We start from the raw sequence: 129176 nt of genomic DNA on the forward strand, positions 1-129176 counted from the left end.
TTGACAGTCCTTCTAGAGGCTAGAAGGTATTCCAAAAGGATTTACGATATAGATGGGTGGTCAAGATATCTCCTATCTGTTCCCTACCGCACTAAGGGATTTTGATTGGAAAGCAATGTCCATCTATCCAGTGTTTCTAGTATAGAAATCTTATAATATCATCATGTGCCTCCTTCTTGAGAGATTCTTAACGTGCCAGAATTGTTATCCTCATTCTTGAACACCAAATTCTGCTTACCCTCAATGTCCTGTATTTTTTAACCACTTTCTTGTTTATATCCTGAAGTCTCATACTTCCAAATGCCCCCATTCGCATCTTGTTGGGGTCCCATTCTCCATCCAAAAAAACCCTTTGATGTATAATATTCACCATCTTCCCTCATCCCAGGTACAAGTCCTCCTTCATTCAATTATGCTACAAGATAGCCTTCAAACGTATTCCCTCCCCTTCCCAGACTGGGCCTATCTTGCAGGTACCTTGGGGACCCAGTCCTAGAAAGTCTAAAAGCCCAATCTTAAGACCTGTTAGCCCTCAGAGAGCCTGATCCCATAAACCTGTCACTTTTCCCTCTTCCTGATCCCTGGAGAACCAGGATCCAACTGAAAGCCAATGTCCCAGCACCACTGCCTCGCTGCCTCCAACCCCCAAGGCAGAGCTAATGTCTTTCTTTGCTCTCATGTGCCTTTTGCATACAAATCCAAGGCCATGGCTGTGGGACAGGTTGGAGAGAAACTGGCACGTCCTCCTCCTTCCTGATCAGAAGTGAGTAGGATGACCCTCACAGCGTCTCTGCACTGTTCTTCTGATACCACTTTCCTAGAAAGAGGGCCCGGCCAGAGGACTCTGCCCTCCACTGGGAACCCAGGGCAGGAGATGGGGCGAGGAGAAATAAATTCAAGAGAGGTAAGAGCTTGCTTCAAGAAGTTACCATCCCTTTGCTTCCAAGCAGAACACCAGTGATGCTGATACGTCTTTTCACGAACTCCTACCTGACTTAACTCCCTGGACCACCCTTTTGCCACATCCCTGTAGCATGCAGGCTGTTTCCCCCATTCTGCAAGGCTGCCATAGTCTTCCTCATTCAATTCTCATGACATCAAGATTAGGCCCATTCATTTGTGTAAACCCTCCCTCATGACTGTTCTGAGTACTAAGGATGGACCTTGTACTCCTCACTTAGGGGAGAGGAGGCAGCTCTTTTAAGATACCATAATGTGGGTATACCTTCTTTCAACAAGATTCTCCTTGGCATGTAGAGCTGCTAGATACCTATTGTGCCCTCCTCTCTCCTCTTTTCTCCAGGGAATCCAGCCTGCCTCTGGGCCTCAAATTCCCTTCTGTAATATCTCCATCTGTCCCATAGCTTTTTCTTCATATATACATGTATATATATGTATATGTATATATATATATACATATACACATATATATATACACACACACCCCATTACTACAGTGATTTGTACTATAAACCAGGAAGAGAGTTTTATAACTAGGTAGTCACAGCTTTGTGCCTGTGACTATAAACACGGATCACTTTTGTCCCCCATAGCCCTCTGCCCCTAGCCCTGCAAGTTCTACCCACTTATCCCCTTCCTTTTCTTACTCCCCATCTCTCCCTCCTCCCACCACAAGGAGAATATTAGAATCCCTTCCTCTCTTCTTGAGTTCCAGGGAGGGCTAGGATGTGTGTGTTTATGTATTGCTTTTGTGGTCCTTATGCTTCTTTGCTCCCCCACTCCCTACTCTGGCCCCATGCTACCCTTCCAGATAAATTACAAATAAACCACTACCATGATTGGCCCACAGAGACTAAGGGTGGGATAATCTCCTGATTAATGCACCCAGGGGGACAGTCTCTCTAGCCGGTTACCTTAGAGTTCTGTTTCCATCCCATGGTACAGAAGAACCTAGAATAACACCCAGAGTGGGTTGTCCATGGAGTTTTCAGCACATGCTCTCTCTACATCTCTAGCTTCCGTGAGCGTCAGAAACTCTGCATATAAGAGGTCTAAGGGACCAGTGTTCTCCTGCCTTGTCAGAAGAAAGGCTTTGGAAAGACAACATAGGGAAGAAAAGCCACAGTGACAGTGCATTGTGATGGACAGACAGGATGCAGGTCGTGCAGGGTTTGGGGGGGCGGGTGACAGGCCAGGCATTTGTCCTTCAGGAGCCAACCAAGCCTCTGTTCCCTGGGTGTGACTGCAAGGTTGCAAAGTCCCCCTGGCCCAACCACCTACCTGAGCTGTGGTCCCAAGGCTCAAATCCAAGAAGGCAAAGGGGGAGGAGAGTATTGGGTACTGTGGTCACCCAGCAGCACTACTCCCTTTGGTGTGCCACACAGCCAGAACCCAGGCCCTGGACACAGCAACCCTGCAGGTGACAAGCTGCAAAAGGACCCAGGTGTCCAGGGTTCAGATTTGACCAGCTCTAGCCTGCCCCAGGGGCCCCTTCAAACAGCTGTCACAGAAGAACCTCTCCAGCCAGTTACTCTTGCCAGGCCTCAGGTCTGACTCCAGGGCTCACCCCACCCTCCCCAGCTCCTTTCCCTCCCTCTTCCTTCCTTTCCTTCCTCACCACCCGCCCCCCCCACCAACCTCCCCAAAGCTTCACCTACCCAGGACGGCCCCACCCAGCTGTGCAGGGCACATCCCATAATAATCCTCCTTGCTAGCCCCCACCCCACCCCCAAAAAAGAGAGGCGGCCATCCCATAATAGCCACCCACAAGAGACATTCCGCGGTGACCGCCCCCTCCCTGCAGAGCTGCCGGGAGCAGCCATCCCATAATAGCTGGCCGCCTGTTTTACTGGTTACGGCTGTGGAGGGAGCTGGAGAGGAAATGGAGGGGAGGGGGGAGGGGAAGAAGATCAAGGGCCCCCACTTTGTGGAGGGAGAAGGGGGAGGAGAGTGGCCCAAGGAGATTGGGAGCCAAGGGGACGCCCTGCAGGTGGGAGGTATGGTCCACTGGCCACTACAACCCTGCTTTAGGGCTTTCTCTCCATTCCCCAGGGGCTGCCTTTCCCCTTGAGCACCCTGGAGGTGTCTGCTAGTTAGGAGAGATGCCTAGGATGGGTTGAGGTGCTCAAAGTGTGTGCGTGGGGGGGGTGTGGATTTCAGGTGTTCCCCTTGGGCCGTCTGAGAGAGAAGGCAGACCTTACAGAGGACGGCAAGAGAGTAAGGGGTGGGGGGGTTGGAGAAGAGCTCCTCAGGCCCTCCCCATTCTGCACCACCATCCCATAATAATCCCCCCAGCCCCACTCCCCCTCCCACACACGACATCCCATAATATCTTCTGGAGAAGCAGTCCCCGCAGTAGGTACAAAGAGCTATCCCATAATATGCTCCCCCACCCCCACTCGCCACCCCCCCAACTTGGCCCCCCCTCAGTCACATGCAGCCGGTGCCATCCCCCGCTGCTCCCCCCTCTGGCCACCGAAGGCCTTGCCAGCCCATAATACTCTTGCCTCTGGTCGCAGGAGGCCTCCAGCCCATAATATTCCCTTCCACCACCACCCCCCCCTTCCCGCCCCGCACCCCTTCCTCCCGCCTCCAGTTGGATCCGGGCCTCACCAGCCCATAATATTCCCCAGTCTCCTAAGGCTGTTCCAGCCCATAATACTCTCCCTGTCTCTTAAGGCCTCTCCATCCCATAATACTGCCAGACGCCTGACCTGTGGGCCAAACCCCAGCCAGTTCCACACATCGAGGCTGTGTCAGCGCCGCTGGTCTCCCTCCCTGTCCCTCCCTCCTCCCTCCTCAGCGCTTTCCCTCCCAGGCTCTCTCCCGCCCTCCTGCCCTAGGCCCCTCTCCCAGCCCCACCCTGTGCCTGCCCGGGCCCTTACTTCCCCTCCAGCCTCCTCTCTTGCCCTTTCTCCTTTGCTTGGTTCTTCATCCCATGCCCCCTCTCCTCTCCCTTTCAGGCACTTTTCTACCCACTCCTCTGTCTGTGGGATGGACATTAGGCCTAGTGGGGAGAGAGTGCCCCCAGAGGGCAACAGGCCAGTCACTGCCCCTGAAAACTGTCTACTTGACCTAGCACCATGGAAACTTGCCCAGCCTGCCTCGCTCACCCATCCCCTGGCCCTGGTTCTGATTGCTGGCAGAGCTGTCTGGGTGAGGATTCACCTTGAAGCCCTTGCTATCTTCCACAAACACTCCCCTTGGGCATCACAAACAGACTTTACCAGTAGCATCTCCTCCCCACACTCTTGTTGAAAAGAGAGCTCCCCCTTTTGGGATTTCTCTCAGGTGCCTTTCCAAGGCGATCTCATTGACCTCACAGCAACCCAACAAGTAGATACTATGATCCCCATTTCACAGAGGAGAAAACAGAGGTTCAGAGAGTTGAAGTAACTTGCTAAAGTCACATTGCCAAGAAGTGACAGAGCTGAAATTAGTACCCGCTCAGGTTGGTTCTGAGAGACTTTGGGATTCCCCAAGGCCCATGTGAGAAACTTCACTTTTCAGGGCTATCTCCTCTGGAAAGGATATAGCATGGTGAGAGCTACCCAGCCTCCCTCTGTCTCCAGGGTCTCCTGAAAGAATGAAGAAGGCAGGCCTGTGGTGTGAGATTAACCTCCCCCTCCCCATTTCCTCCATGGGACCCCAGGGGGCAACCTGTGGGAATTTCCCTCAAGATAGTTCAGGGCTAAGAGAGAAGCATCCCTGCCCCCTTAGGACCCCTTACTTTGGCCCTGGTTCTCCAGAATTGGTTTTATTTCAAGACCAAGGATTGTTACTCTTCCCCCGGCTACTCCCACCATGTGGAGGGACCATGGCTGCAAAGGAGGTCAACTTTGAGGGGAACCAGGGGGAGATCTCCTCTTTAGCTTAGTTGGTGGACAAGCAGGAGGGCTGCCTTGGAGATGCTGGGTACCTCCCGGCTAAGGGAGGGGAGTCATGGCCAACTGCACAAAGGCTGAGCCATTCTTCCTGGGTATGTCACCACCTAGCTACTCCCTTCCAAGGCCTTGATGGGGTGTGTTTTGGGCTCGACACAACTGGAACTGTGAGTGAGCCCAGTTCTATGCGCTGACGCAGCCGCATGGTGCTCTGTGCAGGAACCTGGGGCCAGTGGAGGGGGAAGGGGCAGGTGTGCGGGGGCGGGGGGGAGGTAAGTGGGTTAGGAGTATGGAGGAAGTAGTGGAGCAGAGAGGGTGAGAGAAGGAGTCGGGGGAGGTGGCCTGGGTGAGGAGGAGAAAGGAAACCAGGGAGGGTGGATGGGACAGAGCAGAGGTGAGAAGGTGGGAAGCCCCAGGAAGGGGAGATACGGAGGAATGTACTGCAAAGAGTAGCAGTTTGGGAGCCAAATAGATACCGTGCCTCTTCCTGATTGTGTGACCTTCAGATGGCAGCTTCTCTAGGGTGCTTCATTTGTAAAATGGGATAATAATAGGGAGAATAATCGTCCCTAAGTCAGAGATTATTATAATAATCAATCACTAAACAATATAATCAATAGTGATAAGCACTACATGGAGATCCTGGCATAGGTAGTATCTCCAAAACTTGTTAACGCTCTTCTCCGTCCATTTAGGATATTCTCATTTTCCTCATTTGGATTTTCCTAAGCCACAAGTGGGGTACTCTGGGATGCGGGGTGAGGGCTCTGGATCCCCCCACATCTCACATCTGTCCTACTGTGGCCTCAGTGATTGGAGAATCCTGTGAAAATGGCAGTGGCTGGCTACAAGAGTTCTCAAACTTCCCCAGCCTGTTAACTTGTCAGGTTCTTCTGTTCATTCCCCCTCTGCCTGCTACATCTCCGGCATCTATTCCTGCCTCTCTATTCTCATGATAGACACCCTGGATGTACTGAATGCAGGGAAACAGTCCACCAGAGCTTAAACCCCAGAGATTTCACACTGGAGGTGACCCATTTCCATTCACCTCCACAGGCCATGGTCACACATCTCCTTGACAATTTTAAGAGCAGCCTGACCAGTCTTCCGTTCCCCCTTAGACTCCCCTCCTCACTTCCCTTCATTTACCCCACACTGTATGTCAGAGTGAGCAAAACCTCACTCAAGAACCTTTAGGGGCTTCCCGCTGCCCTCGAAATTACCTACACCTTACTCTGAATTCTTTTTTTTTTTAAAGATTTTATTTATTTATTTGACAGAGATAGAGACAGCCAGCGAGAGAGGGAACACAAGCAGGGGGAGTGGGAGAGGAAGAAGCAGGCTCCTAGCGGAGGAGCCCAATGTGGGGCTCGATCCCATAACACCGGGACCACGCCCTGAGCCGAAGGCAGACACTTAACCGCTGTGCCACCCAGGCACCCCCTTACTCTGAATTCTTGTGTCCTCTGTCTTGAATGGTAATTGTTGACTTGTTCTGTGGTCCCCCACGAGATAGTAAACTACTCCACACCAAAATGCAACAGTTCATCATTCAACAAATATTTATTAAGCACTTCTTCTGTGCCAGGAGCTGTTCTAGATGCCGGAGATACATCAGAGAACCAAGCAAACAAAAATCCCTGCCCCCAGGGACCTTATATTCTTCCTGGGAGGAAGGGGCAGAGAAACAGACAAGAAACTATAAAAATTATAAAAATAAATAATTATATAGTATGTTAGAAGGTACTTGCTATGTGAGTTTTTATTACTTTGGAATTCATTCACATACCAGAATATAAAAATACTCAAGTAATTTTTTAAAACTGTGTTCAGTTCAATTTGGATAGGGCAAAGTTCTGAGACTTTGGACTACCACCACATTTTATGCTCCCGGGACATGGGTCTTGAACCCTAAGGATGAAGCAAGATGGAGCAGGTGCTAACCATCAGGCCTCTCAGAGCTACAAGAGGGCCTGGCCGAGGGCTCTATCTTCCCACCAGATGGTGGAAGGCTCTACTTGAAAGCTATCGCCGAGGAATCTGGGTCAGTTCTCTGCTTTGGCCACCAGGGGTCATTTTACCCCTGTAAATCACCATCTGGAGCAATCCCTTGAAGACACACAAAAGGCTTACTCCAGGCTAAAACACCCAGAGACACACACAGGAAAACCCTGACTCTCTCTCTCTCTCTCTCTCTCTCTCTCTCTCTCTCTCTCACACACACACACACACACACACACACACACACACACACACATCATTGAGAGACCTAGGGACAGAAATGCATACAGGACACACGCATGGCAGCAACTTCCTCACTTATGCAGAGTCTCAGGACACCAACTCTGCAACCCCTCCCAGCCCTACCCCCTAAAGAGGGAAGAAGGAAACAGGAGGTGGTCCATTAACCAGTCTTCCATTTCCTTGCCTCCAGCTTACTAAGAACAGACAGCCTATTCCTGTCCTCCCATTGCACTCTTATTTCCCTGGAAACTTCTTTCCTGGCTGTGGCAACAGTTCCCTTTTCCCTTCCCTGGGAAAGAGAAGCCCCACCCCTCCTCTGAGTGTTCGTGTGACTAGTTCACCCCCACCTCAGAGCTGCCGCACCCGCACCAGGAAGCCCAAGGTAATGCTGCACTGGGTGTGCAGCTCCTACCTACCCCTGCAAACCCTCAAGCCTTTGGGACTACAATTAACTATTGATTTGTGGAGTATTGCCCTGTCCCCGCCCCTCAGTAATAAAAAACAATGTATACATATGCCCTGGGAAGAAGTTACACATGAATTCTAATACTGACTCTCCGAGCATGTCCACAAGGTCAAAGTTATTTTCGGAATACTACTACTCCCACCATGTTGTTTGTCCTTTGCAATCTCCTCGCTCACAGGTGTACAGTGGAGTTTTCCAGAGGCTTTATGAAGTGTGATGACATTATTGCTCTCACAGCTAATGGAATGCGTGCTTGTGTGTTTCTGTTGTTAGAACTTATGAGTTTTAATGTCTAATATGGTTAGGTATCAAAAGAAGTAAGTATAAGCAAAACCTCTTTGGAATCCTCAAATTTTAAGAGTTGTAAAAAGGTCTGAGAACAAAGTTTGAGAACTGCTACTTTAGTACCGAGAATTTTCTCCTTAATTCTAGATGAAGTGCCAGAGGCAGAGAGAGAGAGAATTTAGGACCTAGAATGGAGGAGGTCTGGAAAGTGGGGTGGGGTGGAAGGAGAAAGGACACCTAGAAAAGGCTGCAGGGACCAGAATCCAGGGGGAAAACACCCTCTAACTTCCAGTTCTGTCCTGCCCCCAACCACCCCATGCTGGGCGTCAGGACTAAATTGTTACAAGTCACCAACCAAGAATGAAATCGAGTCTGCCTGTATCCAGTAAACTCTTATATCATGCCTCCGTGCTGGGCAGGGCAAGGCCAGGCCAGGTGGAAATGAGAGTGGGTGGCATCTGAAGCACTAAGACTGCTGTGGTTCGTCTAAATCCAGGACACTCATTTTCTGTTCCATCTACCAGTTCCTCGTAGTGTTTCATGCCCACACCAAGGGCATGCCATCCGGCCGTCTGCCTCTGCTTTGGGGAAGCTCATAGCATCACTCCCTGGGGACTGGGGAAGCTATCTGGCCCATGCTCACCATCACCACCCAAGTAAAGAAGGCATTTGCACAGCACTCTTCCTCCCTGTGCCCCTGGCTCCCCACACTTTGTTCTCTTGTGCATTTTTGGGCAGGAGTTGCCACCCAGAAGTCCAAGTGCCCACCCCACCTCCCTCATGTACACACCCTGCGAGTGTGCGCGTGTGTGCGGCGCGGGGGCCTGGGAGGTGGGGGTAGACCGGTGATGTGCTTTCAGAGGGCCGAGTCCTCCGGGCGTTGGGTCAAGGGTGTCCCGAGGTTGGAAGGCCTGAGCAGCCCCTGGCTGGCAGGAGCCGTACTGGTGATGAGGGTGGTCTCGGTGGACTGCTGGGCAAGCGCCCCCTGACCCCCGTTGGCGGCCAAGGTCCTGCCGCGGTGCGGGGTGCCCAGGCCGCGCAGGGTGTTGCGGAAACCCTCGGCGCTGAAGTAGTACACCAACGGGTCCAGAACGCAGTTGGCGCCGGCCAACAGCACCATCACCATGAGCACCTGGCGCACCCTGTCGCAGGCCTCGCCGCTGGCCGCCACCAGGTTGCCCCGCAGCAGCCCGTAGACCGCCAGCGTGGCGTTGTACGGCACGAAGCACAGCAGGAAGATGACGAGGTTGGCCAGCAGGAGGCGCACGGTCTTCCGCCGCCGCTGGCTCTGCGTGGCGTTGGGCCGCGCCAGGGTCCAGAAGACCCGGCCCGACGAATAGAGCATGGCCGCCAGGGGCAGCAGGAAGCCCAGCGCCTCGGCCAGCAGCACGAGCGGCAGCAGCCTGCCCTGCCACAGCCTGTCGCCGAAGCTCTCGAAGCACAGGCGCACCTGGCCGCCGGCGTAGCTGCAGGGCGAGGGCCGGTGCACCATGACGGTGGGCACGGCGAACACCACGATGAGCGCCCACACGCCCAGGCACAGCAGCCGCGCCACGCGGGGCCGCCGCAGGTGGCGCAGCCGCAGCGGGTGCACGATGGCCGCGTAGCGGTCCACGTTGATGAGGGTCAGGAAGATGCAGCTGCCGTACATGTTGGTCTGGAAGATGGCGCCCGCCGTCTGGCACAGGAGGTCGGAGAAGGGCCAGTAGTGCAGGGCGTAGTAGGAGATGCGCACGGGCAGCGAGAGGGTGAAGAGCAGGTCGCTGGCCGCCAGGTTGCACATGTACACGCTCACCACGGAGTGCACGCGCAGCGCGCGCAGGAAGACCCAGAGGGCCAGCGCGTTGAGGGGGAGCCCCGCGGCCAGCACCAGGCTGTAGGCCGCCATGTGCAGGCGGTGGGTGCCCCGGTAGTCAGGGCACGGGGGAGGAAAGCTGGAGTTGCTGGCAGAGTTGTTCACCATCGTACCACCGTGTGAGGAGGAGCTAGGCTGGGGGCATCATCGGACACGCTAGGGCCCTGGCATCGTGTTCCTCTCCGGGCCGGGGCCTGGAGGCTGCGCAGAGACCGTCGCAGTGCAGGCCGGGCATGGGAATGGGGGCTGTGGCTGCAGGGCAGATGGCTGTCGGGGGTTGAAGCTTCCGGTCACCGCTTCAGCAGCAGTGGAGACCTGGAATAGGAAGGCAAGCCAAAGTCAAGATGATGCAGGGATAGGGTAGAAGTCACAAATGTTTATGTCGCTAACCTGGTTGGCCTCTTGAGTCTTTCCTCAGCCCCAGATCTTTCCCCCACTTTCTATCCGGCCAGAATAGATTTCTGCAGTAAGGCTATATAGTGCAGTGTTAAAGGCTCAGGCTCTGGAGTCAGACTGTCTGGGTGTAAGTCCTGGTTCTGCCAACTTGCCTAGCTTTGTCCTCAGAAAAGTGGCTTAATCTCTCTGAAACTCATTTTCCTTACATGGGGGAAAAGGTGGTGGTGGGGGGGTGTTTCCCACTTCACGAGGTTGTTAGATTAAACGAGGTACGTGACAGGTGCACAGGGTCTGCTAATAAATAATCTCTCTCCCTTTCTTCCTTTCTTCTACAGATGTTTGCTGAGCTTTAGAAGGTTCCAGGCATGTTCACAGCCCTGAACAAAACGAAGGAAGGCCTTGCCTCCATCTACTTTACATCCACTGAAGGGAGACAGATAATAAAGTGCAAGTAAATGGGTGTCATGTCAGATGGTGAGAAATATGATGGAGCACCTCCCCTGGAACTCCCCAGCTCTGCTGGCTCCCCATTATCTAAAGAATAAAGTTCAAATTCCCCAGTACAGTACGAAATCCGAGCCTCATACATTACATCCACGGTTGCTCCTGTGTGGGCTGGGTTTGTGGTCAGAATAACCCAGGTTTGGCTTGATTGTTTGACTGCTCTCTCAGTTTCTTCATCTGTAAAATGGGGATAATAACATAATGGGCTCTCATGGGCTGATCACACACCAGCACAGTCCTGCCAGGCAGGGGAAGGTGCTGCGGGTTGAACTTTTCCAGGTGCTTCCCTGGAGGATCTGACTAGAGATCTTCACAGCTACGGTTCTGTGATGGAGGGAGAAGGTGGTTTTTAGTGAGGGCTCGGAGGGGACCCAAAGTCCAGAGAGGGTGCCAGTGAGGCAAAGAGGTACCAAGGGCACTGCCGAGGCCACTGGAGAGAGCAGCTCACGGCAGCCACAGGGCTCAGGCAAAAGCTGGCGGACAAAGGATATGGCCAGGAGATAGCGGAGCCGGAGGACAGGACATAGTCTCAGAATCCCACCCTCCTTAATGCCCTAATGCCACAGAAGCTACTCTTCCATCTTAACCCCCAAATTCCATCTTTTGGGAGGGGCGGGTAAAATATACACAACTTAAAATTTACCATTTAACCATCTTTATTTTTTTTTTTTAAGATTTTATTTATTTGACAGAGAGAGAGAGAGACAGCCAGTGAGAGAGGGAACACAAGCAGGGGGAGTGGGAGAGGAAGAAGCAGGCTCCCAGCAGAGCAGGGAGCCCGATTTGGGGCTCGATTCCAGGACCTGGGATTACACCCTGAGCCAAAGGCAGACGCTTAACGACTGAGCCACCCACGCGCCCCTTAACCATATTTAAGTATACAATTCAGTGACATTAAGTACATACGTACACTCACAGTGTTGTGTGACCATCACTGCTATTTCCAGAATTTTTCATCATCCCAAACAACGCTATATGCGCTTAACACTAACTGCTCATTCCCTCCCCACACTCCCTCCAGCTCCTGGTAACGTCTATTCTACTTTCTGTCTCTAGGAATTTGCCTATTCTATTTGAATTAGTGTTTTCATTTTCTTTGGGTAAATACCCAGTAGTGCAATTACTGGATTATATGGTAATTTTATTTTTAATTACTTGAGGAACCTCCATACTGTTTTCCACAGTGGCTGCACCAATTTACATTCCCACCAGCAGTGCACCAGGGGTCCCTTTTCTCCGTATTCTCACCAGTACTTGTTATTTCTTGTCTTTTTTTCTTTTTTAGAGGGGGAGGGGCAAAGAGAGAGGGAGAGAGAGAATCTTAAGCAGGCTCCGCGCCCAGCATGGATCCCAGCGCGGGGCTCCGTCCCAGGACCCTAAGATCATGACCTGAGCCGAAATCAAGAGCAGACGCTTAACAGCCTGAGCCACCCAGGCGCCCCTCTCATCTTGGTTTTGATTTGCAGCTCCCTGATGATGAGTGACGCTGAGCACGTGTCTGCTGGCTCTCTGTATGTCTGCTTTGGAGAAATGCCTCTTCAGCTTCTCCGCCCATTTTAAAAATTAGATTATTTGTATTTTTTTGGTGTTAAGTTGTGCAAGTTGAATTTGCCTATTCCAGACACATCATTTGAGTGGAATCATCTAATATCTGTCCTTTTGTGTCTGGCTTCTTTCACCTAACATAAAGTTGTCGAGGTCCATCCATGTTCTAGTATATATCGGAATTGCAATCTTTTTTATAGCTGGATACTATATTTATATATATTTTTTGTTTATCTCTTCATCTGTCAATAGTTACTTGGGTTTTTCCACCTTTTGGCTGTTGTGAATAGCGCTATGAATGTGTCCACATGCCATCTCAGGGAGCAAAGTTGTCCAGAGCCCCTGAGCAATTATCCCAAGATACTGGATTTATTCCTCTCGAAAGGAATTTTTAAAAGATTTTTATTTTTTTAAAAGATTTATTTATTTGAGGGGCGCCTGGGTGGCTCAGTCGTTAAGCATCTGCCTTGGGCTCAGGGCGTGATCCCAGCGTTCTGGGATCAAGCCCCGCATCGGGCTCCTCTGCTGGGAGCCTGCTTCTTCCTTTCCCACTCCCCCTGCTGTGTTCCCTCTCTCGCTGGCTGTCTCTGTCAAATAAATAAATAAAATCTTAAAAAAAAAAGATTTATTTATTTGAGAGAGAGAGAGAACGAGCACGAGTGTGTGAGCACAAGTCAGGAGCGGGGCACAGGGAGACAATCCCAAGCAGACTGCCACTGAGTGTGGAGCCCAAAGTGAGGCTCTTCGCAGGGCTCAGTCCCAGGACCCACGATATCATGACCTGAGACAAAATCACGAGCCAGACGCTTAACCGATGGAGCCACCCAGGTGCCCCTTAAGATTTTATTTTTAAGTAATCTCTACACCCAACGTGGAGCTTGAATTCATAATCCCGAGATCGAGAGTCGCGCGCTTCAACAACAGCCCGCCAGGTGCCCCAGAACTGCTTAAATTCTTACCAAGCTGTAAACCTGACTCTAAGTGAAGTTTTCTTGTGGGTTTCTTTTGTTGTTCATTTATTCTCCCTCCAACCATGACCACCAGGAGTTTAAGACTTGTAAGAGGTTTAGTAGAACAGTTAAAGGAAATAAACATTTCCTCTGCAAAATACCAATTTCAACAACAAAAATCATACTAAATGGGGGCTGAAAGACGCTGAAAAGCAAATAAAACCAGACTCTTTCCCTGACACATGCCCCACCTCCCATGCTTCTTTGCTCCAATCACTCCACACTAATAATAATTTTGCACAGACCTTGATGTTTTCAGGACTCTGCTCTTGCACGTGCGGGGTGGGCTCTTCTGCTTAGAATGCCCTGCCTCCCGTTCTCCAACTGGCAAAGTCAATCATTTCTTAGGACTCTGTGAAGCCTCACCTGCCTCCCTCCCTCTCCACAAGGCAGATGTCATTCCACTCTGTGCACGGTTCACCATAGGTGTCCCACCTGTATTGTAATTAGCTGTGCTTAGTCTGCCCCTCCCGTTAGACTGTGAGCTCCCAGAGGGAGGGGCTGTGGACTGTGACTGAGTCATCTTTGCCTCCCCAGCCACTACCTCCATAAATGTTGAGTGAAAAATACTAGCGATCGTTACTGACCACCCACCCCGTCCCAGGGTATTTTCTACGTGTGGTCTTTAATCCTTCCAACAACCCTAAAGGTAGGTGTATATCCTCATTTGTACAAGAAAGGAAACAGAAGCTCCAGAGCCCAGGCAGCATTCAAACTCAGGATTCAAACCCAGCTCCCAGCTGCCCCTGGGGCTGCTTGCAGCAAGAGTGGACGGTGGGATAGGAGGATGCACGCTGCCCAGGCACCTGGTCCCTTACAGCTGCCCAGAAGAAATCTGGGCCCACGGATAAACTGTGTTACTTCTTTATTTGCCCAGGTGAAATATACACTTTTTAACAGCCCACCTTTTCTGAAATTTCAAACACTGGTAACACAGACTCCTCTCGCTTTCACACACAGACACACACACACACAGGAGTGCCCCTCCTTCCGATGTCCTCTTACCTACTTAAGCACTTAAGTAGTTTGCTGCTTTGAACTCCTCAGGTCATTGTGTGTGTGTTCATTTGCTTCCGTCATCCCAGGCTAGATGGTAAGGTCGTGGGTGGGGCCCCATCGTCCATTGCTTTATTCCCAAGCTCACTCACACTTCAGTCTCCGTGCCTAGCAGGCCCATGTGACATTCACTGACCGCCTGGAAGGAAATCTGTCCCCTACCCCCATGTTCACACATTCTGTAATCTTGCTGTAATATCTCTTGTATCGGGTCTGCCAACTGCTGCTTGTCTTGCTCCTATCTTGTCCACATGTATAACTCATGTAGTAAAAGACCACGCCCCCTAAAAGACCTGTTTGGAAACGGCTTGCATTACAATTTCCAAAACAGTTTATACTATAACTACGGTCACACTTCATCGTTCTTAACCATTACCGGGAGAATCAACAGCTTCTTACAACTAGGAGGCACATACGAGACAATGAATGAGTGAATGAATAATTATTTTCCAAGGATCCTAAGTATTTCTGCCAACAAAGTTACAATGTTAAAGAGACGAAATGTATTAAGTGAGCTTCTACTTAAAGGTGAAGTGAGGAAGCCTTTAGGTAAAGCGGATGGAGATGCTTTCGCTACTGGATTCCAAAGTGGAGAAGTCTTTTTTGTCAAGAAGTCATCCCTTTCTGACAGATACGCACACAATGGCGCAAGCTGGGCGTTGAGAGCTGCCAGGCCCCTGCCCTGGTCCCCACCCCATCTGCCTGCTTCCCTGGGGCTCCTGTCAGTGGAACTGCATGGGCACAGTGCCAGGCCAGATGGCAAAGATGGGGAAAACCGCCAAAAAGGAGGCAAACAGGAAATGGAAGAAGGGCTCTAGCTGGGGGGAGGGGCGGCCCGGGATCTCGCCCCAGTCCTGCCTTGAGAAAGAGGTCAGGTTGTAGAGGAGATGGAGGAATAAAGAAACAGCAGCTGCCCCAGAAAAGAACGAACACCGGGCCTTCGCGTCACCAGAGAGGAGGAGGGACGGGAGGCCCACATAATCTTAATAACCTCCACGCGCACAGATGTGGCAACGAGCACAGCACTCCACATGTATGCATGTGCAAAGACACACAGAAGTGTAGGTACGCTAAGAGACACGCACGCAAGATCCCTGGTAACACACAGTCGCTATATATACACACCCGCTAACACACAAGTAGGTCCAGGCACCGAGGCGCGGACAACTAACTAGGTCAGAGGAGGAAGAGGAGACCAGCCCTCGCCTTAGGGACAATATTCTTACCCAGACAGAGCGTGTCAGGCAGCCTCAGGAGCACATCCTCACGCAGAGGCGCACGGACGGAGTGCAGTGCCAAGACACTGAGGGGCCAGGGGAGCACCCTAGGGACTGCCCAGTGCACAGCCCCTGCCCTCCACACCCCTCACACACCCCAGCGCAGACGCCGCCTTCCTCCCCCCCTCCCACCCCCGCCCCGGTCTCTTTCAGCTTCCTATGTGCACATCCGAGGCCCAGGTTCCTGACAGCCTCAGGGCTTCTGGGACCTGTCCCATTGCCCTCTGAGCTGGGCTGGGCACTGCTCTTTGCTGAGATAAGCCAGAGAGGCAGAGCTATTTTCTGCCAGGCAGGAAGTGAGAATTGAGTCAAAATGGGCAGGAGGCTAGGTCATGGTCATCCCTCCTCCTCCTCCACACAACCTGCCTGTACTAGCCACCCTTCTGGCGGCTGACCAGCCATGCAGGGAGGGCCGGAGAGAAAGGATTAGGTGATTCGGGATGGTGATGGGGGCAGGGAGGGGAGAGAAATAACTCTTCTTTGTCCAGCTTCCTCCTGTCCGCTACACTCCCCACGCGCACCCCTCCTCTGCCCCTCCTGCACACCCACGAAATGCCTTCCTCTGTCTCCTCTCTCTAGCGGTTTACATCCTCCAGAAGTTTGAAAACAAGGAATCTCAGATCTTATCCTCCTTGCCCCGGAAGATCTGTTCTAGAAGAGCCCCAAACCTCATTTTAGATTTGGGAGGCCACAGCTGGGAGTCCCAGCCAGCCAGCGCGTCCCAACCCTGTGCGTTCTAACAGCCTGTGAGCTCAGTCCGCCTCCTGCGGCTGCGCGTGGGCGGCATTGAGACGATGCGCCCTTTACACACAGACAGGTTTAGTTCCAAGTTATATCTCTCTCTCTTGTTTAAAATATTTTATTTATTTGAGAGAAAGTGTGTTCATGCATGCAGGAGCTGGGGGAGGGGCCGAGGGGGAGGGAGAAGCAGGCTCCCTGCTGAACAGGGGGCCCCATGTGGGGCTCGGTCCCAGGACCCTGAGATCAGGACCTGAGCCGAAGGCAGACACTTAACCGACTGAGCCACCCAGGCGCCCCTCAATTATACGTCTTAATATGTGTATGTTCTGACTCCCCAAGCAGATCCAAACGAGGCTGGGGCCTCCAGCAGAAGCCAAACGAAGTCTGAAGGCTTGTGAACAGCTCTGTCCTACAGATGAACCCCGAGCGTCTGAGGGGTCTGTGGCGTGGAGATAAAACCATGTCACCACGGCGAGTGGACGGCCTCTTCCTTCCCCAGGGGGCCACAGTCTTCCCGAGGAGAGGAGCCCCTGGCACAGGCCTCCCCGGGGCTGCTGTACCCTATCTCCATGGTCCCTTTTTCTGTTCCAGGCCTGCTCTGCTTCTCCAGCCAGAACTCCTGCTCCAGCCTCTCCCCAGCTGGTCCCACCTCGGCCTGTCTCTTCCTGCATCACCCAGTAGCATCCTCGGCCATGTCTTCTCCCTCCCTGGGTATACTGACTTCATCTCTCCCATTTTCTTTTCTGGGCCAAAGCAGAAAGCAAAGGTGGCCGACAGCTCAGGAATTGGTTTCCCCTGTGTGTGGATGTCACCTCACCGCCCGCACATCTCCCTCCACCCTGCTTTCAAGAGCTGGAAAAACAGGAAATAAAGTCACCATCCAGAGAAGTCGCTAGGACCGGATCAGCCCGCTGCCGCAACCCTATGCCCTGAGTCCTCCGTCTGTATGCATCTTACCCTTGCTTTGGGGCCTGGACGGGTCCTGCCCCGGCAGAGAAAGCCGGAGGCTTTTGATCTCTTCGACCTTGCTCTGTACTTCCTGTGTGCCGCTGCCTTCGTCCTCCCCCTTTCTGCTGCCTCTTTGCCTGTGGGCCCCACGCACAAGGTGTCTATGTTGCTGGGGTGTATCCTGGGGGCAGCAGGCTGGGGAGGGCCGACAACATCAGGCAGAGACAGGAGGAGCTGGGCTCTAGTGTCTCAGAGTGGCCAGGAGGTGAGGCTTACAGGTATGGGCAAGTTCCTGTTTTTCCCTCAATCCTTGCCTCCAATCTCCCCCTGGGGCTACAACTTTCTCACCCTAAAAGGAGTGGGAGATACAACCTGGTGGGAGCTCCCCTTCTTGCCATGGGGCCTCCCCTAAATGTAGGTGATAGGTAGGCAGCTGCCCTTAGTAGTATCATCCCAAGTTATCATAAGGCCTCACCGCCCCTCAGATATTTCCCCCACCTGTGCTCAATATCTGAAATTCCATCCCCTTCATGCCACTCATGAGCCCCATTCTCTCAGAGTTATAGAGACATTAGAGACCATCTTGTCTAATCTTCTCATAGAGAAGATGGACGCAATGGGTTCAAGCGGTGTTTCTCAAAACCCCATTAAACTACACCTTGGTTAACTGGGAAGGATAACCGCAAGAACACGTCTGTGCCAGTAAACCCATTAGTGGAGTTTAATCAGGTTAGTTCATTGTCATCTACAGAGGGTTTGGCCTGGGGAGAGTGGGGAGGGGGCCCGGGAGTGAAGTTTTACCTGAAAGTGGAAAAAGGCTAGACACCAACCCCAGAGAACCCTCCTTAGTGGCGGTGGGAAGCCCAGGGTTCAGCCTAAGAGTGGGGGTCCCTTCAGGGAGGAAGGGGAAGACATATCTCCCCAAGATGCTCCAGTGTGGGGGCCTCAGGATTCAAAGGGGCACTCCTGGGTGTGCCAAGTGTGGTGGCCGCCTCCCCTGGCTAGCTCCAAAAACGTCTGTCTTTTGGAGGCAGCCCCTTTTAGCTTTCTGTTCTATTCAGAAAGGTTCTCCAGGGCCCATGGCCCACCCTCATCTCCATCCCCACCCATGAACCCCATTCTAAAGGAAGAACACTGCCCCTTGTGCCCCCTGCCAAGTTCAACCCCACCGGTGACAGCCCCATACCTGTGTTCCCTGTGGCTTCCGCTGCCTGCTCTGGGCTGGGCTGGGCTGGGCTGGTAGGACCTGCTCCTGAGGTGGGTGGGGACACACTCTCCCGGCAGATCTCAGCGTGTCCCAGCTCCTTGCACTCACCCAACCCCACACAGGGCAGGGAGAGAGAGGAAGCAGTGCCCTCAGTGGCCCTCGCAGGCGGTCAGCGAAGAAATCCGGCAGAGAATGGCACTTACTCCAGCCCCAGCTCTTGCCTACTAATGCCTCCCCCCACCCATTGCTCACACACTCCCTAGCTTCCCGGAAGCTCGGCTGGCACACCCACCCACTGATGCCAGATGACTAACCACCCACCCCGAGCTGCACTTACACCAGTTCCCCTGGTTGTCTCTTTTTTGGGTTCCAGCAGGTGGTTTCGCTCTTGTCCTTCATGGCCATGCCCCTCCCTGCCCAGGGCCATTCCTCCTTGCTTCTGTCTGGCTCCTCTAGGCTGTGAGCTCTGGGGAACAGGGAGGCTCAGATGGTAGCCCCTTGTTGGGCACCCTCTGGCTGAGCCCCTTACCTTCTGTAACAACAAGGCTGGGCATGCTGTCCATGCCCAAAGCACAAAAACAACTTAAAGTTTTTGAGTGTAGGTGAAAAAGGATATTGCGGTCAAATAAGTCTGAGAAACACTACCCTGAACAGGTTTCTCTATGACAGGGCTTCCCATGGTTTCTACCACGCCTTGGAAGATCGACCATGTGTTCATACTTGAAGCTGGGCACATGGGGTGCTTTATACTATTCTATTTTTGTGCATGTTTGAACTTTTCCATAGAAAACAAGTGGTTTTTTTTTTTTATGCTGTTAATCACCACACACCTATAGGAGGAGAGACTGTACAGTTTCCCAAACATATGTGTCCCTAGAACACATTTTGGGAGGTCCCAAGTTATTAAAGGCCAATGCTGGAGTCACAGCTCAGTGTATGTTGTCAAGATGTGACCACCTCCACGTTCGAATCATCTGGCTCATCACTGGATGTCGAATCAAGGCTTCCAGAGCTCCAGGTCCCAGCTATCTCCTCCCTCCCGATGACGTACAAGTTCTGCCCTGCTTCCTTGGGGTTATTCCCCCTGCCCCTGGGACATGATCTCAGACAGGCTCTGGCCTTTATCCTCCAGAGGGACAATCTTATACTCAACCGAGGTCATGGGCGTCAGAAATGAAGACCCGTGCCCTCATGGCCCACACAATCCCTAAGACCCCAGCCACGGCCTTCTTCCACCCCACTTGCTGATTCCTTAGGTCTTCTCCTGGCAGTTGGCTACTTCCCTGAGCACCATTCATGAGGTCCTTTCAGCTTCAGATGGATCCATAAATCCCAGGGTTTGGAGTGTTCATTCCCATGGGGCAGGATGGCAGTGCTGAGGATGGGGTCACAACCAAAGCAGGCCACGCAGGTTGAAAATAAACACTTTATGTAAAGACATCCTTTAAGGCGGGTGGAGTTCCCATCACGGACCTCTCTGGGACTGCTGCCCCAACCCACGGACAATGTGAGTAGGGGCCAGGTAAGAGACCCACAAGGGGCAGCCAGGAAGCAAACTGACAGATGGGGTCTAAAAGCAATGGAATTGGAAAGGTCGGGCTGGGGTGGAGATAGGACAGACCCCAGCTCATCCGGCTTGTCCTAGAGTCAAGGTGCTAAATTCCTGGCTCCATCGAAGCACAAGGTCCTCACTTTTGGCCTGGCTCAAGACACTGTAAGTCTCGTTCTGCAGACATCTCATACGGGACACCTACACAGGGATCGGGGACACACACTCTGTGTCACAGAGCCCAGGAGGCAGAGGCACAGAGGTGGGGAAGTGGCATGAGTCCCACAAGAACCAGAGGCGAGCGGGGACCAGCACAGGGCAGTCGAAGGAAGGAGGAAACAGATGTGGGTTTTTAAGGCTGCAAGAGACACCAAGTAGCCCAATCTCTCCTTTAAGAAGCGAGGAGGCTGAGGATGGGGGAGGAAGTAACTTATTCCAGACTGCTTGGTGAGTAACAGCCAGAGGCAAGCCGAGACCTCAGCACCCAATGCCCAACCCAGCTAAGGATTCTTGCCGTGGTGCCCCGAAGGGACCCTCTCCTTTTATTTGCAGCACCCTTCCTGGACCGCCCGTCCCACCGCTGCCTGGGAGGGCCTCGCTTACTCCAAGACAGGAGGGAGTGGGTGAGAGGGCTCTGGTGGAGGCCTCAGCCCAGAGACGCAGGCAGGGAACTCTTCTCACCTCTGTCGCTCAGAGCAGAGCGAGGTGTGTGTGTGTGTGTGTGTGTGTGTGTGTGTGCTCAGAATAGACCCCCCCTGTGGTGGCCGATTGAGGGGCTGAGGGGAGAAGGAGGGGGCGGGGTGAGGGGCTCACCTTCCGGTCCCGGCTTCTCATCAGGCACTGTTGGCTTTTGAAGGCACAGTAGTTTGGATACTGTACATAATCTGTGTCACAAATCTAAGCCAGGAGCCAGGAATGGGGAGGTGGGGAGACATCAGAAGTCTTCTAAGACACCAGTCCTCCAGAGAGAGCCCATAATGGCCGAACCAGGGCCAGGGCTGAAACCCTTGAGAACCAGACCTTCCACACCTGGGGTGCCCCCTCTCTGAGGAATAGGCCTCTGTCCCCGCTGCCTTTCCTGCCCCCTGCCCCCCCCCCCCCGTCACAGTTCAGTGCTGAAAAGAAGCCAGGAGCCGGAGAATTGGGCAGAATTAGGCAAGCTGCCTATTGGGCGGCTTGCTGGGAAAGTAGCTGAGGAATAGGGAATGGGGAAGGGGCCCAATCGGGGTCCAATCTCAGGGAGACTTCTAGTGATGGTTAAGTTAGGGAGAGGGTAGACGAATCTCTAAGGTATGACCCTGGGTGAGTCACTTCCCTCTGTGGATCTCGCCTCCCCATCTATACATCCAGGGGAGAAGGAGGGATGATCTCTGAGACCCTTTCTAGATCCAAAGTCTCCTCCAGGACCTCTCCTCAGGCCCGGGGATAAGAGCTGGACAGGGGCCCCTCATCTCAGCTACCAGCCCTTTCTTAAGCTGCCCCAGCTTTCTGGCCTTGATTTTTCCTGCTAAACAGTCAACAACTAGTAGCCCAACAGGGGAGGTCAGTCTGCGGAGAGCAGGAGCAAAGCTGATTCCACTGAGCAGGGAAGTGCAGGAACCATAGGGCAAGAAGCCCGCCAGACCGAAGCAGGGCAGTGGGGGATCACAGGTCCGTGACCTCTCGGTCATTGGTTGTAGGGGTGAGTCTAACTTTGGGCCAGTGTGGGAAGTGACTTAACCAAAGCCCCTCAGCAGGGACCCTGCAGAGCTGGGATCAGAATGTCTGTGTCCTGCCTCCCCCTCCCGAGCTCTCCCACCCCTCCGCCCCTCTGATTCCTACTCCTTTTACAAACACAATCCTGCTTTTTTATTTTTTGAGAGGGGGAGGGGTGGAAGGGTGTCTATTGCAAAGAGGCAGGAGGCTCAGTGAGGACTGGTTCCCCAGAAGCCAGAGGCCTAGCCCCCTTGCACATCCTAGGGCTCCTCAGAGCAAGTAACTGGAAGGAACAGGGACAATTGGGGTAGGGTGGAGCTTTGGGGAAAGGCTCTGACCTTGGTGGGGAAATCCCCATCCTGGAAGCTAAGGAATTCCGTCTGGAGCCAGCCGGACACTCGAATATCTTCACAGCCCTTGGTAGCCAGCCGGGCACACCAGAAGTCCATGCGGAGCCCGCCATACATATCCAGCCCGTAGAAGCGGCCTGATGTTGGGGTCCCTACCTGTGGCACAGGGGACAGGGGAGAGGTGCACACGCCTGTCCCCCTGCAGACCTCTCTTCTCGCTGCCCAGTCCTGCCTGGAGCCTCAGGCCTCCCCCACGGCAGGCTGCCCCGCTAAGTACCTGGGTACCGATGGACATGCTCTGGGCTATGAGCAAGGGGCTGATGAAGGGTGTTTTGTGCGAGCTGTCACACAGCTGTCGCTGCAGGACCGCCTCCGAGTGGCACTGTTCCAGCTTCAGGGAGCAGAAGTCACAGAGGGCACAGGTGGCTGTGTGTCGCCGCCCAAGGCTGTCACAGACCTGGGGCAGGAGTATGGTTGACAGGCTGAGGCTGAGACACTTTCATCCCCGCAGAGCCGTCCCCGAAGAATGTCTTCGCATTAAGGCTCTTCCGAAGGCTTCTCTGGCTTTCCTCCCTGCCCCCTCCCCAAAGGCTCCTCCAGGACCTCTCCTCAGTGCTCTAACTCTTCACCCTCTTGGATGATGTGTCTACACCCAGGTAACCTTCACCTTTCCGAAGACAACACCCAAATCTTTATCATCTGTTCCAATCTCTTTCCTGAGCAAATCCTCATTTCCAAGTACCTGACAGATGTCTACCACCAGGTGACCTACGATCATTCCTTTTTTTTTTCCCAAAGATTTTATTTATTTGAGAGAGAGAGAGAGAGAGAGAGAGAGAGAGTGAGAGAGAGCACACACAAGAAGTGGGGAGGGGCAGAGGGAGAAGCGAGAAGCAGATTCCCTGCTGAGCGGGGAGCCTGACGAAGGACTCGATCCCAGGACACTGGGATCATGACCTGAGCTGGAGGCAGACGCTTAACCGACTGAGCCACCCAGGAGCCCCCAATTTTTTTTTTTTTATATTTACAATCATTCCTTAGACTCTCTTTCTCTCCCTCTCTCTGCTACTGATAATACTAATATCTACAAAGTCAACACAGTGCCAGACGCCACAGCCACAGACGCTCTCGCCTCAGTTAGCCTTCACCAGAGCCCTATCCTAGCCTAGGTACGAGAAACATCTCCATTTGACTGAGGAGGAAACGGGCTCAGTTGAGGTCAAGTAGTCTGTGCAGAACCACGTGTCTAATCGATGGTGGAGCTCTGCCCAGCTAACTCCCAAACCCACACTCTACCTAAGAACCTAGGCCCCAAACCTCCAAGTTCTCGGAAGACATTCTTCAGAGCGGAGTTACCCATCTCCCAGCTGGGGTCTGTCTGCGCCCTGACTGGGCTTCCTCCGCATTCCCGGGCAGGGCTTGCTACCCAGCATGCGCAGTCCGTGCCATCCTCCCCCTCCACGCATGCGTGCGCACGTCCCGGAGCACGAATCTCTTACGTCACCTCATTTACCCCTCACACCGGCACGAAAGGCAGCAGCATCACGTCCCTGACTCAAAATCGTCATCGGGCTAGCTTTTCCGACCAAGTTCAGTACAAATGCTTCAGATTGCTGTTTGAGATTTTTCACCCTAGGACCCTTCCTATCTCTCTGACTCGATCTTCTGCCACTCTGCTCCAGGTCAAATGGGCTCCGGATTGGTCCCCGAACCAAACCCTGATATCCCGGGAGCTCTCCACGACTCCTGAACTTCCTACACTCAAAAAACAAAACAAAACAAAACAAAACACCCCCACAAGTCTTAGGGGACGCCTGGGTGGCTCAGTCGGTTAAGCGTCTGCCTTGGGCTCAGGTCATGATCTTGGGGTGCTGGGATTAAGCCCCGCATTGGGCTTCCTGCTCAGCGGGGAGCCTGTCTCTCCTCCTTCTGCCCTTCTCTGTCCCCCCCTCCCCCCCCCATGCTCTCTCTCTCAATAAATAAAATCCTTAACAAATAAGTCTCTCTCCAACACCTACGGCACAGCTCTTTTATAATGCTACTGAATCTCTTATGGCTCTCAGACCCCTTAAGGGCGGGAACAGTATGTTCATTTTAGGTGCCCTACTATCCCCTCTAGCAGGAACCTCTACCAAGCCCCTTCTTTTGCCTGCTTAACTTCTTTCATTTTCAGGTCTCTGTTCTAAACATCGGTTCCTCTAAGAATTCTCTGATCCTCCCAAACATGGACCATGGGGTCCTCCATCTGTTGCCTCTGGACTATGTACTTATCCATGGCTGCGTTTATCCATCACACTGTTCTGCCTGCTTCCTCCTCTGTCTCTCCCACTAGACTCTGAGAAGATTGGATCTATTTTACTCGTCACCAACATCTCAAGTACCTAGTACGGCGCTGGTACACTGTACTGAAAAACCAATTATTTAACTTGCTCGATGGCCATCCTCTGGGCCTGCCACTATACCCTGTAGAACAAACAGATGAATGGAGGGCATGCTGACTCTTAACAAATGTTTGCTAACTTGTCTTATTTGAAAACCTACGGGATATCTTCCTGGGAATAGGACTCACTGGGTGCTGAGGGCACATCGAGACTGGGATCTCTCTACAGATCCTTGGAAGGGGTTCTATGATCCCTCTGGAATGGAGAGCTGCACCCAAGGCAAAGCCAAGTATTAAAGATGGTGGAGTAGCTCAGGAGATAACTCAAGCTTAACATGAAGAATGAACTCGGGACTGGAGTAGCTCAGGAAATAACTCAAGCTTAACATGAAGAATGAACTCGGGACTGGAATGGATTCCAGACCAGGTCTTGGGCCTTCTTCCTTTAAGGTGAGCTGGAGATGTCCTCCCAAAGAAGGGATTCTCACTCAGAGAGAATCTCTCCAAGGATGCCTTATGCCTTCCGTATCCCTGCTTTCCCCCCACACTCTCAAGGCCCAGTATAGTGCCGGGCCCAGAGGACGGCCAACGAGCACGTATCCGTTACACAGCATTGCAGGCATACCGGCTTCCCGAAACCAAGGATCTCCTCCTCTATGTACTGCCAGGCCCTGGCTGTGGGGGTTATGGTGCAGGTGTTCTCCACAATCGAGTAGCACAGCACCAGCAAGGCCTCTACGTGGGGCATCTGCAGGAGGCTGCAAGAAGACGGCACTGGCTGGTGGGGATGGGCCGGAGGGCTGGGGCAGAAAGCCACGTCCACTCTTTCCCCTCCCCTCGGTGTCTGGTCTTGGTCACACACATTCAGCATGCTCATGGGGCTTCAGAGGCCTCCAGACCAACTGCCTCCTTTTACAAATGAGGAACTGAGGTCCAGAAAGGGGAAGTAATCTTCCCCAAAGCTGCAATGCTAATCAGAGGCAGAGACGAGACCAGAACCCAAGCCCGGTAGGTCCAGGTCCAGGGCCCACACCGACCCATCACACAGAGAACGGGGGTCTAGGGCAGGGCTTAAGCCAGCGATGGCAAGAGAACAGGTGAGGCAGACAGTTGCTAGGCGCGCCTCTAGTCCAAGCAGGTCTGAGTGGGTCTTGGAAGCTGAAGCTGGGAAAGGGAGCTTCTTCTTCTTCCCAAAAAAGGCAGCAGCGGGGATAGGGCTGGTGGTGGCGCGGGGGTTGGGGGGGCGGTCAGAACTGCCTGTACCTGTCACGGGTTGGCTTTTTCCAGACGGGTTCTTCGTCATACAGATCATTCATTTCATCCATTTCCTGGGCTGATCGAATGAGCTCCTGGATGTTCTCCATCATCATAGGAGTGGACTCCACTTCTCGTACCCGGGGAGTGAAGGAGAAAGGGTTGGAAGACACAAACTCAGACTGGAACTTGAGCTCTGGGTCTGTCTGCAGCCCAGCCATGGACTCCAGTCCCTCCTCTGCCCCCTGTCCTTCCTCTTGCTTTCCCTCCTCCTCCAGCTCTTCCTCCTGCTCTTCTTGCTCCTGCCCTTCCTCCTGTTTATGTTCCTGCCCTTGCTCCTGCTTGCGCTCCTGCCCTTGCTCCTGCTTGCGCTCCTGCCCTTGCTCCTGCCCCCCCAGGGACAGGGAGGATTGTAGCAGCTCCTCCACGTTGTTGTTCAGCCTCTCGGGCCAGGGCTGGAAGGCCTGTCGTTCTGTGGCTGCAGAAGGGTTTGGGAAGGACCGAGAAAGAAAATGGAAAGGAACAGTCAGGCTTCTGACCCCCGAGGGTCTTTGTTACAGAGGGACACACACAGCAACGCAAAGGCACGGGAAAGCAGCCTAAATGGCACTTCATTCACACAGTCGAGTGTAAAACACACAGGGAAGAATACGAATACGAAAGTAAAAGAAAAATTGCCATGGAAATTACGGCAATTGTGGTTCCCCTTTCCACCCCCTTACACGTGCTCCTCTTCCCTAACTCCCACCTCAAATCCCACCTTTTGTCCCTCTCACTTAGGGAACACCAAAGATGCTGAATAGCTAGCAACGAATCCTTTATCTAGTGAGGATGGTCGCTTATGAAAGTCCCAGAGGACTTCCAGACGCAGGAATGTTGGGGGGAGCTGGGAAAAGTGAATTTGTCCTAGAATTGTAAGCAATGTGAGAAGATACTCTGGGATGGGACAACCCCACCTTGTGTTCACAAAAAGGCGTCTCCAGCCTTATGTAACTATTGGGTGTGCTGCCAGGCCCCCTTCCCCCCAGCCCTGCTCAACATGCTTCCCCATTCCCTACCACCGATGCCTTAACTCCTGGGCTCTGGGATTTGTGGAAGGGCTTGCAGGTAGCCTCCCAGGTATGGGGAGGGTCTCACCTGTGACGTGAGATGAGAGGGGGGAGGTCATCGTGGTGGGAGGGACATCAGAGGAAGCGTCAATCTCCTTGAGAGTGTTAGGTGAGAGGATTGAGACTGGCTGGGAGCACCGGACCCTCTGCAAGAAGAGAAGGACAGTGGGCATGCCTTTCCCATAGGGCAGACTTCTACTCCAGCGTCCGGCTCAGTCCTATTCCAGCATGTCTCCTCTCTCACAGCTGCTGGGCAGGGATGAAGTGATATGGTCCCTGGTGGAACCCTCTAGACCTGAGAAAGGGTTCCCCTATGAGATAAGACTCCATGTCTGGGCCACACCTCTGCCTTCACTCTTGTGTTTGACTTGAATGAAATCACTCAAGTGTTAGAAGAAAGGGGATGGCTTGTCCCTTTGCCTCTTCCCTTCCCTCTTCCCTACTTTCCTCGCAGGAACAAGATTGTTCCGACAGTCTGAAAGCCCAAGGTGAGACTGTACTCATGCATCATCTGAGTAAAGGACTGGCAAAGTGGCAGGGAGGGAGGCTCTTAGGATGGCCCTCCTGGAGCTCTTCCTCAACGCCTCACCTGCCCCCCCTCCCCCGTGGTCCTAGGACACCAGATCCAACCTTTGTCCCGAGCTTCACCTTGGCGTAGTAGACGTGGTTGGAGCAGCGATACTGAGTAAATTGGCAGAAGGACTCAAACCAGGAGGCATAAGGGAGGTCGGAACAGACAGCGCCTGAGAGTGGGCAGGGGTGGAGAAAGTGAACACACACAGGGGAAACTCCCTCCCCAAGGCTGGGGGGCGGTGGGCTCCTTGGGTCTGCAGAGTGGAGAATATGGCCTCAGGGTAAGGAGCAGGCCCTACCCCTGCCCCACTAGTGTGGCTCTCACCGTCGGGCACCAAGCCGTGATTTTCGTATTGGTCCAGCTGGACGAGGGTGGGGTTCCGGCAGCCGTGCGTTGCACGGAGACGGCAGGTAGTCTCTGCTTTCCAGGTTGGGGTCAGCAGTGCGAAGAAGCGTTCATATTCGGTGGGAGAGAGAGGGCTGCCTGGAGTGGAGGCCGAAATTGAATCCTGGGCTGGGGCGGGTGTCAAAAGCAGGAGCAGCACTGCGGGGCGGGGAAACAGACGGATAGATGCACGGAACTCCAAAACCCGCTTGGGGCCCTGGACAGACAGACTGGCAAGCGGGCCTGTGGAAATCAGCAACTGGGGGATGTCTGACCGGCGATCCCAGCCGATCAGGGTGAGGAGATTCCAGGCGCAGAGGCTAAGGTCTGACCCCAGAAGCTAGGGAGCAAACCCAACACGACCACCCCGAGAAAGCGTTTCAAAACCTTATAGCAAGGGCTCTTGGGAGGTGGAGGACCAAACCCCGGGAGAAAGAGACTGCTCGAGTAGGCGGGAACCTCTCACCCTCGAGGAGTGAGAGAAGGAAGCCGGCGGCTAGCTTCCTCATGGCCCCAGTCGATCCGCCCGCGTTTCCCCGGACCAAAGCGGCCTCTAACGGGCCAAGCCAGAGAGAGCTGGCGGGCGCGGGCTCGCCGACGGGGGAGTAGAAGGTGCGGCCCCGACGTCACAAAGGGCCGGGGGCGGGGCCGCGGAAACTGACGCGCGCTCCGGGGCTCACCGCGCCGCCCGGGGCTAAGGGTCCTCACGTGTGTCACAGTGCACCTCCGGAGGATAATGACGGCAAAAGCCATCACTGACCCAGTACCTTCGACGGAGTAGGCGCTGTGTTGTTCTTTATATGTATTACCTTATTTCACTCCCGAGGTAATCCCAGAAAGTGGGTACTATTATCCCTGTATTACAGATGACAAAACCGGGGTTTGGACAACCAATGTGCCCAAGAGGTGGTGAGGCTTAGATGGGAACATAGGCAGGGTTGTGGGGCAGGCGGGGATGGAGTGTACAGAGCACAGTCAGGGGCGCCCTGGGTAGGAACCAGAGGGAGCCTCCAGGTAAGAAAATGAGCCAAAAGGGGAAACACGCAGGGTTCAGGTGAGGAGGTGCTCAGGTGTAAGGTTGGTTCAGTCTAAGTAAGTGGTTTCCAAGTGGGAGGTGAGCAAGACAACCCGTCGACATAGGCGAAAATGTTTTTCCATTTTGTGTTTAAAATAAGAAATCAAGCTAATAGTATTATAGTGCATGCATAAAACACAAATACACGTTTATTGGAAATAAGTGAAAGATGTTTTATGGAGAAAAGATGCACAATTTGAAGAGGTTGGGAAAGCCCCCGTCTGAGGCCCCCACCCCCACCGGCTCGTCCTTCCCAGGTTGAGAGCTGTGGACTCCGGGGCGGGAGGTGCGGCTCCCGCTGCCCCGTCTTGTTCTACCCCTCCCGCCTCTAATCCAACCCAGAGGAGGCAAACGAAATGTTTAGCACAGGTAGTAAAATACGGTCTCTACAATAAACACAGCAGGCCGACATGGACAGCTTTTATTCACCTACTCAAACTCCTTTACACGTGAGTGATGTGCATTCCACCTCGCCCCCTCCCACTCACAAGGCCAGGATGAATTCTCTTGGCACAGAGGAAGGGGTGCCCCTTCAACTAAGGCCACGGCCCAGATGCTCCGGGGGAGCCCCTACCGTGGAAAAAGCAGGAAGAGAACAAAGAGAGTTTATCACACCAGAGCCCCCCCACAGGGGGAGGGACTCAGGAGGGCTGGGGAGTGCCCCCATGCTACTGCCCCAGTCCTTAAATACAAAGCAAGGGGAGTGAAGAGGACCATCCCTTGGAAATACAGCACCAACCTCAGCACGGAGGCAAAAGGACAGTGGGCAAGACCACTTTCCTCTGAGGGGGGCAGGCTGAATGAGAGCACAGACAGTCAGCAGCTGCGGCACCCCTCCCTACCAGGGTCTGGATGCAGCCTCAGCACCAGGAGTGGGGAGAGGGGGGGAGAAGGGATGACTACACTGCGCCGTCCACTCTCCTGAGCCCCGGGCCCCAGCACAGGCTTTCCTCTCCCCACTAGCCCAGGTCCAGGGATGTGGAAGAAACCGTGGGAATCCAAGGCCCCTATCTATTTCTTCTTGCGTTCCTGGGAGCAGCGTGGGCAGAACCTAGAGAGGAACGTGATAGAGAGGCGGAGGGAGAAAGTGAGTGAGAGGGAGTGCCCTCCTCCACGCAGCTGACGGGCAGCCCGGCGCCTGCCGCAACTCTCTCACTCACCACTTCCCCCGAGGCTTGGTCGTCAGCCCCACACAGGCAAAGTGGAACCACTCGATGGAACACTGAAAAGGAGGAAGATGGAAGAAGCAGAAGTCAGGGGCCCGGGTGGGGGAGAGGAAAGAAAAGAAGTTTCCTCAGAAGTGTTCCCGTATTCCGTCCCTTTGGAGAAATCTTGGAGGTCCCAAGGCCAACCAACTCCACCGTCCTGTTATTCTGGAGTCCCACTATTCAACCGTTTCTTCCCCTCTTGTACCCGCTCCCTCGTGGCCCCCAGAACCCCATCTGGAGGCAAAACGGTGGGTTCTCACATCAGGGTTGTCACAGCCAATCATCTCTCCATAGGAGACCTGGTGACAAAGGCAATAGGTGGGTTCGTTGGGATCCACAGGCATATCCAGCACATCAGAGGGGTGGACACTGCCAAAGGCCACTGAGGGCATCCCATACTCAGGACTTCTGCATGCCAAGAGGGAGAGAACGTGTCATCTGCAGAAAGGGAAGCTACAGAGGTGGCAGAAAGACATCCCGGTGGGCAAGTGATTTGTGGCGTGTCTTCTCTATCCAGCAAATACCACAGCGATAAGGAGAAGTTACTGGCACAGAAGACGGAGAGAGTGGCAAGGGGCAGCGTGGGGTGGGAGTGCGGGGCAGGAGACAAAAATGCGCCACGTGACAAAGTGCCCCTTGTACACTCACGTGCGCACAAGTTTCAACTTCTTTTGGGCTTTGGGGGCTTCTTCATCTGAGTTTTTCCCTTTGGAACGAGCACGGGCAGCTTTCTTCTCCTTCTGAGTCCGGCCTTCTAGGAAAGAGGGGGAAAGCCAGAAGGCAGGGAGACAGAAAGATGGGTTAAGTCTTCCTGCTTCCCCCTCCTTCCAAGCTGGTGCCCCTCCCTCGTAGCTGAAGTGTGGCTGCTTCTCCCTCTTGGTGTCCTCGCCCACCTCTCAGGCCCCGCCCCCCTCCTCACTCTTTTTGCCTTTGCTGGAAGAGCTGTCATAGTCACTGGACTCAATCTGCTTCTCCTTCAAATCAGCCTCGAAGCGGGCCAGGTCTGTGTCCAGTCGCCGGATGTGTTTGTCCACCTAGGTGCAAGGAAGGAAAGAGAGAGCTACAAGGCTGGTTCTGGCAAAAGAAAACAAGGCTAAGGCACATTCTATGCATCTCCCAGACCCAAAACAGACCCCGACACAGCTGAAGGAGGGGTCTAGGACCCCAAGGATTAGATGGGAGGTAGGTGGGGAGCCATGAACAGGGCCATACCATCTCATAGGTCTGCATGGCAAGCTGCACCTTGTCGTCACCAAATTCCTTGCACTTGCCATAGGCTTCCTGGATCTGTTTGAGAAGGGCCAATTTTTCCTCGGAGCTCAGGCTGCGGGCGCTACTCATATACTCAGTGGCCAACTTGTCAATTTCAGCCTTCAGGTCTACAACAGAGACAGAGGCCTGGTCACAAAGGCCCCTGAGCGGCTAGGTGAAACACACTTCTTCCTCTTGTTTCTTGGACCTTTTCCATGGACCATCATCATAACCTTCGAACTAAAATCCCCTGAAAGTTCATAGGTACTGTGCCATTCACTCAAGTAATGCAACATACTGACAGTATTTTGTTTTAAAGGTGTCTCCAGGTGCTGAAAACATTGCTATCATAGCTGGAACTGAAGTTAGTGAAAAATAAGGAGGGAGCCTTTGCATACCGCACTAATACGAAAGATACTTCTGTTGGTGTCTGAAGATGCTTCTTTGCAGGGCTTGCTGCTTCTTGAACCATGAATCTTGTCTCACAGGCTTCCTGATTTCTTGTCTCAAAAACATTCCACACCAGCTCTGAGTGCTGCAAAGCCGGCTGGGTCATCTGCTGGCGCCTTCCAGGTCTGTACATCTGTGACTCATCGTTTAAAACTAGGCCCTAGTTCATTTATGTAACAGTTCTTCTACCCTACTTTGCTCATCGTCTGCAACCTGCTCAGATTTCCCGTCACTTTTTCTCTGTTTGTTCATCTTACACACTGCTCCGAACATTTTAATATTGGAAGGCTGGCGATGTCCCCAGACACTGAGACTGTAGATGCCTACTGCCTACTACTTGGTAGGACTCATAAAAAGTGTCGATGAAGAGAGACAAAAGAGTCACTGTAACATGGTGCAGCGACAGACAACCGGAAGGACCTGTGTACACACTATGCTTGTGCCCCATTTCATGGGAGGCCTTGGGAGGAAGCTGAAAATGCATGTGGTTTGATAATCTCCCAACCGGTCTTTCTGTGCATGAACTCAAGAGTAGGGACTGTGATACAAGGGAAGCAAGCATTCGGCAGGCAGTTCTCGGGGCGGGGAGTAGGGGGTCTACATCCAGAATTTTACATGATGTTCACTTTTTCATGAGTAAACTTACCCAGAGTAACTGAAACCACAGCTTAGGTATTCTAACACCAGCTTGTCACATCCTTGAGCATGGCTACATAAGGATGGAAGGGAAGACCTACATATCCTTCGGCAGGTATGGGGCATGGCTCCAAAAGACGACATCTTTGCCCTTGAAGAGACCAATCTGACCACTGTAGTGTAGCCTCAGGCTCCAAGTGCATGCCTCAGTGCAGCCAGATTTGTTCAACATCCAAGGAAGGCCACAGATGGTATCTAGTGCTTCTGTAGGGTTGAAGAATACGGTGTAGAGATCCTGTTGTTAATTGCTGCTTTTCCTTCTTTTTCTCTTTTTCTCTCTCTTTCTTTCTAAGAACTTCTCTACCAACATGACTTGCGGTCTATGGCCACATCGAATTCCGTGATAGGAACATTAACGATCCAGCAGAGTAGAAATATCCTAGTCTTCCTACAGATATATGGAATACAGAAAACAGAAACGATTCTGGAGTTGACTTCTTTTTTAATTCTTCTTGCAGATATAAAGAACAGAGCATCTTTGAATTCTTGAGGCATTGTCGCAATACTCTATAATGGAAAAGCCGATCTAGAAACGCAGATCTTCACTGCTCTCCTTTTGAGAATTACAAGAGAGTAAAAAAGAGAGAGAAGCCACAGTTCTCCAGATCAGACCAGAGGATATGGTAACACCAGACAGAAAAAAAAAAGAAATGATCATACACACTCATGATACACACAAACTCCTTACTCTGTACGTACCCTCTGTTCTTTGGTCCAGGTCCCTCATGAGCTGAAAGTTTCTCTGCAGTTCGAAGGGGAGGTTTTCGATACCTAGGGAGAAGAAGAAAAACTGAGAATCACTGCACTTCATAGGCCTTATAGCTGCGTTGAAAGTACAGATCCAAAAGGGGATTCAATTTCCCCTCCTTGGAACAGCTGGTTTTATCCGGAACAGCACTCATCATTCCTTTATCAGTGGAGGCTGTGTCTGCACCTCTCCACAACTAACTTTGCCATCTCGTCCCAGCTTTCCCACCATTTGCCCCTTCAGTGACCTTACTCTATCAATCAGCCCCTCCTTTTCCTTGATTCCCTCCACGCTCCTTGCCCTCAATCCAAATACCCACCTGGTATCCTCCACTCATCACACACACACAGACTCTTCCACTCTACTCTCTGTATCATAGTCAGAATATTCTCTCTAAAAATACAAATCTCATCAAGTCACCCTCCTGGTCAAGCCACCCTTCTGGTAACTTCCTACCACACAATTCCTATTATTTTGTACTTTCTGGCCCATGCTCGCCTTACTTCAGCCTTGATTCAGGTCAGTCCCCCTTTATGCTCTGCCTGCTCTGATCAGACTGGCCTTCTCTGAGTGCCCCCAACTTGCCAGGGCTCGTCCTCTACCCAGCTTTCCACATGCTGCTTTCTCTGTCCGGAATGACTGTCACCTCCACCATACCTTTTGGCCTACTAAATTCCTGTTCATTCTTCAAAGTTCAGCTCAACTCTGACTTCTCCAGATTCCAAGTGCCCTGGATGATGCTGTCAAGTTAGTCTAGCTCTACCCTTTTGGGAACTTATCAACTGCAATTGAATCAATTGTGTAACCACAGTTATTTGGTATCTATCTCCCTAGCCCTCCAGAAGCACTGGACATGTCTGTCTTCTCGCTTATTTTATTGTGACCTGCATAGAGAGGGTCTTCAATAAATACTTGAATAAATGCACATATAACTTAAGTCTCTCCATAAAAGAAAAATCTCTTCCCATGACTCCATTTCAAACTTTTAAAATACCTCTACTTCTTTAACCTATAACATCAGGTCTGCCACCACCAGTTTATACTGAGATTACTTTAAGTCACCAATGACTTACCAAAACAAATGATCTGTTATTAGTCCTATCTTAAAAAATATGTCTGCAGCAGTTGGCACCATCTTCTTTCCTTCAGTAACTTTCTTCCTCTTAGGATTCCAAATCTCATCATATACTTTCTGATAATTCCAACAGTGATGTTTCCTTAGCCTGTCCCTTAAATGTTAATGTTTTCTTGAGATTATACTGAAATCCTCTCATTTTCCCACTTTACTTGTATTCCCTGAATGATCTCAGTCTCATTCACTCTCATACAATTACCATGCCTATGCGTAAGCTTAAACTGAATTAGGTATATTGCTGTTACTTCTGATTCCCTGTCTTGCTGATGGTGTCATATCCACCTCACTTCCCAAGCAGGAAATCAAGGCGTCACCTTAGATTCTTCCTTCTCTCTCAACTACCCAGTCATTCAATCAGTGCTGTCCTTTTAGCTCCTAAAGACTTCTGTCACTCTCTGAGACCTGGACTTATCGTACACCAGTTGTTTTCCTTTATTAAAACCTATTTTTAAAGTCTGTTGGTTCTTCGCTATCTAAAGTGCAAGCCTCTTAGCCTGACTTAAAAGACCTTGCACCATCTAGCCCCAGCCTTTCTCCAGCCTCCCTTCCCAATCTTCGACCTTTGAGTCCTATATATCAAGCACCCTGACTTCACTTTTCCTTGACGTGCCACAAACCCACCATAATACCTTTGCTGATGCCTTCCCCAACCAGAAATTTCCCTTCTTTCTCCACACTGCCAAATAAGCAGTCGGTCTTCAAAACTCCTCAAATATCACATCCTCTGGTAAAGCTTTACCCACATCCCCAGCGAATCAGCCCGTCTTTCTCCAGTGCTGCCAACTGTCCTTTTAATGTATTTCTATTACTTCACTTGTCACAATTTTATCATTACTTATCAGCAGAATCTGTTTCCTCCTAGACTATGAGCACTTGAGGGCAGGGTCTGTGTCTTTTTCGTTCCGGTATCTCCGCAGTACCTGCCATTATGTCTGACCCAGAGCAGGGCCTCGATAAATGAATGGATGAATGGATGACTCCCAACACTAAGACAAATGTAAGCGCAGAAGAGTGACAGGCTTTGTGAAGGGGTGGCTTACACAAATGGCATAAACGTAACACCAGATTTCCATTTGATAGGAATTGGAGCTTTACTCCAAGAAGAGAAGCGTTCCAGTTTACCATCTGACAGTGGTCACTCACAACCCCCGAAACCCGTGAGAAACCGCTTCTGAGAAAGAACTGAGCGGAGAAGCTGCGAGCAGGCTTTGTCGCCGCTCCGAATGGCAGTGAGTGATACACTAAAACGACCGATCCTGAACGACTGGGGGGCGGGGGGGGGGGTAGGAATATCCTGAGGCTGGAGAACCTGGAGATGGGCTCGGCAAATACCTTCCCAGCTCTGCGCATTAGCCCATTCAAGAGACATCCCCTCAGCCCTACCGCGCAGCCCCTCCCCCGTCTACACCCAAAAGCCAGGCCTCGAACCTGCTGCCCCGCCCCCTCTTTCTTCACACCCTGCAATATTTTCTCTCACGGAACCCCTCCACGATTGTGACTTTCTGACCACCGGGACTTCGGGGCCGTACAGCTCCTCAGCCCTGATCCCCCCCGCCACTCTATGACCCCTGACCCCCTCCTCCAGCCTGCTCTTACTGTCCAGATAATGTTCCAAATACATCCCCGCAGCCATCTTGAAGCAAAACAAAGCAACTTCCGATCCGCCCCGGAAGTGACTGAAAAGCAACAGGCGCTGAAGCTATTATCCTTGGGTTGGAGCCTTTCCGCCCTTAAAAGGAGAGCTTCCGCCCTCAGTAAGTTATTCGCGGGCACACATCCGCCCGACGTTGAGACTTTCCCTTTTGCGTAGGTAGCCGGAGCGGCCGGTCCCTAGGTGCCTTGAGGTGGCTTTAGCCCGCTTCCGCCCTCACTGAGACCCCGATAAGCGACCGAGGCAGGCATGACGTCACGGAGGGTCGCCATTTTGCATTCCCTATCAAACTTTTTTTTTTTTTTCCCTCCAAAACCAGGATGTGCGGTAATGAGGGGCAACCGCCGCCCCTTGTCTCTTTAGGATTGTATTCCATAAATATACCTTTTCAGCGACTGGGGACTCTTTGCTCCTTTTTGCAGGATATGAATCTAGTGACCACCGCAGGTCCTGGCTGAATCAAGACTCTTCAAGGTAGCTAGTTTCTTAACGAAGTTGGGGAGGCGTAGCTGGTGTTGCGAGAGTTAAACCCTCCGCGTTTCTTTTCAATCGCACGAACATCAGCTACCCAGGATTATTTTTTAACATGGAAAAATTATTTATAAACTCTACTTATAAATACAAAGACTTACACAATAAAGCTGTAATTCTCCACACCTCTTGCCAGGGTTCCTGTCCTTTCACACTCGAATACATTCTCACGTATAAAATGACATAGTACTTCTGGCCTTGCCCCTTGTTTTTGTCTCTCCCCTCCCCCTTTTTGTTTTCCAGTTTATATATGGTGTTAACTAGCACCAGGATTCTGAAAGGATTGGAGCTCAGAGCTCTGTCACAACTGGGTCAGCTGTCATCCTAGTCAGCTACAGTACAATGAGAAGGACTCTACAGCAGGATGGAAACCAATCAAGTGCATGACAGGCTGCCACAACACTAGGGAAACAACTTGAAGCCCATAATAGTGGTGTTAGTACCATAGAGTTTTGGAGACTGTTGTCCCCCCCTAACTCGCACATTCGTGATGATTATCAATGCCACGGGATAGCGTTTTAATGAAAGATTTTCAGTCACTTAATTTAGATCAAATATATTAAGAAGGGTAAGATGAAACCTCAGGTTTACTACTGAGCAAGTGGAGAGATAAAGCAGTTGGATCTTGAAGACTTCACTTGAAGTGTCATGCCCCTGGATAAGCAATTGAATTTCTGTGCTTATGTCCTTCTCCATAAAATGAGACTAGTAGTACCTACCTCATAGAGTTCTTGCTATGATTGAGTGTAAGTGAATCCTTAAAAAGAGTAGATTCTGGTTCTAATACCTGTACTGAAGATAGGGCGGTCAGGGCGTTTACAGCAATTGGCGAGAGCAGGGGGAAAAAAGTATTCAGGAAGCTAACAGACACTGACATTTCATCATAGATGATACATTCATTAGTGTCACGCCGCAGACTGAGAGGTCTTGGATGCCCACCCAAGAGACCGGCTGAGCCCAAAACTTAAGTGGGCATTGTTTCACGGACTATTCACATTCCTCTAGGTCATGAGCGCGGCTGCGCAGCAGTACACAAAGGATAGTCATGTTATTCGATGCTGGAGGTTTGTCACGACGTTTTCAGTGTCTAAAGGTTTTTAATTCTCAAAAAGGAACCTCGGAGGCAATCTAGTCCGATCCTTTCTTTTAATAGCTGAAGAAGCCTCCCGGTGAACACCAGTTGGTGGTAGAGCCAGGACTGAAGTCCAGGTTTCCTGACCACATTCTACTTTACAAGCATTACAACTGTCCTGCATTGTTACTCAGTTCTGGTTATGGCTCCCACCACTGCAAACCTATGGATATGGATAATAGATCTATGTAGGTACACCCTCTGCCATCTGGAATTAGCCCTGAGCCTGGTGATGCTCCGGCAGGAACGGAGGAGGCCCTTTCAAGAGGGCATGCGTCCATTCCTTTCATGGGGAGCTTAGTGGTCTCATTAACACATGACTGAAACCTTGCTCTCATATATTTAGGCATCGCAGGCCCCATGACAGGATTTGTATGTAGAAATCCTCATAAACCAAGATCTCACTTTAATTATCAAAGCTGTGCCCTTCTATGCTTGGGGATACACACACAGCCTCATCACACAGCATTCACTCTTCATATACACACACTCCAGTGTAAATTCTTAGTACTGTCCTTGAACATTTCCCCATGTAGCTTCTTCCCATGCTCGCTCACATCAGCAGCTCCACTGCCTCTGATCCTTTTACACGAATTTATTTCTATACAAGGTTCTAAAAACACCCCTTGGTTTGTACATAAGGTTTTTTTTTCTTCATTTTAAATTGCTTTATAACAACTGGTTTCCTGATTTTTTTCATTTTCTCTTTTCTCTGAAATCTGCCATGATTTAAAAACAAACAAACAAAAAGGACAAAAGGAAATAAAAATGCCGTTGGCCAGAAGACAGGGTGGAGAAAAACAAAAAGGACAAAAACAAACAAAACATCAAATATGAAAATTCTCAGAGATAATGCATTTATAAACACAGAAATGGTTACAACAAAGATGGCCGTGATGAGTGGGTATATATATATATATATTTATATATATATTTATATATAAATCCGTGTCCGGCAACTGACCGTGGCACCTAGGGAGCTAAGTCCAGTCCTTGTGTTTGCCCTGAACTCTCCCTTCTCTGCAACACCCCTTGTTGTGGGCGTTCATAAAGAACACAAAGCTCCCACAGTTCCTCTGGCTTTGGGATTAGGAGACTGAGTATAGGGCCCTGGCTGACAGAGAAGGGGAGAGGCTCCAAGGAAAACCATAACCCACACTTCTAAGCCACCCTTGACCATTTTGGGGATCTCCGGCCCCTTGGGGACCACATCTCAGCCCTTGCCCCTTTACAAATAAAGGGGGTCTGACCCCCCACCCAGATCTCCCTCTTCCAGCATTAGGTAGGAAGTGAAGCGAGACCATGAGGGGAAGACGGCTCCCGGGGATCGGGGCATGTGAGAAACCTCTGTTCTTTTGCAGGCAAGACTAGAACGGGAGGCTGGTTGCATTTAGGGCCTCCTTCTCTCAGAGATCCGGGAGGACCAGCCTCTAGTCTTCCACCAACCCCAACTTTGAGGATTATGAGGGTAACGAGAGGGTAAGTGCCCACACTGGAAAAGTTTCTATGAGGTCATAGCAAATCCCTCCCTTGAGCACCAACCCCCAATTTTGAAAAGCTATGCTTAGAAGGGGAGGCTGCTGGATTACACTACCAGCTCATTATTCCTTTGCCAATCAGGAGGGCTGATGTTCCTTTTGAAGAGGAGTTGAGAATAAGCATGGTATCCTGTGTAGGAAGGCCGTGCCTGAGGCCCAAGGAGATGGAGCCAAGGCCTGTCAAGGAAGAAGACTTTTCCCACCAAGAGAAGTTGGAGAAAGAAGGGACCAGAACTTCTTTCCCCTCTTCCCAGTGGGTGGCAGCACAGGTCTCTAGGAGCTGGCCAGGTGCTCCACCTGGATGGTGCTGGTGGTGACAGTGAGGCAGATGTCCTTATGATGCTCCGCCGTCTTATAGGGGGTCAGGTCAAAGGAACACTGGGGTGGAGGGTTGGGGTTGCTGTCCCCGCCGCCCCCACCCTGGGGGGCTGCCCCAGGGGACTGGAAGTGTGGTGGCTGTGGCTGTTGCTGCTGCTGCTGCTGTGATGCCTGGGAGGCCTGGGCCTGGGCTTGAGCCTGGGCTTGGGCTTGAGCTTGAGCCTGGGCCTGAGCCTGAGCCTGAGCCTGGGCCTGGGCCTGGGCCTGGGCCACTGCCGCCGCCGCCGCCGCCGCCTGCACTTGTTGCTGGAGATCAGGAGGGTTGTGTTTGCGCATATGTTTCATAAGGTACGTTTCCTGAAGGAGATGGTGAGAAAGAGTTGAGGGATGAAAGAAGGAAAGAGGTTACTTCTAACTAGCACCCTGGGCTCTTACGTTAAACAGAGCCATACTTCAGCAGAGATATTCTGGAGCCGTGGGCAAGTTCTCCCCAGGAGCCTCTGTCAATGCTCACTATCGGGCAGGAAGGACAGGGAGACCTTCAGAGTCAAGGAAGGCATTCGACTGGCACAAGGAAAACTGTCCTTTCCCCAAAGATCTTTGAATGGAACGACTTTACCACCTTTTCCTGAAGACTAATGGAAAACATCTAACTGAATCTTTCTCCCAGAATTGCAAGTTATTTTGCCTTACGTTTCAGTAAAATTAAGAATCATTACTTCACCATCTTTCTCTATAGGCTTAAGGGGTCAGGCAGCCCCCCAGGTCCTTAGCTACAGATCTGCTTAACCGCTCCTCTCGATCAGCTCTGGCCGGCTGCAGCCAGGGAGCCGGCAGAGTCACGGCAGCGGCCCTCTCCGGGAAAGTGACGGAAAGCCGCTGCAGGGCTACACGCCTGCGGGGAGGCGACGGGAAAGCACCGCGCACTCACCGACGTGTATGCCCGACTGCAGATAGTGCAGGTGTACACCTTGGCGTGCTTCACCGTGTGCGTAGACAGGTGCACCTCTAGGGAGGCTGCGTCCGTGTACGCCCGATGACAGTTGTGGCACTTGAAGGGTTTATCTTTGTTGTGCTGCCGTCTGTGGGACTGGGAAAACGAGGAGAAATCAGGATGGGTGCCCTCGGACTCATCCTTCCTGCCTCCTTGACCTTCACGCCAGAGCCCTGAGCTGGGTGTCAGCCTCCCAGGTTCCCTCTCCATCTGAAGGCAGCAGGGACTGCTTTCAGTGAAACTTGAGGAGGTACGGGCTAACGGAAGAGGCACGGCTCCCACAGCACGTCCCAGGGTCCTGCAAAGCGAGAAGGACGGCTATGCTGGCCCCGCCAGCCCAGGGGTTCCCAAAGTGAAGCACGGGGGGTGCTAGGGAATACCAAGACTTTCCCACAGGGCCCCCAGAGTCAAAACTATTTTCAAAAGAATAGTAAGACCATGTCTGCCCTTTCATTCTCATTCCCTCATGACTGTACAGATTACGTGACGTGGAACGTAGCAAAGCGATGTGTAATGTAGCAAAGACTGAACACAGCAGGTAGGAGCAGCTAGCCATTTCTGGTAGGCTAAACATGAAAAATGTGCAGCTGGGGCGTCTGGGTGGCGCAGTCGGTTGAGCGTCTGACTCTTGACTTTGGCTCAGGTCATGATCTCAGGGTCGTGAGATCGAGCCCCGCTTTGGAGCCTGCTTAAGATTCTCTTCCCCTCCCCAACCCCGCTTGTGCACGCACGTACTCTCTAAGAAAAAAAAAAGGCATTCTTTCCATTTCTGGGGTGTGTGTGTTTGGAAATATGTTATATATGTTAGCATGCAATGGGCTTGTTATTTTTTTTTAAGATTTTATTTATTTATTTTAGGGAGGGGAGATTGAGAGAACAAGTGTGAGGAGGGGCAGAGGGAGAAGCAGACTCCCTGTGGAGCAGGGAACCTGACATGGGACTCAATTCCAGGACCCCAGGATCCTAAGCCAAAGGTAGACGCTTAACCAACTGAGCCACCCAGGTGCCCAGGTTTGTTATTTTTTAATGAATTACTAAATATTTTTTCAAGTTGTTCAGTTTCACATTCTCTGTGTAGACAGGTATTACTGACATCAACAAAAACTCTTTGGGTTTCCCAGTAATTATTAAGAGTGTAAAGGGGTCCTGAAAAAGTTCGGGAACTACTGTACTAGTCAAATGGCACTTTGACCCAAGTCTTAGACGCTACGCCCCATGGGGAGGGTGGGACATTTACCTGCAGATTGGACAGCTGTGTGAAGGCTTTCTCACAGCCCGGATGTGCACATTTGTATGGTCTGTCACCGGTGTGGATTCTGCATGGGACGAGAAAAGAAGACGGGAAAAGGACATCAGCAAGGCCACTCAGGGATTGGTTCCTTAACCAACCTCCTCAAGGCCATGCCTGCCCTCCTACGGGAGTACAAGCTGGGTTTCCAGGAGGTCCCAGCCTCAGCTCCTCTCTGACACGGACCATGCCATAGTGCCTGATCTCCGCTCACTGCCTCCATCACTCAGCTCAAGCTGGGCTCCTCTGCTGGGGGAGGAGGGACTGGTGGCTTGGCAGCCAAGAGACAGGCAGTCCATAATTTGGCATACAAGTCAGCTCCTACAGTACCTGTCCCTAATGAATGTTCAGAAACATAAGGTAAACACACTGGTAAGGAAAAAGAAACACAGAACACTTCTTCCTTGGCCCCCACCACACAACCAAAACCTATTCCCTCAGCCTCGAACACCGCTCCCAGAAAAAGCTTTGGTATCAAAGAAAAGCAGAGAGTTATGCCAATTATGGAGAGTAGCAGTGATATTAATACTCATGGAAACTCCTTGGGGCTTTTCCCAGTCCAGCCCCTAACGGCAGGAAATGCCTAGTTTAGTACCAGTTTGACCTCTTTCCCAAACACTACAGGGCCCTCCACTGAGATGAGCCAAGGACTTGAGGGTCTGCGGACACCTGCTCCTCATCAGGGACTTCAGAGCCATCTTTGTAACCAGGTGCTTTTCTGGACCTCCCGCATAAAATCTTGGAAACATCACAGGACGTGTCTCTTTGTGAGGAAAGCCCAACTCCTCTTCGCAAAGCAAGATGTCTGACCACTTTGAGGGGGAACACAGCATCCAGAAGCAGCCAGGTGAGAAGGCTTCTGACCGTGAAGTCTGGACTCCGGTTCAACTTGAGATACCCTTGAAGGACATCATCAACTCTTCCAGTTGGCAGGTTCACTTCCTCCTAGTCACTCCAGATTCCTGGGACAAACAATGGGCATCCTGATGAAGTATGAGCGTTTTCATTTTGTCTGCCAGTTCTCTGTGACTATTTTGGACATGTTTTGTTTTGTTCTCTACTCCTGGCATCCTTGGAGCCTTGCTGGTTGCGTAGGGGTCACGAGGCTGGTACCCAGCTAAAGTCTGATTATATCTCCTGTTCATAATTGGTGCCCTAAGGGCCCGCAGTATGGTCTTCTCCAATCAAATGCCCTTGCTTCAGCATCAAGGAGAAAATCTTGCAGGATGTGTGCACTGGTGTTTTCAGTGAGAGAAGCGAAGGCAGAAGCCGTCTCTGCCCTGGGCGAGTCTCTTCCTCCCGTGGATCAGGGAACGTCACACAGTCACTGCATCTCCCCCACACCGCTGGTGCCCCAGAAAGGTTCTCTCTGAGCGTCCGCTTGCGTCTCCAGGGTTGTCGCTTCTTCCTCTCCCAGACGCTGGTCGCTGGTCGTATTCTCCTCCAGCCAGGTCTCTCCCCCGCCCCCCGCATGCGGGTTGTTGTGTGTGTCCGGGGCGGGGGTGGGGAGGGCATGCCAGCGGGGCGGGGGCAGTAGCCCGCCACTCTCCCTTACCGTGTGTGCTGCTGGAGGTGGGAGAGCTGGCGGAAGGCCTTCTGGCAGTAGGAACAGTTGTAGGGCTTGGCCCCCGAGTGGATTCGGAGGTGCTGGGCCAGGTAGGAGGTGTTGGCGAAGGTCTTGGAGCAGTGCGGGCACTTGTGGGGCTTGGTGGTCTCCGTGTGCATCTTGGAGTGGATCCTGCCGGAGAGGAGAGGAGAGGAGGGAAGGGGGGAGGAGGAAGCAGTTCGACACCACGGGCTCAGCTCTCTGCGGGGTGAAATGATGTTGCTTGACGGATGAGAGCACCCCCTCCTCCCTCCTCCCAAACACACTCCGGCCTGGAGAGGCTAATGACGAGGACACCCAGATCTAGGTTGCTGCTGATCTTACGTCGGTGGCTAGAATGGCAGTGAGATGATGAAGAGCTGCGGCCCCTGGCTCCTGGTCACCTTAACGATTTCAGTCTTGTCAACCCTCTGCTTCATTCTAAGGTTACACACTCACCACAGATACCCTGCTTCCAAATAGTAATTTGAACAAAGACCAATACCGCCTGCTCCCCATGGACCTGAAGTTGAATGCACACCTTGGTTCTCAACTGAAGCATATAGTATAAGCAGGGCCTGCTCTGCAGAAGATTTCCAAACACAGACAGAGAGAAACCACAAAAACCATTCCAGACTTTGGGATTGGAGACCACCATTTCCCAGGCCCCCGCGAATTGCTAAAACACACAGTTTATTTTTCACAGACAGTAACGAGAGCAAACGGACGCTCCCGAAGGGCAAAGTCAAAAGGGAAAAGAGAAACCCGAGCGGAAAGAAGAGCAGGCTCAGGCAACGTGGCCGCGGGGGCGGGGTTCGCAGCTGGGCGGCAGGGTAAAACTAAGAGCAGCCTTACCGGGTATGCTGCTGGAGGTGGGAGAGCTGGCGGAAGGATTTCTCACAGAAGTTACAACTGTAGGGCTTGGCCCCTGAGTGTATACGGATGTGCTGGGCCAGGTAGGAGCTGTTGGCGAAGGTCTTGGAGCAGTGCGGGCACTTGTGGGGCTTGGTCTCGGTGTGTGACTTGGAGTGGATCTGCATCTCCGACTTTGAGTAGAATGTCAGTGAGCACATCCGGCACCTGGGCCAAGCGAGGGCAGTGGTTAGAACCTCCCCACTGGCAGGGCGCTGCACCCTCCCTCCACTTCCACAGAAGCCAGCCTATCTGATCTCTCTCTTACTGCAACTATGCTGGAAGGCCTGAGAGGAGGATCTGTTCTACTTATCTTTACAGTCTAAGCTTCTAATACAGACCCACACGATACAAATATTCAATAAATGTTCAAACGATCTGACTCCCTAAGTGTGTACAGAAACGAAAATTCAACCAGAAAAGACAGGTAAATCTTATTGTCGGCTCTAGGCTGATGTGGATTTCATTGTGCCAGGGTATCGACTAACTTCTGTTTTCCTTCTGCCTATAACTTGACTTCAGACTTTTAAAGGGCCCCCTTCCCCAACTTCCCATGTATAAAGTACATCCCTTGGATATTTCTCCAATTCCTGAGATGATAATGAGGACTAACTGACTATACTCCTCAGAAAGACTTCTCTCTTGTCTCCTCTCATAATTGCCTTCTCTCAGTTTCTCTCCTACTTCCTTTTTGCCAGTGATTCCTAGAGGGGTGGGGGTGGAGAAGGATCGAAATTATTTGGAGGGGCTTTTCCAAATCATCTATGTCTGGCCTCCGCCCTGGATCTGGTGTTCCACAGACCACCTCCACCCCCGAGCCCCTTGGCAATCAAGTGAGAACCACTTTTGCAAAGAGCCGAGGTTAACTGTTGAGAGTAGGATGTCTCCCCTCACACGTTTAGGAGGAAAAGATCTGTGAAACACTGAGCTTCTGTGCTAAACCTGTCCTCTTTCCTAGCACACGGAGCCCAAGTCAGCACTTCGGGTTGACATCAGTAAGCAGCTGATATACTTTCACCCATCACCTGAGTGGGTAATCCTTCCTGTTCTGACATTGCCCAACAGTATCAAATAAGGAGGCCTCGGAGCAAGATAAGCCACAACTATTCAGACTTTATCGAGGAAGAGTGATCTGTGTGTGAGCTGGAATGCTCTCATTCCTCAACAGCTCTGCAGTGTGCAGTGTGTGCGGGGAGAAAGGGCAGAACCTGGAAGCCAGGCAACTGGGGAAAAAGTCCCTCTGCTCTGGTTCCTCCCCAACTTCTCTCTATCATCTGGGCTGGGGATGGCGTAGGGTGATGACTTCTGCTTTCTTCTGATCCCAGGGGAATTTTTAGAGAATAACTGAGATCAAGACTAAAAAGAACTCTGCGCTCCTCAAAGGAAAAAATATTATGTTATTTAGGGGTATGGTCTCTATTATTAATGGGTCTACTAAAATTCCAATCTTTAAGGTCCATTTCTATTTCTCTGGTCACTTGAAGACTCTCAAGGAAATCGGATTCCCGTTCGCCAATCCCTGGCTGTTGTCCGGCATGCCCAACCATACGTGCGAGGCGCACGGGTTCGGTTTATAGTTAGTACAGTACAAAGGACGCAGCCAGTGGGAGTCTGGACACCTGGGCTCTACTCAGGGCTCAGTTACAGGCTTGCTCATCAATCTAGACCTCAATTTTCTGGTCTGTAAAATGGAGAGATAAGTATCTGCCCCTAGAAGGGCCAGCAAACCCCCCAGACAGTCAAAAAGGGAAGCCAAGTGTTCTCTAATAATAAAGCTACAATCACGTTAACAGTACCAGTGCCGATGGATGAGCTCATGCTACTATACGTTCCACTGAGGTTAGAAACTGGACACATTGTCACTTGGTGGGGAACGGTACTGACTGACGTTACAACATAATTTCCCTTGGTTGCTAAAATTTCTCAGACAGGTGGAACAACACTTTCATTTTAACTCAAACAAAAGCTCATAGTTTATGTGTGAGTGTTGAACACACAACTGCACCCTTAGTATGAAATTAACTACAAAAGAGAAAATCACCCTCTTTATCCAAGTTTTCAACTAGAGAAGAATCCACAAAACTTAAATCCATAGACAATGGACTGGCAACAAAATAAGCAGTCTCAAATGACGATCATAATACTGATAATAATAGTTGCCATTTGCTGTGCCGGATATTGCCAGGGCCCCACACCAGTAAGGCACTCCAGACACATTGTTTCAGCTCCTCACAACAACCTGGCAAGTATTATCCCTGTTTTACAGAAAGGAACACCAAGGCTCAGAGAGGTTAAGTAATTTGCCAAAGGGCAAACAGTTATATTCACTACGCAAAGCTACGATTCTAACCTAATTTGAGATTCCTCACACTAGACGTATTCAAGGAGAGGCAGACTATCATCTGTCAGGAATGTTTAGAAGACTAAAACTACAGAGAAAGGGCTGGCTTAGGTGACCATTAAAGTATTTCCAACTCTGAAATCCTATGAAGCCAGATAAAAGAGCACAACTCCTTTAATGCAAGGTGTTGGGTGGTTGGAAAGAAATCTGTTTTAGGAGTATGGTGGCAGTGGGCAGTTAGCAGGAGACAGCAAAGCCACCACCCCATTTCACTAGGCGACAAGGCCAGGGGGCACCAATCACACCCAACACAAGAATGGGGCCTCTTTGGGGGCACGCAACACAATACAATAACAACTTTGAATCACCCCATTTTTCACTAAGATATTCAAAACCAATTTCAGATACTCTGATATTCCCTCAAATCATTTCCATATGATAAATGGGGGCCATGACTATCTTCCCATTTTACAGATGGGAACAAAGAGCTAGAAAGAAGTTGACTTGTCCAGACTAATAGAACCCAAGTCCAACAATATCCAGTCAAATGCCACTGACCACAGGAATGGATGTGGTTGACTCACACATGCACGAAAATAGGGATTTCCTTTCTTTTTTTTTTTTTTTTTTTGGCGATTAAAAAGATTCCTTTGGAACTTCAGAGTTCTGAGTTTCTGAAGAAATTCCATTCACCTAGAATATAATTAGGCGCCCTTAATTTCAGAGTTCTCCTTAGTCACCTGGGTGTGGGGCCAGTCAAGAATGCCAAAAACACTGAGGGTGTAGAAAATGCTACCAGGGCTTCCTTCCAATTGTATATTCACATCTCTTCCCATAGACACAGTTTGGGAAGTCCAGAGATAGCTTTAATGTGGGCTCAAAAAAATAAACAAGCAAAAGCAAAAACAAAAACAAACCCTTGGCAGAATCAGAGGACCCTGATCCATGTGCAAGCTCCAAAGGGTGTCAGAGACCCCGTTACTCTTACAACAACACATTTTCTAGAGCTGTATCTCCATGTCACAATGAGCTCACTTTAAGCAAATACACAGAAATCCAGATTTCTACAAAATAAAAGGGATTTTCACTTTATGAAATGATATATAGAAGATGCTTTTAAATGAATCAAACTTGTCAGGTACCTTTATAAAATGATATGATGTAAACATTTTCCAGGAACACTTTTATTGTATAAAGTGGGATACACCTGTAATAATAAAGCTGCAGTGAACTTTCAGATTAGGAGCTGGAATTCTGCAGTGCTCAATACTTTCTGCATAGCCACGCTCCCCTCATTTCACTTACAAAGAAGAATTTAAACACTCTGCAGTCGTGGCTACTCTCCACAGTAGAAGCGTACAACACAAATACAAATAAATGCTAAATGACAACTCTTGCTTCTTTGGAAGTTCCCAACATTTCAAATCTTAGCTGATAGATACTCCCAACAAATGGGAGGCATTAACAGAATTCTCCCCATTTTACAGATGAGGAAACTGAGGCCCAGAGAGGGGAAAAGGACTTGCCCAGGGTCACACAGCAAGTTCGTGGTGGAGCCGGGAACTGAATCCATGAGCCCAAGGCTCTGTCCATTTCCTGTGCCGCAGTTCCCTTCGCTCCTAAAATGGGAACAACATTGCCCATCTCGGTACACTAAGGACAGACCCAGTCTCCCAGCCATGCACACCTGCCCCTGTCTGCATCAAAGCTGTGACAGTGGTTATCCCACTCTGTAACCTGGGACCAGACTTCCCAAACCCACTAGGGCCCTTGATAGTTTTCAAGGGGATTAAAAGATGTCCAACTTTCAAAGGGCAGGGAGTTTGCTTCTATTAATTCTTTTTGTATAACGCCACATGCAAATATAAGACTGTTTGGCAATGGACAACTGAGAGGAAGCAGAGAATCAACATGACTTTCATAAATTAGAAAGTGAGCAAACAGGCATTTGATAAGTATATAGTCCAAGGTGGGGGGGAAGGGCGACATCCTGTTCCTCCCATCTTTTCATACAGACTCCTCCCATCATCCCAACCATGCAGGGTCAGGCAGTCTCAGTACTCAAATATGGCCCCAAAACCAGTGGATGGCACACGGGTTAAGGTTAGGGGCTTATCAGAACAGTTTCTTAGAAAAATAGGAATGGAAAGTGTAGAAAGCACAAAGGAGCTGGAGACGGAGTCTGAAACCCAGTCTAAAGCCTTATCATAAGGAAGAAACTCCGTTAGGTCATTCAAAAATTAGTCAATGCTGACAACCCCAAAAAGGAAGGCGTACAATAGGTCTGCGTCCTGGGGAAGAGTCACTAGAGAAGTGCTAGTTGGAAGCTCTACACTCCTGCCCCATAAGAGAACACCTGACATGCAAGTGGATCTGAGGTGGAAAGCTGTCCGCGTACAGCCCCATTAGGGACAAGACACGAAGGGGGGAGGTAAGCTGAGACAGCGATCCTCGCCCCTTGCTTCCCTGGCTCTGATCCTTACCTATAGGTCTTGCCGTCTTTCTGATGGTCATCCTCATCCTCAGGGGAGAGGACATAAGGGTCATTCATCTCAGGCAGCCCTGATTCCAGCATCCGCTTCTTCTTCCGGCCCCGAGGGGGCTTAGGAGCCACATTGCCACCTCCACCACCACCTCCGCCTCCTTCCTCTGTTAGGGTTGATGCTACCTTCTTGGAGAGGTCAGGGACCACCTGCAGGGCTTGTGAGCCAGGGGGAAGAGCTGAGACAATCATGGGAGCCGAAATGGGGAAGGTCTGAGCTGATGAGGCTGTGGTCACAAGGGAGCCTGAGGGGGACGTGATTACCAAACCAGGACCTAGGATTGGGAGAAAAAGGAGATGGTGTCATGTTGTCCAGTCCTGATCCTATTTAATTTCCCCCAGATCATTGTCTAACCAACCCCTCACCACCGCCCCCCAGCCCAGAGTATATAGGAAACCCCAAACCCTGTAGAAAAATAATGGTCTCCTAACCCCTGTCCCCACCCCACCCCCGGTAACAGTGAGATTTACCCCTTGATTGACTCCCTTCTCTTCTCCACCTCTGAGAACAGGAGACTCCTTGATTCAGAGAAGGAAAGAATGTCACCTCCTCAAAGGCAGGGACCGCATCTTCTACTTCTTTGTATCCCCCACAATGCCTAGCGCATTGCTAGGCACACAGTAGGCACTTAATAAAAATGTGATTGAGTAATCAAACACATATCCCACTCCCCATGTCCTTGGAGCCCTCCAGCCTGGGGTACTGATCATGGAAGATCAACACCTCAGATTGGAGAAGAGCAGAGTGGCTCACCAGCAGTCATCAGTCCTGTAGACGGCACAGGGACCACGGTGATATTCTGGGTAACGGACGCCTGGCTATGAGGGGTCAGCTGGTCTGACTTGGACTCTGTGTCCATACTGATGCCTGAGGGCAGGGACACCGAGGCAGGCACTGTCAGCAGGGTGGGGTAGTGGGGTGGAGCCAGCCCACAGCCCTTCTCTGGCAGCAGCTGATCCTTCATCTTGTTGATGAACATCGTGTTCTCAATCTAAAAGAAAGGGAAGGGGGAGGCGAGCGGCCTCTTCAGCAAAGAGCCTGATTTTGTCTGCTCCCTAAGCACTTTGCATGGTCTGTCCTCCTTGGAGATCAAGAAGTGTATCTTTGTGCTTCCAGAGAGAAGCCAGGACAGAAATGCTAGAATTCTCAGTGATGGGGGACCTGGTGAAACAGCATGTGATTTATCTTGCTTTAGTCTCCACATTTTTTTTTTTTAAGATTTTATTTATTTATTTGACAGAGAGACAGCCAGTGAGAAAGGGAACACAAGCAGGGGGAGTGGGAGAGGAAGAAGCAGGCTTCCCAGTGGAGCAGGGAGCCCGATGCGGGGCTCGATCCCAGGACTCTGGGATCACGCCCTGAGCCGAAGGTAGACACTTAACGACTGAGCCACCCACATGCCCCAAGTCTCCACATTAATAGAACTTACTGCTCAGAGTTGAAAAAAGTACGTGAAAGAGAAGGAGCAAACACCGAACACCTACCTGTCCTGAGACTGTGGGAATAGAAGGCCAGAAGTACGGGTTAGAATTGAAGTGAGATTCTTCCATTCTACCTGAAGAGAAAAGCGAGACCAAGTCAAACACAGGACTAAATCTGAAGAAATGTAGCAACAGAGAAGGGCAGTTGAGGGGTTCCTGGCCTTTTTTCTGGCACCTGACCACAGGGCTGGGAATTCACAGTGAAGATCTCAGGATCTACCACATTAGTCCCGGAGAGCCACTCAGCATGAAATCCAACAGAGCCTATCGTACGTAAGATGCCCGTGAAAGAACTTACACACATCTCACTCACCCACAGAAATGTCTCCCATAACCCAAAGAAACAGACTTGGTAATACTTTCCTTTGGTGACAAAAGAGAAACTCCAGTCATAAGCAGGGAAGGGATGTACCCACGGTCACACAAAGTAAATCACTGACTGACTTAAAAACAGCCAGGGTACCTATCCCTGAACCCGTTTTCCTTTATCCCACAAATCTGTCTTCCTTGAACTAAAACATTTTAAGACTTCCAATCGACACGTATGTAGTTCTATGCAGCCTGAAAAAGTTCTAGGCCAGAACACAAAATGCCCAAGGGAATTACAGAGTGAAACTGGCAGGGATCACAATCAGTACCGTATGATACCTGGGGACCATGCCCCCAGCGCCCCCGCTCCCAAACCCACTGAGGCTTAAGAACATCCATGGTGCTGCACTGGGTACCACACATGCTGAACGGAGCAATGAGAACCTGGAATTACCAGTTTCAAAGAGGGTTCTAGCTCCAGGGGTAGCAGCAGCACCCCAGATTTCTACTTACAGGGATTCAGAAAAGGGACAACAGTGGGCCAGAACATGTAACACAGTACTAGACTCCTGCTTTGTAATTCTGAGAGTTCAAGTTCTTCTGTGTGTGTGGATGGTAATTAAGCTTAAAACTTCAGGAGGGAGGAGGAATCAGCAAGAAAAGTAATCCCTCAGAATCATGTTGCAAATCACAGATGGGTACAGAATCTAGGCATCCCACCATTTTCCCACTCTGATCACTTCTCCTAGCAAGGTAGTATGTTAATGGCAGTTATTCAAGAGTAGTTTCCCCAAATCCTGGACCAGAAAGATCCAGCCCCGCAGAAGGCAGGTGAACAGGGCGTATGAGACTGGTGGAATGGGGAAATGACAAATAGCAGGAAATAAACATTATCATCATGCTGTTACTCTGAACCAGAAGCAACCAAGATTCAGGTGGGGAAGAAGGACCTGCGACTTACAGCCACGAGTGGGTCCCACTGAGGATGTGCTGGAGGCAGATACCAGAGCACCAGAGCATACACTGGGCACAGAAATCGGGTTTGAAGTAGACTAAGGAAACTAGGAAAATCTGTAACAAAGGAGGAGAAACAGAAGGGACATCACTCTAAACGTAACCCTGTTCCTTCTCCTTCTCCAGAAATCTCATCACATTTTTTGCTCTATTAAACAGCATTCTCAATTTTCATAAAACCTATAAAGGGAAGCAGAACTGAATTGCAGCCTACTCTTTTCTAAAAAGTAGCAAAGGAGAGGAGAGAAATGTACCAAATCCGTGACTACAACTTCACACAAATAAGACTCAGTATGAACTGACTCGAGAATCAACCACAGGCTCATCCTGCTCCCTGACTTATAAAATACATCAGAACAGTCTCCAACACAGGTGCTAACCTTTTCCTTCCAGCACTAACTTCGTAACATGGCCTCAGGTCCTTCTTCGGCGCCAGAAATCAAGGAATGATGAGAGCACAACTTAAGGCGATGCAATCCTGCCAAGCCTTTTGGGAAGCAGGGTTCGCATCTGGACCTCCCCACAGTCTCCCCCACACAACTCCTCACCTGGTACGCAAGTCCACATTGAATGGACTGAATGACAGTGGACTCTATACATACAGATTTTGAAAACAATGCTAGGGGCTCAAACCGTAACCGACAAACCCCATCTGTCTAACCTCCTAGTTCAGAGAAATGACACAGACAAGAGTGCATATGGTGGCAATGAAGTAGAGAATTAGGCTGGAGAGTAAAGAAAGGAGGGTCTAATTACAATCTCCCCCTAAAGAGTCAAGGAAGTAAACATATGAGGGATGTGAAAATTTAGAAGGGAGGAACTGAAAGAATGTCGGCAGACAGGGTTCCGAAGCACGACGTCCCTCCCTGCCAATAAAGATTAGATCCATCCATATTGTCCTCCAAGTGGCTCAGGTGAAACACCTTCTGAGAGAAATAACCCCTGTGGGTTCCTACCAAGGGGGCGCACAAAGTGATGTGGAGGACAGGACAACGTCACCACCATCACCATTAAAATCTATTACGTGTTCGTTGTGCTCAGGGCACTGTTCTAAGCCCTTCGAAGTACTTCACAACGACGCATCATTTAATCCCCACAGCGATTGGATGAGTAGGTACTGGGGTGCCCATGTTTCAAATGAGGCAACGGGAATCACGGAATCAAACAGTAAATATTAAAGCGGAGATACGAACGCAGATACCAAAGAGCAAGTTAAGAACGGGGGTTCTTCAAGAGCCCCAAACCCTACAACTGAAGTACATATTCTCTGATAGTGTGACTTGATGCATCAATTAAAATTTCCAACATTTCCAGGAATGGACTATGCATTTTTGGGATAGTTCTTCATAAATGTTTCCAAAAATGAAATTTTTGATAACAGCAACCTGGGAGACCTCACTTGGCCACCAAAGTAATTGATTTTAGAATGATGGAATCTGAGCAAAAAGGCCAGACCATCCAGAGGAGGTAAACTGAATCAAAGGCCCCTCCACTTCCCTGGATACCCCGGCTATCACCGCTTTGGTTCTTAAGAGAACAAAGCTGAAGATCAGAACCACAGCTGGTCCTAGGACACAATGATAAATGTGCCTTGTGGGCTTCCGATAAATATGTCCGCCCCAAAGAGGGGGGTACATGGAGAATTCTGCTCACCCAACTAGAAGCAATATTTGCCTGCAAAATGACACCTATATGCTATACTACTGTTCTGAAAAGGCTGACTTCAATCTCTGTATCCCTGAAAGGAGATCAAATGGAGAGCCAAGAAGGAAGGGTCTTGCTAGAATACAATGTAAATGGCGCCCCCTGGAGTTGTGTACGAGGGCACTCCTGTGCCAGATCACTTGATGCCTTTTTATTGTCCATTAACCTCTTACTTTTCTATGTTTCATGGAATAATTCTCCTCCCCAAACCATCCCAACATCCCAGCAGGCATTTACCAACATTCTTAAAACCTGAAGAAGCCCAATGATATTATGGGGAAACCCCATCTCTACACAGAATGCCAGTTTTGATGATTATGCCAACATATCAATGACGATAAAAAGAACCGGTTTACCTTAGATTGGGAAGGGAGTAGAAGGCTTTCATGACAGACCCAAAGGGCAGGAAAGAAGGACAAACATAGTAAGTAAAAGAAGAATACTGGCAGACTAAAAATCTGGAGTTCTAATTTCAACTCTACTATTGCACCATACCTCAAGCGTTCCGTTAATAAAAAGGAAGGTTTACTGTAATTAAGTTGAACAGTATTTTTCTTTCAAGATGGTCAAAGAACTACATATTTCTTTTCCAATCTCAAACGAAATCTTGGAAGCACCGAGGAGGTGAAGAAAAAAGACAATATTAAGTAACACCCACGAAACACTTAGTAAGACTTGAACTCTTGCACCAGAGCTTTGTCCAACTGTCCATCCTTCCACAGCGCAACCAGCCATCCAGGAACCAAGACGCCACCGCCGGCAGCATGTGGTTTTGACAGACATGGTAAAAGACCACAATCTCTGTCCTGGTACTTACTGTGTTTTGAAAAATTGTTGTTTTTCAGATAAAGCCCGATTTTTCCTCAGGAAAGCAATATTCTCTTAATACAATAAGTCTTGAGAAAATCATGAAAGACTTGAGCCAACCAAGTGTAGTAGCTGGAGAATGAACCTAGAAATCAAGACTTCTGGAATCTAATTCTAGGTCCCACATCAGTGGTTGACTCTGAATAATTCACTATTCTACTAAGTTTCTATTTGGGTAGAGGATGGAGGAGAATACACCCCTTAAAACAAATTCATAAGGCATATGGTGATGGGAGGCAGCTCAAAAAAGAAAAAGAAATAAAATGCTTCAAGCGCTCCCAAAAGGAAGAGAGTTAGGGAACTACCTCCATGTGCCGAGGACTACTAGTGACAATTACTGACAATTACATAAAGACCACATAATTATAAAGGTACTACCCAAGAGTATGAGATCTATAGCCTCCAGCTCAGTAATCATCAACCAGAAGCACTAACAATAAATAGACATGCAAAGAACAATCAACTCAAACTCAACTACAGAAAGAACTTGACCCATGGACCTCAGACACTCTATGGAGAAAAACTGCTCCAAAATGCACAAGTGCAGTAAGGCTGCAACATTAACTAAGGACTTGACATGAAAAAACATGGAGAACCGTTCTCTCAGTAAGGAAACAAAATCTTTTCCCTCAGGTTCTAAGGGCACTTAGCAAGGGCCATCCTGATAGAATTTGGGGCCCTCCTACCATCTGTGAATTCTTCCGAGTACACAATAAACCAGAACAGGTTTATCCCAAGTCTACTGGGAAAGACCTTCACACCATGCCCAAACGCACCAACAGGTCCACTACCACCACACAGTTGGCAATCTGAGCCAGCAACTTCTACCCTGGGTACCTCTGGACCATGGTACCCAGCACCCTGTAGGAAGAAAAACATAGTGATTCCCCCGTGCTGTGTTATTTCACTTTAAATGATGGATCTCAGAAACAGGAGGCCAAAAAAAAGTGGGCAGGGAAAAGGGGGCGGGGCAGCTGGAGAAGAGGAAATATGCACTTAATACTTAATTATCAACTTGGCTCAGAAACCTATGGGGAATAAATTTTATAAACCAGACTAGACTCGGTCCTTAGAAGACATCTCTAGGATTATAAGCTCGGAACTCAAACTCTTTTGGGTCTCACATTTTCATTTTCAGACTACCTAAAACTCTACCACCATCAAACCTCATATTTTGAATTCTTCCAGACCTACTTCTGAAGTTCACTCCATATAGTTTTATCCACTTTATTTCAAACTACCCACGAACCTGTTTTTCTTTCCTGAAAACTTCACCCTGACACACCAAACTGAAATAAGCCCGTGTCACAGACTCTAATCACTCAACAGGTGCACTTGAAGCACTCCTCTGTGACATTAAGAATATGAACCCTACTCTAAACTCAACTCTACTTATTCCAAATACAGGAAAGCAATTCCATAAGCTATACCACAAGGACTATACTGGCGACTGGGGCCCATTTGTCCCCAAAGCAGAATAAATTTCTCCTTCGGACACAATACAACCCTATTTAGTGATTTCACTTGGGCATTTCATAAATCATTTCTGAATATTGGTGGGAATGGAAAGTGATGGGGTACAGTGCTAACTTTTTACACAAAAACTTCCCGGGTATCTTCAAGAGAGAATTTTTCTCTCACAGCAAACACCAGTATCACAATTGCTATTACTAGAAGAACTCTATCACATTGTCCCCAAGAAGCCCATTTAATTATGACCCCCTTCTCCCCCCACCAAACCAAAAAAGCCATTAACCCAAAATTGTCTTACCCTCTCTCTCTCTTCCTCCTGTCGTCTTATTCCTTCTCCTTTCCAGGGCTCCTGAACTTTCTGTAAACAAATTGTCTGGGTTACAGGGGCCAGTAAAGCTGCAGCCACCAGGGAACTGCAGAGAACCTCAGGAATTCTTTTGACTGTCCTCAGCAGTCAGTCTGGAAGGCAGGCCGACCCCCAACCAACAATCCAAAGATGCAGTGGTATAATAAGGAGTGTAGTGCCACCCACTATGTGGATACAAGGGAAATAAATCCAATTCCCAGGAACTAAGATGAACTCTATCACCAGCGTTTGGGTTTCACTCCTGAGCTCAGCCACTGGCTCTTCTTAGTTCCCCAGCGCCACAGGTAAGCAGGGGTCAGAGAACCGAGGAGTTGGAGGAAGAGATGGGCCCCTGCCCCCTGAGGACTGGCTCAGAAGGCAAAGCTGAAGACTAGGGGGATGCACAAGCCCTTGTGTCAGGCACAGTGCCAGTTCAGGCCCAGCCACTTCCTCTGGCCTCCCCCCCACTTCTTCGAGGACTTCGCCCCTGCCTACCCAAGGCCTTGCGCCAAGAAGTACCTCCCTCAGCCTGCACAGGGGTCTATCTATTGGAGACCCCAGCTGTCCCCAAAAAACCTTCGCTCCCCTGAGACAGCCCCTGGGAGCCTTCACCTGATGTCGCCCCCCACCCCTTCCTCCAAGACCCTTCTTTGGGACGTCCCTCCTTCCCCTCCAGGGAGCTGAACTCTGCCACCCACCAGACAGACACCCGCCCCCTAAGCCCCCCCATTCCTCCCCATCGCCCGCTCCTCCACAACCACTTCCGGTTCCGGGACGGACACACATACAGTCACACCGTGGACCCCCCCTTCCACGCCCCCCCAAGGAAAAGGGGAGGGGGGAGGAGCAGAGAGCTTGGCGCGCGCCGGCTGCAGCGGCGCGAGACTCACCCGGCGGCGACGGCTGCGGCGGCGCCAGAGCCTGAGCCAGAGCGCGGGAGGGGCGGCGTTTGCTGGGAAAGGAGGGAGCCGAGTGGGGCGGGAGGACCAGCAGGGGGCGAGGGGAGGGGGGAGAGCGCGAGGCGGAGCGCGCGGGCACGCACTTTCGGCGCGAGACAGACCCACACACTCACACGCACGGAATGCGCGCGAGACACCCGCAGGGCGGGGGCGCGAGGCAGTGGGTGGCCCCCTCCCTCCCTCCCTCCCTCCTCTAACACTCACCCGGAAGTGGTGCTGCAGCTCGTGCTCCCGAGAACCCCGATTCCTCCACGCCCCCTCCCTCCCTCCCTCCCCCCAACAGACTCAGAGTAGAGCTGCGGCGGAGAGAAGGCGGGAGCGCCGGAAACGAAAAGGGGGGAGGGAGGGAAATGGCAATGCAGGGGGGGCGGTAATGGGGAAAGGGGGGGGAATGCAAAGGTCGAGTCACTTCCGGGAGCGGCAGAGCATATCCGGCGCTGCCAGCGCTCCGGGATGCTCGGGGCAGAAGTTACGACAAGTAGGGGCGGAAGTGGCTTCTGCCCGGGACGCGATAGAGCCCTGTGTGGATGTGACGCCACAACGGAAGCGAAGGCGGGTTCCGCTAAGGGCAGAAGCTGAACCTACAGAATTGCGGTCCCGGGCTTCCGGAAGGGACTTCTGGGGGAAGTGGGAGGGTGAAAACCGACAGGTTTATGAATTATGCATCAGGTACGGGCGGCAGGGGGACGGGGCGGAGAGGGGCAGGTAGGGATTCCTAAAAGATTATGGATCCGTTTCCCTTCCCTCAGCGTAGAATAGACTGATGTAGGAAGTTACTATTATTTTTCATTATACTCTCAAGAATGTCTCAATGCTTTAAATTGCGGGAAAGGATGAGGATGTGTCAGTTGTTTTCTGAGGTCCCTACTTAGGCCCCGAGAGTATCTGGTAACCTCTCCCTGACCACACCACGTACTCTTGGCTTTGGCTCTCTATGTTCTTGCTGCCCCCGTCCACATCTCTATCCCCTCCCGCTGCTCTACTTTATTTATTTTTTAAAGATTTTATTTATTTATTCGACAGAGGTAGAGACAGCCAGCGAGAGAGGGAACACAAGCAGGGGGAGTGGGAGAGGAAAAAGCAGGCTCCTAAGGAGCCTGATGTGGGGCTCGATCCCATAACGCGGGGATCACGCCCTGAGCCGAAGGCAGACGCTTAACTGCTGTGCCACCCAGGCGCCCCCCCCCTACTTTTAAATAGAGCACTCCTCACCCCCTGATATTATATTGTTTGCTGTCCACCTCTTCCTGGTGGAATATCAGCTTCATGAGGGCAAGGGCTTTGAATTGTTCACCGCGGTATCCTCAGAGCCTGGCATTTAGTAAGTGGTCGGAAATGTTTTTCGGATAAATGAACACGGTATGAACTTTTTCAGGAAGTCTTACGGGATTGCTTGAACACATAACGGTTCCGTTCTCTGAATTTCCACAGCATTTAGTCTGTACCTTTTGTTGCTCCTTTAACTGTTTCATATATATGTCTCTTAAGCAAGATTGTCTGTTTCTCAGGGAAGAAACAGGCTCATACATGGTATCCTTCCCACTGCTTTGCTGGGTACATAGTAGATGCTGAATAAATATATGCTGTTTGAGTAAATGAATGCTGCCTGCACCCCAATCTGGCCAGAATCTGCTTGGGCTGAGCTCTATTTTGGCTGAAGCAGAATTGAAGTCCTTCCTACTAATAGTAATAGCCCCTTACTTAGAGAGCAAAATAACTCAAATAAAAATAATTGTAATGTTCTCTTTATGAATAAGGAAAACAAGACCCTGAAGATTTAAGTGATCTTTTTTTTTTTTTAATCACAGCAAGGAAGTAGCAAAAGACACCTAAAATAAACATTTAAGTTAAAGGTTTAAACAGGATATATGTATCCTTGGTTTGTAATTATAGTTTGCAACCTTTTGAAAGTATCTACTCTCTCGATCACATTTTTTGGGCTCTGCACTCAGTCTGTGTTAACTGAGTAGCAACAGTTGGCAGGATAAGATCTTAAGGGCTGGGATGTGACCAGACTTAGTTGCTGCATGGGTTAGAAATTGCTAATTCCAGAAACATCGACTTTGGGGGCTAAGATAGAGAAGTGGGAGCAAAATCGTAGTAATCACTCTAAGTCCCAGTTTTCCTCTTATTGTTTTCCTGTTTTCATTAACTGGTACTCCCTGAGCCTCAGTGTCTCCAACTGTCAGCCCTGCTCCTGCCCTTTCTATATAAGAAGCCAGTTTTTTAAGTGCTTTGAACTCCTTACAGAAGAGCTTTAGAGATAAATGTGGGGCGTAGGGGGAGGAGGACTGTTAATTTTAGCCTGGGGTTTTCCAGCTGGCACGCTGTTTCCATCTTGAATCACTTCCACACCCTGAGCTCTGCCTGGGAGATCCCTCCTCCTGGGGGCTTCCCCATTTCCTGGTTTGGTCTGAGCCATAATGGTAAGCATTCCAGAAAAATGCTTAAGAGAAGCCTGGCTGAGTCATTTGATGCACAGCTCAGGAGGCAAAGAAAGCATGGTGATGAGAGATGCTGGTCCCAGTGGTGCTTGTGATATGTGGCCTCCAAGAACCAAAAGGGTAGTATGGCTGTTGTTTGTGTTCTTGGTCTGTCACTAAGCAGTGACTCTCCGTGCTACCACTTGCAACCTTCGAGGACCTCCAAAGGCCCCATAGTCTGTTTCAGTTTCAGGAGAGACAGAGGCTAGGATCTGTTCCCCAGGGCCTCCCAACTCCATGGTTATCCTGATAATGGGATCTAGTTTGGGAAATTTCCTTTAGGACAACTGGGAAGATGAGGACGTCTCCTTTCTCCTCTGTCTTTCCCGGCCATCTGACTTTCCATGGGGAAGGAGGGCATTTAGGGAGAAGGAACAGGTGAGGATTTCCCAGTGTCTTGCTGGTGTATTTTAATTTATTTAAATTTAGAGAAACAGCAGGCTAATCAGGCAATAATTAATTCCCTCTTCATTAGGGGCCTTCATGCATGCCTTTTGCATATGGATGAGCCTCGGGGTCACACTGTCCCTCTGAAGAACTATGGTTGCAGAGGGTGATAGAGCCCCGGTGTGCTCTCCAGGCGCTTGAGCTCCTTCCCCTTCTAAGCCAGTGCTCCTCTCCCCCACCCCCACCTGACAAAGATTAGATTCCTGGGGCGGGGGGGGGGGGGGAGGGAAAGGTTAGACTTCTTCTCCCATCCACCTCGGATCCGCCCCTGACCCATCCTTAGCACCTGTTCCTGCACCCTCACGTTCCATCCGGCCTTCTCCCTCCACCAGCTGCTGCTGGGATCTCTGCAGGCCTCACTGGGTTGACTCTGAGCCCTTCTCAGCAACTTGTTGGCTTTGCACCTCTGCTTTTAGTTGGTTCATCACGCCTTGCCCCTGTTCTGCCTTGTTCCTCTGTAGCATTCTGTTTTTCTTAGGGAGTCTGATGCCCCGAAGGTACATACTGCTCTGATGCTGAGACATATGCTGCCTCCTCCCCACTCACCATTGTGTGCTATATGGATTCAGCCACTTTCCTGAGTGGACAGTGAAGCTCCCCAACACCTAAAACACACACCTACCAACGCCTATACACTCCAAATTCTAGCTGCAAAGATAAATGCGTGGAAGCATCGAGTCCGGGGAGCCCAGACTTGCTCATACAGTCTCCTCTCCTCCCTGGAGCTCCCCATTTCCAGGGAGCAAGTGGGGCACAGATGGGGGTGGGGGAGAAATGGGACCTGGGTGGTTACCATGGCAACAGAGCCTAGCAACAGCTGAGCGGCTGATGTGTGGGCTTTTGCAGGGCTGTCACTAGAGCCAAACCTAGAATGGGGGGCTCAGGGGTGACTGATCCCAGCTGGGCAGCCTGTGTTCTCTCCCCCAAACGTACCCCTTGATTCCACCCCCACACCCTAGCAGCGTCTCTCTCTCAGAGAGGGCAGAGTGGGGAAAGCTAGTGAGAGTTAACCACAGGGGTTCTAATGCTGCACAGCTTTTGGGGGGGGGGGGGCAGCTGTAGATGGGGCAAGTTAGGGAGCAAGGCTGAAAATAAACCAAGCAAGGCAGCCTCTTTCTTGTGGCCCCTCTCGCCTCTTCCCCTTTACTTCATTTCACCCTTTACCTTCCATCTGTCTTATCAGCTCTCTCCTGTTTTTGTTTGCTTCATTGCCTGTCCCTTTTCTCTGTCTCCTTTCTCATGGGTCTCTCTTGACCTTCACTGGCAAGTAACAAGCAAGCCACTCTTCTAGTTTCTCTTGCTCTGGCTGCTCCCTTCAGCTTCTCCTTCCATTCTCTCCCAAGTCAAAGCCCGTGGAGCGCCTGGGTCGCTTAGTCGGTTAAGCGCCAGACTCTTGATTTCGGCTTAGGTCTATGATCTCAGGGTCATGATCTCAGGGTCATGAGATCAAGCCCCACGTCGGGCTCCCATGGGGGCTGGCAGACTGCTTAAGATTCTCTTTCTCCCTCTCTCCCTGCCCCTACACCCCTTAAAAAAAAAAAGCCCAGGAACCCTAACTCCAGGTCAGAGCAGGCCAAGTCACCCTGAGTCTTGAGGGGTTCCCTCCAACCCCCATTCTTCTTTTCCTTCCTTCTTGGTTGCCCATTGCCCCCTCCCTCTCCTCTCTTCAGGGTTCATAAACAGAACCAGGGGACTCCGGTATCTTGCAAAGGCTTTATTTGAAAATTTTGAAACTTACATCCCACAAGAATTCAAGATTATCACCACAAGAAGAAAGAGATAATACAAAAATATATATCACAGCATAGGAGCCAGGTAAGAGAGGAAGAAGGAAGGAAGGTGGAAAAATGATGAGACGTAGGGACAAATGAGAGGGGAAGGAGGGGGACAGGCAAAAGGAGGAAGAAGTGGAAAAACCAAGGAGGGCAGGGAGGAGGAAGGCGAGGGAGCCCAGGAAGGGGAGGGATAGACTGGGAGGCAGAGCTCCCGATGGCCGTAAACCAGCTGGCCCCAGTCCCTGGCAGCCTAGGTGAAGTTAGGGAGGCCCTCAGGAGGCTGGGAAGTGGAGGACTGGCTCAGGGACTCTGAATTCCAGAGAGTGACCCACACACGGACAGCCAGGACAGACAAGACAGAAGGAACTTAGGAGGAAGGGAAGGGCAAATGGGAGCCCCTTTCTCATGTAGTGCAGCAGGTGACTCCCCAAAACCCATCTCCCAGACAACAGAATTTAGCAGTTGGGGAGGGGAGAAGTTTGGGGCCTCACTACCCCCATTCCCATGGGGGAGCCCTCAGGGTAATGAGCACGCCCTTGGAGTGGGATGGGGGAGACAATGAAACACATGACATGGGATGGGACCATGACAGATGGGGGCATGAGAAGCCCCCAGCTCTCCTCCCACCCACCTCTGGGGCAGCATGCAGGGGCCACAGAAACTAGATCAGTGGGTGTTCATGAGGGAGAGCGTGAGCACAACACACAATACCACAACATGGGGCCAGGAAATGCGAGTGAGAGGTAACAGGAGAGTCACCCACTGACCACTGAGTGACTGAGCTGAGCCTGGAATGTGGGAGGAAGAGAGAGTGAAAAGTGTGAAACAAAGGGAGAATGTGAGGGATGGGGAGGGGCGGTGTGGGTGGAGAGAAGGTGCAGAAGACTGGCTGTACAAGAGCACAAGTGTGTGCGATGGCCCAGGAGGGTGGAGGTGAGTGTGCAAGGCTTTCATGTGAGTGTGCAAGGGTAGGGATGGGGGACCAGAAGCCACAAATATGTGAGGCCCCCCACCTAAAGGAGGGTGAGCAGGTAGGATCGCCTATGGGGCTAGTGAGGGTTCCAGGGTGGTGTGCAAGGGCAGGAGCCAGGAGCCCCTGTGGCCCCAGCTCCCACAGCTGCCCCACCCTCAGTGGGATGGGGGCTATGCCGGCCCCTTGGCCTCCTGCTTGGCGGCACCCCAACATTGGGGGGCATCACAGATTCACCAGGGGAATCCTGAGAGGAAGAGGGAAAGGGCACAGTCAGGAACCACTGGGTAGGCCAGAATCGAAGGGAAGTCCAAGGCAAAGAAAGGGACTCAAAGATAAGAGGGCAGAGTTGAGTTAAACGACAGTGTGAGAACAGGACAGAGATCCACAGAGAGCGGGAGAAGGAAGGGTCCCCTAGAGAGGACCTGGTCCAGTCCTAGGGAGGGCCAGGGCTGTGTGGGGGGTAGGTCTACCTCCTCCCCACCCACCCAGGAGGGAACACCCCCAACCAAGGCTCTGGACCAAAGGTGCCTTACCTCCCAGCCCTCCCATCCCTTTGCCCCTGCCCTCACCGGTTCAACTGGAAGGCTGGAGCCCCCTTGGGCTGGGGCATCCCAGGCCGGGGTCCCCCTCGGGGCTCCTCATGGTCAGGGGTGGGGGTAGGCGAGTCCCCGAAGGCCCCCAGCACAGTGACCCCAGCTGGGGACAGGTCTGTCAGTGGCTGCTGGCTCTCTTCCTGCCTCAGGGCACCCTGCTGCCCAGAGGGCCTGCGCCGCTTCTGGCTTCGGTCCCAGCTGGTACACGGGAAGGAAAGATGTTCTCTCACACATTTAAGAAGCCCCCATCCTGGGCCTGCAGTGCTGGCCACGCCCAGCTTCCCTCAGACACCCCGACATCCTACAGCAGAGAAACTGGCTTCTTAGCAGTTCCCTATAGCAAATATCTGCAAACTGAGTGTCCATAAAGCTACTTTCCCTACCCCCTGGGGGATTCAGGGATGTAAACCACCTTCCAGACCTGGCCCAGACCCACAAAATCAGTACCTCCTCCCCACCAACAGAGTCCCCCAGAATTGCCCCCTCCCCCATGCATACCCGGAAGAGCCATTTCCCTCCGCAGCAGGCGCCTGGAAGGTTTAGTTCTAGTTCAAAATCAGCTAATGACCTGGACACCTGAGTCTAATGATTCTCTCAGTAAAGTGTGAAGGACTGAGTGACCCGTTATTAAATGCGTGCAAAGAAAGCTCCAGACTTTCTCCCTCCTCCCCAGGCAGCCCCAAGAAGGGGCTCTGCAGAATGGGTCAGTTTTCTCTGTTTTGGAGGAAATGGGGACAAGGCATGCCCACCAAGGCCTCCCCTGCAAGCCTCCAGTGCGCATAAATAATTGCTCTGCCTTTCCCATTATCCTTGTATTTCCCGGGGAAAAGGAATTTGCCCTGATTTCTCACTGTCTCCCCCACCCAAATCCTTACTACCTTTTCCCAAGGTTTTTCTTGCTTAAATCCACCACTTCCTAGCCCACCTCCAGCAAAAATGCTGCCCTTGCTCCTGCCCTCTTCCAAACACTGCCAAACATTAGGTCCCCAACTGCCAGCACCCTCCTCCCCGCAGCTTACCAGAACTTGAAGATGATGCCAGTGGCCACAAGAACAATAATGATGGAGATGGTAATTGTGACATAGAGCTGGGGGTCCACACCTGATTGGGGCGGGGAGAAAGTTTTAGGGAGGCCTGAGGTGACAGGAGCCAAGAGGGGGTAGGGGTTGGGATTAGGCTGTGGGTTCAATAAGCTTGCGGAGTGTTGCCGTTCGAATCCACAATGCCCAACTCTTTCTGCTTTCCTGAGCCCCCCCCCTTCATTCTTACCATCAGCTTTCCCTGAAGTTTTTAGTTGTTTTCTTCCACGTTCCCAAATCTTCTATATACATGTGATGAGGAGGAGGCGCCAAGGCCAGAGAGAACCCCTCTCTCTGCATAGAAACTAGGGGATGGAAATGGCCATCTCTGCACTAGCCTCATCCCCAGACTACTGGCCCAGCTTGGCATTCCTTGAGCCGAAATGTCACCCTGAAGGTCCCTTTCATTCATGGTATTCTTCCGCATGGAATACTCTCACTCCATTTTCAAGGTCTGGCTCCAATGTCAATTCTTGGAAGGTGTCCTGATCCCCAGGCAAAAGTAATCTTGCCCTTCCTTCTTTTCCTGAAAACATGCTGAGTGCCTCTATTAGAGCATTTACTACATTCACTCATCCCCGAGTGTTGGTACATTTGTCTTCTCCAGTGGACCAAGTCCCTCCAGGGCTCAGAGGGCATTTCACCTGTGCCCCTGTGCCAGCACAGTGCCTGACACATTTGTGGGAGCAGCTAACAGACAAGATCTCTGTTGCTGCCCTTGGAGCCTTCAACCAGCCTCCCCACCGCTCATACCCCCCCACCAGCCTCTCCCACTCGCACTCACCTTCCCCATGGGTCCCAAAAAGGAACGGCCGCAGGGTGGCAGGTGCTTCTCCAAGGATGAGCCCATCTCCATCACCCCGCATGGAGTCTGAGTTGGGGTGCGGGGTTGCCAGCCCATGGGGGGCTGCAAAACCATAGTCCAGGGGCAGAAATCCAGGATTGGCAGAGTTGGGGTCCCCCCCATCCTCTCGAGACACTGTAGGGCCCCATACAATGGCCCAGGGGTACTGGGATGAGGGTGGCCCCTCCTCAAAGCCAGATGGGGTGGCAGGGGGTGCAGTGCCTGGCAGGACTTGCCGACGCGATCTTGGGACCCGAGGGGATCGGCTTGGTGGGGGTGCCCGCTCCCACACGCACACGTGGCGTGGGGCAGAGGGGCCTCCCCGGGCACAGGGGGGCCGGGCTGGGGCTGGTGGGGTTCGAGGGGAGGAGGAAGAACCTTGAGCAGGTGGTGGGAGGGGCAGCAACAGCAGTGGCCAAAGAGGGAGGAGGTGGGACAGCAGCAGTGCAGGCCTGCAAGAAGGGAGAAAAAGGGGGTGAGACACAAGCCCGTCTTGGGCTTATGTGCAGAACACAGGCTCATACCAGAGATCCCAGGCTGCCTCCCTCCAGCTTTCTCAGGAAAAGCAGGTGGGCCTTGGGAAGACTGGCCTCATTTCCTCCTTTCCTAGGGTCTGGCCCTCAGGAAGGAAGGCCCAGGGTGGTCCCAGGAGGGAAGGGGCCCAGACCCCAGGAGAAGTGGCCTCTAGGCTCCCTCTGCTGTGCCAAACTTACCACATCTTGGACTTCATGTCCGAGCTCTTCCTCAGCTGTGACCCTGATTTTCAGCCTTTACTGGGGGAGAGAGGGGGTTGTCACATCCCACCCCTGCCCTGAGCATTTCCCCAGCTCATTCAGCCACCAGTCCTACCTGGATCTGCCCTCCCAGGCTGCCAGCTGCCACTTAGAACCCTTGGGGGGGGGTAATCTCCCAGAGTTAGTTCCTGTCTAGCCCCCAGCCCCTATCTGTTACTGCTCTGAAATCCTTGTAACTTCCCCACCTCGGGGTCTACTCTTACTTCTCTGGCTTCCTTCCTTCTCACTTCCTCTGCCCACAGCTCCAAGCTCTTGTTGGAGCTTAATTTAGAGCCAAGAACCTTGTGATTCCTTGAGCACCTACCGCTAGGGAGGGAGTCTGAGAGTGGGGGAGGGAAGAGGAAGTCAGTCTGAGTGAACGTGTGAGTGTGTGTGTGGTGAGTGGACAAGGGGAGCACGCCAGCCTGCCCAGCCTGCTTGGAGTCCCAAGTGGTTCTCTTAGGGTGGGCCCCGGGGAATCTACATCTTCAGGAGAAGGGGAATAGGGGAAGGAGGGATGGAAAGAAAGAAACAGAGAAAGACAGAGGTGGGTGGGAGAGAAACTACAGAGTATAATTTTTGCTCAATGTTAAATCATCCAAAAGCATAGGTGCTCTCTGAAGGGAGGTGGAGCTGGGGAGAGGCCACCCCCTCAAATGTAGCTCTCCTGGGTAGAGTCCTGGGAGAATCTGGATAGTTGGGTTTTGAAAGAGGAAGGACGGGTTCTCAGCGCTGAGGGCGGTGAATCCAGGGGGGCCAGGCTTCCCAGAGTGAATGAGGATATGACACCCTGGGTCCCCTGGATTCTGGGTCTAAATCTGCACACTAAGTGCTCTCAGAGAATAACAGGAGAATATGATGGGAAAGTCTGGGGAAGGGCAAGGGGAAGCAGGGAGTGGGGAGAAGGGTGAGGGGTAAGAGGCTGAGAGAGGGAGGGTAAGGGTGTAGGGTAAGAGGCTGAGAGAGGGAGGGTCGCTTAGGAGTGAGGAGAGGAGAAAGGTGAAGAAGTGGGCACGAGCATGGAAGGAGGGACAGGAGTCAGCCTGAAAGAGGATGGACTGGGAAGGGGGTGGGTACAGGAGATTGGCAGCTTGGAGGATGCTGAAGGGAGAACAAGCTAAAAATACAGGTGAGAGAGGGAAACCAGGAGGGCGAAGGGGTCGCAGGGTCAGGGGAAGAAGGGGGAAGGGCAGGAGGACAGGGAAGGAAAGGTCTGGGCAGGACGGGAAGTGGACAGAGTGGAAGGGGAAAAGAGAAAAGGGGTGGAGAAGACCAGGGACTCGGAGAAAGGAAATGGAAAAGGAGAAAACATCATACGGAGGACAAAATGAGAAAAGGAAGGGACTGGGGACCGAAAACGGAGCAGCAAAGATGGAGGAGTTGGGAAGTGTTTCTTCAAATGTAAAGTGATATGGAGCTCTGGGAAGATACAGGGATGGGAGCCTGGTGGGCTGAAGGGAGAGAGGGACGTGAAGAGAAGGAAGCTGGAGGGAGGGAGCGAGGGAGGGAGGAAGGAGGTTAGAGCGAACCAGTGAAGCGGAGAAGGGCTCACGGGGACATCTGTGGCCAGCTGACTCCAGGACTCACTTGCCTCTCTGCCTTGTGCACCCCCCCAAAACCAACGTCAACTCCAGTCCCCAAGCCCCGCATCCCCTTTAGCCACCCCCTCCAGGAAGCCCGCAGTCCCCAGCCTGGCGCGCCACCCCCACCCTCTCCTCGCTTCTCACCGACCTGTTGTGCGCAGGAGACGAGCTGGGGGTGGGGCGGGAGCCTTCGGGTGGGGGAACCGGGCCCCATCCCCAAAGCTGCCCCGGGCCCACCCCTCCCACGGGCCCGCGCTCCCGGACAGGCTGGAAAGCGGCGGGGGGAGGGGGGAAGCGAGGACCAGGAGGTCAGCGAAGGGACCGCGAGGGAGGGAGCGCCGAGAGCAGAAAAGGAACCCGAGGCAGGAGGATGCACCGAGCCGAGGGCTGAGCCGAAGGCGGGATGGAGGCAGCCGCGGGGACGGTGACCGCTGCGCCAGGAGGGCAGGATGGAGTCGGGACCCGCGGAGGGATGGAGAGCACCGCGGAGAAGGCGCGCCTAGGGGCGGCCGGCTTGAGCCCGGGCGAGGGACCGCGCCGGGAGGGGCGGGGGGCCGAGGGCGCGGAGTCGGGAAGGGCAGGGCCGGGCTCCCGCGGGCGGGGGCGTGTGGGGGGGTCCCTCTCGCTCACCTGCATGCCTGGCGCGGCGGCGCGACAGCTGCGGGCGCTCGGGGCTGCGCGGGGCTGGGGGGTTGCGGGGGCTTGTGGGGCACGGGGCATGGTCGGGGGGTTTGGCCGGCAGCCGGGGCGCTGGAGAGGGTGGGGGGTGGGCGCCCGGGGCGCGGGGCGGCGGCGGCGGCGGCGGCGGCGGCGGCGGCGGCGGGAGATGCTCGGCTCGGCTCGGCTCGGCTCGGCTCGGCTGGGCTCGGCTCGGCAGCTCCGAGCGCAAGGTCTCCGCCTCTCCCCCTCCCGCGGTGGGCCACGCACGGTTTAACCCTCCTGCTGCCGCGCCGCAGGAGTTGCGCCCGTCTGGGTCCCAGGTGGAGGGTTGGAGAGGGCAGTGGACGGTGACCGACAGTCTGATTCCCGGGGTTCTGGGAGCGGACTTCTCCACCCCTTTCACCCAACTACATGGATACCCATGGTCACTCCAGTCCGTTTCTGAGATTCTGAGTCACCTACGGCTCTGCATCCCCAGCTCCGTTTCGCCCCTGGTGGACATTGCCGAGCGCCGGGGATCTAGGTGGGGCTGGGGGTGGGGGTAAAGACCTCGAACCATCCTTGGATTATCCCAAAGGCTTGATCCCCCATTCCACTCTGGCCCTGCTACAGTGCATTCTTCCGGAAGCAACTCAAATGTTCTTTAAAATAAGTAGATCAAGTCGCATTACTCAGCTTTTCTACCACTCTGAGTAGCCAAACTCCTCATCGTGACTTACAAGGCCCTATATGACCTATCCACTAGGTTGCTTTCTGATTTCCTCTCCTCACACTCTTTATGCCCCAGACACATTGGACCTGATCTATGTTCCTAGAACTAAAGGGTTTTAACTTGTCGCTGGGCCTTGGCACTTACTGTTCCCTCTGCCTGGAGTGTTTTCCCCTGGCTTTTCACAATGACTCAAATTTTTTTTCATTAAAATTTCACTGAGATCCAATGTCACCTCCTCTGAGGGGCCTTCCCTAGCCTATCAAAAGTAGCTTCCCCTATCCCCACTCTCACTCCATCCTACCCCATCCCTCTCAATCATGTTTTATTTTATTTTTACTCTTTAAAGATTTTATTTATTTATTTGTCAGAGAGAGGGAGAAAGCACAAGCAGGGGGGAGCAGAAGACAGTTGGAGAAACAGGCTCCTCGCTGAGCAAGGAGCCCGATGCCAGACTGGATCCCGGGACCATGGGATCATGACCTAAGCCGAAGGCAGACACTTAACCAACTGAGCCACCCAGGCGTCCCAGTCATGTTTTATTCTGATTGCACTTCTAGGACACCACACTCTCCTAGTTTCCCTCCAGTCTCACTGGCTTTCCTTTCTCAATCTTCTTCTGCTTGACCTCTAAATGTTAGCCCTCGCTAGGGCTCAGTCCTTGGCTCTCTTCTCTTTCCACATTCTCTGTCCAGTGATGTCATTCCAGTCCCAGGGCTTAAATACTATGTAAATGTCAGCGAGTCCTAAATTTATATCCAAAGCTCCAGACTCATTTATCCAACAGCCTGCTTGACATCTCCACTTGGATGTCTAATGGCCATGTGAAGCTAATGTGGCTAAAATAAATGGCTTGAATTCTTCCCTGACCAATCCGTTTCTCTCCTTGTGTCCCATCCTGGGACATGACAACCACTCGTTCGGGCTGAAAACCTAGGAAACATCTTTTTCCTCCTTTCCCTTTTCTCACGGATTCTTGCCCTGTGTCTAATTCACCAGCAAGTTCTGTGAGCTCTGCATGCAAAATACATCCTGAATCCACCCCCCTTTTCTCCACCTTTGTTACTTCCATCCTGGTTCAAGCCATCATCTCTCATCCGGAATAGCACAATAGATTCTTAGCTGGTCGTTTGCTTCTGCCCTTGCCCTATACAAACTAGTCTTCACAATATCTAGTAATATTTTTATAACCAAATTATATCATGCTCTTCCCTGCTTAAAATATTTGAGTGGCTTTTCATTGTACTTGGAATAAATCTGAGCTCATTGTTAGGAGAGGCCCTCCAACTTGTACTCCTCCTCGATGTTCAAACAATGCTCCTGCCAGATCAGATCTCTTGATGTTCTAGAACATCTGAAATGATTCCCTTAGCACCCCGGCACTTCTGACTACTTCTTCCCAAAATCCTTTGCCCATTCCTCGCCCTCTTCTTCACCTGGTTGGCTCCCTCTTGTCATTCAGTCACCCACTCTGTTTCTTCAATATGTTTCATTGTCTTTCCAACTCATCGCTCTCTGAAATGATCTTTTATTTGTTTACTGTTTATTGCCTCCCCTCACCCTGCTCGCCCCCCCCCCCCAGGCGCCATACACTAGAGAACAAAGATCTCATTTGTCTTGTTCACCTTACATCCTCAGAGCATGGCACATAGTAGATGTTCAATATTTATTGCTTGGTAAACTTCACCCGGGACCCCCGCCCATTCTTCTCTGCTCTCCACCTGCCTTTCCTCTCTGCCTGCCGCCCTCCCTGATCTCTGCCCTGTGCTGAATGCTGTAGGTTGAATCTCTGCGCACACCCACGCCCCTCCAGACTCTTGCCCTTCATCCTCTGCATTATTACTGTCATTAGCCTGGCACTCCCGCCTCCCGGAAGGAAGCCTGCTGTTCTGACCAACATCTGCAGCGGTTGCCCTCCTGCTAGTCTGTCCCCGACAGCCCTTCATTCAGAGGTCAGAAGAGCAGTGAGTGTGCCATCCTCCTAGTGTTTCCCAGTCGCCGGGGAAAGACAGTACACACGGAATGCGAAGCAGGCCTTGTGAGGCAGTGTGCAAATCATGCCATATCCTGGGCCCCAGTAAGCCCCGTATGCTGCGAATATGCTCTAAGAGGACTCATTATGGGATGGATGTGGGTCACATTTACCAACTGAATATTCACTCCCTGTGTAAGTGCCTTTTACACTGAGGACTTGGGATCATTACCAATTATTTCTAGTATTCTTTTTTTATAAAGATTTTATTCATTTATTGGACAGAGAGAGAGTGCACGTGCACGCACAAGCAGGGGGAGGGGCAAAGGGAGAGGGAGAAGCAGATTCCCCACTGACAAGGAGCCCAATGCAGGGCTTGATCCCAGGACCCTGGGATCGTGACCTGAGCCGAAGGCAGAAGCTTCACCGACTGAGCCACCCGGGCGCCCCTCTTTTTAGCATTCTTGATTCATTCATTCTTTCGATGACGCTTTGGAACACCTGCCACATGCTGGGCACGTGCTCCTGGCTGGGGACACAGCAGAGAGCAAGAACAAAGTCATCACCGTCCTCATGGAACTTAGAATCTAGTGAGGGAGACAGTGAAATACAGAGTGATAAGTGTGTCTTTGGATGAATTTGAGAACCTTCCCACACTCCACAATCTATAAATTCTCTCCCTGTGTCTGGCTCTGCTGGTATCTTTATCGTGATCTCTGTGCTCCTTGGGGGTTCCCAGTATTTGTCAGGGTGAATTTCTGTCTGTTTCCTGTCCTCAAATGTCCAACATCCTTCTGAACTCTTCTCACTCTCAGCTGATGATCCCGCTTGCTGCTTCTCCGAGAGAAGAGAAGTAGACAGAAGAGAACTCACCCCTACCCCCTCTGCCACTACATCCCAGCCCGCCTCTCCTTCTGTGGCGGATCCCTGGCCTTCTCAGACACCCGAAGTCATCACTCCAGTGGCTGTCCTCCCTCTTCTGCAGCATCGCTCTCCTCTCTACTTGATTATCCCAGCAGCACGTGAGCACGCTGTAATTCTGACAGCCTAAAGCAAGCCTTCTTTAGCTCCACCTCCCCTCCAGTATCTGCCCTTCTCTGCTTCCCTTTAGAGCAAAGCATCTCCAGACATGGTCTCTAGTCACCATCTCTTCCACTCCTCCTCCCATTCCTTCTCTTTCTATTTTATTAATTCAAATTAAACTATTTGATTTTTGCAGTTCATTAGTGTTTCCTTTTCTTTCTTTCTTTCTCTCTCCTTCTTTCTTTCTTTTCTTTCTTTCTTTCTTTTCCTTCCTTCCTTCCTTCCTTCCTTCCTTCCTTCCTTCCTTCCTATCTTTCTTAAGGGATGGGAGGAGCAGAGGGAGAGAGAGAATCTTAAGCAGGCTCCAGGCCCAGCTCAGAGCCTGACACGTGGCTTGATCTCAGGACCCTGAGATCATACCCTGAGCCAAAATCAAGTGTCGGATGCTTAACTGACTGAGTCGCCCAGGTGCCCCTTCAATTCATTATTTTGAATTGGTAATATATTCACATTGCAAGAAAAGTTTCCAATATATAAAAAGGTATATAGTGAAAGTTCTCATTCTTTCCCCTGTCCACCATCTTTCCAGTTCCAATCCCTGCCCTCAGTGTGACTAATTTCTATGCATTCTTCCAGTTTATGCATGCACAAGCAAATAGTAATATAAATTCCTTATTCCCCCATGTATTTTTTTTTAAAGATTTTATTTATTTGTCAGAGAGAGAGAGAGAGAGCACAAGCAGGGGGAGCAGCAGGCAGAGGGAGAAGCAGCCTCCCGGCTGAGCAAGGAGCCTGGTGCAGGATTCGTTTCCAGGATCTTGGGATCATGACCTGAGCCGAAGGCAGACGCTCAACCAACTGAGCCACCCAGGCGCCCCTTCCCTGTGTATTTTACATAAAAGTTGTTGTACTGGGTATACTGTTCTACATCTTTCCTTTTTAGTTAACAAAGTATCTTTGCTATTTTGCTATATCAGTGAATAGAGATCTTCGTCACCCTTTTTTATGCAGCCTCGTCGTATTATTTTTTTTTAAGATTTTATTTTTATTTATTAGAGAGAGAGAGAGAGCATGAGCAGGGGGAGGCGCACAGGGAGAGGGAGAAGCAGGCTCCTGGAGCCAAAAGCAGACGCTCAACCGGCTGAGCCACCCAGGCGCCCCATAGCCTCATCATATTCTGACAAATAAATGTCCTCCCTCCCTTCAGGCTTTTGCCCCAGCTACCCTGCTGAAATTCCTCTTGTCAAGGCTACCTGTGACCTTCATGTTTCCAAATCCAAAGTTCAGTTGTCAGCATCATTTTACTTGGTGATCAGCAGCCTTTGTTATAGTTGATCATGTCCCCTTCCAGAAACTTTCTTAACTGACTTTTTTTTAAAGATTTATTTCCTTGTTTTATTTTTTATTTTTATTTTTTAAAGATTTTATTTATTTATTCGACAGAGATAGAGACAGCCAGCAAGAGAGGGAACACAAGCAGGGGGAGTGGGAGAGGAAGAAGCAGGCTCATAGCGGAGGAGCCTGATGTGGGGCTCGATCCCATAACGCCGGGATCACGCCCTGAGGATCACGCCCTGAGCCGAAGGCAAACGCTTAACAGTTGTGCCACCCAGGCGCCCCTATTTCCTTGTTTTAGAGATAGTGAGTGAGCAGGAGCAGGGGGAGGAGCAGAGAGAGAATAAGCAGACTCCTCGCTGAGCCCGGAGTCTGATGTGGGCCTCCATCCCAGGACCCTGAGCCGAAATCACGAGTCCGATGCTTAACCGACTGAGCCACCCAGGCGCCCCCTCACCTGACTTTGAAGATACTACACTGTCCTGATTTTTGTCCTATCACTGATTCCTCCCTCTCAGCCCCCTTTGCTAGCTCCTCATCTCCCTGACAGCCACAACTTGGCTCTCTTCTCTATTTTTTTTAAAGATTTTATTTATTTATGTGACAGAGAGACAGCCAGCAAGAGAGGGAACACAAGCAGGGGGAGTGGGAGAGGAAGAAGCAGACTCCCAGTGGAGGAGCCTGATGTGGGGCTCGATCCCAGAACGCCGGGATCACGCCCTAAGCCGAAGGCAGACGCTTAACCGCTGTGCCACCCAGGCACCCCTCTTCTCTATCTATGGTCACGCCCTGGGGAATATTTAGTCTCTGGGCTTTAAATATCATTTTTTTCTAAAATAGATAAATAGCTATCATTTTTTTTCTGATGACTCCTAAATTCTTGTCTTCAGTCCAGCCTCTCCCCTCCTTCCAGACTTCTCAATTACAAATCTGCCTCTCCCTTAGCTCTTCTTCTCTCTTAAATGGCATCTTTATTCTTCCAGTTGATCAGGACATAAACCTTGGAGTCATCTCCTTTTTTTTTTTTTTTTAATTTTTTTTAGTGTCTGTATAACTGGCTGGTATTTTCTTTTATTTAACTTTATTATCTTTAAGTATATAGATACAAATATATAGATACAAATATAATACATATGTATGTGGCGCCCGGGTGGCTCAGTTGGTGAAGCGTCTGCCTTCTGCACAGGTCATGATCTCAGGTCCTGGGATCAAACCCCATGTCAGGCTCCCTGCTCAGTGGGGAGTGGGGTTCTCCCTCTCTCTCTGCCCCTCCCCCCCACTTGTGTGCGTGCACTCTCTCTCTCTCTCTCTCAAATAAACAAATGAAAAATTTTAAAAACACAAATTTATAATACATATAAATATAACGTCACATATATATAAAGTTTGACACACAAGATATTACATGTATGATAGTTATGTAAGATAGATGTAAGAAAATAAAATGAATATCTGTACACCCCTGACCCAACCCAAGGACTAGAAAGTTGCCAATAACTTGTATCTATGGGATTCCCCTATCCTCTCATTCCCGTCTCCTCCCTATAATCACTATCTCCCCCATTTTTTATTATTCCATTGTTTTTTGTTTATTTTTTTCTAAAGGTTTTATTTATTTATTTGCAGAGAGAGAGACAGCGCACACGCACACAGGCAGGGGGAGCAGCAGGCTCCCTGCTGAGCAAGGAGCCAGACGTGGGACTCAATCACAGGACCTGGGGAACATGACCCAAGCCAAAAAGGCAGATGCTTAACTGACTGAGCCACCCAGGCGTACCATTCCATTATTTTTTAAATATAGTTTTCTCACAAATAGCTTAAATATGCTTGTTAGTCTTGCTTATTTTCAAGCTTGATAAAAAATGGTATGATATGTTGTCTTCTGGTACATGTTTGTTTTTCATTCAATATGGTGTTTCTAAGATTTAAATAGTGTTGCAGGTAGCTGGAGTTCATACACTTTCACTGGAATATAATGGGCGACTGTGTGACCATGTCAAATAAATCACTGTCTATTCTCTTTTGATGGATTTATGAATTGTTTCTTTCTTTTTCTCTCTCTCTTATAAACATTGTTGTTATAAGAATTACTGTATTTGTCTCCTGTATATGTGCAAGAGTTTCTCTGGAGTGTATATCTAGCAGTGAAACTGCCAGGTTGTGAGGCATAAGAAGAATAATCTTTGAGAGAGAATGCCAAGTTGTTTTTCAACTTACACTCCTACCATTAATATTTGAGTTCCCATTGATTTACATTCTAACACTTGTATTTTTAGACTTCTTCATTTTTGCCAATCCAGTAGGTGTATAATAATATCTCATTGTGGTTCTATTTGGCATTTCTGTAATTACTAAAGCAGTTGAGAATCTTTTCATATTCTTATTAGCCTATTGAATGTCCTCTTCTGGGAAATGCCTAATCGTTTGGGTTGTTTGTATTTTTCTTATTGATTTGTAGGCGTTCTTTACATATTCTGGATACTAATCTTTTGTCAGCTTTATATGTTGCAGATATCTTCTCTTTTGTGAGATAGTTGTGACCTGTACTTTATTTTTTTCACGATGTATTTTGATTATCAAAAGTTCTTTATTTTAACATAGGCATATCTATCAACACTTTGTTTATGATCGTGCTTTCTGTACCTTGTATAAAAAAAATCACTCTCAGGGTGCCCGGGTGGCTCCGTTGTTAAGTGTCTGCCTTTGGCTCAGGTCATGATCCTGGAGCCCCAGGATTGAGCCCCCCTGTCAGACTCCTTGCTCAGCGGGGAGCCTGCCTCTCTCTCTCCCTCTGCCACTCCCCCTGCTTGTGCTCGCTCTCCCTCTCTCTCACTGTCAAATAAATAAATAAAATATGTTTTAAAAATCACTCTCTACCCAACTGGTCAGAAAAATATTTTCTTACATATTCTTCAAAAGATTTTAAACTTTAGTTCTTTATATTTAAAGTCCTAAGGCTACCTAGAATTGATTTTTTGTGTATGGTGTTTTTTAACAGTCCTTTTTACATTTTTTAATATGGAAAATGAATTATCCCAACCTCATTTATTAAATAGTCCCTCCTTTTCGCCTGATCTGCTTTGCTAACTCGGTTATGTATCAAAGTTCTATATATACATGGATCTGTTTCTGGACACTATTCTATTCCATTAGTCAACTTTTTAAAACCTGCACCAATAACACATTGTCCTGCAGCTTTTTAAAATTTATTTATTTATTTATTTATTTATTTGGCGGAAAGAGAAGAGTGCGCAAGCAGGCTGAGCAGCAGGCAGAGGAGAGGGAGAAGCAAAGTTCAATTTGAGTCAAATTGACATCCTTTTGATATGAGTCCTATCATGGACTTGGGATGTCTCTTCATTTGTTTAGGTCTTTAATGCCTTTCAGTGCCGTTGTATCATTTCCTGCACATAGATTACGCACATCTGTTTTATTTATTCCTAGGCACTTTATTGCTTTTCTGTTTATGGTAAATGGTATCCTTAAGATGACATTTCAGATTGGTTTTTGCTGGTATATAGAAATGCAGTTGATTTTCAATATTGGTTTTAGAGCCAACCACTTCGATAAGCTCTCTCTTCTGTATAATTTTTCTATAGGCTTTTTGAATTTTCTACAAAGACAATTATGTCATCTGCAAATGATGGCATTTTGCTTTTTCCTTTCCAACAATATGCCTATAATTTCCTATTCCTTTGCTGGCTGGAAACTTTAGTACAACGTTGAATACAAGCAGTGATAGCTGGCATCTTTCTTTTGTTCCTGGTTTTAAAGGAAATGTTTCCAATGTTTTCCCAGTAAGAATAATGTTTGCTGTGTTGTTTGTTTGTTTTAATAACTGTTATCAAGTTAAGGAAAATCCTTTTTATTCCTAGTTTGCTAAGAGACTGTCAAGTATGGGTGTTGAAGCTCATTTTTATTGTGATACACAACACACATAAAGACAAATGCAATAAAATGTAAATGTAAAACATACTGAATACTTATAAAGGGAATACTTACAGAGGGACTATTCATGTGACTACCAACCGGGCTAACTAAAAGAACCCTACCGGTATTTGAAAAGGACTTTTGCGTCCCTACTTTGTAATACATCGTTCCCTCCTCACTATTGATTAGCAGTATTCTGACTTGTATGGTAATCACTAATTTGCTTATCTTAATAATTTCCTCGTATATGTGTGCATTCCTTAACAATATAGTTTCTTTGGTCTGCTTTTGAAGATAGATGTATAATAATGCTATATGTATTTGTTATGTATGTAGAAGTGGAATCAATGTATCATAAGGCATCTTCCATTTTATTTGATAATGCTAACCCCTTTTCCAAAGTGGTTTAACCGATTGTACTCTCATTAACTGTATATGAGAGTTGCTTTTACTCCATAGTCATGTCAACACTTGGTATTTTCAGACTTTAATTTTAGCTATTCTGGTGCATACAGTGGTATTTCATTATGGCTTTAATTTGCATTGGTTTGATTACTAATAAAGCTGAGCACCTTTTCATATGTTTGCTGACTTCGTGAGTTTCCTTTTGTGAAGTGCTAATTTAAATCTTTAGTTCATGCTTATAATTGCTATTGTTAGGAGGTTTCCCCCCCTTATTAATTTTTAGGAATTCTTTACACATCCTGGATATATCCTTTGTCAGTTATATGTTATAAATACCTCCTTCTATTCTGTGGCCTGTCTTGATGAACAATGTTCTTGATTTTAATACAGTCAAATGGATCAGTCTTTTCCTTTATAGCAGATTTGAGTCTTAGAAAATACTGCTAATGAATCATGGAACCTTACATCAAAAACCAGGGATGTACTGTATGGTGACTAACATAATCTAATAAAAAAAATATTATTATTAAAAAGAAAAGAAAATACTGCCTTATCCTGAATTCATGAATATATTCTATATTATCTTCCACAAGGTTTTTAATCTGCCTTTGACATTTAGCTTATAGTACAGTGGGGAATGATTTTTGTGTATGGCTTAAGGAAGGGGTTTGGTTTTATTTTTCCATATAGATACCCAGTTGTCACAGCAACATTGAAAAGTGTCCTTTTTCTCCTGCTCAAAAGTGCAAACTCTATCATAAATCAAATGTCTGTGTATGTGTGAATCTGTTTTGGCTTGTATTGTGTCCCAGTAGTCAATTTATCTATCTTGTGTCAATACTACCCTATCTTAATTATTATGGCATTGTAATTATGTCCTGGTATCTGGTAAGGCAAGTCTCCCCACCTCGTTAATCTTCAAGAGGCTGTTCTTGGGCTTTTGTTTGTCCATATAAATTTTAGAATCAGTTTGTCAGTTCCACACGCTCACAAAAAGCCTGCTGCGATTTTGATTAGTATTGCACTGAATCTGTAAATCACCTTAGGGAGAATTGACATCTTCATGATATTGAGATTTCTAATCCACAAACATGATAACATCTCTCTGTTTATGTTAGTCTTCTTCAGTGTCTCACAATAAATCATAATTTGCTGCATACTGGTCTTAAACATATTTTGTTGTATTTATACGTTGGTATTTGGTACTTTTCGTACTATTACAAGTGGTAATTTAAAAAATTATTTATCATCTAACTGACCTTCATATATGGATATATATTTGATTTTGTATATTTTTGGCCAAGCAAACTTATTAAGCTTTTATGCTAATAATTTACTTGTGGATTCTTCTGAATTTTCTACATATGTTATCACATTTTATGTTTTCCATAGATGGTAACAGCTTTGTTTCTTTTTTACCTAACCCTTTTACCCCTTTTTTTTTCTTGTCTTAGTGCTGTGGATCCCCATTCCAAGACTGAATAGAATTAGTGATACCAGGCATCCTTTATCAGATTAACAAGTTCCCTTCCAGGGGCACCTGCCTTCAGCTCAGGGGTGATCCCGGTGTTCTGGGATCAAGCCCCACATCAGGCTCCTCTGCTGGGAGCCTGCTTCTTCCTCTCCCACTCCCTCTGTTTGTGTTCCCTCTCTCGCTGGCTGTTTCTGTCTCAAATAAATAAATAAAATCTTTAAAAAAAAACAAAAAAACAAAACGAGTTCCCTTTCAGTTTTCTAAAAGATTTTCTTTATCACAAATAGATGTTGATTTCATCACATGCTTTTTCTATATTTATTGAGATGATTGTGTGATTTATTCCTTTAATCTATCCATATGATGAATAAAATAAATGTATTTTTTATATTAAGCTACCCTTAAATTCCTTACATAAATTCAAGTTAGTCTTGGTGTATTATCTTTTTGCACATTGCTGGATTCAATTTCCTAGTGTTTTACTGAAGATTTTTGCGTCCCTGTTAATAAGTGAGATTGGCCTATAATTTTCTTTTCTATTATTGCCCTTTTCTGGTTTGGTTATGAGAGCAATTTTGGCCCCATATAATGAGTTGAGGAGAGTCCTTTCTTCTCCTATATTCTGCAAAAGTTTATATAAAATTAAAATAATCTGCATTTCGGCAGTGTGGTGCAACCTGCCTGTATGATGTTGTTCTTAACTCTTTCTTTTTCTTTCATACCCCACATCTAATCCATTTGCAAATTTTGGTTATTCTAGCTTTAAATTAAATTCTAAAGCCAACTACTTAGCACCTCCACTGCCACCACCCTCATCTAAGCCACCACCATCTCTCACTTGAGTAATTGCTGTGGCCTCCTAATTGGACTCATTTGCTTCAGTCCATGCAGCCATCATATTACAAAAAAAAATTTTTAAGTAATCTCTACACCCAATATGGGCCTCAAGCTCACATCCCTGGGACCAAGAGTCACAAGCTCCACTGACTGAGCCAGCCATGCCCTGCAGCCATGCTATTTTAAACATATAGGTCACATCCTGTTACTTGTCTGCTCAAATCCTCCATTGGCTGCCCATCTCACTCTGAGTAAGAAGCAAAGTCCTTACAATGGTCCATGAGGCCTGACAGGATTTGGCCACCTTGTTCTCTCTCTGACCTCATCCCCTACATCCCTCCTCTTGCTCACTCTGCTCTAGCCACACAGTTCCCCTCGATGTTCCTCAGACACGTCAAGTATGTTCTCTTCTCAGAGCCTGTGCATTTGTAGTTTGCTCTGCCTGGAATACTGTCCCCCCAGAAATCCATATGACTTGCTCCTTTTTCTTTTTTAAAGATTTTATTTATTTATTTATTTGAGAGCGAGCGAGAGAGCATGAACCGGGGGAAAAGGGCAGAGGGAGAGGGAGAAGCAGACTCCCAGCTGATCAGGGAGCCCGAGGCAGGGCTTGATCCAGGATCACGACCCCAGCCAAAGGCAGACGCTTAACTGACTGAGCCACCCAGGCATCTGCACTCCTTTTCTTTTCTTTTCTTTTCTTTTCTTTTCTTTTTTAAAGATTTTATTTATTTATGTGACAGAGAGACAGCCAGCGAGAGAGGGAACACAGCAGGCAAGTGAGAGAGGAAGAAGCAGGCTCCCAGCAGAGGAGCCTGATGTGGGACTCGATCCCGGAACGCCGGGATCACGCCCTGAGCCGAAGGCAGACGCTTTAACGACTGCACTACCCAGGCGCCCCACTCCTTTTCTTTTTTAACATCTCTGCTCCACTGTTACCTTATCAGAGAAGGCTTTCCTTACTACAATATATAAAATAGTAAATGTCTCCTGCATTCTCCCTCCCCTTCTTCTGGCTTTATTTTTCTTCATAATATTTATTACCTCCTGACCATTAATGTACATATGTATGTATTACCTGAGTCTCACCGCAAGAATGTAAATACCAGGAGGGCACGTATTTTATCTATGTGCCTAGTAGCTAGAACAATACTTGGCAATAAGAGCTTTGAATCAACGGTGAATATTTTATTATGTGTCTGACTCCTTGGTGTCAGTCAGTTTCTCTAGCTTTATTTTGTTTTCTATTCTTGGCATTAAAAACAGAGCACCTGGCACAAGGCCTTGTACATAACTGTCATTTAGTAACAAGTGAATTAATGAATGTCACATCCTAGGCTTTGCTTAAGTTTAATGAGCTCCCATTCTCCTGTTGGAGGGCTTCTTTAGTTTTCTGCACTTTCCCTCATCTCTATTCCTTTTTTTTCTTTTTCACATCTCCTCCTTCCCTTCTCTGCTCTTTCTCTAAAAAGATGTATTCATTTATTTTTAGAGGGGGGTAGGGGTAGAGGGAGAGAATCTTCAAGCAGACTGTCCGCTGAGGACCCTGAGATCATGACCTGAGCTGAAACCAAGAGTCTGGATGCTCAACGGACAGAGCCACCCGGGTGCTCTGCTCTTTCTAATCTCACTTCTGTAGCCCAGCCCCTCTCTTTGCTTTCTGCAAATTTTCCTTTTCTACTTACTTACTGTTCTCTCATCTTCTCTCCTTACACCTCTTTCTCTGTTTCACAAAACACAAAAATCAGAATTGGCCTTAGAAAGTCTGTTGTCTAGGGATGCCTGAGTGGCTCAGTTGTTAGGCGACCAACTCTTGATTATGGCTCAGGTCATGATCTTGGGGGTTGTGGGATGGAGCGCCCTGTGAGGCTCCACACTGAGTACAGAGCCTGCTTGAGATTCTCTCTCTCCCTCTATCCCTCCCCACACACACACTCACATGCTCTCCCTCTCTCTCTCTCTCTTAAAAAAAAATTCTGTTGTCTAGGGGTACCTGGCGGGCTTAGTCTGTGGAGTGTGCAACTTTCGATCTTGGGGTTGTTGGTTCAAGTCCCACGTTGGTGTAGAGGGTGTACAGATTACTTTAAAAATAGTAAAATCTTTAAGACAAAGTCTGTTGTCTGTTCTCTCACTTTGGAGATACAGAAGAGGATGACACAATATGCTTTAAGGTCACAGCTGGATTAAGGCTGAATCAGGACTAGATCTCAGGTTATCTCTTTCTCTCTCTTCTCTCTTTCCTTTCTGCTTTTTCTTCTCTTTCTTTTTTTTAAAGATTTTATTTTTTTAAATAATCTATATACCCAATGTGGGTCTCAACTGCTGAGATCAAGAGTCTCATGCTCCAATGGCTGAGCCAGCTGGCACCCCTTTTTCTTCTCTTTCTTAACACAGTATCGAAATCAAACAAACTTGCATCTGGATCTCAGCTCCACCACTTACACTGAGGTTCAATAAATTATTTAACTTCTGTGATACTCAGTGTCCTCATAGGTTAACTAAGATATTAATAAACACCTCAAAGGGCTGTTGTAATTGAATATCACCAACAACAACAACACCCTACAGCCAACATCATACTTAGTGGTGGGAAACTAGAAGCTTTGTCACTAAGATCAGGTACAAGGCAAGGATGTCCCTTCTCCCCTCTCCTCTTCAACACTGTACTGGAAACCCTTGCTAATATATTAAGGTTAAAAAAAAAAAAAAAAGGACTACCCTATGACCCAGCAATTGCACTACTAGGTATTTACCCCAAAAATACAAACATAGTGATCCTAAGGGGCACCTGCCCTGCAATGTTTACAGCAGCAATGTCCACAATAGCCAAACTATGGAAAGAGCCCAGATGTCCATTGACAGATGAATGGATAAAGAAGACTTGTATGTATGGACAATGGAATATTACTCAGCCATCAAAAAAAAGAAATCTTGCAATTTGCAACTACATGGATGGACCTAGAGGGTATTATGCTAAGAGAAATAAATCAATCAGAGGAAGACAAATATCATATGATCTCACTCATATGTGGAATCTAAGAAACAAAACAGGCCATAAGGGAAGGGACGGAAAAATAAAACAAAATGAAATCAGAGAGGGAGACAAACCATTAAAGACTCTTAATCATAGGAAACAAACTGAGGGTTGTTGTAGGGGAGGGGGGTGGGGGAGGGGGTAACTGGGTGATAAACATTAAGAAAAGGGCATGTGATATAATGAGCACTGGGTGTTACAACCAACTGATGAATCACTGACCTCTACCTCTGAAACTAATAACACATTATATGTTAATTAATTGAATTTAAATAAAATAGAATTTTAAAAAAGGAAATAAAACATATATAGATTGGGAACAAAGACATCAAACTGTCTTTGTTTGTAGATGACATAATCATTTATGTAGGGAATCTGAAAGAACTGACCAAAAAAAAAAAAAAAAAAAACCCCTCCTGGAATTAATAAGAAAGCCTAGCAAGGTTTGGGGCACCCGGCTGGCTCACTGGGTGTGGTAAGTGGTTCTCGATCTTGGGGTTTGTAAGTTTGAGCCCCAAGTTGGGCATAGAAATTGCTTAAAATAAAATCTTAAAACAGAAAACCCAAAAAAACTAAAGTCAATTTCTTTCCTAGATACCAACAATGAACAAGTGGAATTTGAAATTTAAAACATAACAACATTTACATTAGCAACCCCCAATGTGAAATATTTAGGAATAAATCTAACAAAATACACATAAGATCTATATGAGAAAAACTATAAAACTCTGATGAACGAAATCAAAGGAGAATTAAATAAATGGAGAGATAATCCATGTGTATGGCTAGGAAGACTCAATATTATCAAGATATCAGTTTTTCCCAACTTGACCTATAGATTCAATGCAATCCCAATCCCAATTCCAGCAAGTTATTTTATGGATATTAACAAACTGATTCTAAATTTTATATGGAGAGGCAAAAGGCCTAGAATAGTTCATATAGTACTGAAGGGGAAAAACAAAGTTGGAAGACTGACACTGTCTGATTTCAAGACTTACTATAAAGCTATAGTAATCAAGGCAGTGGAGTATTGGTGAAAGAACAGACAAATAGACCAGTGGACCAGAATAGAGAGCCCAGAAATAGACCCCCGTATATATAGTCAAGTAACTTTTGACAAAAGAGCAAAAGCAAAAAGATGGATCAAAGATAATATCTTCACTTTCAGTGACTGTGAAGCTGGGGAGATCCTGGTCTGGCCGAGGATGTTGGATCTCACCGTCCTCCTAGCTCTATGACCTTTCTCTGAAGTCCCTCAAAAAAATGGTTTGATCCTCTTCGCTGCCCAAAAGAAGACGATCTCTTCAACAAATGATGCTGACACAACTGTACATTTACACGCAGAAAGAAAGAAGGAAAGAAGGAAAGAAGGAAAGAAGGAAAGAAAGAAAGAAAGAAAGAAAGAAAGAAAGAAAGAAAGAAAGAAAGAAAGAATTTACACACAGAGTTTATACCCTTCACAAAAATTAACTCAAAATGGATCACAGACCTAAATGTAAAATGTAAAACTGTAAAACTCCTGGGAGATAGCATAGGAAAAAACCTAATATGGTAATGCCTTTTTAGATACAATACCAAAGACACAATCTATTAAAGAAATAATTGATAAACTGTACTTAATTAATATAAAAAACTTCTGCTCTCCAATAGAACAATTAGAAGAAGAGAATTAGAAGACAATCCACTGACTGGTAGATAATATTTGCAAAAGACACATCTGATAAAGGACTATTATCCAAAATATACGAAGAAGTCTTAAAACTCAATGAATAAGAAAACAATTTAAAAATGGGCGAAGACCTTAACAGATATTCTACCAAAGACACACAGATGGCAAGGTGAAAAGGTGTTCCACAGGGAAATGCATATTAAAACAACAGTGAGATACCACTACACACCTAGTAGAATGGTCAAAATCTGGAACACTGACAATACCAAAAACTGGCCAGGGTGTGGAGCAATAGAAACTTCTGGGGCACATGGGTGCTTCAGTCAGTTAAGCATATGACTCTTGTTGTTTTTTGTTTTTTTTTTTAAAGATTTTATTTATTTAACAGAGAGAGAGACAGCGAAAGAGGAAACACAGGCAGAAGGAGTGGGAGAGGAAGAAGCAGGCTCCCAGCGGAGGAGCCCGATGTAGGGCTCGATTCCAGAATGCAGGGATCACGCCCTGAACCAAAGGCAGATGCTTAATGACTGGCCACGCAGGCGCCCCATAAGCATCCGACCTTGATTGTGGCTCAGGTCATGGTCTCAGGGTCATGGGATCTGGCGGAGTCTGTCTCCACACTGAGTGTGGAGCCTACTTGGGATTCTCTCTCTCCCTTTCCCCCATCCCTCCCCTCCCTGTTCATGCGCTCTCCCCTTCTCTCTCTAACAAACAAAGAAAAAACCAAAAAACAAAAAAGAACCATTCATACATTGCTGATGAGTATGGCCACTTTGGAAGACAGTTTGGCGGTTTCTTACAAAACAAAACATACTCTGGAGTGCCTGGATGGCTCCGTTGGTTAAGAGTCTGCCTTCAGCTCAGGTTATGATCGTAGGGTCCTGGGATCAAGCCTCACATTGGACTCCCTGCTCAATGGGGAGCCTGCTTCTCCCTCTCCCTCTGCCACTCCCCCTGCTTGTGCACTCTCGTTCTCTCTCAAAAACAAAACCCCAAAAAACAAAAAGCAAACCTTAAACATACTCTTACCATATGATCCAGCGATCATGCTCCTTGATGTTTACCCAAACGAGTAGAAAATTTTGTTTACCCAAAACCCTGCACATGAATGTTTATAGCAGGTTTATTTATAATTGCTAAAACTTGGAAGCAACCAAGATGTCCTTCAGTAGGTGAATAGATAAACCGTGGTACATCCCAACAATGGCAGACTAGCGATGCCAAAAAGAAATGAGCTCTTAAGCCCTGAAAGGACATGGAGGAATCTCAAAGCACAAAAAGCCAATATGAGAAGGCTATATACAGTATGATTTCCACTCTACGACACTCTGGAAAAGGCAAAACTGTGGAGACGATGAAAAAAGATCAGTAGTTGCAAGGTGTTGAGGGTGAGGAGAGAGAAACAGGTAGGGCACAGATAATTTTGGGGGCAGTGAAAATACTCTGTATGATATTATAATGATGGATATATGTCATTACGCATTATCCAAACCCATTGAATATACACCACCAAGACTGAACCCTTAGATAAACTATGGACTTTGGGTGATTATGATGTTGTCAATATAGGTTCATCCTTGATGAAAAAAAAAAGTACCATTCTGGTGAGTGATGTTGTTAATGGGGAAGTTATGTATGTGTGGGAACAGGAATTATTATGAGAAATCTTTGTATCTTGCTGCCAACATTATTGTAAACCTAAAACCGCTCTAAAAAAACAAAGTCTTAAAAGTTGAACAGATAAAGACATGGTACATAATAGACCATATGTGGGCTCTTGTTCTTTCCCCATATTTTCCCTTTTCCTTCCCTCTTTAAATTGATAAGGCTGGACTCATTAATTCTTTGGTTCTTTCAAACTTCAGTTGTTTTATTATGCTTTTGATTCCTTCTCCTCACTTTTATGTGTTATCTCTTCCATTCTTTTCTTTTTCTTTACTATTTCCTCTGCCTCTTCCTCTTTTTTTTTTTCTCCCCTCACCATCTCCTTTTTCTGTTTCTGCTTCTCATTAGCTACCATAAACCAAGCCATGTGGACCATAAACTTTGAGTTTAAAGTCCCTTCCACTCCAACAGTCTACCAGTCCTGTGATATTCTCTTCATTTATGTTCTCTTGTTTCTCACTTTCTCCTCTTTCCATTGCTTATAGATTACTTAACTCCCCTGGGCCTCAGTTTTTCCATCTGGAAAATAGAAACAATAAGAGATTGTTATAAGCATCAAATGAATTAAGTAAACCTCTTCGTTCAGCGCCCAACACAAAGGCCTCCAAGATGTCATTAACTTTATTCTTATTTGAACTTCTGCAAGCCCAGTATGAAATGTAAAACACCATAGAAATGTTAGTTGTTTATTATTTTCCCTAAAGTATCATGGTAACATGGAAAGATGGCTTCGGGCTTTAAGAGACCTGAATTCCAGGCAAATCTTTAAGTTTTTATGAGCATCAATTTCCTTATCTGTAAAGTGAAAATAGTAACAGATGCCTTCCTTACACCTAAGGATTTTTCGTCTCCCAGGAATTAAAAGTCTCAATATACAGGAAAGCCTCACTCTACAAACATATGCAGTCATGATAAACGGTGTCCTGGAGTCACATTGGGGATGCAGTATAGTTATTTGGATTCAATGGGATAAAATTCTAAATGATGCACTCAATACATGTTACCTATTATTACTTCCTTTACTTTTTCCACTTCTTTCCTTTTGCTCCTCAAAAAAAGTAGCGGTTAAAAGAGCCAGGGGATCCCTGCCGCTAAACTTCTAGTATTGATTCTCGTCTCTTTCCTATCTCTCATTTCCTTTCCTCCCCTTTTTCCTTCTCCCTCTCTCTTTTCCATTACAGCTTTCCTGTCGCCCCAGGCATCCTATGCAGCCCGGATCTCCAGATTTCCGGAAGCTTTGCGCCGGTACCGGCTGGAGACCAGGGGCTCCCTCCGCCGTTACCTTCCAGCGCTCATCGGACAATAAAGTTTTATTGAAACCAAGCAGGAGGGGAAAAAAAGGTGCCCGTCATTCTTCCTCAACAGCCAATCAAAGAATAGAATGACTGGCGCTTGCAGGCGCTTCAGCCGTCGGAAGGCGGGGGAGGGACATGGCCCGCCCGAAACCGGCCTCGCAAGAGCGGAAGTACGACCCGGAAGCCAGCCATAGAGTTTACTGGCCAGAGCGACTCTGCAGGGAGGTGGCAGGAAAGGCTCGGAACAGCTGCCGGAGGTGACGGAGCGGCGGCCCCGCCCGGTGTGCTGGAAGACGGAGCTTCCAGGTAGCGGCCCGCAGAGTCTGACCCAGGGTACGACGGGGCAGTCGCCGAGAGCCCACGGTCCCTGGGCGGCCTCTTTAAGGGAGGGGGCGGAGCCACTTGGAAGGGTCGTGAGGGTGAGGTCACGTGGTTGGGGGCACTTGCGGGGCACCATGGAAATATGAGGGAGCGTTGTTATTGGGGTGGACGCCATGTGACACCCCTTCCCCCACTACATCCTGTGCCTTGGGGTTCAATGGGGTGCACGTGGTGGGGCTTGGGATCAGGCCTAGGGATGGGGGAGAGGGCGTGGCAACCCTGTCTCAGCCAGGCTTCCATCAAAGTGGCCGATTTTAGGATTTCTAGATCCGAGTTTGAGACTGCTCCATCTCTCATTCCTCATTTGCAGAAGTGACTCAGTGCCTCTGCAATCCAGCCCCTGGCCCCTGTGCTTCCCGCCCTCCCAGGGTTCAGGGACCTCCAGCTTCACGTTCTCTTTCCTTGCAGCTCCAGATATCCTGAGCCCAGGTCCCCCCAGCTCAGTGCAGCCATGAGTGCCGAGGTGAAGGTGACAGGGCAGAACCAGGAGCAATTTCTGCTCCTGGCCAAGTCGGCCAAGGGGGCAGCGCTGGCCACACTCATCCACCAGGTGCTGGAGGCTCCTGGTGTCTACGTGTTTGGGGAACTGCTGGATATGCCTAATGTTAGAGAGGTGGGTTCCTGGCCTGGAAAGCCCACCCTTGGGGCTGAGTTTGAATTTGAGAATGGGGGGGCAGGGCTCATTTTCAACTCCATACCCATTCAGTTGAACAAGAATAAGATGATGATTAATTAGCAGCTGGCAAAAATAAGTAGGCAAGTAAACCTCTTACTTTCCTCTGGTGATGAATCATCTGTAAAACCCACTATTTTTCATTTTTAAGCAGAAGATCATGTGATTCAGAAAAGGAGATCTGATTCCAGCCTGTCTCCGCCAATGTAGTAGCTCTTAATAAAATCATGTCGCCTTGATCAGGTCGCTTTTACTTTAGGACCTCTGTTTTCTCTTTTAAAATTGGAGCTGATACCGCCCCTCACCGTCAGTTATAGAAATCAGGTCAGATTATGGGCAGCGTAAAGTGCAATACAAATGGAAGGAACGAACATGAAATTGGCATACCCTCCTCTCTCCACTTTGTACCCTTTGTTAATTCACTTAAGTTAGATAACTGTCTAGAAGTGTTAGAAGGTGTCTTTTTCCCCAAAGACATGTGGGAAGTTGCTAGGAACACAGCAGAGAGAACTGTTCACATTGAAGTCGCAGAGTAAAGAGTTTAAAGTCTCTAGTGGCTGAAACACCAAAATGTATGACATCAGCCGAAGTCCTGAGATGCTATGGCATTGGGATGTGGGCAGACTGTGTTAGGTTTTTGAGGGCCAGTGATTGACTGAGTCAATGGATTTAGCCTTTGGGGATCACTCTCATATATGGGGAACACTCTGGCTGCCTTCTTTCCGTGCTTTCCTCTGCAGTGGAACTGTAGAGGGTCCATTAAGGTGAAGAAAAAGAAGCATTTATTGGGTGCTTGTTTTATCTCTCTGCTAGTCATCTGGGAATACCAGAAAAGTATAAGACACAGTGCTTATTACCCTTCTGAAACTTATATTCCAGTTGCAGAGATAAGATGAATGGATGTGGATGTGTAAATTACCTATTTAGCAAGTATTTATTGAGAGCCAAATATATGCATAGCTCTGCTAGACTGTAGTGGGTGGGATACCAGGGCCTGGGTCTGCAATCTTATTGGAAAGAAAGATATTCTTGGGTAACAACCTAAGGATTTGATCGATTAAGTGCCAGAATGAGTGATCAGTGATAGGAGATGAGATCTAGGTGAGCCGGCCTGGGCGATGAAGCCTCTTGGGTGCTACAGGTCTGACGCAGAGGCCGCAAATTCCAGCACCTGCTGAGACCATGCAGCTATCAGAGATGAGTGAGGCTCATGCAGGAGTTTTTGGTGAATTGGCAAGGACAGCAGATTGCCTAATGATATTCAAATTCAGAAATACTAAACACACTCTAAGGACCAAAACACAATTTGCAATGTCTGGGTGTGCGCGTGCCCACACACATTACTCAATTCTGAATTTAGGCTAAGAATGAAGATGTATGGAGGAAGAGGGCATGGTGGATTGGGGGCAGGGGTAGTGTAAGTAAGGGCCTGGAGGTGGAAATGAGGCCTTCCAATGGGGAGAGTAACCAGAGAGGCAGAGAAGTCCTTTCAGTGAGCTGGGAGAGCCAATGGGAGAGGGGAAAGATGCAGCCAGAAAGTAGAATTCAAAACGGAGTGAGGCTGGGAAGCTGGAGGGAGGCCCGTCCTGTCACCTCTTCCTTCATATTCTTGCAGCTGGCTGAGAGTGACTTCGCTTCCACATTCCGGCTGCTCACAGTGTTTGCTTACGGGACATATGCTGATTACTTAGGTAACCAGAGGGCTGGAGCTCTGGAGTAGTGGAGGTGGGAGAAGGGCAATTTCTGAAAGGACTAGAAGAAATTCCTGGGAAACCCTCTTGGGGTACACAGGGTCAGGGTCAAGACCTGAATTGGCATGGAAAACTAAAAAAAAAAAAGCAAGGGAAGGAGGCTAGGGCTTCCCACAAAAGTGCTATCAGGAATTCCTATGCTTTGTCCTTTTTTCCTAGCTGAAGCCCGGAATCTTCCCCCACTCACAGAGGCTCAGAAGAATAAACTTCGACACCTATCAGTTGTCACCCTGGCTGCCAAAGTCAAGGTGAGTGACAGTCCCCCTCCACCCTACCCAGTCCTGAGCCAAAGAGAAATGTCCCTTCGAAGGGCCTGTCTGAAGGGAATTTGCTTTCAGACAGCCTTTGCCCACACTGTTACTCTTCCACCTTCCCCACCCGCGTGTCCCTCCGAGGTCTGTATCTAAACTCCCCTACCTGCAGCCTTTCAGGCTGAATATTATTCTCTTAATTTTCTGTTTTGTTTTTGTTTTTCATTCAACATTTTTTTGCATTTGGGTCAAAATAGCAACCAGGATGCCATTCAGTTGTTTAGCAGTCACCTTGCTCCTCGCTATAGAAAGTCCCACACAGGGATACCTGGGTGGCTCAGTCGGTTAAGCATCTGCCTTTGGCTCAGGTCACGGTCCCGGGATCCTGGGATCGAGCCCCACCCTGGGCTCCCTGCTCAGCGTGGAGTCTGCTTGTCATGCATGCGTGTGAACACTCTCTTTCTCTCTCAAATACATAAATAAAAATCTTAAAAAAGAAAAAAGAAAGTCCCACATAAACGGCCTCGGCTTTCAGATGTGGGAACAAGGCTCTCTCTTCTGGCAAAGTGCTAGGCTTCTATTTGCTAGAGTCAGAAGCGTATAACCCAGAAGTATTTCTGTAGTTCCAGTTAGGTTCCAACCACCTACATTCTCTCAACTTACTCGACACTCCTGTGGTCCTCATGATTTTACCTAAGCCAGGCTCTCTGTCATGAGGGGCCTCGGGGTATAAATGATAAACAGTAACTCAGCCCCCTCCCCCACCACCTGCTCCCATTACGTCGGGCTTGTCTGGACCAAGGTCTGTGCGCGGTCCTGCGCGGTGGCCAGAGGATTGACGCCTCCGGCAGGTGTCACTCTCTTCCTCTCTGGGGCCGGAGGTGAAGGGTGGTAGGGGAACTTACATCTCTCTTATTTGCGGTTGTCCTTCTTGGGATGTATTTTTCAGGGGGCAGTACTTTCACTTATTTTGCCTTCGAACCAGCCTTTTAGAGACAGTCCTTTAGGAGCGGGAGTGGAGTGGGCAGGGGAGCCGAGGCAGGGCAGGGATGGAGGGAAGAATCTTGGAAGCCCTTCTCTGCGGTGGAACCTCACAAACCCCAGCCCGACCTCCCCACACCCCAGTGTATCCCATATGCGGTGTTGCTGGAGGCCCTCGCCCTGCGTAACGTGCGGCAGCTGGAAGACCTTGTCATCGAGGCGGTGTACGCCGACGTGCTCCGTGGCTCCCTGGACCAGCGCAATCAGCGGCTGGAGGTGGACTACAGCATTGGGCGGGACATCCAGCGCCAGGACCTCAGTGCCATTGCTCGAACCCTGCAGGAGTGGTGAGACCGGTGTCCTGGCCCTGCTCCTTCTCTTCCCCCTCCGGGAAAGGGGAGAGGGGCTTTGGAGGGCGAGGGCTGTGCTGCGCTGCGGAGGGGGATCCCCAGAGGATGAAGGGAGATGAGCTCGTTCCTCCGAAAGCTTCTGAGGGCAGAAGGGAGCAGAGGAGGGCCTGCGGGGCAGGAGGCCGGAAGCAGTGTCCTTGGCATATAACGGGGGAGGTGGGCAGCAGTAGCCTTGAGAGGATCCTCACTGCGATGTTGGACCCTCACTTGGCTTGAGCTGGATTCATCCCATCGGTCTGGAAGCAGCACTGTCTATAGGCCACGGGTCTGTTCCACTTCCATTTTTCTCTTTGTGTTCTTGTCTAACTTTAATGTACCTCTTCTTTTTTTCTCTCCAGCATCCGCGCAGTGTTGTTTTAGTCCCTCCTCACATGTTGCACATTACTCCAGGCACTTCCCATTCCTCTCTTCCCCGCCCCCCGACCCCAAGGGTCTTTGTGGCTCCTGGGACTATGGTTGCACGTGGTTTCCAGGGGCCCTGGCGAGGGTTCCTAACTCAGACGAGGGTTTGGGTGCAGGATATTCTGAGCCTGTTTTTCATGAGCGTGCGATCACAGCCTCCTTCTGCTGACGCTTCTCCTGCTTCGCGCAGGTGTGTGGGCTGTGAGGTGGTGCTGTCAGGCATCGAGGAGCAGGTGAGCCGCGCCAACCAGCACAAGGAACAGCAGCTAGGCCTGAAGCAGCAGATCGAGAGCGAGGTGAGCAGGCGAGGGATCGGGACGGACCCAGGCTCTCGCAGCCCGGGCCCGCTGTCCTGTGCAGAGGGGTTGGGACCGTGGCTATAGCAAACAGATGAGGTGGGCAGGGACTCTCCGATTCCGGGACTTTTCCTTATCCCCTATTGCTTGCATCCGGGTAGGTCGCCAACCTTAAGAAAACCATTAAAGTTACCACAGCAGCCGCTGCCGCAGCAACATCTCAGGACCCTGAGCAGCACCTGACTGAGCTGAGGGAGCCCGCCCCTGGCACCAACCAACGCCAACCCAGCAAGAAAGCCTCAAAGGGCAAGGGGTGAGCCAGCGTGGCAGGAGCCGCTTGCTTCCGGGGTGTACTGCTGTTACTTCGGAGATCTGGCTGTCCTCACCCCCTTTAGTCATTTGCATGGGGGTAGACAGTGGGGGGAGCCCGCAGGGCTGAGGGGATTCCCTGCAGCCTCTCTCTCTCTCTTCCCCTTGCCAGGCTCCGAGGGAGCGCCAAGATTTGGTCCAAGTCGAACTGAAGGGACTGTCGTTTCTTCCCTGGGGAATGCGGGGTCCTAGCTGCCTGCCTGTCCTTTAGGAGTCCTCAGAGAGCCTTCCTGTGCCCCTGGCCAGCTGATAATCCTAGGTTCATGACCCTTAACCTCCCTCTTCTCTCCCCGACGCCCAAGCATAGATCATACCTTCTCTAGGGAGGAGGCAAGTACAAGTCATGTTTTTGTTGGTACTTTTGCTTTATGTGACTTTATTATGTGTCCCATTGTCTCCCTCCCCGTCCCTGCCGTGCTCTCTCCTTGTTTCTTAGAAGGGGGGCCAGCGTCTGTTCCTGTTTATTATATGTCATGGAGTAGGTGGGGCTGCTACTTCTCCAGCATAACTCACGTGTGTTTTTTCTCATACCACCCCAACCCTGCACGCCTAATCCCCGATTTGTACCCGTTACCCCCAGCCTATCTGGGCAGCATCCGAAGAGCCATAGCGCTTCCACATTTATTCCCACCCGGAGAATTCTGGGAGCCAGTCTGCCGTTCTAGGAGTCACTGGACACTTTCATCCTAGAATCCTGTCACACTACAGTTATTTCCTTTCCTCTCTCCTCCCCTTGGGTCCTGGGAATGCTGCTGCTTCAATGACCCCAGAGCCGAAGAAGGGCAGCGGTCTCTTGAGATATTGAGAGATGGCTCTTTCTTAGCCCTGGCTATCTTGGAAAGCCTGATGGCGATCCTGGAAAGATTTATACTTCCTTTTGTGCGTTTGGTGGGGAAGGGAAGGGGATATAGATTGTATAAAAAAAAAAAAAAGTATATATACATATATCTATATATAACATGAAACAGAAATAAATCTATGAGAAGTCTATCTACAAACATGCCCGGAAATGGGTATCTTCTGTCTCTGGTATTTGTGGATGGGAAGAAGGCTCATTGTCCATCCACTCTAAAGCAAAGTGCTGGGGAAAGAAGAGAACCAGGTACTAGGTGCTGAGTCCTGGCCTGGGAGCCAGGAGACCTAGATCTTGAGTCGTGGGATGCTGGACAAATTGCTCAGTATCCCGGCACTCATTCAGCAGCAGCGGATACTTCTGAGCACCAACATGTGCAGAGCGCCAGACGTGCAGAGTGACTGTCGTTGGCCCTGCTCTCAAGGAGCTGGCCTGCCGCCTGTCGCCTGCCTTCTCACAGAAGAGTTGATGATAACCTTCAGTTCTCGCATCAGAACCACCCAGAACTCTGAGATCTGCAGTAAGCAGCAGCAGGCTCCTGTCCGCTGTCCAAGGCAGAGCTTCCCGCGCTGGGAGGATGGGTCTCCTTGGTCTAGTGCACTGCTGTGCACGCTTCAGAATGGGGGAAGCTCTAGTGTAAACACCCCCCCCCAACTTGCACGGGAAGCGGTTGCCTCCTGAGGGTCCCAGTGTTGCCTGAGCTGCTTTCCAGAGATTGTTTTTCTCTAGGTGGAGATTTATTTTTTTTTTTGAGATATTTTTTTAAAGATTTTATTTATTTATTCGACAGAGATAGAGACAGCCAGCGAGAGAGGGAACACAAGCAGGGGGAGTCGGAGAGAAGGAAGCAGGCTCATAGCGGAAGAGCGTGATGTGGGGCTCGATCCCGGAACGCCGGGATCACGCCCTGAGCCAAAGGCAGACGCTTAACCGCTGTGCCACCCAGGCGCCCCTAGGTGGAGATTTAGCACAGACCACTCTTTACAGGAGCTAATGGTCTCAGTCACAGAACCAGAAAGTGGGGTGGAATCCTGAGGTTTTGATTAGAAGTGGGCTGGGCGAGCCTCTAGTTTTGAGGGGGCAGTGGAGACATTCTGGGGCCCTGATTCAGGAGTTGACGCTTCTGGCTTCTTGGTTTAGCTTTGCCCTTGACAAGCTTGTTGAGCCTGTTTTGTCTCGGTTCTCAGTCTCTACCTCTGCAGTAAACCCCTTCTTCCTCCCACACCCTCCAGTGTGGAGAAGTTGCTAATTCCTGGCACTTTGAACCTGTCCCCCCTCCCTCTGCCCCTGCCCTAACTTTTCACTTGAACTTAGTATCCTGTTTGCTTGTGAGCGAGTTCCAGCGAATGGCTCCATAACCTCTCTGAGCTCTCTAGCTCCGGCCTTCAGTGGATGGCTCCAGAGTCTAACTGTGGGCTGAGCTAGGACTGCCTGGCTTAACGCCCGAAGAGGGAGGGAGACCATACATGTGTCCCCCAGGACACACAAATTCGATTTGTCATTGACTTAGAAAGATGGGGTTCTTGGCTACCAAGGCATGAAGAAGGGGGAGCAGGTGATTTGGGGGCTCATTTTTTGACCACGAAACTTCATTCAGAATTTAGGGATTCCATGTATAACCAAGCTCAGGGCAGCAGAATATTCTGACCGAGAATCCGGCGCACTCTCCCACACTGATCCCTGACGTACACCAGTCTTACGTGGTCTTAGGGCTGGACCACTACGGTAAGAGGAGGAGGAAGAGGACTTGCCTTTGTGAGAATTCAGCGCTTATGCCCATGAAACCGGGGACACTCAAAAAACTAAGCCAAAGTGTCCGAAGCTAAAAACAGCGACTGGACTGGCGTACACGTTTACGCACAAGAAGAGCAAAGACAGTGTCTGCAGTCAGTACTCATGAAATCCTGTTGAAGAGAGATTGGCATTCTCTGTTCAGATGTGTTTTCCAATGTGGATGGATAGGAGGGAGCTTTGGGCAGTCAATGTATGAGTTACCTAATATGGTGTAACAAAATTACCCTGAAATTTAGTGGCTTAAAAACAACACACATTTATTATCTCAGTTTCTGTGGTTCAGGCATGTGGGCACACTGTTTTTTGCCTCAGGTCTCTCACAAGGCGGCAGAGTGTTAGCTGGAACCATGTTATCTCAAGATTCCAATGGGAAGGACCTCCTTTCAACCACACTCAGTGTATCAGTGGGATTCACTACCTCCTAGGTGGCTGGACTGAGGACCTCATTTCTGGGCTGGCTGTTTGTCAGAGGCAGCCCAGGTAGCCCCCTCCATCAGAGCAAGAGCCAGAGACACCACATCAGGAAAGCAGAAATAGGTCTTGTAACCTAATCACAGAAGAGGTATCCCATCACTTTTACTAGTCACCAGCTCCAGCCTAGTGACCGTCAGAAGGCAGGGATCATTGGAAGCCATATTCGAAGTTTCCTACCACAGGCAGTATTTCTGTGGGCCTCCAGCTTCAGGAACATCAGGGGAGCTTTTGAAAATGCATATTCCTGGACCCCGCTCCCACCCCAGTTCCTACTGAATTAGAATCTCCAGGATGTGGACTAGAAATATGCCTTCACTGTCCTCATTGACTCAGCTCTGAGCTGAGAAGTCCCATTTATATAAGCAGACTTGCCCAGATTAGTGCCAACTTGGATCAGCTGAAAAGGCTTCTACTGCAGGGCCTTGGAGGACAGGTACAGAGGCCCAGGGTCACCATCTGGAAAAGAAGGATGTGCAAAGGTGAAGCTTTGAGTACAGGACAAGAGAGAGGGCTTGTCTCATCCTTTGAGGTTCTTAAGTATACGGTTAAGTAATTAAAAGCGTGATAAGTGCTAAGAAGTATAGGGTGACATAAAGCATTTAACATAGGGATCTCCATCTTACCTGCGGTCAGGAAAGCCTTCTTCAAGGATGTGACCTTTCAACTGAAACTAGGAGCCCAGGTGGCAGTTAGCCTGACAAAGGGAGGGAGGATGAGCATTTTGGGTAGGAAGAACAGTGTAATGAACACCTGGTGGCAGAAAGGTTTCATCCTGTGACCTACTGCCTCTCCCCTAATAGGATTCATAATTTGGGGAATGGGGCAGGGAATATAATTCTATGCTTAAGTGTTCATTTGTCTATTCAATGAATTGGTAAATACATCTTGATAGAAAAATCTGGAATATTATAACCATAATGTGTATGTTATACCTCTTGATTTTGGAGTTTTGCATGATTTTTGTCTTTTTGCCTATCTCTGTTGTCCAATCTTTTTATGATAATTTAAGACTAATATTTATTGGGGGCGCCTGGGTGGCACAGCGGTTAAAGCGTCTGCCTTCGGCTCAGGGCGTGATCCCGGCGTTCCGGGATCGAGCCCCACATCAGGCTCCTCCGCTAGGAGCCTGCTTCTTCCTCTCCCACTCCCCCTGCTTGTGTTCCCTCTCTCGCTGGCTGTCTCTATCTCTGTCGAATAAATAAAATCTTTAAAAAAAAAAAAAAGAAAAAGAAAAAAAAAGACTAATATTTATTAAGTGCTTACTATAGTCAAGCATTATTTTAAGTGCTTTACATACATAAACTCGTTTAATCCACACAACAATCTTTTGTGTTTGATACCACTATTATCCTCTTCTAAAGATGACAGAAGAGGTTCAGAGAGGTTATGTAACTTGCTCAGGACCACACAGATTATAAATGGAGTAGGTGCACCCCAGCCCCCATCACTGCGCAGCGTTCCTGGACAGAATGCATGCGGTGACTATCTGAGATCTCAGAGAAGTCAATGGTAGCAGGGAGAAAGAAACCAGAATTTGAAGTTCCACGAAGCCAGTGGGGAGTTTGCCATCCGTCCCCCTCCATTATTGTCCAGAATGGACTCAAAGGTGATCCCAAACATGGAAGCATACATCAGGTGTGAAAGAGCTCCTCTTGGAGCTGTCTGTTGTGGGTCTGAGGACCCGGAAAGGGACTCCTAAGGGTCAGAGAATAGGGGACTCTCCTATTGTTTTTCTTTTTCCCTCCTCTTCCACCTCTAGCCCCAGGAAGTAGCATGGTCGTGTAGCTACAGCAGTATGACGACAGCAACAGTGGCTGGGCAGGCACTGAAAACCGAGGGAGAATTCCTTTACCACGGGAGCTGTGGCCTCAGAAGTATGAGGCAAGGGGCACCTGGGTGGCTCAGTTGTTAAGCATCTGCCTTTGGCTCAGGGCGAGCCCCGCATCGGCCTCCCTGCTCCACTGAGAGCCTGCTTCTTCCTCTCCCACTCCCCCTGCTTGTGTTCCCTCTCTCGCTGGCTGTCTCTCTGTCTGTCAAATAAATAAAATCTTTAAAAAAATATATGAGGCAAATCTCTTTGCTTTTTCCTTCCTTTGTTCTCTTGATGGCTTAGCCCAGACACATAGTGGGAAATGCTCAGTAGAGAAGGGAAACTAAAGCACCCCCCCTTTTTTTTGGCCAGAGGATTGGGAAAGGAAGACCCAGAGAGTCAAAGTGTCAGGAAGATCACAGAGAGCTGGGCAATCAAGAATCCCATAGAGCTGTGTGTGAACTCCTGGGCTCAACTCAAAGCTGCACAAGCATGGGTCTGACCTTGAGCATCTTACCAAAGCTTTATGAATTGAGCTATAGGGTGGACCAGTGTCCAGGTCTGACTGACTACTGGATGGCACACATACAGGACTGATGTAGATAGCACCACAAACTGAAAATCAACCTGACATTGGAACCACAATGCAAAGAAGGTAGGTTGCTGCCTGAACCAAACCTGGTCAATTGCCTGCTAAAACAAAAAGCATTCCCGTGAGGGTTTTAATGAAGTCCAGAGTCTCAAACAATATTCAAAATATCCAGGATACAATCTAAAATTACCCGGCATACAAAGAACTCTCCAGGGAAAAGATGACCAACCCCAAAATGACAGAAATGCTGGAATGTAAAGCCAAGACTTCAAAGCAATAGTGTAACCATACTGGAAGAAGAAAGAGAGAGTGCTTTGGAAACAAATGGTAAGAGAGAAAGTTTTAGCAAAGAAATAGAAGACCTAAGGAAAAGTCAAATGGAAATTTTAGAACTGAAAAGTAGGAGTAGCCAAAATAAAATATTCACTGGGCAGAATGGAGATGACAGAGGAGTGACTTTGAAGATAGTCAATATAAATTATGCAATCTAAACAAATGAAAAAGATAAACAAAATGAAACAGAATCTCAGGGACCTGTGGGACAAGACCAAAAGATCTAACATTTGTGTCAACAGAGTCCCAGAAGGTGAGGAGAAAAAGTATGAAATAGAAAAATTATTGGAAGTAATCATGGCTAAAATGGTCCCAATTTGGCAAAAGATGAACACAGATTCAAGAAGCTTGGTGAACAGAATATACTCAAATCTATGACCAGACATAATAATCAAATTGTTGAAAATACAAGACATAGAAAAATACCCAAAGAACATCTAGAGAAAAACAACTGATTTCATATAAAGGAACAATGACTCCAATTACTGCGGATTTCTCGTCACAACTATGGAAGCCAGAGGAACTGGAATCACGCTTAAAGTGCTGAAAGGAAGCTGTCAATTCAAAATTCTATACCCAATGGGGTGCCTAGGTGGCTCAGCAAGTTAAGCATCTGCCTTCAACTCAGGTCATGATCTTGAAGTCCTGGGCTTGAGCCCTGCATCAAGCTCCCTGTTCAGCGGGGAGGCTGCTTCTCCCTCTGCCCTTCCTCCTGCTAATGCTCTATCTCTCTCTCAAGTAAATAAATAAAATCTTTAAAAAAAATTCTATATCCAGTGAAAATGTCACTCAGATATTAAAGTAAAATAAAGACATTCTTATGTGAAGGGAAGTATAAGGATTTGTCACTAGCAGAGCTGCTTTAGAAGAAATGCTAAAGGGGGCAGGTGGGTGGCTCAGTTGGTTAAGTGGCCAACTCTTGATTTTGGTTCATGTCATGATCTCAGGGTCAAGAGGTGGAGCCCCGTGACAGGCTCTGTGCTTAGCAGGGAGTCTGCTTCAGGATTCTCTGTCCTTCTCCCTCTGCCCTTCCCCTTGCTTGCTTGCTCACTCGCTCTCTCTCAAATAAATCTTTTTTAAACAATAAAAGAAATGCTAAAGAAAGTTCTTCAGACAGAAGAAAAATGGTAACTGAGGAAATGGGACACCAAGAAGGAAGAGAAACAAATGGTAAATATAGATTGTTCTCTTAAGTTCTTTAAAATGTTTATAACGGTTGAAAGTAAAAGTTATAAAACTATGACGGGCTTTCCAGCATTTGTAGATGTAATACATATGACAACTACAACATAAAGGAGAGACGACGAAGGGACCTAATGTGATGGTAAAGCCTACATTTAACCTGGAGTGGTGAAGTACAGATTCTGAGTGGACTCTGGTAAGTGTGTATTTTATAATCCCTAGAGCAAGTGTCAGTAAACCACACTCCACAGGCCAGAACCAGCCCACTACTTGTTTTTGTAAATACAATTTTATTGGAACATAGTGATAGCTTACTCATTTACACATTATCTGGGGCTGCTTTCACACTACAGCACCACAGTACCAGAGGGTGGTTTGGGGATTCTTCGTTGCTTGTTTTTTTGTTCTTTAATTCCAGTATAGATAACATATAGTGTTATATTAGTTTCAGGTGTACAATAGAGTGATTCAACAATTCTATACATCACTCAGTGCTCAGCTTGATAAGTGCACCCCTTAAGCCTCCTCACCCACACCCCACCCACCTCCTCTCTGGTAACCATCAGTTTGTTCTCCACAGTTATGAGTCTGTTTCTTGACCTCTCTGTCTCTGTCTCTCTCTTTCTCTCTTTCCTTTGCTCATTTGGTTTGTTTCTTAAATTCCACATATGAGTATTGTCTTTCTCCGATTTGTTTTGCTTAGTATAATACTCTCTAGCGCCATCCTTGTCATTACAAATGGCAAGATTTCATTCTTTTTTATGGCTGAATAATACTCCATTGTATATATACCACATCTTATCCATTCGTCTGTCACGGACACTTGGGCTGCTTCCATAGTTTGGCTACTGTAAATAATGCTGCTATAAACATGGAGGTGCATGTGTCCCTTTGAATTAGTGTTTTTGATTTTTGGGGTAAATACCCAGTAGTGTGATTCCTGGGTCATAGGGTAGCTCTATTTTTAACTTTTTGAGGAACCTCCATACTGTTTTCCACAGTGGCCGCACCAGTTTACAGCACGAGCTGAGTGTTGCAACAGACATTGTGTGACCTGCAAAGCCTAACATATCATCTGGCCCTTTACAGAAAAAGCTTGTCATTCCTGCCCCAGGACAACCACTTAAAAAAAAAAAGAAAAATGTAGTAGGAAAAGGAGTAGAATACTTTATATCTAATAATATCCAAATAGGGGCACCTGCGTGGCTCATTTGGTTGAGTGACTGCCTTCGGCTCAGGTCATGCTCTCAGGGTCCTGGGATCAAGCCCTACATGGGGCTCCCTGCTCAGCATGATGTCTGCTTCTCCCTCTCCCTCTGCCCCTCCTCCCTGCTTGTGCAAGTGTGGTTTCTCTCTCAAATAAATAAGTAAATAAATAAAATCTTTTAAATAAACAAACACATAAAATTCAGACAAACAAACAAAGCCTGGAAAGTGGAGATAGCTGAATTAGAAACAGGACCAAATGGAATAATGAAATGATAGAAGTAAATTAAACCATATTAATACTTGTATTAAATGTAAGTAGCCTAAATACACCAATTAAAGATTATCAAAATGGATTTTAAAAACCACAAAAGATCCAACTATATGCTGCCTTCAAAAAACCCATTTTAAGTATAAAATAGGTGGATTAAAAGTAAAAGGATGGGAAGACACAGACCATGAAAACACTAATCAAAAGAAAGCTGAACTGGTTATAGTAATAGCAGGCAAATTAACTTCAGAGCAAAGAAAATTACCAGGGATCAAGAAGAACAGTACATAATGATAAAAAAGTTTGGTTTTTCCAAGAAGACATAATTCTAAATGTCTCTGCATCTAACTACAGAGCTTCAAAATACATAAAGCAAAAACTGACAGATATTAAAGAAAAAAACGGGCAGATCCACAATTGTAGTTGAAAATGTCAAAACTCTTCTCCCAGTAACCAACAGAACAAGTAAACAAAAGTAGATGTATAGAAGTATGTAGAACTGAATGATGTCATCAACCAATAGGATCTAACTGAAACTTATAGAACATTTCGCCAACACAACAGAATCATAATTTCTTTTCAAATACACATGGCACATTTACCAAGATAGATCATGTCCTGAGTCATAAAACAAACCTCAACAAATTTAAAGGATTGAAGTCATACAAAGTATGCTTTCTGATCATAATGGAATTAAAACTAGAAATCAATAAGAGAAAGATAACAGGAAAATCTTAAAATACATGGAAACTAAACAACATACTTCTAAATAACCACATGATCAAAAAGGAAGTCCCAAGAGAAGTAAGACAATATTGTGAACTTAACAAAAAGGAAAATACAGGGGCACCTGGGTGGCTCGGTTGATCAAGTTTCTGACTTTGGCTCAGGTTATGATCTCAGGGTCCTGGGATCCAGCCCCATGTCTAACTCTGCACTCAGTGGGGAGTCTGCTTGTCCCTCTCCCTCTGCCCCTCCCCTCTGCTCATGCTCTCTCTGCTTCTCTCTCAAATGAATAAATAAAATCTCTTATAAAAGGAAAAAACAAAATATCAAAATATGTGGGATGCAGCTAAAGCAGTGAATTAAGGAAAAATTATAGCATCAGGGATGCCTGGGTGGCTCAGTCCGTTAAGTGTCTGCCTTCAGCTCAGGTCATGATCCTGGGGTCCTGGGATCATGTCCCTCGTTGGGCTCCTTGGTCAGCAGGGAGCCTGCTTCTCTCGCTGCCTGCTGCTCCCCCTGCTTCTGCTCACTCTCTCTCTCTGACAAATAAATAAATAAATAAAATATTTTAAAATTATAGCATCAAATGCTTATATTAGGAAAGAAGAAAGGTCTCCAGTCAATAATCTATACTTCTGCCTTGAGAAGCTATATGAACAACAAAAATAGACACAAGACAAGCAGAAGGAAAACACAAGAGCAGAATAGTGAAATTTAGGGGCGCCTGGGTGGCACAGTCGTTAAGTGTCTGCCTTCGGCTCAGGGCGTGATCCCAGCGTTCTGGGATGGAGCCCCACATCAGGCTCCTCCGCTAGGAGCCTGCTTCTTCCTCTCCCACTCCCCCTGCTTGTGTTCTCTCTCTCTCTCGCTGGCTGTCTCTGTCAAATAAAAAAATAAAATCTTAAAAAAAAAAAAAAGACAAGCTACAGAATGGGAGAGAATTGTTTGCAAATGCTATTTAACAAAGGACTTCTTTTTTTTTTAAGCTTTTATTCATTTATTCGACAGAGAGAGAGACAGCCAGCGAGAGAGGGAACACAAGCAGGGGGAGTGGGAGAGGAAGAAGCAGGCTCATAGCGGAAGAGCCTGATGTGGGGCTCGATCCCATAACACCGGGATCACGCCCTGAGCCAAAGGCAGACGCTTAACCGCTGTGCCACCCAGGTGCCCCTAACAAAGGACTTCTAACCTGAATATATAAAGAACTCTCAAAGCTCAACAGGAAGGAAATAAACAGCCCAATTTTGAGAAATGGCAGGAAGACTTACACAGGCACTTCATCAAAGAGGCTATAATGATGGCAAATAAGCACATGAAGAGACGCTCAACATCATTAGTTACTAGGGAAATACAGATTAAAACCATGACAAGATATCTATTAGAGTAGTAGAAGAACACCTATGCACTTAATAGAATGGGTAAAATAAGATAAAAGCTGACCACACTAACCGCTGGCAAGGGTGCAGAGCAGCCGGGACTCTCTCATTGCTGGTGGGAATGCAGAATGGTGCAGCCAACCTGGCAAGCTCTAGCATTTTCTTATAAAGCTAATATGCACTTACCATATGACCTAGCAATCCCACTCCGTTTCATTCCTAAAGGAATTAAGACATGTTCACACAAAAACACGTGCACAAATATTTATAGCAGCTCTGTTCATAATTGCCCCCAAACTGGAAACTAGCATACCCTCAGACCGGTGAATGGATACGCCGACATAGACACACAGTTAGAACACTACTCAGCACTTAAAAGGGTAAACTATTAACACATGCAACAACACGAGTGAATCTCAAAGGCATTATGCTGAGTCAAGGAGCTACTCTCGTATATGACTTCATTCTGTGACATTCTGGAGACGGCAGAACTATAGCAACGGAGAACAAGTCGGTGGTTGTCAAGGTGAGGATTGGAGGAAGGGTGACTACAAAGGAGCAGCGGAAGGGTGTTCTGGGTGATGGAACTGTTTTGATCCTGACTGTGGTGGTGCTTACACAAATCTGCATGCGTTAGAACTGTACACACACACACACACACACACGCAGAGCAATTTTACTATATGTCTAAAAAAATACACGATTTAAAAAACAGACATAGTGGGCTACAGGCACTCCTCATTTTAATACAGTGTTATTACTTGAGTGAATTTTCATGTAAATTAAAAGTTTTTACAAATCACCAAGGAACTGTATGAAGGATCCCCCCCCCGCCCCGAATCATCCTTTATAGCATCGTTTGTGTCGATCTGGATTTCGAGTCCTGGCTCTTGCAGCGCTGCTCGGTAGCTAGCTGCACGGTGTGCAACAAGTCACTTCTGTTTCTTAAGCGGTGACATGGGAGCGGGGGTTTGGATGTTCTCTGTAACTGTTGCTAAGCTGCGTTGGAATCCTCTCCAACCTCGAGATTCTGCTTTAGTAGGTCTGGGGTGAGAAGGTCATCTGTAAGGTGTCTAGCTCTAAATGGGTTCTTTATATCATATACTGGGTTTGCTTAAACGAAGATCTGAATTGGGAATCAGCTCCTGTCCTTCCCTGCCATGTTCTCTGTGCATTGGGAATCCCAACCCCCGACACACACAAATGCAGGATATCTTAATTCACCAGTAGTTTTCTAAGAAACTTTCCATCACACCATGACCTTGACCTTTCCTAATGTATTTCTGCTCCCCCTTTTAGAGATTCAAGGCCACCTCTACGACCCTTTCCCGGGCCCCCTCTCCTATCCTCCAGCTTCATGTGTCCAAATGTCCCAGCCTCCAACCGCTCAGACACGGGGTTGGCCTCTTGGCTGGAGAACACTGACATCTTGGAGATAATAGTCCAGAACCTGCAAGCTCTCCAGGTGGCAGGTGACAGCAGATGAAGAGGATGGGATGGATGCTGAGGGAAACGGGGTGGGGGATGTGGGGGGGTGGGAAGGGTAGTACCCTATTCCTACGCAAAAGATAAGGTCCCCAGGGAAGAAAAGAATCATAAAAAGCAGAGAAAGGGCAAGGAACTCTGAGTACTAACTTAGCTCATCTCATCCCAGGGATAATCCAGAGTGGGGGCGGTGGTCGGCGGGGGAGTACTGAGCCCAGAGGGAGAAGTACTACCTGCTTGTCCTGGTCTCCCTGGAGTTACCATTTAAGGGCGGACATTGAGGATGGGAAGGCTCAGAGCCATCAGCACTCTCTGCCCACCTTCCAGAGCAGCTCTGCCAGCCTTCTGCACCCCGGACCCCTCGAGTGCACTCCCCTCCCACCATGCCAGCTGTGCCCCCTCACAGGCCTCCCCCAACGAAGGCTAGTTGGGACGCTGCTTAGGAGAACCAGCTAGCCAAGGTCTTGTGTCCCCATGCCCCTGGTCTCCTCAGTTTTCTTCTCTTACCTCTTAGCACCTCCCATGCCTGTCCTATCTTCACCTCCCCAGCTTCTAGTGCAGCCTCGCCTGGGTCCCCCCTCTCCTATCTAAAGAGCCCGGTGATGTCTAAGAGGGAGAGAAGTAAAGGCTATTTTTTTCTTATCCCTATCCCAACTGGAATGGCCTGGGTGAAGGAGTCCTTGGCCCTTGCTGCTCCCTCAGCCCTTGGGATGACCCAGGCCCAGGACTGGGAGCATCAGGGCCCGGCAGGTATGTGGAGTATTTAAGTGGACTTGGAATTCATGGGCTGCGAGACTGAAATACTGTCTGTGCTCTTCTTGTGGACCAGCTCCTGGTTCTCTGGGTAACCGGTTTGTGACTTGGGCATTGGATTGCAGAAGGACAGAGGAAGGAGGCACTGGGTAAAGGGTGTTAGTAGGACCCAAGGCTCTTCGATAGCCAAGGACAAAAAAATCCCAAATTGCAAGCAGGGAGGGGTCAGAGAGGCCCAAAACATTTGTTTCTACTTGTTAGTCTGTAAAGCTGAGGCATGAAAAGTGTGAACAGTAATAATTGATAGCCGGGAGAACAGAGGGCTGGAGGCCAGTATGGTAATTTCCAAGTTGTGTCCAGAAGTATTCTAGGAATCCTGAGGATAGACCCAGGGATGAGGGCCACCAGAGAGCATTGAAGGAGCAAGACAGAGGCGCCTGGGTGGCTCAGTTGGTGAAACATCTGCCTTTGGCTCAGGTCATGATCCCAGGATCCTGGGATCGAGTCCCGCATTGGGCTCCCTGCTCGGCAAGAATCCTGTTCCTCCCTCTCCCTCTGCCCCTCCCCCTGCTTGTGTTGTCTCTTGTCAAACAAATAAAATCTTAAAAAAAAAAATAGGAGCAAGACAGAATGAATAATCAGGAAGAAATCAGTCATTTATATCCCATGAACCGTGTCAAATGCTTTCTCTGTACTAACTCACAGATTTCTCACTGTTCTGAAGTATGGATCCATGCCCCGACTGCCAACCGCGCCTAGAAAGACCCATTTCACAAAGTGGGAAACTGTTTCCGTAGTGTAGTGGTTATCACGTTCGCCTCACAAAGTGGGAGACTGATGTTGAGAGATTAAGAATCTTTCCCAGTCATAGCTAAGTGGTGGAGCCAGTCTTGCTCATGCCAGGCTGTATTCATTTCACTCTTCTAGAGAATTCAGTCTCCCACCAAATAACAGCCATGGGGAAATGATCTGATGAGTCTGACCATGTTCCCTGGACGTTGGGCCAAGGGCTGAGGGGATGGCTGTTGTGAATGAGGCCGGGCCCAGTTGGAGAACTAAAATGCCCAGATTTCTTCCTGAGAATTCTTTTCCTCTCTGTCCCCTGGCCCTCACTCCATAATGGCAGACAGGTCAGAAAGTGCCAGGGGGCTGGTTCTTGAGCACCTCCCTTGGTGGCTGCTGCTAACTGATTTCCCACAACATGTCCCTACTCAGAACTAGTCACAGGCCCTGGGAATGAGTGCTGGGCTGAAGGGTGGTCCTCACCCAAGAGCAGGGAGGAGCGGTGAAAATTAGTTCGTGTGTCTGAAAGCCAGGCTCTCCATGGGGAAGCTTGTGAAACACTAGGTTGACTCAGCTAGATTGAGATCAGGGCAACCCTTGCCCTGCTCCGGTCCCCACTCAGAACCATGCCCATGAGTGTGGGCACTGTGACCAAAATTCAGGTTGGCAGGTTGGGCATGAACTGTAGCCTAAGGTTTTATAGGTAGTAGGGAACTTCGTAGCTGAGGTCCAGGGAAGTGGATGGCCTGCCCAAGACCACTTGGCTAGGTTAGTGGCAGAGCCGAGGACCCCGCCTCTGCACATCCCTTGTGGGGCTAGCGTTTTCTCTGGTGGCCTCCTCCGGAGACTGAGGAGAGCTGCTCCCACTCCCAGAGGAAGTAAATATGTGTCTATTTGGACAGAGCCCAGGGGGCCCCGGAAACCGAGGGCTGTGCTCACTTTGAGTCCTGTCATCTCAGCTCAGCAACCCAGCTGGAGATGAATTATGGATACAAACCCCGCCCCCTTCAAAAGTTCACACCACGCCACTTCACTTTTACAGAAGACCACCATGAATACCGGTTTCGGCTAACACAAAGAAATACGCGGAGGAGTTTGGTTTTATGAGAGGAAGTGAGAACAGCGCTCGGCATTTGTTTCGCAGCAAGTTACAAGCTGGTGCGCCCCCCTGAGCGGGAGTGGCCCCAGTGAGCTCCCGCCCCTGGAGCTACGTGCTGCTCGGCGGCATCCAGCCTAGCTTCGAACTGTCTGCGAGCTCGACTTTCTGCATCCTTTAGCAAGATGGTTTCAGAAAAATTCAAAAGAGATTGTATTTTGCGTCCTGGAACGCTCAAGAACTTTTCCATGTGAGTTAATGGTCATCCGTCCGCTTTATGCCATTTCAGCTGACCAAGGTTTTTGCAGGAACACTCCGCTTTTGGATAGCGGGGACAAACCTGTACCTGTTTGACTTGAGATTCCGGGCTTCTTGGAGCCACGGGGTTGGCTCCCTTAACCCTGCTCATGCATCTTCACCAGCCCTGTTTAATGAGATGGGGCCCCTGCCCTGAAGGCTGTTGCACTCCATCCATTTCACCCCTCTGCTCATTCAGCAACTGGACATATCTCTGCAATCTGCTCACAGAGGACATGGCAAAGAGCCTCCCTTCCTTAAAAAGAGCCAGAGCCTTGAGTTGTTTGTGTGTGCGTGTTTGTGTTTTAAGTAAGCTCTAGGCCCAAAGTGGGGCCTGAACTCACAACTCCAAGATTTAAGAGTCGCAAGCTCTACTGACTGAGCCACCCCCGTTGTGTTGTTTTTCACTTTGATTTACCACAAACTGAAAAGAACTGAAGATTTTTATAAAGAAGAAACCATCCTCAGACCCTTACTAGCATCTACCATTGTTAAATAAGTTCCCAGGAGGAACAGAGTGACCCATTTGGCGGAGCCAGGTCAAGCAGGAGTGAACATCTTGAGAAATTTGAGACCTCATGCCCTTCCAGTACCCGCTCAGGTTCCAGATGAGTTTTCTTCTCTGGTCTCCTTCCTGGGGCTCAAATTCTCAACAACTAAGGGTGGAAGAACATTGCTGACCCCGGAGTGCCTCCCCTTTGAAGGCCTGTGCCTTCCTGCTCGGTACCGCAAGTGTTCCCACCCACGGTCCAGGGGACAAACTGCCCAAGGCACAAGAGGCGTCAAGATCCTCCGGCACCTAGGAGATATGCCCTCCACTCCCCCCAGCGTGTGAAGTGACAGCAAAAGCAGGGAGACAGGCAGCAAGGCAGCCGCCAGTGTTTTCACCCACCAGCCCTAGTCCAGCTGAGTTCTGCTGCTACTTCTTATCTGCCAGGGCTCTGATCGTCCCACTGTCATTACCACCGAGGTACCGAGCTTGAACTCAAGAGGGCCACACCGTGGACACAGAGGGAAGGTAAGAAGGGGACTGGGAGACAGGAGGGTTGAAATCGAACGGGGACAAGATCAAAAGTAAAGCCAAAATCCTACTTGGTCTTTTTTTTCCATTCTCCTTTATTCCATAAACACCTAGTTACAAGTTGCACAAATCAAAAAATAAAGGCAGAGAAAGGTATAGGGGAGATTTGTGATGTGCAGGGGGTGGGAAGGGAGAGAGGGTTGGGCGCCAGTCCTCTCCCTCCACACACAGCCCTGGATGAGGGCTATGGCCCCTGCAGGGGGGATCCGAGGAGGGGGTGGGCAAAGATCCAGGGTAGCTGAGGGATGGAGGAAGGCCCTAAACCCAGAGCTCACCCCAAAAGCCCCCTCAATGCATGACAAGGGTAGAATGGGGAAGGGGAGGAGGTTCAAAGATGGAGCAGCAAAATGAAAAATCAAGTTAGCAAATACAGGAGAAGTGGAGTCATCATGGTAGGGGATTAAAGAAGGAAAAAGTAGGTAAAGGGGGCAGTGAAAGGTTCTCCCTGAGACCCCCAGGGAGAGGTGGGGGCCAGCTTGCCTGTTAATTTAATATTAAATTGGGAGTGGGAGTTGGAGAGGAAAAAGTTATTTCAGGGGATGATTTCTCAGCCTCTCAGCCTGTACCTGGAAGGGGAAGAGAGAAGAACACAAGTCAAAAGAAAAACAAAATAGGAAAACCAGGAGTTGGGTTTAAACCCCACTTCCAGTGAGAGCATTCTTCTCTTTCCATACCAAAGAACACTTCTACCATCACAGGCAACACCTGCTGGGCACCCGGACTGCTGGGCCTCGTGGGGGAGGCTCGGGCACAGGCACACTCCTCAACCCCCCCTCTGTGCTCCACACCTTGCGTACCCCTCCCCCTCAATACTTACAAGAGAGGCTGAGGGCCTAGGGCCCTCACCAGTCATAGCGGCGGGACTGTCGGGAGGGGGAGTCCTCAGGTCCCTGTATAGCCAGGCGGGGAGGCCCCTCAGCCCTTCGTCCCCCACCCCCTGAAGCCTCATGCCGCCGAAACTCCAGAGGGCGCTGCTGCCGGAATCGAGACGTCTCCCTCCGCCATTCATCATCAAATGCTGCGGCCTCACCTGAAGAGTACAGAGACCCATGTGACCACTTAAATATACAGGCTGGCTTCTAGAAGCAGAGGCAAGAGTGAGCCACAGTCTTCTAAGATGAAGAAACAGGGCACAGGCTGAAAGTGTTATGTGTGGGGATGAGTTGAGGGAAAGCAGCAATTTCTTTTCTTAGTATTTTGGAATTCAATAGGGTTCCACTAGCTAACAGCCAATAGTGATTCCAATATGGAAGCCACCAGCAGGCCTGAGGCGTGACCACTGAAGAAAGAAACTAGGAACAGCATACTTATTAAAGTTGAGGAGCATCGTCCCAGGCACACAGTAAGTATTTAATAAGTATCTGTCAACTTGAGAAAAAAAAAAGAGGAGAAAGAAAAAAACTGATCCCAACAGCTGGCCCCTCTTTGGTGAAGACAATGCCGGCACCTGACTTAGCCCCCGAAGCCGACAACAAGGCTCAAGCGAGGCAGGACTAGGGGGCCCACCCGCAACTTTGCCAAGAAATATCTACAGAGGTAGGGAGAAAAAGTTTGCATCTCCTAGTTCACAGGACCCGGACCAGGGGCTACTGGCCCAGAAGTCAGAAGGGTAAAGAGCGGGAAGGAAGGCTCACTCTCATCGAGGTTGATATAATCCTGCCGCTCCTCCTGGTCCCCTGTGCGGTGGTTGCGGGAGCGCTGGAGGATGTGAGCCCGGTCTCGGATGTGGTGCCCAATGGACATCTGCTCTAGCCCACTGTCCGAGTCCCGTACAGTCCTCCGAGTCTCCCGGATCTGGGATGAGGCAAAACACGGCACACTCAGCCACCCCTCCCAAAGCCCTGGCTACACCAGGCGGGACAGACAAACCACCCACAACCCAATCCTGAGAAAGGAAGCCAGGGTTTCTGTGCGTGCCATTCCACTCTGCCTTCTCTGGGTAACAAGAAGCCAACCAACTCACCCCGCCTGGAGCCGAGCGCATCTCTGATGTCTCCTGGTAGACCTTCGGGGCACCGTCCCCCGTATTGGAGTAGGAGATGACAGTGGAGGATGAAAAGGTCTGGCAATTACCTCCAGCTGTCATGTGTTCCTGAGGAGGAAAACGTACCACAGGGCTAAACGGCCCCTCGGGGGAAGGGATCCCACACTTCAGATGCCTGCTCATGTCTACAGCTCTCCCATGAAACGTGGGAACTGAGAAAATATCAGTGCCCCTCAAATTCCTCAGAGTCCACCAAAGAACAAGAGGGACCTGAAGACATGGAACCTTCATAGCACACTTCAAAAGACTGCTGTTGCTGCTTCCTACTCAGGCATGAGAGCAGATAAGGGAACCCAGTGCTCTCCGGGCTCACTGACTTCATCCAGCTTGAGCCCTTCACCAGCGTACTCTTCCCTGCCTCAGAGGACTCAAGGTGCTGCCAGCCATCCCTGAGAACAAGACTGCAAAAGCGTATGGGGCAAGAGCCTCACCATGTTCCCAATCATGTCGTTCATCATCCCAAACATGTCCATGAAGCCACCCGACTGCAGCAAAGAGACGGAAAACAAGAGTCAGGAGAGCACGCTCGGTGCTCGAATGGTCTCCTTTAGGTACCCGCTAGACAGACACAAGGCGACACATTCCCTTTCTCTGCTTCCTCCACACGGAGCAACTGCTCTGTCTCTTCACTAGCATGACCAGAACATGGAATGTTCTCTTTGTGGTTCCCTTCCTGCACTACTGCTGCCTTCCTCCTCAGTCTCTCTGGCTGCTCTGATCGAATTTTCTTTCTCCCAACTGTCCTATTTCCTCCTATCTTTAGGAAGCACACCAAGTAAATGGATGCTAACCTATAAAAGGGTTGGCCATAACACTGTAAAAACAACAACAACAAAACACCTCTAGAAGCCATCTTTGTTGGCCCTTCAACTGCATCTCCATCCTCAGAAAAACGAACTTTGCTAGGCAGTTACATTTTCCTAATAGGTATGGCTCCTAGAATGCAGGATTCAATAAGTTATCATCTTTTACCCACAGGACTCCTAGCACACAACAGGCCCAGAGCTTTGTGAATACTATCAAAAGATTCTAGGGTTACCCAAAAGGCTATTCCAGAGAGCCACATTTGGAAATAACATCTAAGGGTATAGAGTGTGTACACAGGGACATCCGGACTCACCATTCCCAGCATCCCAAAGGGGGAGACAGCCCCAGCCTACAGGAAAACATAAAGAACAAATTAGAGACCATGTCCTATCACACTACAAGCCCAAACTGAGCCCATGGCCTCAGTTTTTTCCATCCTCCTCTCCAAAGGGGATCACAAAGCCCTTTTGCCAGACCACTTTCCCCACTCCTAAAAAAGATCATTCCACTTGCTAAGCTGGCTGAAGTGCAAGAAAAAGCAAGGACTTATTAACCACCCTGCGGCATTTCTCAGGCAAGTCACAGCACCATTACCTGCATCCTACGGCTGGCAGGCCTGGTCCCAGGCATGTTGCCATCTGTGATGCTGAGGAAGGGGCTATATCCAAAGCCACCTGACAACATTCGGTTCATATGCTGACGGTGAATAGCAAAGGGGTCCCTGTGGAGTGAGTATACAGTGTGGATGGCTGAAGGGCCAAGCAGTCAACACCCCCTCCCCCACAAAACGGAAAAGTGGTAGGGAAACAGGGGCACGGATGCCTATTTCCTCTCTCAGTCTGGGCTGGAGCTGAGAAGCCAGCTGGTTCCAGCCAATGCCAGCAATGGGAACCCAGATGTCTGTCTGAACTACTTAGAGACCTGAAGTGGAGTAGGATGAGCGCTCTAGAACAGGAGGGGGAGGGAATACTCACATCAGGAACATGGGATCCTCGGGCTCCACGTCCCTCATGAAGCGGAACATCCTGATTTTAGCTCCAGGGGGCTCCACACTGTAAAGATGTGGAGGCTCAGATACTCGGAGGCAGCCAGGCTTTTGCACACCCGGCTCAGTGTAAGGACTCTCAGAACACTGTCCCTTCCAAATGCTGTAACCGACCCCGCAAACTCCAGTGAGACCCTTCTCCAGGTGGTGTTCGACACCACCCTCAAAGGAGGGAAGAGCTCTTCAACCTCTCAAGGAGGGCCATGGAAAATTTTTCCAAGCCTCGCAGTTTTCTGCCTCCCCCCACTCACAGCCATCCTCTCCCCAAAGCCCTGGCCAGAAGCATGCCCCCTTCCCCCGACGCCACTGTTCCGGATGCGAATCCCAAGGGCTGGCTCTCGATCCAGCAACGACCCCAGCCACCTCGCCCCCTTCTTACCCCCAGCCGCCTGCCAGCCCCCCCCCCACCCCGGGCGGGCCTCACTATCCCCATCGCCCCCTGTCCGCCGCTCCCCCGGCCCCCGCCTCCCCACCGGGCGTGCGGAAGCGGCAGGCCTGGCCCTCTCCCCTCTCCGCATCCCAGGCTCCCAGACCCCGCAGCCCCGCGGGCCCGCTCCCACCCCGGCCCCGACTGCCCGCTTTGCTCGAGCCTCACCGGTCCCCGATTCGGGCTCAGCGGCCCATCCGGCCGGTCTCGCCTCTCGGTGCGCTGCAGGATCGGGGGTTGCGGCCCGGGACGCGGGATTGGTCGGGGCTGGCTCTCCTCGGCCTCCCGCGCCGCCTCCTCCCACGGCTGCCACCTCCGTACCCCCCCTCGGCCCACGGAGCCCGAACCACGGCCAGGCCCGGACGGAAGTGACGTCACGATGGGACAGCCCACCCCGGGGCCGGGCCCGCGGAGCTCCGCCCACTGGCGGGTGAGGGGAGAGGGTTGGGGCCCGCTCCCGGGGCTGCGGAGTGTGGGTCCGCGGGGTCCTCCGGCGACCAGGGGAGGGGAGGCCTCATCACCAACCTGGATTTGGGCTCTGTTGTTAGGAAGAGGCTCCCTGCGAGGGTGCGGGGGAAGAGCTGGGGCGCCCCTTCCTCGGCAGGGACAGGGCGGGGGAGGGCGGTGCGGCACGTTCCCTCAGGGGAAGGAAGAGGACGAGGGGCAGATTCCCATGGGGGGAGGGGCGGGCTCCCTGTGGGCTACGAGGTGGGGCGGATCCTGGGGGGAACGTTAAGCAGATTTTCTACCCAAGCGGCATTCAGCCCGTGAGGGAGGAAGGGCGGCCGTTCTGCGGGGGAGGCGCTAGGGCCAGTCCCGTCGGGAGGCGGCGCGTTCCAAGCAGGGGCGGGGCCCTCGGAATGACGTACAGGGGGAGGTGACAGTTCTGCCCCTGTTTAGCTCAGGCTTCGAGAACTCCCGCGGGGCCGAAGAGAATCCAGGTTGGGAGGGCGGACCGCCAGGTGGCGCTCTTCGGCCAGGCTGGAACTACAGTCTTCGGGAACCGGCGTTGGCGAGGTTCCTGGACCCCTCAGTTACCCTGTGTGAAGGGTCGGTTTGGGCAAAGGTTGTTGTTCTGAAATCAATTAGTTTAGTGCCAGTGTCTCCCCTTTCTTTTCTCTAACTGCTGTGTCCTCAGGAGCTCCCAGTCGCGCACTGATCTTTCTTGCCTCGAGTCAGGTAGGCAGGTCAAGGGTCTAAAGTTTGGGAGAAGAAAGGGGTGAGAGCTCCATTAACCAGGATCACTCAGGGGCGGAGCTGAAATCAGACCCTGAAGACCCAACTGCAAGGCCAAAGACTGAAACTTTGACACACTAAATGTCTTGCATAAAATCTGGCCCAACTGGAGAGAAGGGCCCTCCCCCAGGGTGTCAGGGGAATTTGGACTGTCTACGATGGACTTTAAACCAGACTCATCCAAACTCTAGCTCTCTCTGGTTCTTTACTCTGGCTGCTAGCCATATTAGTGCTATGTGGAGCCTGACAATGCCAAAGACTTGTTCCCAATACTTCCCTAGGGGTGAAGGAGGAGGGGGTCCCTGGTGACTCGGGAAAAGGTACTGGGAGCAGGGCTTCTCAGGTTTCTTTGGTCTTGATCATTATTAAAGAGGGAAAAACAATAGTGGAGACAGAGGGGAACAGATAATTTAGAAACTGTCAGACTGGCAGAACCAAAGAAAGACAAAGACAGAATAAAAGAAAATTTGCTTTTCATTGATATTTCTGGGGAAGAGACTTAGTAAAATCTTTTCAATTTATTCTCCAGATCCTCTATTTCTGGACATCCCACTCTGCAACTGGCCCTTTCCCTCTTGCCTCAAAGGCAGTTTGACATGTGATCAGGTATTCTCTGAGAGTTCTGTGGCCCAGACTTAACCAAGTGTGGTGCCTCACCTTCCAGCCTCTCCCTTCTCACTCCATTATGTCCAGCCTTCACAGAATTGGATAGGAGATACAACTTTGCTTCTGTTCTCCTTTTTCCTTTTTCCATTACCTGATACTGTCTACTACTGTCTTCAGGTGCCTAGAAACCTTTCTCCTCTTCCTTATAAAACCTAAGAATCCGGTATCAGTCATATTTACCTCTGCCTGATTTTAAATCAGTGTATTACCTCTCTTAGGAGTATTTACAAATTACAACTCAGCTTCTAACTATGAGAGAAAGCTCCAAACCTGGGCTTTGTCTGAGGTTATAAAGAAATTCTTGAATAGGTAGGGATGAAGAAGGAAGTGCAAGAGCTCATTTTCAAAGTCCCCATCTACTCCAAAAATGGAGGGAATGTAATTTTACAAGTAACTTTTATGCCCCCCACAACCAGAGTTTGTGTCTGTCTCCCTTCTCCCTTGCCTTCCCTCCCCTTCCTTCCCTTCCCTTTCCTGTCCTCCCTCCCATTCTTTCCCTCCCATTTTCTTTCTTCTTTCTTTCTTTCTTTCTTTCTTTCTTTCTTTCTTTCTTTCTTTCTTTCTTTCTCCTTCCTTCCTTCCTTCCTTCCTTCCTTCCTTCCAATGAACTCTGAAGAACAGAAATTTCTCAGTCACTGGAGTGTCCTGTATATGAGGAGGGAGAGTGGGCCCTGCCAGGAGTGAAGTTTAACACAGGAGGATAGGATTTGGGGAAGGAAGAGAAACAATGTGGTTCTTACATTCGCTGCTCTGGTGGAGCCAAAGTCAGAAAGTCCTTGTGAGAGTAGGGCTGGGCCAGAAAAGGGACCCTCTTTAGATGTAACGTCATACATTTGGGGCACTCCCAGTTGGATATTGGAACAGAGTGGGGATGGGGCAATGATGTGAGAGTTAGGGGAGACTGGATTTCCTGCCTGAGCCAAAGTGAATGGGTGTGACTGAGTGTATGTGTGTATGTATATGGGCATTCTCTCTTGGGGAAGAGAGAAAAAGCCTGAAAATTAGTGCTAAGTTGCCCTAGATAGAATGAGTTGTACTGTGGACACCAGGTCAGAGTAAGAATAAAAAGTGGCTCAAGAGCATTTTTTAAATCAACTTTTCAGCTTATTTTCATATCCATATCCACTCCACAAATATTTATTGAATGCCCACTATGTGTCAGGTAATATGCCTGGCTCTGGAGATACAATAGTGACATAGACAAAAATAAAGCACCAGAAAAGGGGGACAGAGGAATAAACAAGTAGTTGGGAAGTGGTGGTTGCTTTTTAGGGTGACTAGGGAAGTCCTCACTGATCAGATGACATTGAAGCGGAGGCCTAACAAGCTCAGGAAAGCTGAGGTGAGAGCATTCTGGGCAGAGGAAACAGTAAGTACAAAGGCCCTGAGGCAGAAGTATGCTTAGTGTGTTCAAGGGACAACACAGAAGCCAATGTGCCTAGACTGATGTGAATGAAAAGAAGAGCAGTAGTAAGAGACAAGGTCACAGAGAAAGAAGGAAGCTAGACCATGTGGGACTTTGTAAGACCTACAGAAGGATCACTCTGGCTGTTGTATGGAGAACAGACTGTTGCGGGGACAACAGCAGAAACAGAAAGACCTATTAGCATGCTGTTGCCATATCCAGGTGAGACCCTCTGGTGCCTTAGAGTAGATTCGAAACAGTGGAGGAGGAGGAGTGGTCAGATTCTAGATATATTTTGAAGATGGAGCCAACAGAATTGGCTGATGGATCGATGCGGTATGAGGGAGAAGAGTCAAGACCAACCCCGAGATTTTTTTACCTGGGCACCTGAATGAGAAAGAAATGACCATTCTGCTTGCCGCACTGTACTGAGAATATACAAGTACCAGTTTGCGAATATAGTGAAATCGCGTCTAGCTCTAAGATCCCGATCAGGGGGCTACACAGGATAACTGCCCCAGATGGTCTTACCTTTAGCAGCTAACCACCTAAAATAGGAGGAGACGTAGAAATAAGTGCATTCCACACGCAGTTTGACTACGAGATATTAGTTGTTAGACCCTCTTGAGTGGATATGCTAATGTGAATGGTCAGTTTAGAATTTGAAGTTTTAGGGGCGCCTGAGTGGCTCAGTCGTTAAGTGTCTGCCTTCGGCTCAGGGCGTGATCCCAGGGTCCTGGGATCGAGCTCCGCATCGGGCTCCCTGCTCTGCTGGGAAGCCTGCTTCTTCCTCTCCCACTCCCCCTGCTTGTGTTCCTTCTCTTGCTGACTGTCTCTCTCTCTGTCAAATAAATAAATAAAATCTTAAAAAAAAAAAAAAGAATTTGAAGTTTTAAATCTTAGTAACTTCCTATTGTCTGATCTTTTCAAGAAGACATCCAGAAGGACGCAGAACGCCTTATGATGAACATGGACATTAAGGGTTGAAGTTTGAGCTACCTATGTGACAGTTCGTGTCAAAATCTCCCGAGCTCTTACTCTGTGCCAGGCATAGTGCTAGGTGCTGAGGATAAAAAGACAAGGAAGATGTGGTCTCTGGCCCAGCAGTTTCACAGCCTAGTGAGGGCGGACAACATGGAATCAATTTTAATCCTATGATGAAGGCTGCAGTAGAAAGATGTATATTAAAAGGGCAAAAGTGGTTCAGAAGAGGGAGGGAGTGACTTGGGGGCTAGGATGGGGAAGCCAGGAGAGCATTCCGAGCAGGAAATGTGATCAGTGCAAAGGCACAGAGGTATGCTGCATTTGGGAAGAATTGTAAGGAGTAAAAACATTGACGAAGCAAAACTTTTGAGGGAACAGTGCTGAGAGATAAGGGTACATAGGTTAGGCTCAAAGGGACCAGAACTTGAAGGGCCCTGTTTGCTTCTAGACTTCATCCTATAGGCCTGGGGAGGCCATCAAAAGGTTTTATGTAGGGAAATGACAACAGTCTGTTTGTATTTAATTTTATTTTTATTTTTTAGTTGATTGGTATCTTAGGTAGAAAGTCAGTTTGTGTCTTTCAGGAAACATTTTGACCTTCCACCACATGCCAGGTAGGGAGGTAAGGGCCGAAGACACACACAAATTCTTAAATCCTGGTTGAAAACCCTAATAAGTTTAAAGTCAGCACGTAAAAAAAAAGAAAGAAAGAAAGACAGCACGAGATGTCGACCTGTGGAGCAGAGACAGGACTGAGTTTGGAGAGAAGGGGAGGCACTCAAGGAATGTTTAGAGGAGGAGCTGGGGAGGGAAAGAAAAGGTGGTCTTGGGTGACCCCCAGGGCAGGAATGAATGGGTGGAGGACAGTGCCTGTAACCGAACTAGAAAGCAGCAGGATCTCAGGTGGCTCCTGTGGGGTTTGAGGAGCTCCAGACGGTCGAGGGATTGATGACCAGAAGGGAAGGAGTCGCAGTGCTAAATGTAGAGGGTTGCGAGTCACGGGTCTTGCAGGTTTCTGAGGAAGGTGGGACCCAAGCCAGGGAAGTCCATGTGGACTGTCTAAGGGAGACTGTGAAGGGTAAGAACAGGACCTCTGAGACTGGAGTCACCTGGAAGGGTTCAGGCAGCTCTGTCATTGCCTCCTCCTGGTTCCTGAGTCCTCCCTCAGTCTTTTACCCTCTGGGCAAAAGGAGTCTCTAGCTGTCACTTCTGGTAAGGTAACATTTCCGCTAGCCTTTTCATTTCTACTCTCTGTCCTCTGCCTCAGGCACATGGTCTGTTTAACCTGTAAAAGTGTGGGAACCCGGAACAGACTTGCACCTACGATAACGTATTTGACCACAGTGGCCCAGGTGACCTTCAACATGGCAGCCAGAGTTGATCTCGCCATTCTACCCACCGAACACTAGGGGTGGAGAAGGCCAGGAAGGTGGAAAAAAGACCGTTTAAAGCTGAGGCCTAAAGTGGTGCTGTCCAATGTGGTAGCCACTAGCCACATGTGGCTATTTAAATTTAATTAACATTAAATAACATTAAGAAATGCAGTTCCTTAGCTGCACTAAACACGTTTCAAGGGTTCAGTAACCACACGTGGCTAGTAGCCACTGTACTGGAAGGTGCAGATATAGAACACTTCCATCATCACAGTAAATTTCATGGGCAGAGGCAGAAATCATCTATAAATGTGATCTTCCTTCCAGACTTTTCTGAAGGCCTGTGAAAGCTTTCTGAAAAGAGTATGCAAGGAGGAGACACTGCAAGGAGGGCTGTAGAGGGTTGGGCAGCGGCAACTAGGCTCGGTCTAAAAGTGAAGGAGGTCAGGAAGAGGATGTGGAGAATTACAAAGCCAATCAGAAAATCTGGAGGAGACGTAGGATGGTAAAACCAATTCTTTGTGCTGGGGACAAGATGCACAGGGAAGTAGGAAAGCCACACAACTTTTGGTTGTGATGATGACAGCGTAAAAGACAGTGGCCACCAGGACATCAGCAGTTAGAAGATCCCAAGTCAGAGAGAGGCCTACTCAAATAAAGAAGGCTGAGAGGGCTCTGAGAATGAGGCCAAAATGGTGTGTGTCAGGGCTAGGAAGTCAATGACTTATTGAGCTCTTCCTCTTTGGTGCCTAGCATCATTCTAGGTATTAGGCACAGGAGAAGGAGACAATCAGTAAAGGTGGGGGAAAGAAGGGAGGCTGTTCTGAGTTGGGAACAATGGATACGGATTTATAAAACCAGGAGAGATCCGGGAGGCATTCTAGAAAAGTGTACCCATGGAGATAGTGTGCTGTCTGCCTAGTGGAAAGAGTGCTGGATGTACATCCCTTTTCAAAGATTTTTTTTTTTTATTTTAAAAAGATTTTATTTATTTGAGAGAGAGAGAGAGAGAGAGAGCGCATATGCAGGGAGAGCCGCAGAGGCAGAGGGAGAGGGAGAAGCAGGCTCCCCGCTGAGCAGGGAGCCCGATGTAGGGCTCTATCCCAGGACCCTGGAATCATGACCTGAGCCGAAGGCAGGCACGCTTAACCATCTGAGCCACCCAGGCGCCCCTGCATGTCCCTTTTCAGGCTGTACGTTGAGCTCTTCCCATCTATTCCTTGAGGGCAGGGACCATCTCTTTTTCAGCTTCGTGTCTCCATGCACAGCACAGTGTCAGACACGGAGGAGGAGCTCCCTAAGTTTGCTGAAGTGCAAGAGTTCAAGCTTGGTGAAGAGGCAAAAAGAAAACCTAGAATGAAAAAAGTTTACCTCTACTTAAAAGCTTGTGGAATGTGATGATGGATACAATGTGACGGGCAGTGCTCCTGATGGATGTGCCCCAGTGTTGGGAAGAGGCTTTCTTCAGACACACTCCTGCAGGCAGCAAACAGAAACAGGATCAAACCTAGGCTGGTTTAGGTCTCTCTCTAGGAGTCCCTCTCCTCTCCCCTGACGTGAGTTTTGAAAAGATTAAAAAAAAAAAAAAAAAAAGGAAAAGTAAAAAAGGGGAATAGAAAATGAGTTATACTGGGGGGCGCCTGGGTGGCTCAGTCGTTAAGCTAAGTGTCTGCCTTGGGCTCAGGGAGTGATCCCAGCGTTATGGGATCGAGCCCCACATCAGGCTCTTCCGCTGGGAGCCTGCTTCTTCCTCTCCTACTCCCCCTGCTTGTTTTCCGTTTCTCTCTGTCAAATAAATAAATAAAATCTTAAAAAAAAAAAAGAGTTATACTGGAAGTGGAATGGGGATAAAAAAGTACAGTGAGGAGTGGGAAGGTTCAACTTTCAGTTGTCTGTCCTCTAATGCCTCCGAGGATCACCAGGACTTCCTTAGCACTTAACTTATCAGATCAACAGGCAAGCTGAAAAAACTCAGGAAGGTGGGGACAAGGAAGAATTCACTTAAGAATGAGATGGCAATAGTTAGACTTGATCACCTTTCACATAGTATCGAGGTAAATCTCTAGGATGTCAGGCCAGCAGCCAGGGTTTCCAGGGGGCTCATGTCTCCCTTGTTCTCACCTGGCTTCCTTTTTCCCGCCTCCAGAAAATGTGTAAGAAGCACCAGGTTTCCCCATTCAACTAGTGGGAGAAATTCTCAGTTGGACTGAGGAGTAACGGAACTCTAGGAATAGGCAAGCCTCTACAAGGTCTCCAGAAGTAGTTCTCTGGAAAGAGCAAACACAAGCTGGCATCATTTAACACCGCTGGCCCCAGAGACCCAGAGACTAACCCTAAGGACTACGGGGTTAGGCTTTCAGCATCCTACTTGTTCCAAATTCATCCTGAGTTCCACTTCTAGCTTCTTTCTCATGAAGCTAAGACGTCAGGAGGCCGGTTCTGCTGTCCAACCAGACAGGAAAGGGTAAGAGATGCTTCTCCCGTGCAGGAAGGGAATTAGATCCAGGCCTTCTGCTTCCTGGATCTTTTTCCTGTGGTCCCTGGGGACCCTAGTGTCCAAACTCTTAGATTCTCAAGGCACTCCCTTGGGCCTTGGGGCAGGATTCCCATTCTCTGCCTCTCCATCTCCCTGGAATTTTCCACTGCAGCTGCCTCCGCTCCCAGACACCCCTCCCTGGGCAAAATTCCCGGCTCCCTCCGCCTCCCCTTCCTAATCACACCTCATTCCCACCCCCAACCCAGAGGCCCAGCCCACAGTCCGGCCCACTCCCCGCACTAACCCCGGTGGTCCCAGTTAGAGAAATGGGAGGCCAAGCCCTTATACGAGGGTGACAGGGAGGGTCCCAGGCTCTCTCCAGGGCGGGGAGAAAGGACAGTGGAGGGGCTGGTCCCCTGTGGGGCTGGAGTGGGGGGAGTGGCCCTCCTCAAATCCCCATATAAGGCAGGGCAAGCAGTTAGACTCCTGGATTGGCTGATTCAAATGAGCATTCCACCTGGCAACAGGGTTTCTATTGGCTCTCAGGAAAAATAGGAGGAAGGTGGATGGAGGTTGTTGGTGGCGGTGATTGGAGGGGGGAGGGGAGTGGAGGTGACCGGAGTGGGGGGCGGTTACCAGGGCAACAGGGTAAGAGCCCAGCAGGGTATCCGAGACGGCGGGCGGGGCTCGGAGGTGGTGAAGGGGAAGAGGAAAGGAGGGTGGGAGGGAAAGGAAAGAGTGACGGGAGGGAGCGAGACAGGGAGACTGGGTGGGGGGTAAAGGAGAGGGGAGAGGGAGAGAAATGAAGCAGGAGAGTACAGAGATGGAGAGGGTCAGAGATCGCTAAAGACATCAGTGAGTGAGTCAGAGAAACAGATTGAGATAGAGATGGAAAGATCTCAGAGAAAGATGATCAGAGTCCGGCAAGGAAAAAGCTGGGTGGGGCTCCAAGATTTTTGAGGAGATGGAGACTGAGAAACTGATAGGAAGAGTCAGAAAGAGAAATTGGGAGGTGTGTACACCATAGGACCAAAAGATGGTATATTTAAGCACTCAGATACCAAATGATGATGATTGATCAGTGTGACTCTCTTATTAAGAAAATAAAAATGGTAAGACAATGATAATGATAGACAAATATGGGAGTGCATACACACCTAGAATATCTTTTTCAAACCCTAGCCTTCCACTCCATCCACCTTCCTGACCGTTAATACACCCAGCTCCTGAAACCCCCAAGCTTCTCAAAATGATCCAAAGATACTGAGACTGCAGGCCAGGAACTGAGGATGAGTCGAACAGGGTGGGGCTGGAACTCCAGACCTGAACCCCTTGCGAAGGAGGCAAATACAATCCAGAAAGGCTGGGAAGATGGCAGCAGAGGAAAGAGAAAAGCAAAGAGAGGGGAAATGTAGATCAGTCAGGACCTGAAGAAAGGAGTTGGGGGAAATCAGCGAAGGGTATAGGGCCAGAGTCTGTCTGAGACAGGAACAGTGTGGTCCAGGACAGAGGGGAAGGAGATCTGAGATGGAAGGGTAGAAGAGGGGAATGAGAAGTGGAGAAGAGGCAACGGAAGAATGAGAGATGTGAGGGATAAATGGTTGTGAGGGAGGGGTCTGGGTACAGATGAACAAGCAGGGATGAAGAGAAAAAGACCAGGCAAAGCCAAGTGAGATGAGATGGGCGAGTAAGAGCGGTCCAAGATGTTAGAGAAGGAAGGAGCCTGGAGGGCCTCTGACTCCTCTAGATCTCCAGAAAGATCCAGGAAGGGAGGAACCCAGCGGGGTTCACAAAAGTCAGCCTCCGGCAAGACAGAGGGTGGGCTGCCCTTTTGGCCCTCCCATCCCCTCTTGAGGCCCCCCAGAGAAAGGAGATGCCAGAGGAGAGGGGAAAGCCAGCGTGATGTGGAAGTAGCTCCGCCACCCTCTTCCTCTTCTTTAAGCTTTTAGTTTCTCAAATACCTGCCCGGCCTTTCCATCTGCTTCTCCCACCCCATCCCTCGGCAAAATCTCAGGGTTTCTTGGGGGGTGGCGGGGGAGGGTCAGTAGGATTCTGGCCATCCCTCCAGTCCGCCCCCAAAAGACAGACTCCACTTTCGCAGGCAGTAGGTCGGGATTCGGAGAGGTCCCTCCCCGCAGGAACCCCACCCCTTCCCACCTCCTCGCCCTACTCCTTTCTCCGCGACCGTCAGTCTCTCCATTTCCCCCTCCTGGTCCTGTCCTCCCTCCCGCCTCTCGCGCGCTCCCTCCCCTCGCTTTCATCCTCCTATCCCCACCTCGCCAACCTCCGCTTTCATCCCCCTCCCCTCTCCTCTCCTCCCCGCTCCCGCCAGCCCCACCCCTGGGAAGCCCCTCCCGTCGGGCAGCGCCGCCTTTATAAGCGGGTTCCCTGCCCGGGGGCGGCAGCGGCTGGTCGGCGGCAGCTCTGCTGGTGCGGGGGCGGCGAGCCGAGGACCGAGCGACCGCGGCCGGAGCGCGCCGGCCACCGCCCGCACCGCCCTTCCGCCCGCCCTCCGGACGGCCGCAGCCCTGCGGGTCTCCGCTCCAGACCCACCCCCGCCCCACCCCGCGCGCCTCTGCCGCCTCTTCCAGAGACCCAGCTTGCTGAGCGGCCGCCGCTGCTGCTGCCGCCGCCGCCGCCGCCACCGCGCTAGATTCCGGCCGCGGCCACCCTCCGCCGTCCAGGGCCCCTCCGTCCCGGCCCCGGGACCCCGGCTCCCCGCCAGCCTCGGCCCCGGCCCCGGCACCATGTCGGAGAAGAGCGTGGAGGCAGCGGCCGAGTTGAGCGCCAAGGTACGGGCGGGGACGGCGACCCCCGGGCTCCGCGCGGTCTTGCGCCCCACGCCGCCCCCGACGGCCCCACGCTGCCCTGGCGCCGGGTCCCGGCGGACCCCACTCCGCCCTCCCCCCCGCTCCCCTGCCCGGCGCTGCCTAACCCGCTTCGCGCGGCTCCCGCCAGCGCCCTCTAGCTTCCTGAGGCTGCGCGCCGCGGCTCCGGCCTCGCCGTTCGGCCCGCGCCCGGCCCCCGTCGCCGTCCCCACCCCTCTCCGGCTCCGGCCCGCGCGCCTCTGCCCCGTCCGCTTCCCGTCGGAGCGCGCCGCGGCTCACTTTACCGTGCCCCTCCCCCGCTGCCTCTCTCCGCGCCCCGTTTCCCCGTCTCTCCTTCCAGTCTGACCTCACCTTTCCTCTTAAGCGGTTTGAGATCCTCCAGAGTAAACAGGACTCTCCCGGGAGGCTGCTGCTCTCGGGCCCCTCCCCTCGAGGCCCGACCGCCTCTTGCTTCTCTCCTCCGTCGGCTACTGCCTCTGCCCGTTTTCTCCTCTCCTTTCCTTCCGTCTGTATCCATTTCTTCCCCCACTGGCCTTAAGCTCTCTTTTCTCTCCATAGCCCCCTCCAGCCTCTCCCCCTCCCCCCGCAACACACACACTTAAAGAGTCTTGGATTCCTAAAAATCATGAAGGGGGGCGGGAATAGCCTTCGAGAAAGCTGAAGCTCAGCGTTGCATGGCATTGCATCGAGCCGTCCTTGCTCTCATCGGCTCCCTTCCCTGGCCCCATCCCTTTGCCCTTGCCTCTCTTCCAGCCTTCCTCTAATTTCCCTAGGGAACCTGCTGAGTGTCGCTTTGGGAAATTAATTCGGCCAGCGTTTGGGGGCTGGGAGCCCGACTTTGGGGGAGGGTGGGGTTGGTTGTTGAGGAGGTCGCAGAGGTCTCCTGGAGGCCCCCCGAAGTGAAAGGGGGCAACCCATGGGATTAAAGGCAGTGGCAGAGAGGGGCTATGTTTGAGAGCTGATAAGGTGTGCCATGGGGCCCTCCGGTGGGCTGTGCGGTGGCATGTGACTTCTCTGAGTAGGTGTCTTTGTATGTCTGAAATCCAGCGAGTGTGTGGGACTGCCCGTGTCAGTTACATGTGTGCATGTGGAGACGTAGATGTTCTGGAGCCATGTTGCTGCTTTGTGAGTGCCGAGTGGCTCCATTGCGCTCTTGTGCTGTCTCAGGAGTGTGTGCCAGAATGCCCAAACACCGGGCAATGTGTCTCCGGATCTCGTGGGCGCTCCTCTGTAGCTCTGTGTGTGAATCGGTGTCAGCCTGTGTCAGCGTGTGTGCCTGTGTTGAGTAAATGAGGCCAGAGAGCTGCTTAGCACAAGACCTAGGTCACATACCCTCCTGGAACAGGGATCATGGAAGGACAGTGACCAGAAGGACAGGACAGGGGAGGAGAGGGGCCGGCCCCTTGGACTTTGGTCTCTGGTAGTCTCCCTCCCTCCCTCCCTCTAATTCTCCCTCCCTCTCTCTATCAGCCCAGATGGGAAACTCAGGCCAGGGCAGCACAGACCTGGTGCTGGGGCCCCCAGAGAGAAGCCAAGTAGCCCCTGGCTTTCCAGGCTCAGGATGCAGGGGAAAGCCCACCAGGTAATAGAAATGCCCTATCGACCATGTGGCAAAGAAACGAGGACAGGGAAGTGGCATGAAGAAACCGAGCTGGAGTGAGAGGGTCTGGTGTCCTGTGTACCTCTTAAAGGGAGAAGGGAATTGAGTGTCCCTCCAGGTCAACCATTCTGCACCAACCCCTACTGCTGTCCCTGATCCTGGTCCAGAAAGGACACACCCTCCAGGGTGATCTACTCGCACAGAAAACTTCCATCCACATGGAATCAGATACACAGAGTTGTACGCCAACACCAGATCAGATCACACAGGGACAGCCACAGTTGATCGGTGCCCGCCATGGGCAGTTGGGGGGGGGGGAGAGGACTGGAATCTAAATTGGAAGAGCCCGTGTGATGTCCAGAGAGAAGGGACCCGGGAGCATCTCCATCTGCCGCAGCAGAATGGGACGTTCAAGGTGTGCCTGCTGGGCTCCTGGGGTGAAGGAGGGAGGGTACTGCAGACAGGTATCTTCTCCATCTACAGTCTCATCAGCCCAGACGCAGACCTTGTTTGTCTCTCTCCAACTACCATGTCCAGTACCCTCTCCCTTCCACGTTTCCTTTATCCTCCTTTACCGACATTCCCCCCGGAAATGGTTACTTCTGCCCTTCCACCACACCAGAGCGCACCCTGCGGGCACACCACCCGCTGGGCGTAGGGAGGAAGAAACTACTGGAACTGGTTTGGAGTAGGTGTGCATCATGCTGGGGTGCTGTCCCTGTTCCTGTCGTGTTTGGCCACGTAGGAGCCTGAGGAGTGGGGGGACACACGGCCAGAGAAACAAAGGCATTGGAGGAGTTCGAGGGGGAGGCTGGGAGGGGTGCCCAGGAGAGAGTGTGCTCAGGAAAAGGCCCTAGAGGTAGACAAAAGGCAGAGCAGGGCAGGCAGTGGGAGGGGGCAGGCCAGGAAGGCGGAGGGACCTCCAGAGGGGGTGGGGCATCGGGGCTGAGAGCAGATGGAGGGGATTTGGTTTGCTGAGCCGAACTCTTCAGCGTGAGGTTTTGGGGAACTTGGTGGGAGTGATGAGCGGTTGCCTCCGCCCAGCTGCCCCTTCACTGTCTTCATCACTTTCCCTCCTCCCTTGAGTCTCGGGGAAGGTGTCTGGTGCCAGCCCCCTTGTGGCCTTGCGGACCTCTGTTCTGCCTCTAAGCTGCTGTGGCCAGCTCCTTCCTTCTCACGCTCCTCTAAGCTCACTGCAGAGGGAGAGCGGGGCAGGAGGGACGGCTGCAGCTCATTTGTGGTGAGAGGAAGGTGACCTCTTTCTCTCTTGCAGGACCTGAAGGAGAAGAAAGAGAAGGTGGAGGAGAAGGCCAGCCGAAAAGAGCGAAAGAAAGAAGTGGTGGAGGTGCGGAGGGGTCAGGTGGAGGAGCCTCGGAGCTGCCCCCCACTTACCTGCGGGTGGAGGGGGCTGGGTCCTGCCCTCGCTCTGGCCCCTACCACCCTCCCTGCCTCATCCTTCCGGCCCTCCCAGCACCCCTGCCGGTGGTGGTGGTCGAGGCACCCGGGGCCAGCCTGACACTGCTTCCTCTCCCCTCTCCGGGTCCCCACAGGAGGAGGAGAACGGAGCCGAGGAGGAAGAGGAAGAAACTGCTGAGGACGGAGAGGAGGAGGATGAAGGGGAAGAAGAAGGTGGGGAGGGGCAGGGGCGGCTGGGCTCAAAGGAACAGAGTCAGGGTGGGTTTGAAGACCTGAAGCAGGGCTGAGGGCGACCACAGGGGGTCTGTGCCAGAGCTTCCTGCCCTTCCCCAATGACCCGTTTCTGGCTCCTCAGATGAGGAAGAAGAAGATGATGACGACGAAGGGCCCGCGCTGAAGAGAGCTGCTGAAGAGGAGGTTTGGGCTGGATTGTGGGGCCTGAGGGGCTGTCAGGGATGCAGCAGGGGCTGGGAGCCCTTTGGACTTGCACCTGGATCCCTGTGGTGCACGGGCGGGGGCTGGAGCAGGGCCGGGACAGGGGGAGGTCCCTCTCCCATTTTGCAGCTACCCCAACTCTCCTTCCACAGGATGAAGCGGATCCCAAGCGGCAGAAGACAGAAAATGGGGCGTCGGCATGAGCCCCCCGCCAGTGGGCTGGGGGTGGGAAGGCCCCTCAGGGCCTGGAGGTGGGGGTGGGAACAGATGAGTGCAGCCACTCTTCACCTGGCTCCTGGCTCTGGACCCTGCCCCAGAGCTGCCACCCTCTTTGTCCCCAGCCTTTCTCGTGTCCGCCTCTCCGGACACTGCCCCTTCTATCCTCACTCTGCCATTGTTCCACCTCTTGACCTGCTCCATCTGAGCTCCCCAGCTGGTCCCCAGTCGCTCCTCTTCCTGTCCTTGTTCCCTCCCTCCCTCCTCCACCCCTCCTTTGGTAGCCTCTCCTTCCTCACCTCTGCATCCCAGCCTCATGTCCTGTCTATCCTTACCCTGCCTGATCCCTGGGTCTCCCTCAGATCCCCTTCTCTCAGACAGCGCCAGGCCGGGGTGGGGCCAGGGTTGGGGCCGAGCCCCACAGCTGCCCCCCCTCCCCTCTCCTCCCCTTTTTGTATAATTTAATAAAGAAACGGTCGCGCTTCTGTTTTTAACCTGTCTCCTGCTTTCCCGGGGCAGAGGGAGTGGGGTGGCGGACATTACATTCCATCAGGACCCTTGCCTTCTATAGAAAAGCAGCTGCACCCTCCTACCAGCCACCACTCAAGAAGACAAGATCAGCACTCCAGCGGTGGGCACGGAGCCCGCAGCTTCTTTGAGAACTAACTTCTTCTCTCGTTTCGGGTTCTTGGGGATGCTCCCCAGCGGGACACACACACTTCCCTGCTAGCCCATACCCGGTCTAGACACTGCTGAGCCCAGTGGAAAGCTACCAGCTCTGTTGTGCTGAACCAGGCAAAGAAACAGCC

General features: G+C 49.8%; 8 protein-coding genes across 28 annotated transcripts; 2 read left to right on the forward strand and 6 right to left on the reverse strand.

Annotated features, from left to right (window-relative positions):
• Window positions 1-6383: 6383 nt before the first annotated feature.
• Window positions 6384-18624, reverse strand: LPAR5 (lysophosphatidic acid receptor 5). Its single transcript, XM_026502596.4, has 2 exons — window positions 18358-18624; window positions 6384-10009 (listed from the first exon to the last, which is right to left on the reverse strand). The coding sequence occupies exon 2, from the start codon at window positions 9800-9802 to the stop codon at window positions 8696-8698; it is 1107 nt and encodes a 368-aa protein (XP_026358381.2). The 5' UTR covers window positions 9803-10009; window positions 18358-18624; the 3' UTR covers window positions 6384-8695.
• Window positions 18625-19790: 1166 nt separating this feature from the next.
• On the reverse strand, window positions 19791-28774 carry ACRBP (acrosin binding protein). Its single transcript, XM_057318846.1, has 10 exons — window positions 28140-28774; window positions 27614-27832; window positions 27364-27458; window positions 26744-26861; window positions 25616-26084; window positions 24978-25110; window positions 22250-22429; window positions 21961-22128; window positions 20741-20824; window positions 19791-20128 (listed from the first exon to the last, which is right to left on the reverse strand). The coding sequence occupies exons 1-10, from the start codon at window positions 28180-28182 to the stop codon at window positions 20006-20008; spliced, it is 1632 nt and encodes a 543-aa protein (XP_057174829.1). The 5' UTR covers window positions 28183-28774; the 3' UTR covers window positions 19791-20005.
• A 381-nt stretch (window positions 28775-29155) lies between these two features.
• Window positions 29156-35936, reverse strand: ING4 (inhibitor of growth family member 4). 6 transcript variants are annotated; one of them, XM_057318847.1, is made up of 9 exons: window positions 35833-35859; window positions 34175-34330; window positions 33053-33124; window positions 31169-31335; window positions 30876-30990; window positions 30605-30710; window positions 30217-30364; window positions 29909-29970; window positions 29156-29799 (listed from the first exon to the last, which is right to left on the reverse strand). In XM_057318847.1, the coding sequence occupies exons 3-9, from the start codon at window positions 33078-33080 to the stop codon at window positions 29760-29762; spliced, it is 666 nt and encodes a 221-aa protein (XP_057174830.1). In that variant the 5' UTR covers window positions 33081-33124; window positions 34175-34330; window positions 35833-35859; the 3' UTR covers window positions 29156-29759. The 6 variants fall into 6 exon arrangements, with proteins under 6 accessions (XP_057174830.1, XP_026358377.1, XP_026358376.1 ...); XM_026502592.4 differs by lacking the exon at window positions 34175-34330 and having other exon boundaries at window positions 30605-30707; window positions 30885-30990; window positions 35833-35935; XM_026502591.4 differs by lacking the exon at window positions 34175-34330 and having other exon boundaries at window positions 30885-30990; window positions 35833-35935.
• A 2967-nt stretch (window positions 35937-38903) lies between these two features.
• ZNF384 (zinc finger protein 384) lies at window positions 38904-57634 on the reverse strand. Of its 15 annotated transcripts, XM_048216609.2 has the most exons (14): window positions 57427-57634; window positions 57154-57215; window positions 56216-56275; window positions 51821-51930; window positions 50554-50624; window positions 49823-50060; window positions 49540-49587; window positions 49010-49343; window positions 48053-48145; window positions 44129-44353; window positions 43244-43426; window positions 41638-41716; window positions 40338-40496; window positions 38904-39763 (listed from the first exon to the last, which is right to left on the reverse strand). In XM_048216609.2, the coding sequence occupies exons 5-14, from the start codon at window positions 50617-50619 to the stop codon at window positions 39362-39364; spliced, it is 1827 nt and encodes a 608-aa protein (XP_048072566.1). In that variant the 5' UTR covers window positions 50620-50624; window positions 51821-51930; window positions 56216-56275; window positions 57154-57215; window positions 57427-57634; the 3' UTR covers window positions 38904-39361. The 15 variants fall into 15 exon arrangements, with proteins under 15 accessions (XP_048072566.1, XP_057174822.1, XP_026358365.2 ...); XM_057318839.1 differs by lacking the exon at window positions 57154-57215 and having other exon boundaries at window positions 57427-57592; XM_026502580.4 differs by lacking the exon at window positions 51821-51930 and having other exon boundaries at window positions 57427-57592.
• Window positions 57635-63122: 5488 nt separating this feature from the next.
• PIANP (PILR alpha associated neural protein) lies at window positions 63123-66146 on the reverse strand. The gene is made up of 5 exons (XM_026502579.2): window positions 66130-66146; window positions 65357-65868; window positions 64513-64594; window positions 63470-63691; window positions 63123-63144 (listed from the first exon to the last, which is right to left on the reverse strand). Exons 1-5 carry the CDS (start codon window positions 66144-66146, stop codon window positions 63123-63125), a joined length of 855 nt encoding a protein of 284 aa, XP_026358364.1.
• A 21802-nt stretch (window positions 66147-87948) lies between these two features.
• COPS7A (COP9 signalosome subunit 7A) lies at window positions 87949-94295 on the forward strand. Of its 2 annotated transcripts, none has more exons than XM_026502577.4 (8): window positions 87949-88089; window positions 88573-88777; window positions 90453-90528; window positions 90748-90836; window positions 91965-92167; window positions 92823-92928; window positions 93090-93241; window positions 93410-94295. In XM_026502577.4, exons 2-8 carry the CDS (start codon window positions 88616-88618, stop codon window positions 93447-93449), a joined length of 828 nt encoding a protein of 275 aa, XP_026358362.1. In that variant the 5' UTR covers window positions 87949-88089; window positions 88573-88615; the 3' UTR covers window positions 93450-94295. The 2 variants fall into 2 exon arrangements, with proteins under 2 accessions (XP_026358362.1, XP_026358361.1); XM_026502576.4 differs by having other exon boundaries at window positions 87966-88116.
• A 15114-nt stretch (window positions 94296-109409) lies between these two features.
• On the reverse strand, window positions 109410-114099 carry MLF2 (myeloid leukemia factor 2). The gene is made up of 9 exons (XM_026502575.4): window positions 113901-114099; window positions 113235-113312; window positions 112855-112981; window positions 112574-112609; window positions 111885-111938; window positions 111373-111501; window positions 111044-111203; window positions 110227-110439; window positions 109410-109975 (listed from the first exon to the last, which is right to left on the reverse strand). Exons 2-8 carry the CDS (start codon window positions 113282-113284, stop codon window positions 110252-110254), a joined length of 744 nt encoding a protein of 247 aa, XP_026358360.1. The 5' UTR covers window positions 113285-113312; window positions 113901-114099; the 3' UTR covers window positions 109410-109975; window positions 110227-110251.
• Window positions 114100-122936: 8837 nt separating this feature from the next.
• Window positions 122937-128855, forward strand: PTMS (parathymosin). Its single transcript, XM_044385415.3, has 6 exons — window positions 122937-122984; window positions 123981-124664; window positions 127574-127645; window positions 127851-127929; window positions 128072-128133; window positions 128304-128855. The coding sequence occupies exons 1-6, from the start codon at window positions 122937-122939 to the stop codon at window positions 128352-128354; spliced, it is 996 nt and encodes a 331-aa protein (XP_044241350.3). The 3' UTR covers window positions 128355-128855.
• Window positions 128856-129176: the final 321 nt, after the last annotated feature.

This window comes from Ursus arctos, unplaced genomic scaffold (assembly GCF_023065955.2).
Source record: "Ursus arctos isolate Adak ecotype North America unplaced genomic scaffold, UrsArc2.0 scaffold_26, whole genome shotgun sequence".
In the NCBI taxonomy this organism is placed as follows: Eukaryota; Metazoa; Chordata; class Mammalia; order Carnivora; family Ursidae; genus Ursus; species Ursus arctos.

What these genes read in the sequence shown, in the direction of transcription:
- LPAR5 (XM_026502596.4), bottom strand. Translation starts at nt 9,802, where the DNA reads ATGGTGAACAACTCTGCCAGCAACTCCAGCTTTCCTCCCCCGTGCCCT.
- ACRBP (XM_057318846.1), bottom strand. Translation starts at nt 28,182, where the DNA reads ATGAGGAAGCTAGCCGCCGGCTTCCTTCTCTCACTCCTCGAGG. An exon ending in TCCTTGGTTTCGGGAAGCCG is followed by an intron (nt 22,430 to 24,977) that starts GTATGCCTGCAA and finishes CTCCTGCCCCAG; the next exon opens with GTCTGTGACAGCCTTGGGCG. An exon ending in ATGGGGATTTCCCCACCAAG is followed by an intron (nt 20,825 to 21,960) that starts GTCAGAGCCTTT and finishes CTCCTGGCTTAG; the next exon opens with ATTTGTGACACAGATTATGT.
- ING4 (XM_026502589.4), bottom strand. Translation starts at nt 35,869, where the DNA reads ATGGCTGCGGGGATGTATTTGGAACATTATCTGGACA. An exon ending in TTGGCTGTGACAACCCTGAT is followed by an intron (nt 29,971 to 30,216) that starts GTGAGAACCCAC and finishes CCTCCTTTTCAG; the next exon opens with TGTTCCATCGAGTGGTTCCA. An exon ending in ACCAAGCCTCGGGGGAAGTG is followed by an intron (nt 29,800 to 29,908) that starts GTGAGTGAGAGA and finishes GTTCCTCTCTAG; the next exon opens with GTTCTGCCCACGCTGCTCCC.
- ZNF384 (XM_048216609.2), bottom strand. Translation starts at nt 50,619, where the DNA reads ATGGAAGAATCTCACTTCAATTCTAACCCGTACTTCTGGCCTTCTATT. An exon ending in TTCCCACAGTCTCAGGACAG is followed by an intron (nt 50,061 to 50,553) that starts GTAGGTGTTCGG and finishes CCTTTCTTTTAG; the next exon opens with ATTGAGAACACGATGTTCAT. An exon ending in AAAGACGGCAAGACCTATAG is followed by an intron (nt 48,146 to 49,009) that starts GTAAGGATCAGA and finishes TTCCCATTTTAG; the next exon opens with GAGCGAAGGGAACTGCGGCA.
- PIANP (XM_026502579.2), bottom strand. An exon ending in TTTTGGGACCCATGGGGAAG is followed by an intron (nt 64,595 to 65,356) that starts GTGAGTGCGAGT and finishes CGCCCCAATCAG; the next exon opens with GTGTGGACCCCCAGCTCTAT. An exon ending in GGCATCATCTTCAAGTTCTG is followed by an intron (nt 63,692 to 64,512) that starts GTAAGCTGCGGG and finishes CCCGTGTACCAG; the next exon opens with CTGGGACCGAAGCCAGAAGC.
- COPS7A (XM_026502577.4), top strand. Translation starts at nt 88,616, where the DNA reads ATGAGTGCCGAGGTGAAGGTGACAGGGCAGAACCAGGAGCAATTTCTG. An exon ending in CCCTGGCTGCCAAAGTCAAG is followed by an intron (nt 90,837 to 91,964) that starts GTGAGTGACAGT and finishes CCCACACCCCAG; the next exon opens with TGTATCCCATATGCGGTGTT. An exon ending in GCTCGAACCCTGCAGGAGTG is followed by an intron (nt 92,168 to 92,822) that starts GTGAGACCGGTG and finishes TGCTTCGCGCAG; the next exon opens with GTGTGTGGGCTGTGAGGTGG.
- MLF2 (XM_026502575.4), bottom strand. Translation starts at nt 113,284, where the DNA reads ATGTTCCGCTTCATGAGGGACGTGGAGCCCGAGGATCCCATGTTCCTG. An exon ending in CCTTTGGGATGCTGGGAATG is followed by an intron (nt 111,939 to 112,573) that starts GTGAGTCCGGAT and finishes TCTTTGCTGCAG; the next exon opens with TCGGGTGGCTTCATGGACAT. An exon ending in TGCGCTCGGCTCCAGGCGGG is followed by an intron (nt 111,204 to 111,372) that starts GTGAGTTGGTTG and finishes GCCTCATCCCAG; the next exon opens with ATCCGGGAGACTCGGAGGAC.
- PTMS (XM_044385415.3), top strand. Translation starts at nt 122,937, where the DNA reads ATGATGATGATTGATCAGTGTGACTCTCTTATTAAGAAAATAAAAATG. An exon ending in TTATTAAGAAAATAAAAATG is followed by an intron (nt 122,985 to 123,980) that starts GTAAGACAATGA and finishes CGCAGGCAGTAG; the next exon opens with GTCGGGATTCGGAGAGGTCC. An exon ending in AGAGAGCTGCTGAAGAGGAG is followed by an intron (nt 128,134 to 128,303) that starts GTTTGGGCTGGA and finishes CTCCTTCCACAG; the next exon opens with GATGAAGCGGATCCCAAGCG.